The sequence below is a fragment of the Xiphophorus maculatus genome, chromosome 17 (assembly GCF_002775205.1).
Source record: "Xiphophorus maculatus strain JP 163 A chromosome 17, X_maculatus-5.0-male, whole genome shotgun sequence".
NCBI classification, from domain to species: Eukaryota; Metazoa; Chordata; class Actinopteri; order Cyprinodontiformes; family Poeciliidae; genus Xiphophorus; species Xiphophorus maculatus.
Genome location: NC_036459.1, coordinates 12,541,194 through 12,663,618, shown reverse-complemented (window position 1 = coordinate 12,663,618; position 122,425 = coordinate 12,541,194). Strand labels below are relative to the sequence as shown.

Sequence of the window (122,425 nt, the reverse complement as noted above, 5' to 3'; positions counted from 1 at the left end):
TCAGTGCTTCAGTGTTTAGCATCGTCTTCTTACTGGACTTTGCCATTAGCGGTACTTTTGCTGCCATTAACCTTATATTCTCTTAGAAAGGACGGCTGACGTCATGCATCTGATCTTAGCTGTGCGTTTTTCTTTTTTAGAGTTATTGATGTAGCTGTTCCTGTCACTGTATTTCTGTGCTTCCTGTTTCTCTTTCCCATCGAAGGTACCGCTTGCTCTCTGTTTTTGTTCTGCGTCTCCTTCCTGTCCACTGGCCCAATAGGAGGGAGATTGCAAGAGGCTCAGATTCAATAGCAAACTTTTTAATAAGTAACATTTTATCATGAGCTGAATTCGTATTGTAATATACGCAGGACTGAATTAGCAAGTTGGTCTCTTTCGTTATGCTTTATGTGATCAGTTACTGGAATAAATTTGGACTTGTAAGCCAGAACCTGCTCAGTAATGGCGTAGCAACAGTATTTATGAAACATTTTCTCAACCCAAAACAGATACTCTTAGAATATCATTCTTTTTAATGAAGTGCCACACCTCTTCCAAGCTTGTCTAGATTTTGGTTTCTTGACAGCTGCAGCACATGAATTGCCTCCTGGAACGACATGACGACCATTCATGCTGCAGCAAAAATTCTCCTCGCGTCGACATTTTCTAAACGTCTGGAGTCTCTTTTCCACGTCCCTTCCCCGAGGTGTGGTGCTGTTTTATGAATGAGTTGTTATGCAAGAAACAGTGACCTGAATACAGACAGAAAGATGAAGGGAGGAGGGGAGGATGACGGAGGAGGACCGGAGGAGACTCTACTCCTGCAACTCAAGTAACATCATCTTCCTGTGAAAAGAAATCCTGACTCATGTTCTTTGTGCTTGTTGACACCTACGTTGCAACTGTTTTTCTGCTCAGTGCTTTTTTGTTATAAGGACTGTTGTGTTTGAAAGCACAGTAAAGTTGGAGATTTACGATTGTTTGCTAAGATGGTCAAGGTCAAAAAAAAATCCTCCTCGCAACAACTGGCAGACATTTTGTAGTTCTTTTTACGTCTTGCGTCACCAAGGCAGATGTGGCTGTGAAACATTTATATCTTTCCTCTGTTTTTCAGATCATCACACAAATGTCAACTCAACACAATCATAAGTGGCAATTTTCAAACTGTGATATTATCCACTCAGGGTTAAAAGCTGTCCAAGCTTTCCTGAATCTGTGTGAAAATATAGTTGGATCCACTAAACAGAACCTGTCTGGCAGCATGAAGTAGGCTTAAAAAAAAAAAATCCATTTCTGACCAAAAGGACACAAAGACTAGTCTCACATTTACCAAAAACAGTCTTGATGATACCCAAGAAATGTGAACTGAGGAACCAGAACTGGAATATTTTTAAACAGAGTTTCACTGATTGTTGATTTGAAATACTTAGGCTTGACAAATGTTTTTTTTTTTTTTTTTTTTTTAAAAAGAAGAATTTGTTAAGGGGGTATTTACTGCAACTCCAACACATCTTGTGAACACTTTATCCTCAAAACACTTAGAAGGGGAGCGAGTTAATATACGATGTAACTCTACTCAGACATTTCTACATCGTCCTGTTGGACCTTCCACATCTCTGACACAGATTCAGAAACAATTTAGCTGCAGCCAGCAAAAGCCTTTTGATTGAATTACTTAATTACAGAACAGGAGCATCATAGATTAAACTTGGCATAATTGCAGAATGATTAAATTGTCACTCTGAATGATCATTTACACGTTAATAAATCCTGCAACCCTCCCCCACTCATCAACTTATCGCTTCATGTGAAGCATCAAAGGTCGCATGTGTCGACCTGTCTGGGACACGTCAGCAAGACCAACACCTGATAACATGCAGTCAGAATAAGGTTTGTTTTAAGAATCCAATCAGAGATTGGAGACAGCTACAGAAAAGTTGGAATTTGCTCTGGAAATCGACAACTTCAGCTTTGTGCCTCCGTAGTCGTTATCCCGTTCAGACCTCAAACTTGCCATGGAAACTAATCGACAAAACGGCGACTCGCTGCTGGACAGGCTGCCGATCAGCACCGTGAGCACGACTCCCTAGGAAGCAGGAACACAGAGTCGTGGTGGGTTTGTTTACGCATCGGCTGGTGGTTATCGTGGCTCCCGGTCAGAGACACTGAATGGAGGCTGTTAATTATTTACATTAAACACGGCAGCACGACTCGACTGCCGGACCGCTGGCTGTGTGTGTTTGCAGTGTTTTGTGTTTGTGGGGGTGGGCGTGTGTGTGTATGTGTGTGTGTCAAGACCCAGGTTCCAACTGGATTACTCCACAATATGTGGTGTAAACCGACGTCAAGCCCTTTTAAAGACATAAAAAAAAAAAAACAGCACAGCATGAATCCACCATTATTTGTGACAAACAACATGGAAACAAACTGAAAAAAACAAAACAATAATTTACTCTGAACCACAGGCTTCATTATATTATATTGGCATCTTATGTGATAGTAGACCAACAGATTCTCAACTGAATTTAGGGCGGGACTTTAACTGGGCCATTCTGACACATGTATATGCTTCTATCTAAACAATAGATGTAATTCTGGCTTTTTAATTGTTATTAACGTGTTAAGAAGTAAACTTTTGCCCCAGTTATAAGTCTTTCTCAGCCTCTATCATGGCATGATTCTGCCGCCACCGTGCCTCTTAATGGGTTATGTGAATTGTACATTTCCTGCCATGCACAGTGGTTTGTTTACAGGCAAAAAAAAAATAATTCATATGTTCAAAATGACTTCCCATGATTTTCTCTCCAGCTTCAGCTACTGGCTGTGTTCAAGGCCTGTGAATTTGCTCCTCATCGGTCTGCATGATGCTATTTGTCCTTTGCTGTTCTCTAACAAAACCTCCTTCACAGACCATCTGGTTATAAACCGAGCATCAAGCACACACAGGTGACGCCTGAAAGCAGCAGGTCGCACCACATAAAGACGGCTGAATGCAAATAGAGGTCACACTTTTTAAGCTTTTATCTGTTAAAACATTCGAAATCCATCTTTTTGTTCTTCTGCTTTACGCGTTTGCACTCTAAGTGATTTTATAGCGTTAGATCCTGGCAAAAATGTATTCAAATCAGTCGTCTTCAACATCAAAGCCATTTGCTTGTTTACGTTTGAACAGGGGAAATTCATACAAGGTCAAGCCGCCATTTAATCATAGTAGCAAAGTACTGACAACTTGTGTAAATTTTCTGCTAAAGTCCAACAGCATCCAGGGGATTTGGCCAGAATTTAAAGGCACACACACACACACATAAATTTGCTCTTGTGTCCTTGTCTGCAGTGTTGTTAGATATAGAGAGCGAAGTAGAAGGATGGCTCAGGACAGCCTGTTCTTGCTACTGATGAAAAACTCAGGCGCAGACGAGGAATCCTTCTTACTACGATCCACACACAAACACAAAGTTGCATGTATACGGCTTTATTTTTCTACGTTGATCTTGTTTGGTTTTACTCTTACTAAATATACTCTTGCTAAATATGTCAGGAAGTTATAGTGATTTCTTTTGTTTTGCTTTTCACTTGTAAGGACTAGGGTTTGTTTTTTTTTTTGTGCGTGATGCCTGCTTTAACATGCGTAGAACCTCCTTCATGCATTTTACCAGGATGCCTCAAACACTAAGGCGTGCTGCAGCTGTTTTTTTATGCGCAAGTAAAAAAACAAAACACATACAGCAGTAGCAGCAGTATCAAGAGGTTAAAGACATGGAGACTTCAAAGGAACAGGTCAGCAGAGTGAAAGGATGGATCAAAACTAACTGGAAAAAAATCACTGCCTGCAGTAATATCCCACTGCAGCTGTCTTGTGTAACCCTAAATCCCTTCAAATATTAAGAGCTTGGGGTACCTGCTGCAGCCTCCACAAGGGATTCCCTTTTGGCTTGCTGAATTTTGGTTTTACGCATGGGAGGATAATTAGGGTGGTTATGTAACGAGGGGAGCGGGTGAGGTGAGGCGAGAAGGATCGGACTGCAGTGCCCCTCTGGTTTATCTGCAGTGGGACAGGGAAGAGGACGAGAAAAGGGAATGAAAAGTTAAGAAAATAGTGTTGATGAAAAACACAAGGAATATGAAGGAGATAAAAAAAAAAAGTGGGGGGAAAAGACTGAAGGTTATATAAAACCATTAGGTTTCATAACAGATGGCAGATATCCTCTCTGATCAGAGGAGCTCCCTCATATTCCCCAGCAACCAGCGGGTTTACATCAGGTGCGCCCAGCAAATCCGGCGTCACCTGACAGTTCATCAGCGGCAGAATGTGACGGGAATGTTTTTACCTGCAGTCAGCAGAGAGACGATCCGCTGTGTCACAGGAGAAGGCCTATGTTTAGGATCCTCACTCTGGATCTTTGGAGGCGGGTCTTCATAAAAACATCAGGAAAATCGTGCAAACCTAATAATGTCAGTATAAAAAGTTAGTAACAAGTAAAGTTTTGATAGGAACCCTCTAAAGCTGAAATTACTAAATCTTTGTTGGTTTTTTTTTTGCCCCACCTAAATCATCCTCCATCCTTAATACATCTAGTAAAAATCGTTGAATAAATTGTTGAAAGTTGTCCATAATTCTGTGTCCTCTCCAAAGTTTACAACGGGATTTTAAGTTTCTACATTTTAAGGTTTTCAGAACCTTTTCAGGTGGAACAAGCCCACAGCATCACAGATATTCCACCGTACTTAACGGTATCCGTGAGGTGCCTTTTCATCCTTTGTATGTGAAGTTGCTTGTAGTTTCTTGTGATTTTATTTTATTTTTTTTATTAGGATATTTTCCCTGTTAATATTTTGAATCTAACTGACCTGACCCACAGGGAAATCTCTGTTTAATCTATTAAATTATTTTTAAATTTTATGTGTTTTATAGGTATAACAGGATTTAACGGAAAATTCCCTTTTCTAAATTGACCAGCTTCATTGTATAACCTTTTACCCAGTTCGAATTAAAATAATTCAACTAAATACTAGCATTTAAATGTGGCCTATTTCTGTTTTGAGTAATAAAAAAAAACAATCTAAACACAGTTGACAGAATCTGTATTGACCTGTAATACAAAAACATGTACTTGTGGTCAGTAATTACATGTTTCCCGTTTATAGTTTTCCAGATATATCTAAGGTCGTCGTGCGTCAGGGACTGACTAACTGTAGGAAATATCACTTTGCTGAGCTGTGGCTGACCGCCGCAACAACAAAGCTGCAACAACAAAGCCCTTTGCAGAGGCAGTGGCCTCACAGGCTGGTTAATGTTTTCTCAGATTGCTGCAGATAGTGACGGGAGAATCGTTTCCTGCACTTCCACCCAAAGATCGAGCCTCAGTGACTCACTGTTGCCATATAAACCAAAGCATGACCATAAAACACTGAGCTTCTTTTAAACAGAGGACTGGTCACCAGAAAAGTCACCTTTCACAGAGGAATAGATTTAAACTCCGAAAATAGAAAGACTTAATTTTAATCAGATCATGTGTAAAAGTCTACACTGAAGGAATCAATGGCAATTTTAATAACTCACCTTGTTTGTATACTTTTTGACGAGCAGTGATTGATTCTAGGGTTTTTTTTTTTCTGCCTGCAGTGCCCCCTGGTGGCCTCAGGGAGAAATAACCCGAAAGGATTACAACACATATCCATTTTCTTGCTTGTAAACCAACCTTGATAGCAAAAGGTAAGCTTGAAGCTTGATATATTCCAAATCAGTGTTATTTGCTTAATATTTCACTGGTTATAGTTAAGAGAAGATGAACAGTAAACTTGCATAAAAAGAAAAAAATGTGGTCTTACCTGACCAGAATACATTCTGCCGCGAGTTTGTTGCATTCCCATCATGGTTTGTGGTAAACTACAAGCTGGACCTCTTCCTGGCACTCTCCCATGGAGTTTAGGTTTCTGTAGTTCACGTCCAACACTTATGCTGTTCATAGATTCGTCCACCAGAGCTGTGTTTTGTTGCAGTGCCGTCATACTGCTCTGTTAAACGTTCACAGTATTGTTTGAAAGTGTAACGTGGCTCTGAACATCTCCACAACTTCATTCCTGACCCGTCTGCTGCGTTCCCAATGTTTTACATTGGGTCGCCACGAAACAGACGGATTATAATGAGATTAAATTACGCTCTCTGTCTACTAATTAGGTGACCTCCGAGGTAATTGATGACACTGGTTTTTATTTAAGGGAATCGCAATAAATAAATCTGAATTCAAATGGGCAGAATTTTCAGATATTTGCAAAAAAAGTTAAAAGCCAGGCATCTTTTCTTTTCTGCTTCACGGCCAAGCCTTACTTCGTCTTGGTTAAACTAATATTTTGATAAAACACACTCATTTCCATGGATGACAAAATATAAACAAATCACAGATTTTATTTGTCCAACCTACAGCAACATATTTTATTCTTGAAATTAGTTTTACCTACATTTTCTGGGGCAGAATTACTCTGAAGAGTAACTTAACATTGATTAAGTTGGTTTGTTTTTGAATACATCAAGTCATTTTGATGAATTTACAACCTGTATTTATTTGTGTGTGGAATCATTTTGTTATTTTTGTGTTTCAGTTATCAAGAATATGTGGTTCAGCTGAATGAGTGTAAAGGTCATTAGAACCTGAAAACATGGGGTCACTTTGAAACTAATCGTAAATGTGTCAACTGTGGACTTGTGGACACAATTGGGTCAGCAACTTCACCACATGAACTCCGAACTCCAGCGGAAATGATTTAGTAGTTTCTCTAGATTCAACAAAACACGAAACTTGTAAAAACCGCTGCAGTCTGAACACTACTCGGCATGTTGACGAGCATTTGTTCTGGCCTGCTGCAGACATGATTCATAGCCAGACGCACGCCTCTTGCATCACTCCTGTGGAAGGTTTGCCCACAAAGGCCTCCGGTTCATTACGGTTTGATAAGATTAGTAATTATGTTTTACAAAAAAAACCGCCCGAGTTTTGCAAAATTTGCGACGAAGGTGAATAGTTTCAGGTGCAACTCGATGTGGGCTTTTCCAAAGGGACGCTAATCCTTAAGTGTAATCTTCTAATGATTCAACGCTGCACACCTTAAAAATAAAAAAAACAGAGGAGACTCCTCTTACTTACTCAACTCAGTTTATTTACAGCATGTTTGAAAGAGCCATGTAAGCAAATGTACTCAAATCATTGACAGAATTGCTTCTTCTCTTTTTTTTTTTTTCCAGTACACATGGGGAGCTGGTTTATCAGTTTGATCTCAAATTATTTCCATCTAGCTGCTCCGACCACTTCCTGCCATAAACTCCTATTGGAAAACAATAAATTAAAGATTTATGGCCATCCTTTAGGGTTTAAGCTAGAGAAAACATAGCAGTTAGTAACTGGATGACAAATCTAAGCAACAACTAGAGGACAATAACCCTCCTCCCAAACCCCAACAAAAATGTATTTTACAACATGTTAAGTCCTAACCCAGTTACTGAGGCAATAGTCTGTTGAGACGCAATCTGACCACAGAAATCATCATTCAGCCTCCCACACTAGATGCTGACAGCTTTCTTCCATCCAACACAAAATCCTGTAGGAATTGAGGAAATGTTCTATTTTGTAACATCACCTCCCTTTCTGCCACCAAACTGACCTTATTCCCCCCTCTGGAGTCAAGTAAATGCACTTGCATAATCATTACATCATTACAGACAGTTCGAACATAAGCGACTCAAAAGAAAGAAAATGAACACCCATATGAACCAGTTCATGTTGCTCCGATCAGCTTGGGTCTGACGAATGCCTTTATTTATTGTTCTTAAAAATCAAAGATGGACAGGCAGCTAAAGCAAAAGTCATTTTCAACACTTCTAAACCTTCTTTATTTACCGACTGAGATGATTCTAGACGTTTTGGGAAATGACTAAGCGTGTAAATGTACTCTGCTCACCCTCCCCAAAGGGTCCAAAAATATTCCTGACACAAAAAGAAAACAACAAAAAAAAAGTGGCCTCTGGTTCTGTACTAACTTCCTTTCATTATCCAGCTTTTGCAGATGTTCAAATACCTGGTTTGATCACAGAAACGTGTAATTGCATGGAGATAAAAATGATAAATGCGCATGCAGATGACGTTTTATGTTCCAGAATAAAACAAATATAGCAAAAATATGTAAGTCATAACGTGAACTATACTGCATTGAAGGACGATTTGTCTCACTTAGCTGGAAGAATGTGAGAATAATTTACTGCAGGAATTTTGAACACTAATTTTGTGTGTTATTTTTTTTTTTTAGTTTTACCAAATTTTACTCAAATCTTTTATTAACCTCAAAATCCTCTTGCTTTTCAGGACATAAAATTCAGATTCCCTCATTGCACTACTCTTAGAGGGAAAACAAATACTTTCCATCTGCTGCTTGGACAAAACAAACAAACAAAAAAAAAAAGACAAAGATTTGTTGACAAATGATGGGTTTGTTAAAAGAAAAAAACTTTAATGAATGAATATTTTGCAAACGTACCAGTCTGTGACTAGCTCAGGACAACATATCGCATGTACTTTAGGACATGGGGAGGGTGTTGATGGTTGTCCATGCATTTAAATAGCAACACGGGAAAAACAAAGAAAACAAAATCAAAAGGCTAACACACACTTAACGCGTCTTAAGAGAGGAAAATAAGTCACCCAGGGGTCTGCAGCAGTAATTCTCATCATTTCTTTCAAATATATTTGGACTTATTTCTTGTTTTTGTTTGTTTTGTTTTTTCTATGTGTCCGTTAAATTCAAAGGTTGACAGTATAGGAGTACATTTTGAGGATCACATTCAGACGCCTCTTCTCGGTTCCTCTATACTTCAGTGTTGCTCGCGTAGAGCCTGGTCCATGTTCGGGCTGCGGGAGGGGAGAGGAAGGGAGGGAGAGAAACAGGAAGCTTGTGATGTCGAGCAAGGTGGTGAAACGATTGTTGAACCGATCTGGATCATCTGTAAGTCCTTCAGAATAACGAGGATTATTCATAGAAAGACTTAAGACTGTAAAGTTGTTTTCTCTGTGATCCAGCAGGGACTGGACTGCTACACTCTTGACTTCAAATTAAAGCGAAGCTCTTCTGAGAGAATAAAAATCTATTTAATCTTGAAACAGTTTTACTCCGCGCCGAAACGGAGCGAAGTTAATCTGCGCTCATGCTGTTCGGCTCAGCCGGCCTTCGGTAGCTCCTCTGTTGGAGCTCGTAAAAATAACCTCCGAGATAAGATCGTAAGATTTAACAGCGCAGATGTGGCTCACTGACATTTTTAAGGAAGCGAAACTGATGACGGAGCAGAGCTTCGGTAATAAACTATAATAAATGACAAAACACCATAAAAAAAAAGAAGAAAAAAGCTAGGAGCAAGAAAATTGAGTATTTTCCAGATACATTTGTGCATAAAATGCTGTGTTAAGGTTTTATTATAAAATAAAATACAGATGCTCTGATCAGGACTTTCCGGGTTTTGTTTTGCTGATATCATCAATGACCACTCCTGTAATATTTAATGAGATGATAGATTTTTGACAAAAACAACAGTTTTCCTGTAAGTACTATGTAGTTGCTTAGTGATCTCACTTCTCAAACCTTTTTATGCTGATTTAAAACAAATATGACCAAATATATCAGAAACATAAAGAGCATAAATGCCTAGTATTTACATAGTTAGGTTTGACTTTTTTTGCAGTCCATTGTAACAAGAATACTGTGAGATTGTGATATATTTGCAATATATACCGACCTTTTTTTTTTTAAGGTAGAAGTTGTCTAATCACTTTCTGGGATTCTGCCAACAGGAGTTTCTTAAAATAAAACCCTCAATCTAAAATGAGGTTAGACAAGTCGTCTCTCTGGCATGTTTCCAGCTGTTTAACTTCCAGATGCTGTGGTAATTTGCAGCCAAGTCAATCATCTAAAATAAAAAAAGAATCTAAACTTTTTGACAATTGTCAAAAACTTGTTCAGAAAAGTTTTCTATCATATTGTAGAAAAACTCCTATAAGATAGCACATAAAGTGAATAAATAAAAGCCGTTTCATGTTCATTTTCCTTCAAGGGGTTGGACTCATGACGGCACTGAGAGTTATTTATATCTATTTTTTAGCTTAATCTCATAATATTGAAATTTTATTTTATATTTATATTTTAGAGAGCTGTGTTTTTTCAGTTTTAATTTGTGCTTCGCAGTCAAAGTTTTAAAAAAAAAAGAGGCCAATTTGCTATTTTTGAGACTTTGACACCAGGCGACTCCCACGTTTTGATCAATAACCACATTATTGAACTGCATGTGCACTGGTGCACTTTAGGGTTTAATTAAAAAAACAAAACAACAACTGACAAACTGAGGTATGAGTGAGAAGAATTTCTTCGTTTTATGTTGCATTCAAAATGGCTGCCTCTGTAAAACATGCAGCACATTTTTATTCTTAAAAATAAAAAGTCTGATGGATCCATCTGTACATATAGTCGAGTGGCTGCAGGCTATTTGCATTTTCTGCCTCCAAACAACTCACAACATCCATCCATCATCTACACTCGCTTATCCTAACAAGGTTAGCCTAGCGCCAGTGTTAGTGGGAGAGAGGCAGGTACACCCTGGAGGATTCAGGAATTCCTTTCACCTCTCCGTCTGTTGTCTGTGTTTGCCGTCTGATTATGTTAATGCTGTCCCTCCTACGAAGCCGCAGGCAGAGTCAACACTGGTTAGCGATTCTTCTGGAGCCTGTAAAACTATCGCCGAGCTTCGGCTGTGGGTGGAATTTCAAAGATCTGGAATTCAGCTAATATTTCCAGCCATCTGTCAAAGTATTTCTCCAACTGCGACGCGGCGACAACCTGAAGGAGCTGCAATGCGGTTTGCCTGCTCTCGTTCCCTTGTTTTCACATCAGATCGAGTCAAAACAGATAAATCTTACACCGACCTGTCTCGATGGCATGGCTTTCGTTTTTCTTCCACTGCTCTGCGACGTCGTTTGCCAGGGGGTCGTCTGGGTTGGGAGCGCTTAATAATGCCTGGATAGATAGCAACACTGTGCGGATCTGCAGGGCTGGGGACCACTTGTCTGTTGGAAGTGTGGAAAAGATGCAAAAGAGAGAACTATTGATAGCGATGCAAAATATGCAAAACAGAGAAACGGCCGACGATTACAACAATAACAACACCGATCCACTGGAGCGCAGAAGCTGAGCGAAATTATTCCAATAGCAGGGAGAAGCAATGAATCAAAATGATGCATGTCAATGCAAAACAGAAAAGATGCAACATCTTTTTTTGCAGCAGCAGTACATGTACCCATTTACATTCAAAACTTTACAAACAATTCAAACTATTATAACTACTTCAGTACACCAGCTATATATGGTTGTGCAATTCACCCAATAAAAAGCTAATAAATGAAATTAAGTAATATTTTCAAAAGTATTAATATTTATTGATGCTCTCATGAAACAGGTTGAATAAAATAGATCAAACAAGTTTATTTATTATTATCCCAATAAAGCTAAGCTGCATTTAGATTCAATTAAACACAGGTACACTAATAAGTGACTTCTGTATTCCGATTAAATCAATCCTATAAATAAATGCTCCACTTTTGAGACTTGTTTACAAAAAAAGTTATTTTGAACCCATGTATCAACTTCATAAAATCCTACTGAAATACATTTTAAGTCCCATTTCCAAAAATGTAAAAAGCTCATCAGGTGTGCACACTGGAAGGCTGTAATAATTATTTTTACACCTCTCCATGCTGTTTTAAATAACATAAAATTAAAATGGATGTTTCTCGTTAAGCTTTTAAATTCTATTTTACCTTTGCGCAGAGAAACTAAATATAGAAAAAGTTTCGCTTCCCAATTAAACTGGATTATTTGTTGCTTAAATTAAAGGTTCTGTTTTATGTGTAAATGTTGACATTGATCTTAAAAGTTCAAACACACAGATTGTCAGTATTTTTTCAGACAAATAAACACAAAATAGCCTATTATTTAAAAAAGCAGAGGATATTTTTTTAATCAAAACTTATAACTTTAGACTGACAGGTAGAAATCAGTTTGTTTTTTTAAAAGTAAAAGCTAAATGAAAAACATTTTAATGTTTAAGATGTAAACTCAGATTTCAGTGAAACGTTTTTTGTTTTTTTTAATATATATATATATATATATACATATATATATATATATATATACCTGGAGCTAATTTGAAGGAAAAGGAAATGAGAAACTTTCTCACCTTTCAAAATGTCTAAACATATTCTTCCCAGTTTGTCGACGTTGGGGTGATAGATTTTGGTCATGAATCGCACTTTGGGAGCTGCCATGGGATACTCTTCTGGAAGAAATAGTTCAAGTTTAAACGTGCCTCCCTCGAACGGCGAGTCCTGAGGCCCTGCGATGACCACATGGAAGTAGCGTGCGTTCCCCTCGTCGGGCGTAGCTGTGATCCCCGGGACGGGCTCTGCCATCAACCGCTGTGTCTCCTGCGTGTGATCGGGAAGACAACACGCATGCTTGTTGACTTTTATTAAAACAAACATGCAAGTGTGTTTCTTTCAAGTAGGCGACAGATGACAGAGTCTGCCTTCAACCGCATATATAAGGACTGCATTCCAGGAGTTCGGCGTGGAAACAACACGACTAATCACTAACTGATAGCTAATTTTACTAACAGGCGTGCTTCTCTTTACCTAAGAGTTTAAATTCTTGCATTCATCCATCTCCATTTTCTGTTACTCAGCTCTCTTCTCTTGTTTAATCTGTATTTGGCTGCAAATCAAAAAGCGCCCACAGCAGTGTTTGGCTTTGCGACTAGAACTGTGACGTTAAGGGCAGACAGAGACTCATTAAATCACCCTGAAATTAATATTAGGAGCTGCTGCTGCTAAACCACAGAAATAATGGGTGTAGGCTGGAAAATAATATGCAAACACCGCACGCTATTGATGGTTTCACTTAGCAGTAGGACTTGTTCTAAAAAAAAAAAATACAAATAACTCTTAGATCTTATATTTGGCTACCAAAGTTTTGATAAATAAGCAGCCTTTTTCACAAACTAATTTCATAATGCACTCTAGATACCCAAAAATCCATTTTAATTATTTCAGAAACCAAAAAAATAGGACTGATTTTTATGACTGACCAATCAGGTGCAGACTTAAGTACCATCAGATGGGAGGAAACCGATTATATCTGACTGAAACAAACGCCTCTGTTGTAAAGGTGAAAGAAGAAAAATGCGGAACGACAAAAAAAAAAAAAAAACAGAAACCTGGAAGTGGTTTCACTTTGTCAACTTGACGGAGCAGGCAGAGAAAACCTGCCAAACCTGAGGCTCGGCGTGGCGGAAAAGGCTGATCGCGCTCACTGCCGGTGTTGTACCGAAAAAAGCGCCCTTGCTGACTGAAACACATTCTTAAAGGAAGCGGATATTAATGAGGCTGTCTGTTTATACATTTGATAAGCTTACTAAACACAGACGTGAGAAAAGCCAACTTTCGTTAAATTGTTAATGCGCATAATGAACACTGAAATGCGCTTCCTGTGAGGGAGGGGGATCTTGAAAAGACAGGGGTGTTTTTTTTTTCGGCAAAACACTGGGCCAGGCCCAAAAAGAGGCTCCGGTGCGGCAAAGGGAGGAAACCGCAGAGCAACTGGACTCACAATACACCATTTTCTTTTGGTTTGTTCAATGACGCAGAAGCAACGCCAGTACATTTTCTCAAATTAAGACAATTTCAATACTTCAGGGTCGCATAAGGGCAGAGTTTCACAGAAACCGCCAGGCATGTGTAGGAAACCAGAGGGGCTACAGCAGCTAGCCTAGCTTGAACAGCGAATTCATTCATATGACCACTGGGACGAATTACAACGACTGGCTCGTTGGTGGGATTAATTAGATAAGAAATAAACAACAAGTCAAAGTCTTCCGAGTTTAAGCACAAGCAGACAATAACGGAGTAAACGGAAGTGTCAAACAAAACAGTTGCAGTGAAGCGAGTTAGCTCGACAGCTAGCAAGGCTATGCTAACGCGAGCCTACAAGCGATATAGTGTCAATTTATTTCACCAAATAATAACCGAGCGATTCCCAGAAAACTCCCACGGTGTCTTATATACGTGCGCACACACTAGTCGTTGTCAGGTGTACCTTTATAATCCTACGAGGCAAACCGGCCATCTTGTGTTAGCAGTTATATTTGTAGCCGCTGACTCGCCCTGTCTTCAGGTTGGATTGAGCGAAGTGCCGGGGCGGGGACTGATAACTCACTCCTCCGGTACATTCAGATGATGACCTAACGACGTGTGGAACCAGCAGCATAGCTACACATTTTTAAAAAAAAAAAAAAGTTCACATAGATTAATTAAATTAGAGTATTATTTAAATGATATTTTATGTCAGTGACTCTTTCACTGGGTGAAGCACATTATAGAGACTAATTACACACAGACTGATGTTTTCCAGCCTTTTTTATTCTGCAATTAGGATTTTCCACTTGGAGCTATGAAAACACATTTGAGATTAGAATATATCAGATCAATAAATTAATCATCTTAGTACACGCATTAAAGGTTATTTTTCAGAAGGTTCTTTTGACCCGATAAACTCATGTGAATGCATATTCTAATCTACTGAAGAGAACTTTGACTGGGCCATTCCAACATATGTGCAGTGGCTCCCAAATTCGGTCACCCAGAGCTTATATTTAAATCAGGGGTGTCAAACTCCAGTTCTCAAGGGCCGCTGTCTTGCAACTTTTAGATGTGCCTCTGCTGCACCACACCTGAATAGAATAACTAGGTTAATAGCAAGGATCTGGAGAACTGATCTACACAAGGAGGTAATTAAGCCATTTCAGTTCAGTGGCAAATCTAAAAACTGCAGGACATCGGCCCTTGAGGACTGGAGTTTGACACCTGTGCTTTAAATCAAATAAATTGCTCATCACCAGGTTTTAGCCATTTTCTCCGTCCCATTTTCAGGTCTTTTTTCCCCACTGACAGGTTTTCTTTCTCTTTTGTCTTCTGTGCCCCCAAGGCTTTGGAAGTCCCTCACTCTGAGATGACTCAAGTCGTTTCCTTCTTTTGAAGCAGGAAAGAAGGAAAACTTCAATTTTGTTTAAATTTGTTTTGAAGCACTTGGGTTAATCTTGAAAATACAGTTTTAATAATTACTTCTTTGTTAAGTGCCCAGATTTTGTCAGGGCAAAGTCTGGTTAAAGTATCATCCATCTTTCCATTATTTCTGAACAGCTTCCCAGAACCTACAAAAAAACAACAACTTTCCCACAGCAGTATGACGGCTCCTCCATCGTGTTTCACAGTCAGAATAGGCGTATCTTGGCATTTATGGAGCGTTAAGTCTTTTTGTCTTTGCATTTAGGTTCAAAAGTAAAATTTTTGGTCTCATCTGACCACAGCAACTTCTTCATGAATGTGTTGCAAACTGTAAACAGTTCTTTCTTGTCATTCCGTAAAGGCTTTTTTTTTTTTTATTATAGTACAATATATACAGATATACACGGTAAGGAAACTGCACAAAATGCTAAATATAAATTGAGGTAAATGTTTGTTTTGAACATGTTTAGATTTTCCATCTTAATATGCAAAACTGAAAAACAAAAAGTTTAGTCTCATCATTAAATTTTAAACAATTGTTTTGAAATGAGCACAAATCCAGTGGAGAAAACAATCCCACATTACAATATTGATGATTTTGTTGAACTCTTTCACAGTTTTAAGTGTCTATGAACTTTAGTTTGTAATATAAATATGGAATAACATTTCTCACTGTGGGAAAGACAAAAGAACATGCCATTTAGATAAAACAGCAACATGAAAATAGCTTCTTGACTAAGAAGTTCTTATGTTCAGACAAAGCAATACTTAAAAATGTGAACTGTTATAAAACATGGCTGCACAAAGATCCATGTTTACCTACCCAGCAGCCAGGAATATGCCGACAAAGGTTTAATAAAAATATTTAGCAAAGAAAACCAACAAATCTTCTTAGAGCTATAAACTAATATGATTTAATATACAAATAAATCCCTGAGTGCCTAAAGAAAAGACGTGTAAACTATTAGAACAATTAAAAAAAGGTTTAAAAGTACTATATGAGGTCAGTTTGATTTCTTACACCAAACAAAAATAATCAGGTTTCCCTGATCATTCTATATTTGTGTTAGAATAAAATGTCTGGACTGCAGCTACTTTCAACAAACTTTGAATTCTTTTTTCAAACAAGCATTATACATCAGTAGCTCCCCGTTTCTCTCATATGTTAGCTTGATGCTGATGGAGCGGGAGGGGGACAGGTAAAGGACAACAGACTGAACATTCACCAGTTTATTGAACAATGTTTTTACAAGTCAAACATCAGTTTATGCACGTTGATTATCTGTCCTTAGGGGGGGTTTTATTGATGCGCCTCGAGACGTACCTGTGAACAGTGAAAAGGATTGCTTGATATTTGCAAACAACAATCTCAATCTCAGATAGTGAAGAAATAAAAACAAGACAGGCCTGGTCTATACAGTAGACATATACATAGGAACAGAAAAGTATTGTTAAGGTGAGAAAAGTAGGAGACAATGTATGATCATCTTTAACTGGTATAACACCAGTTTTTATCTTACACAAACTACAAAGAGCAAAAAGCATTTTTACTCTCGTTTTAAATGGCATTTTAAGCAATAGTTCAATGCAAAGTAATAAAATTGGGAAGAGGAAAAAAAAATCTATAGGTTTTCAGAAATGTGATGTGTGTGTATTAAGCCCTCTTGAGTTTGTCGAGGTAGCTTTCATAGTGGGGCAGAACTTTTATCTCCCCCCACAACATCTAGAGACTCAAAATCTCAGGACAGCTTTCCGGTCCCTCCTGTCGAAATGTAACCCCAAAGCACAATGCCGCCACCGTGTCTCCTGGTGGAAATAACACCAGATTGCTTCCGTAAAGCATTTTAAAAACCATCCATCATTTTTGTTGCAACTCACATTGAGGCACCCCTCCATGTTCGCTTCTCTCATAAAAACCCAATAAACCACAGAAATGTAGAAACGCCAAGGTGTACAATACCTTTGTAGGACACTGCTTCTTTAAAAGTTGTTGTATTTGTATACTTACTGTCCTTTAGGATAAAAGCGGTGTTTGGTGGTGAAGAACATCTTGCTCAGCTCCTCTATAGTCGGCCCCTTTTTGCCATCCAGCACCTCTTTGCTGAGGTGGGCTTTCAAAACTTGATCGTGGGTTTCTGCTTGGTTGGTCAAAGGGTCTGGTCGCTCTATGGGCTGCAGAGGTATACACACAATGGGTTGTTTTTTTTGGCGCACACTCATATTGCTCATCCTATCACACATATAGCGTAACATTGCAGTTCAAGAACAACTTAATGAGTTTAAATAGTCCAAAAATAATGTTTCACTTCTCTATGTGGTTTCACAAGACAATCAGGCAAACGGTTTGGCCTGAGCGCAGAGTAGGTGAGCTTACCTGAGTGAGCTCGTATGGAACGTCAACAGCAGGATGGTAGCATACTATGGTTTTCCCATCAGATGTAACACCTATTTCCACCTCACTAAATGATAGAAATTAAGAAGTTAATGTCCAAGATGTAGCTCAACAATGTAGGTGTTTTGTTTTACTACATGCAACTAAATGGAAAGTTGATTTTGATTGATTAATGATTAAGTATTTTTTCTACAAAAGTGCATATCAGAGCAGTTCGAATCTGTCAATTTTTGACTGAGAAGTGACTTTAGGATTGATCCACTTTTTCTGTAATTATCCCTCACCTGTTAAATGTTCTAATAATAACTAATAATTCTTACAGAGAGTAAATTTAGACATTTAGAGCTACAATCAGTAAAACGTTTTGAGACGGATCAAAAATCGCGTTTTTCACAAATAGTGCTTCTTCAACATTTCATAAGGTTTATGCAAAACGTTTAACATTCACAATAAATATTGTGAACACCAACAGAGACAAAACTAGCTTCACAAAAAGTGAAGTCATAAGGTTTGTGGGGGAAAATTTTTTTTTTTTTTTCTGCCAGTCTCAAAGCTTTAGGCCACCACTGCCTAGCGTGTATTTAGACTTAGACACACATTCAAAGTAACACACCAGTTATGGCCTTGAATTAATGAAGGGTTAACACCGGACTTCTGTCGAAGTGGCACCAAACACGCTGCAAAGGGGAAAAAAGCAGGGATACAACTCGTCATCAATGCAACATCACGGTCCACTGAAGGTGTCACAAAAACTACTTTAAACTGACTACAGGAGCACGTTATCCATTTCCTAAAATAAATAAGTTATATTGAAAATATAACGTACTAAAATATTCAATACAGTATTTAAGTTAAAATATTTTCTGTATTTCACACAGAGAAATCTGTATTAACATCGACGGTGTACTAAATCAAAATGTTTTAAGAGCTGGACAGACGTCAAGGTTAGCCCCACTGTTAGCCTTAGCAGCTATCGTCAGTGTTTTAGGCGCTTTAAATGGGAAACTCAACTACTATAAAAAATTATGGGTTCGCTATGAGTATAAACAATACTTACTCTGCACGTTTCGCAGCGTAGCGCCGTATAAAAGTCGAGATGCACAGCTGTGCAGCTTGCACAAGTGACCCGACGCCATGCTCGGTTATTATGGAGTGTGCGTCAAAATAATAGTTCCGACTAAGCAATCCGATCAAAGGTTCCTATGTACTACTAACCAACTACCTGAATAAATAACGACTTTATTTTCAAGTAAAAAATCTTAAAAGTTATAAACGTTACTTTCCCCAGCAGCTTAAGATGCCAGTCTGGACCTTAAGTACAGGTACTTTGGTAATAAACAACTTAGATACTATGTAGCATGCTTCTGTATTTTCATGGAATCTTACTGAAATGTTGATAGACCAACCCAAAGTTATACATAACTGTAAAATACCAGTGTCTTAGGTACTTCAGTGGAAATTATTGTATTCTTCCACTATATTGCAACAAAATTTATTCAAAACCCACTTCTATTCATTCGGTGACAAGTTTTTAATTGCTTTAAACAGATTTAAATGGTGCTAATGTTATTTATGAACAGGAACCAAAACCTCAGCAAAAAAGATGCTAAACATATAGTGCATGCAACCGGAAGCCATAGACTGACATCGCTAAACAATTTATACCATATTTGATCTACTTTCAACAAAATGTTCGTTTTACAACTGAACGCCAAACAAAGACCAATGGTAATATTAGGATCCACATAAAAAATAAAAACAGATTCAACAGCAACATATCTGGTAACTTAACATTTGTAATTACTATAAAACACTTTAGTTGATTTATTTTGTGTGAACGGGTAAATCAGTACTACTACTTTTAATAGTGATTTGTACTTGTAATGCACAGAGCGAGGCACGGGGGCAAAGATCTGAGAAAATGTGTTTCTCAGATCTAAAAAGTTATAAAAAATAGCATTTCTGCCTCCATCAGATAATCTCATCTAATTATTGTAATTTCCATTTTATTAACTAGTTTGTGTTCCAGTCTTTTTAGATACATGTTGGTCAGTCTTTATTCTACGCTGTGAGTTCCGATTTATCTAGTTCTGCCCTTCTCGCGGCAAGGCACGACAGGGAAACCTGCTGGGTTTCCATGGTAATTCGACTAATTTATGGTTACAGACGAGCCAGAAGATCACTTGGAGACTTCCATGTCTGCTGTGGCTGCAGACGAGGAAGCCTGGCTTCCCGGGTTCACCGTCATGCGCTCTCGGCTGCCGAACACCTCGCTCACTAAAAGCAGACAGCAAAAGAGGCAGTTGAATGAAGAGGGTAAGAAAGTTATAGGAAAAGGAGAAACTCAGAGGGATTGGACGTACCTGCTGCAACGTCACTTATGTCCCAAATCCGCAAGCCATCCTTCTGTCCCCCGAAGGCGTAGACGAAGGGCAGATCAGGGCAACACGAAGCACAGAACAGCACCCCCTGCTCACACCACAAAATAAATTTCAATTCACCACCCAAAAACCTAAAAGATATTCCACAGCTGCAGCTTTATCTAAAATTATTCAAACCTCGACTACGCAACTTCTCACCATTTTCATGTCTCGAGAGTGCACCAGGCTGGGCTTGTTGCTTAAAATGTCCCAAATCTTTACGTGTTTGTCAGCAGATGAGGTGACGAGACATCCTTTGATCTGGCTGCTGAGGTCTAAACCTGCAAAAGTTCAATAAAAATGTCATCTTATTCCACCATAAACGACACAGACCGACAAAACGAAAAGGTTCTCCATCAGCATCTGACAAACCTGACACTTCTTCGTCGTGTGCCTTTAGTGTGAACAATGGTTTATCGGTGCGGGCATCTAGACAGTAGACGAAACCGTCTTCTGTGCTGGCCTTAAATACACACACACACACACACACACACACACACCCACCCACCCACGCACGCACGCACACACACACACACACACACACAGAGATAAATACTAACAGACAAATACTGTAGCAAGTTATTGTAAATGAGTATGCTTGAAGTTCTGAGTATTCACCAGGAAGTTGAAGGGTGAAAAGTGGTTCCAGGCCAGTCGCTCCACTTGCCCACTAAACCTCCAGGTTCTGAAGCTGCTGTCTGGATTCCGGCAGTCATAAAGGACGGCTGTCCTAAAGAGGAAACCCTGACGTTAATGCGAAACCATACAAAGATCTGTCGGCAAAGACGCAGCGAAGATTACTTGTCATATGATCCAGATATCAAGGTCTGTGCCTCGAAGGGATGAAATCTCAACGTCTGGACCTGGAACATAAGAAGTCGGTTGTTTCACAGCGGCTAAAGGCTGCCCACGCTGAGAAAGCAAATCCTGAACATTTCAGCATCGCGGGATACCTTGTCTGTATGCTTCCGCAGAGTTGTGGCTGGCTTGCCTTGAGACAGATCCCACAGGACGACCGTGTCGTCTGCAGATCCACTGGCCAGCACATTCCTTAAAATGAGCAAATGTTGGAAATAAAACATGTAAATCATATCAGGTTGACTACTGCAGACAGACAAATGAGGGATGGACGGATGATTTAAACAGCAGTCTGAAAATACAGCCATTTTTCTTTGCTTTGTTGTCATCTTTCATGCTTGCCCAGATCTAATAAATGTTTTAAGACTTTTCCAGAACTGAGATTGGAGTAAAAATCACTGACCTGACCAGCTTGTTCCAGGATAAATCCAACACTGCATCTGTGTGTCCCTCCACAGGCTCCGCTGCTGCACCCTGCAACACAGCGATATGTTCACACATTTGCCACCAAAACAAGCTTTTAATAAGTTATTATGCCACAATGACGGCAATAAAATAGTCAGGCCAAAATGAAATAAATTCTCCCCTGCATGCGCGGCTAGTTGTGTAACATTAATGGGATTTTTGCACCTTTTTGTTTTTCTTTTTCTTCTTGGAGGCCTTTTTGCTCCCAAGGGAGAAGACTGGCTCCAAACAGTCCACCACATCCAGATCCCACACGTCTATCTGTGGAGTCATGTTGCCCACGGCGACGTAGTTAGCTGCAGAGTGGATGAACAAGGAACATTATTTTGATTTCTTTTTATTAAAGCTTGAAACATGACTTATCAAATAACTGGAGTTTTTTTTTCTTCTTATTCTTGACTGAAGGCTTCGTTACCTCGTCCCTCTTGTGGGTTGGGATCGAAGTCCAGCCATTCCACACACAACGGATAGGCTGGCAGCAGGATGTCATGATGGACATACATAGATTCCTCCTCTGAGTTATAAACTGGGAAGTTGCACAACACATTTATAAATGCTCTTTCCTAAAAAAAAAGAATGCACTTAACTTCAAATATGAATGATTAAAACAGGGTTCCTACACATTTCCACAGACTCGCAATTCTGATTTTTTTTTTTTTATCAGATAAGTGGATGCTTTAGAAATGTAGACTTTTGTTTTTAGACAAAGAAGCACAGCAGAAACACTGTTTTTCCATACTACTATATTTCCGACCGAGGAGTAATAGATTGTTCCAGTTTTCCAATCATCAAACACACTTATCATAATAAAAATGATATATTTACTATAGATCTCTAAGTTGCAGCAGTCCTTCTCCGTTTTGCCAGCCAGGATGAGGTTATCAGTGGGTTTGATTTGGAAGTCTTCTCGCTCATACTGGTCCTAGACGGAGGTGAGCAAACAGAATTACACAGGTGGGACTTTATTTGGGACAAATAAGACCCGATCTGAACAGATACTCACCGTGTCTTTGATGGTGATGTAGGGATCCTCGTCGTTAGAGCTGAACACTGTGAGCCCAGCTAGACTGTCACCAAGGTTAGCAGTAGCTGAATTGGAGTCGATGGAATGTTTTAAATATCCTTGAATTTATCTACATTTTGTAAAGTCATAAACAAAAAAAAGCAACGGTATTCTATTGGTATTGTAGGTGATAGACCAAAACAAAATAGCACAGATGTGAAGGGGAAGGGAAATAATACATAAATACATAGAATCGCTATATTAGCAATTGCCTGTCCGTATTTTTACTGCCATAATTTTAGTTGACATGTTTTGTTTTGTGTTATTTATATTTTTTGTTACTACAACTCTTATTTTGAAAGGTTAAAGCATAGCTTTAGCAAGTGGCTGTAAAAGGGTAATTTAAGTTTAAGAATTTATTTAATAACCTCATTTCTACCTCAAAAGGAAGGGTCAGCCAGCGAGGTATGTTTATATGTAATTATATCATTTTTTATGTCGTTATTGACAGCGTCTCACTTAAGTTTATGTTGTATTTTAGTTCGACGGTGGTGTTGGTGTCAGTGGAACAAAGTGAAATTGTAACAAGAGCAACTTTAAAGATTGACATTAAAGCTGACTTCACACCAGCAGTTCAACGAACTCTTCATTCATTAAGAAGAAGAGGTGGAAGTGATACGTACGTCGGCACCATATTTGCTTGATGGTGATTATACTGCCAATCATTTAGCTGTAATCTTGCTTTTAATCTATTTTTTTAATAATCTCATTACATATACATTTTGTAGAATCTGCATGCATTTATTTCTAGCTGATTTATTTTACTTTTCTTAGATTTGACACCACTGTAAGGTTTATTTTATTTTTGAAAATAATACCAATTTTATTAGTAATGATAAAAGTACCGATTTTCTACTCTATTATTCTGCTTCCTCTCCCCTCATGATGCTATCGCTGCAATACTTCAATGAATACTACTTTCTGCTTAGGTGATGTGCAGCATTTTTTGGTAAATGGGGGAATGTGGATGCAGGTCAGACTTTTCTGAAAACATTTGGAAAACATTTTCCTAGCGTCCTTCCACTTCACAACTGAAGGCTACGTTCTTCTCGTCTCTCAAAAAAAAAAAAAACAAACGAAAAAAAACTTTAAGGTTGTGTAAATACTTTTGCAAATGATTTTTAATTGCTGCGTAGAAGAGGAGGAACAAATAAAAACACAAATACTCTGCCCATTTACCTGCATCCTCTTCATCATACTTGTCCAGCCCATACTCCGCCAGTTCATCGTCTTCCTCCTCGTCATCATTCCCAGTCTTTGGACCCAACTCATCATCATCATCATCATCATCATCTACTGTTTCTCCAGATGGATCGTCATCACGTGGAATACCTTCATCTTCCTCCTCATCTTCATCTTCCCCTGCTACGTCCCTGGGTTCAATGACAAAAAGTGGCACTTGTCGCTTGCCATCAAAATCAAATCAGTGTTCTGTCTTTGCATTTGCAATGATTACCCCAGATCGTCTCTAGCTTCTGTGATGATGCGTTGAAGCTCCTCTTGGCTCAGCTCGACCTGAGAGAAAAATAAAACAGAAGCCTTGCTTTTGTACACACGTGATACATGAAAGTGAAATATAAATGTATATTTAATTTCAAGTGATTCTTATATGTGTTATGCCATCTGTTAGTCCATACATTTCTTTTAGACAGACTGAAGTTTTAAAATGTCAGTAAAAGCACCTAAAGCATGATCACGAAGGCTTTAAACTGCCGTGTTGACATTTTTCTTCTGTATGTTTACATTCCCTACCTTGTCAGGGGTTTCCTTGGCAACGCCACGCTTCACCCACCCGACACACGTAATCTGGGAGCTCATAATGTAAAAATACTTGTAGACCAGCAGCAGTAAATATCATAAAATGTGCTTTTATCCCCCTTCTCAGACTGTATCACTTCAGGCATGCACACTGTGGTACATGTGAGAGATTAGGACCGCTCCAATTTAGGCCGTTCAAAAACCTGCCTGATTAAAATTCCGTCAAAGACGCAGAAAAGGACCGAATTAGTTTCGAAATGCCTTCCAAAAGGCTGAAGTAAAAAATTTCAAGCCTATCGAAAGTCAGAAATTAAAAACTGGATTTCATAATCTAGCGAACGTAGGTCGTCAACACATACTGGAACTCCATCGGCGGCTATGTGAGAAAAGGGAGACACCGAAGATGGATATCTAAACTGGAACACTAAAGTCAGCACAACACTGTGCTTCGGTTGAAAATAGTATTTACGTCTACGTTTTAGGGACCGTCAAGTTGCCATTTCCCACTAAAACGTTAAAAACTTTAATAACTTGGACTTAAAAATCTATGTATCTGACATAACCGCCCCTTATGGCAGTGCAACTATTAAATTAGAAGCGTGTATGCTAAAAAAAAAAAAAAACTTGGAGAAGTTGTTGAACTTTGTTTTTTTAACAACTTTTTTTGTAGATGGTCGCTAACAAGCTGACTGCTTTTAATATTTTTAAAATAAAGACAACATAAGACACCTGAACATCTAAACATGGTTTAAACTTCCCCAACAGCTATTTGTTGTATATGGTAAAGGACTATAAAATAGGAAGGTGTGAAAATTATAAAACAAAATAAAACAGAAATATGTTGATACATTTAAGAAAAAACATTTGCTTTCAGTAGACAAAGATGGAGCAATTTATCTAGGCTAGATAAAGAAAATAAAATTAATGTTGCTACCCCCATAATCATGATAAAAATGTAATAAAACTGTTTAAAATAAGTTCTAAAATACAAAAACAAACAAGACATTGGTCGTTATATGTCATGGTGTTGGCTGAAGCTGAAAATGGTATTTAGAAAAGTAATATAAAATTATTTTGAGACGAGTTCAAAATATAATTTTATGTTTCCAAAAATTGCAAGTGAAGCACAGAGTAAAAGGATCCCACAGGGTTAATGGAATAAAACAAGTGTTTGTTTCTTGTTAAATAATAATTAAAACAAAACAAAACAGTTTAATAACAGCATATGAGTGACAACACAAAAATATATAAAATCTTACTGAAACAATATTGTTTGCATATATGATGGATGTAGTACCACTGATCAACACAGGTAATAATACAACTTTGGCTTGTACACAAATGCATAACTAAAGATCAAGTGCATTATTTCTTATTCGAGGAGGTAACAGACAGTTAGTGGTTAGCAAAGTAACTTTAAGGAGTAGAAAAGTTGCAATATTCATAAATACAGCATCAGAAAGAGAGATTATTCTCACAACAGTTAAAGGTTTACAAAAAATTGACCCCATTTGACAGGATGCATAGAGCTTTGGTGTACAATTACAAATTTACAATTGTCAGCAATCAAAGCGGAAGCTAATTTAAATAAAAAAAACATTTGGCCAGATCAAACCAGCTTACGAAATGTACTTTTGTAAATATAAAAACTTGGGTGGCTTTAAGTTTGTAACATATAATAATGTTTCACAGATCACCTTGGCCTTTAAATCGAGTATAAAAATTACAAGAAAACAAACAAAAAATTATGGTTAGCTCAAATGTTGTTGCATGTTATTTTTAATTCAATACTGATATTATATGACACCATTTGAGCAAAGTATGTGTAACCCTTCTGTGTTAACATGTACTTTGATAAAGCTTAAAATGTTGCATAAAACTACTGGGACTCAAATTAATCAAAATCTACCAGTTAAATATTTAAAGGCTACAATTCATCTGAGGAAACTGGTTTGAAACTCACCACTCTTTGTTATCAGTTATTTTATAACATTCCCCTTATTTACTGGCTCAAAAATAACCATCATGATAAACCAAATAAAGTGGTTAGAGATGGAGGAAGAAATGATTCCCTAATTTCTTTTAGTCTTTACGTTTTTCAAACAAATGCATTTACCTTCAGAGAGCACAATACATCCAGGTATAGCTTTAGATTATTCATTTTTCACAGGATGCTAAGGATTGTCGGAACAACAGCAACAAAAACCAAAGTGAACCAAAGTGAACCAAAGTGTCCTGCTGCAGGGTGTTTCTGTCAGTATTCTGAGAGTTCGAGTTCATTGTCTATGTTTCTTGCCATGTGACTTGACATGTCATGTACAGCCGGTTTCAAGCGTTTGGACACCAGGTTCAGGTTAACCTCGTGAAGGATTACTTGGGTCAGGTACTTCTCTCGTTTGAGCTGTTCTCTGGTGGTGTACGAGACGTCTGGGATTACGGAGGCGAGGATGAACTTGGTGAGGTACGCAACGTGCTGTGAAGAGGAGATAAAGAGTAAATACTTTTGTCCAGCGCTTTCATAATAAGAAACGTGTATTTTTTTTCGTGTGCCCGAGTAGGATTTCCCCTCACCTCTACAACAATTATAAAAGCCATTTTGGCAGCAATCACATGCCAGTAGTGCATGTTGTACTGATATTGTCTGGGGTGTCCAGGAGGAAACCGAAAGTCTCGATACCTTAAGAGGAAAAACATATTTTAGTTTGCCCTTCAGGGTGAAACAATTCGTTTTTTTTACACCTGCGATAGATTTCCTGTTCAAAGACAGCTTCACTCACATTTAGTACATTGGTTCCCCTGGCGAAGAGTTTTCAAAAAGCATTAATTACTCAAGTACCATAATCTCACACTGAAAAATGTACTTATTTGTACAACCCCTTTTGGCCAAAAAGGCATAATCTAATCAATAAACAAATACAATTAAATAATAAAATCTCTTTTCTAATGTTTTGAATGGTTGGAGCATATGGGAAACGGTACTTTTGACCAGCTCATTTTGCTATATTGTCCCAAATGCAATGTCCTTTTATTTCTCTTGCGTTTAACTGACATGTTTCGAGGGGGTTTTTTACGCTTCAGAGAAAAAGTCGTCTAAAATGACCAGAAACACACACAGGGTAGAAAGCTCATGTGGGGTCCACTGGACCCACTCTTATATTTTACTTTAAAAAGTAAAATATACTTTACTTATATTATACAGGAACTGTCAGGAGTGCCAATAAGTAAGCAAAAACTATTATTTCTAAGTTTTGGATATTTTTCACTGCTGAATAAAAGTGTTCAAACATAGGTTGGATTTTACAACATTTTTCAGGATGAGATTAAGCTAGTGTGAGAAAAGATTACTTTATAAAAGTTTTTGGGTTTTTTTACAGGTCATTTACCAGAGGAGCCAATGAGAGCATAAGAAACAGACCCCGCACCTGCAAATGGTGATGTCGCGAGGTCGCTCGACTGCATCTGTTACTGTGGCCGGACTGAAATTACTGGTGTTGAAATAAGACAGGGAGCTGTTGATGAAGCCGCTCATGGTGTGGTTACCGTAACCTTCCTCCACAGAAAATGACCAGTAGTAAACCAGCCGTGGGATTATGTCGGATGTAAACGCAATGAGCATGGCCTGTAGAGACACCAAAGCAGCATGCAAGTTAAATGAAAGAAGGTTGTTGTTTGTGTCTGCATTCAATTGTTATAAATGTGGGTTATTTTTTTTCCTGCACATTGTTTCACGCTATAAACAAAAAAGTGCTAAAATCCAACTTACATTTGTTGCGACTGCCAATATGGCGATGCTTTGAAGAATGGGCTGCCAAGCTCCAATGTCCTGGGCTTTCTCAGGCAGTATGCGTTGAAACTGAGTTGTCATTTTCCAAGCGTCGACTCGGATCTCGATAATGTTGTTGACCAGAGCCAGAAACGGAGCCAGAGGGAAAGAGGCCACGAACAGCGTCACAAAGCCGAACTGGATCACTGGGAGGAACGAAAGACTGATTGGGATCCTGCAGCGACTAAACTGGGTCCATGTCGACAGGTCCACAAGGTACAGATCCATGTTAGATAATACTGAAGCATTTTTACCCATCTCAAGATATTCATAGAAGAGCCCGAGTTTTGTGAAGGGCTGAAGCTCAAAGTCTTGCTCCCAGCGAGGCGGCTCCACCTTCTTATCGGACGCCCGGGTGCAGTAGCGGAAGATCAGATTCTTAAGCCACCTGTGGAGGACCGACAATGTTTGAGCATGAAAAATGTTGCAGTATTTTGCCGCCAGACAAAGAGGCAGATTGTTTTCAACATAGACAAAATAAAAAGAGTTTTGGTTGCACAGGCACAGAAAATACGGCGGCCATCTTGGAGCGGTCATCCCTCCTACTCTGCTAAACCAAAACAGGAGAAGATGCCTCGGCACGGCGGGATATTTGTTTTCAGGACTATTGACAGCAGGGCTCTGGGGTCAACTTTTCACAAGTAAGATGGACATATCATTGTTTATATTTTGTAAGTAGAATATTACTATACTGTATTTATGTCCATCAGTAAAATGCCAGCTAATATTAGCTGTAGTGCTTGTGATAATAGCAGTGTTCAGCCCCCGCTATGAAGGCTAACCGACACCTCGTGAATCTTAAAACGTTTTAATTATTCCCTATCATTAACTTAGATTATATGACACAAGAGTGCTACCTTATAAATAAAACAATGTGATGTTATTTTAAATATATCATATGTTATAACATTCACCATCCAAGTTTGCACCGGTGGAAAAGACTATAATTTATATGTAATTATTTCACTCGATCAAAAGTAAGATACATAGGCAAGAGCAGTCCATGAAGCGTCCATTCTTTATTATGGCTGTCATAATAAGCTGTCTGATAGCTGTCGGAAAAGAGTTGGTTTGATGCGATTACTTACGGTAGCAAGACCTCCTGGATGTTGTTCCAGATTGCTTTCCCTCCCATGATGATGGCGAGCTGAGTGGTCAGCTCAATCAGACAGCCACCGGGATCACACTGCAGGAGTCAGACACACAGGACAAGCCGCAGCAAAAGTGAGAAAAACATTTGTAGCTTCACATGAGCAGATCGTTGCGCATCTAGTCTCATTGAAACTACAAAAGTCCACCCATTTTACTGTGATTTTATGTGACAAAGCAGCACAAAGTAGTGCATAATTGTGAAAAGGCAAGGAAAGGCTAAAAAACGCTACTATCTGTGACAAAAATCCAACACAACACATCATCCTGAACACATTCTCTCTACGGTTAAACACTCGAAGTGACTAGCAGCAGCAAACGCAATGAAAGTTGGTTCTCTTGACTAGGGACTGAAAAGAGGACACAGGAAAGACCGCTGAGTCGCTTCATATTAGCACTCCACACTTAACAGATTATGCAGAAACATTTGCTCAGTTGTACTCACCAGCAGCTCACTGCTCTGAGTAACAATTATTCTCCCTTCACAGGCAACCACTTCACTCCTCAATGAGGAGCTGCTGTGCAGAGCCCAGAACAAAAGGCTACATGCTAATCTCTACAAACACTCAATAAATACAATTAAAACTTCTTGTGTGCAAAATTATTGATGTGCAAATCTATGCTTAAAGTGCAGTGCTAAATAAAGTGCTTGTTAATAAAGTGCAAAAAGTGCTTTTAAAGTGCTATACAGTCACTTAAGTAAAAGTAGTCAGTACAGCAACCAAAGCAAAAACAAAAGGAAAACCTACAAATTTTCTTACAAATCACAAATAGTAATTAGTTTCTGTTGGTCTGTCACATAAAATCCCAACATAATATATTAAAGTGGTTGCAATATCATAAAATTAAAAATAAAATGTTTCCAAGAAACTGAATATCACCTCCTCGTTCCGATATTTTCCCAGGATATAAACAGGTTGACCGGGGTGGCCGACTATCTTTCCTTTTACAAAAGCAATGTAGAAGCATGAGGAGTAATAGTTGACAAACTGGAAGAGGAACATCTTCAGCGTCAAGCTGTTCTCGTAGTCCGTTCTGGTCCGAGGAATCTCTGCCGACACGTGGAAGATTAAATTAAAAACCAGTTCGAATCGACGGAGACGGAAACAGAAGCACAAGTACAGGACAGACTAACCATAATCCGTGATCCAGATTGCAACCCGCTCATAAAGAGTATTGAGGATCATGATCACGACGAAGTTAATGAGGCCAGCTGTGACGGAGGTGGCCATCTGCGGCGTTACGTAGTCTTTAAGGGGCTCCAGAGTAGTAAAATTGCCCGGGTTTTTCAGTGTGATTGACAGGGAAAAGAAAACAGCTAGTCGGTAGATAATGATGGCCACGACGGACGCCACGATCAGCATGATCTGAAGGACGAAAAGCAAATAGATTGTTGTACATCATCAGGCGTAGACGTTGGGTGCTGAAAATGGCGAGTCAAGACCAGTCACGTAAAACAAGCACAAGACACATACATGAACGTCTGTTTCCAGAACAATCAGTGTGAATCGTTTATTATATTTTAAACTCTACAGGCACTGTTAAAAATTAAGTAGCAATAATTTTAATCAGATTACCCAGAACAGGACTGTCCCAATTCCTATTGAGATTCGAAAACATCGTCCACAGAATGTAAATGGCACCTTCTCTTTCACCTACGTCACATAAACACACTTTAGTACGATATGGTAACTATCGCCAACAGAAATAGCTGCTATTCAAGATGCTTTTTCGTTTTCTTTTGGGTTTTTTTACCCCTGTGACAGAATTGATCCTGTCATGAACACACTCGGCATCATATTCGGGGCGAGATGGTTCTTGCTGCTCCAGAAACTCCACTGTGTCCCATTCGAACTCCAACTGCGACTGGTAGCGCTTCCAGAACTCCAGGAACACAGTGACTGCAGCGCAGAGGAAGAAGCACAGAAAGGCAGAGCAAGCACAATTAGGGGAAAGAAAGTTGGCGGTAAAGCCTGGAAAATAGGAATATTATTGTTAATAATACGTTGACACAAACTCACCCCACACTGCCATGAAAACAGCAAACACCAGCGTTCCAAAATGATCAAATATAGTAAGGGTCTGAAAGGAAAACGACAGCAAATCAATTACAAAAGTGAATTACGGGCGCGCCTTGGTGGCGTAGTGGTTAGCGCGACCCGTATTTGGAGGCCTTGAGTCCTCGACGCGGCCGTCGCGGCTTCGACTCCCGGACCCGACGACATTTGCCGCATGTCTTCCCCCCTCTCCTTCCCTGTTTCCTGTCAGCCCACTATCATATAAGGGACACTAGAGCCCACAAAAAGACCCCCTGGAGGGGTAAAAAAAACAAAAAAAAAAAACAAAAGTGAATTACAAAAAAGCTTACTACACAAAATTAAGATCAATAATTGTTTAATGTAACATCTTCAATATAATTTAAATACAGTAAAAACGTCCCTAATTTTACAAGATTTCTGGTTTCTCTCTCTGAACTGACTGATTAATTAAACATAGCACACTATCAGTTTAGACTTGGAGGTAAGACTCGTTCTTCTTTGTGACCTTTCAAGTTTTTTTCTGTATGTGTTTTTTTTTTTTTTTTTACCGTCTTGTCGCAAATTCCTATCCTGGTGGACGATTTGTTTCTATCTGCTAGGAAACTACAGCTTCGAAGAACATTTATCTTCCAGCAAGACAATGACCTGAAGCATCCAGCTAAAGCTACACAGAAATGGCTTCAGACAACAAGGTGGATGTTCTGGAGTGGCCCAGTCAAAGCACAGACCTCAATCTGATTGAGAAATTGTGGGGAGACTTGAAAAGAGCTGTCCACAGCCGATCCCCGCGCAACCTGACAGAGCTTGAACAGTTTTGTATCGACTAGATACTGACTTGAAGGGGGTGAATATTAACGAAATGATTTATTTTATGTCACATATTTGATTTATTTGTCATTATTTTGTAGAAACCGGTTTTAGCTTCAATATTAAAAGTTTTGTTTTCTAATTTTTCTTTTGTAAAAAAAGACAAACTTTTATGATTGATTTGAGAAAGCAATAAAGAGAGCGAAGCACTCAAGGAGACAAATACTTTATATAAGAACTGTAAATAAAGTGAAATACAGTTTTCGTCAAAAAGCTCACCTTTGAAGTGTCACAGGTGCTGTTTAAGATCCAATAGTTGCAGAGGTCACACTGAGGGCACATTACAATCTTTCCTCCAATGTCGGGGTCGCACACCTCTTTGCTGCATCGTTTTCAAAAAGAACAGAAAGAAAAGAAATCAATAGAAAGAAAAGCATGTCTATCAAATAAGCTCACATCCGACGGAAAAACGAACAAAACACAACATACATCTCATAGGTCATTTATCTGAAATACCTCCATGTGCTTTTTTCTTGAATGTGGTATCCATAGAAGAAACAGGCCAGTCCCACCACAGAAGCAAAAGCCAGCATCTTGGTGTAGAAACCCAGCCAGGCGAAGTAAATGCCGATCTTCTCCCCATAGTACTTTCTGTAGGAAGGAAATCATACTCTTTGTGCAAGTGTAATAAAAGAAAAAAAAATACTTTGCTGGTATATTACTAGTTGGATGAGCTTTTTTCCCCCTCCAAATTAAATAAAATATTAAATTATTAGATTAAAGATATGGAAATTTTGAATTCTAACAATGGCAAGAATAGAGACGTGTAGAATTGTGCACGTCTCAGTTAACGGCACCATATGCTTACTCGGGGAGCTGTCCATTCATTTGTTTATTTAACTTCTTTTTGTCTTTCAACTAGGGGTGCACTGATTTGTCGGCCGGCCGATTCACCGGTGCCGATTTCCTTCATTTTGGGAGATTGGTGATCGGCCGATTTTTACATGTGAAGCCGACCTTGTCCACCGATGTTATCAACCTCGGCAAAGGTCAAAAAAAATCAACCACTGTGCTTTTCTTTTCTCCTGTGAGAGACGTTTGACTGACAAACCGACCGACCAGGTCATGTCTGCACATTTACAGCTAACAGTAGCCACCCCATTGTTGCCAATTTCATCAACTTTCTTGATATATTGAGCAACATTTCAGACGAAAAAAATGGTATCAGCCTAAATCGGAATCGGTAAGTTAAGCTTTTTAAAAGATCAGTAATCGGCGATGGGCCAGAAAACTGCAATCGGTGCAGCCTTACTTTCCACACAATTTATCATAAAATCTTATTAACAAGTTGGATCTGTCTGCAAAACTGAAATTACTTTCTCTGTTAGACGAAGAACCCCTCTAATATGTTTTTTCCACTGTGGGGTTCCACAAGATTCAGTTCTGGAGTCACTGTCTCTTTGTTTCTGCATTTTTCCATTCACTGGAATCACTCAGTCTTTTTATGACACTTCCCATCCTTTCAATACCGATGACTCTGAGCTACATGAGCTGTAACACTGACCACCACAGTCCACAGTTTAACTCAGATTAGTGAGATGCTCCTGAGCAATTATTTTTGTTTTAAAAATCAGTAATTCACCAGTCAGACTTTCAAAAATCATTCAGGCTCCTGTGTAATGGGAAACTACAGTTTTTTTCCTTAACCGCAGAGTAACGTTTGACTCCTTAGATTTGATTTACAGATTAAATCTATCTCTCGTTCGTGTTTCTTGATTCAATAAACATTTTAAAGGTAAATGATAGTACGTGACGCATTGATCCAACGCTCCTCTCCTGTTATATATTTTCTAAAATGTTTCTCTCGAACAGAGCTTTGTAACTGTGTCTGAGAAACCACTTTAAATCAACCTTATTTACTTAATCATTTATTTTAGCACTCTTGAAATGTAACGCCGGTAAACCTTGAATATAAAACCACATCATAACACAGTTTGCAAACCTTATGAGGTCCAGTGGTTGTGTCTTGTAGAAGTTCTTGGGATGAGCCCACTCCTTGTAGAGCAGATATCTCTCGTTGGGACAGCTTTCCACTGTGGACTTGACATTGAATCTGCACTGAAAAAAAAAATAAAATAAAAAAATCAGAAGCATTTCACATATTTACACTGATATAAGCAGCAAAAAAAAAGAAACACACACTTACATCATGTAGTGGGTAGGCAGCTTTGTAAACTCCACTACGCAGCAGTTTGGTGATACCAAACTTTTTTACATTCCCTCTGATTTCATAAGGAGCTCTGCACAGGATGAAGTTTGCCTGAGATAAGAAGAAGAGCTTAAAAGTTATCTTCCGCGTAAATCACAACATCAACATTAAGATCAGGTTAGGACAGGTTAGGACACATAGTACTGCCCCTCTTAAAGGGGCAGTACTATGCTTTTTCCAGGCACAAAGTGCCATTTTATAGCATAATCAAGCAACTATGTTAACTTCAGTTATTACAAAATGCTGTATGTGACAAATATGACTTAAAAGAAACCCCCTGTCACTTTAAAAGCTCCTTTAAAAGATAAAGATTTTTTACATTTGGAGAAAAAAAGAGAAAAGCTTGAAAGCTTGGCTTATCAAGTGCTCAAATTTAGTCAAACACAGTACAAAGTATAGCCAGAGTTCAGGGTGCATTGATTTATTGGCCAGCCGATTTGTCGGTACCGATTTCCTTAATTTTGAGAGATCGTTGATCGGCCAATTTTCACATGTGAAGCCGACTTTATCCACTGATCCTATCTAGCTTGGCAAAGGTCAAAAAATGAACCACTGTGCTGTTCTTTTCTCCTGTGAGACGTTTGACTGGTCATGTCTGCACATTGTTGCCCATTGTTGCCAACTCAGCAACTTTCTTGATATATTGAGCAACATTTCAGACAAAAAAATGGTATTGGCCTAAATCGGAATTGGTACGTTAGGCTTTTTGAAAGATCGGTAATCTGCGATCGGCCGGAAAACTGCAATCGGTGCAGCCCTAGCCAGAGTGTTATTATTTATCTTGTTCCTGACAACAGCAATGTAATGAAATGACAATACCGAACAGTGTGACGTGGCATAAAAACGAAGATAACTCGGCACAGGTACTTTCAACAATGCAGAGAGATCGAAAGCTTTAAAACACGCAACAACTCGCCATTCTGCTCCTCATGGATGGGGTGAAGTACTTTTCCTTGTCCATCTTTAGGAAGCACCCATGACGTTCCTTCTGATAGGGTGCGGTGTAGCAGTCTGCTTCCTTTTTTATCAGTTTCTCGTTGGGTTTGAAGTGCTTGGTGATACAGTCGAAAAGGTTCCCGATGGAGTACTGGACGGTGTGGTCGTTGAAAGCTATGGGAATCTTGATGTGCAGGACTTCGGCGTAGGTGCACTGTACCTCCCACGGCACGTGAACTTTCACATATACGAGGTTGTCTTTGTGGACCTGCAGAACGCAATGAGAGTTAGTTTCAAGCAGGGGGGGGGGGGACATGACTGACAATGGCAGCTTCCACTTACAGACTGCGTTGCTTCCAGCTCCAGGCCCATCTGCATCAGGCAGCTCTCGAAGTACTCTCGCCGTTTCTACAGTGAAAAGAAATGAGTCAATTTTCCAACTGAAACGGCTAACTAGGAACTTTTAAATAGTAACCCACAACTTCCTGTTATCATCATGGCTTCACGTTGAGGCTTGTTTCATCTGTCTGCTAACCATCTCTGTCCTGATAAATTCTGCAGAAAATCTGTGGGGTTAATTGAAGGGAACATCTAAAAAGTGCACCAAGCATTTTTTTTTTATTATTATTATTTTAAAGCCTTGTTACAGACGAAACATAACAAACATAAAGTTTCCACCATTTTGCTAAACCGGGATCAGTGTCTTATGAAATAACTGAGTCATTCCAGGTGGATTCAAACTGGAATGCGTCTGTGCCAATATTTCTGTTATCACCTGCAGCACCGTTGTTGCCGCTTCCTTTTTTTTTTCATAACCAGCTGTACTTCATTTCCAAGAAAAACAGGAAATGGTGCCATTCAACTCAATAAACTGAATTCGTTGCTCTTCCTGTTTTTCTCAGAAAGAACTACATGAAAACTAAATAATCTGTCATGTGATTGAATAAAAGCCCGGTTTTCTATATTTCTATATGCAACAGTGATCAGTTAAAACCGTCTTTATTGGCATTCGACTCTCCAGCAGCCAGAGTTACAACAGAAACAGAATGAGCCAACCGAGAATGTGTGTTACATTATGACAAATATAAATTGCCTCAGTGTATCTACTGTGCAATAAGTGTTAGCGCCGCTTTTGAGTAGCTCTACAAGCCCAGCATTTTCAAGGAACTGAAACGAGCTGATCAGCTTTGAGACTGGGCATGTTTTCAGGCGCCATTCATTTAAGCAAAAAAAGCAAAAAAATATATCTATATCAGAACCCTGAAGGGAATCACATTTAAAAGAATTAAGGCCATAATGTCGCTTCTTTAATTACCTAATCTAAAAAAATCCAAGGGTGTGTGTTGCACACGGTGCGGTGTTTTCAAAACAAACAATACGTTAAGCCTCTTATGAAAGACATCAAGGTAACAAACATACATGGGTGTGCCCTGTTCAAACTATTTTAATGTTTGGTTCATTTCATTCCCAAACCAACTGGATGCACTAATTTAAAATAACTACGCTCGACAAACTGTAATATTAAATTCAGCTTCGGACTGAATTCAGCCTGGACTTTGAAGTTTTTAAGTGCACGAATTGTGTTTTTTAGCGGCCTTCCTCAGCCACGTCAAAGGTAAAGCGGTAGGTGATATTGTGTACACACAGCCAGCAGAGACGTTCATCCTGGTGCAAATAATGGACTGACAGCAATACAATTCCTCAGAGCAATAAAATGTGTCTCCTACTGTAAGTCTTTGATGCGTTTTTAAAAGAAACGTAATCATTTGTCAGCCAATAACGTCTTCATACTAAGTATTTTTATGCGATTCCTGAGTTTTTATTGTGTGTACAGAACTTACTTTCTTAGAAAAATAGCTCGATCTTCTTGCAAAAGATAAAATAGTATAATCTAAGCAAAGTTTTCGATTGTTATTATCATCACATATGTTTCTAATACAGTGCTTTAAGCATTGTTGGTGTCATTTATCTCATTAATTAAGAATACTTTGCATAATTACCTCAGGCAAACGGGTATGTGTAAGAAATGAGAACCTTACCTTGCGTCTTTTGACTGTGCACTTCTTGTCAAGCGGTTTCGTCTCCTCATCTTCGTACACCAGGATGAAGTCCACACTCCTCACACCGTCGTTGAAGAACAATGAGTCCGGCTGGTTGTTGTAGTCAACCTGAGGGCAGAAACAAAGCCCGTCGGGTAAGTCGACGTCCTGAAACTCGTACGAGTCTTCCTCCATAACTTTGTACATGTTGGAGAGAATGGCAGGTTAAAAAGGACGTTTGGTACGGCAGGCAGTTGCTGCCCCTGATGAGCTAATTTCATTTGTGATGCTATGAAGGGAAAAAGGGAAGAGTCAACAAACCCAAGAACACCCGCCCTCTGACTCCCTCTCTCCTTCCCACTCTTCACACAATGAAACTTTTGTCATTGTAATCTATTAAAATGTCTATCTTGTGTAAACTCTGTGTAAATTGCCTTAGAAATGTATGAAACAAAAAGTTTAATGCTGGTCAATTTGCATAACAATAACAGTCTCTGTTATTTTTTTCAGTACAAATTAACATTAAATTGTGATTTAACAATGAGGTGATGCATTTTTCACATTTATTTGAATAGCACGTTTCAGCAGCAAGGTTTCAATGTGCTTTACATAATAAAAACAGAAAATGACAAGATTATAAAGAAAACACCATACAGGCAACAATTGAACAGATATTATGTTTTCATGAGTACCATCACAAAAATCAAAGACGCTAAATAATAATAATAATAATAATAATAATAATAATAATAATAATAATACAATAAATTAAACAATCAAACATTTATGGTGGCTAAAAAGCAAGAGAAAAGAAAGACATATTTAAAGGTGCACATATATTTACAGTACTGTACACTGCCTGGCCAAATAAAACATCGCCACCTGGATTTAACTAAGCAAATAGGTACAAGCCTCCTATTGGATAAGTACTGCACAGGTGATTATCTTTCAGCTGTCAACAAGTTATTTAACCCCAGCTGATGCAATGAGTAACTCCTCATTTCTTAAACAACCATGGCAAAAGACACATCCTGTGGTCGTGGAAAAGACGTTAGTTTGTTTAAGAAGGGTCAAATCATTGGCATGCATCAAGCAGAGAAAACATCTAAGGAGATTGCAGAAACTACTAGAATTGGGTTAAGAACTGTCCAACGCATCATTAAAAACTGGAAGGATGGTGGGGAACCATCGTCTTCCAGGAAGAAATGTGGTCGGAAAAAAATCCTGAATGATCGTGATCGGCGATTACTTAAACGTTTGGTCAAATCAAATCGAAGAAAAACAACAGCAGAACTCAGGAGTATGTTTAATTGTGAACGCAAAAGCATTTCCACACGCACAATGCGAAGGGAACTCAAGGGGTTGGGATTGAACAGCTGTGTAGCCGTAAGAAAACCTCTAATCAGTAAAGCTAACCAGAAAAAAAGGCTTCAGTTTGCTAGGGAGCATAAAGATTGGACTCTGGAGGAATGGAAGAGGGTCATGTGGTCTGATGAGTCCAGATTTACCCTGTTCCAGAGTGATGGGCGCATCAGGGTAAGAAGAGAGGCAGGTGAAGTGATGCACCCATCATGCCTAGTGCCTACTGTACAAGCCTGTGGGGGCAGTGCTATGATCTGGGGTTGCTGCAGTTGGTCAGGTCTACGTTCAGCAACATTGTGTGCCCAAAGAATGAGGTCAGCTGACTACCTGAATATACTGAATGACCAGGTTATTCCATCAATGGATTTTGTCTTCCCAAATGGAACGGGCATATTCCAAGATGACAATGCCAGGATTCATGGGGCTCACATTGTGAAAGAGTGGTTCAGGGAGCATGAGACATCTTTTCCACACATGGATTGGCCACCACAGAGTCCAGACCTTAACCCCATTGAGAATCTTTGGGATGTGCTGGAGAAGGCTTTGCGCAGTGGTCAGACTCTCCCATCATCAATACAAGATCTTGGTGAAAGATTAATGCAACACTGGATGGAAATAAATCTTGTGACACTGCAGAAGCTTATTGAAACAATGCCACAGCGAATGCGGGCTGCAATCAAAGCTAAAGGCGGTCCAACAAAATATTAGAGAGTGTGACCATTTTTTGGTGGCGACTTTTTTTTTGGCCAGGCAGTGTGTCTGACTCACATCCAAAGGCAGGGACTCACCAGATTTGTTTTGTTTGCTGGCACTTCTGCTTTAATAGCGTAATAAGTGGGTAAAAACTCCTCAGGGTACACTGTAAGAGAGAAATGATGACACAGCCTTAAATAAAACAATAAACACATACAGCACAAATACACAGTGGATTACTTCCATCCAAATCTTTTGCAGAGCAAAAAAATGTTCATCTTAGTTTTAATTAAGAAAAAGTGGAGATGCATTAAGTATATAAAAACCATAGTTGTGTAATGAATGCACATTCTGTACATTATATAGAATTCTTCTTTTTTAGATTTGGGGATTTTTAATAACCTTAAGCCACAATAACCTGATAAACATTTTTTACAATACAAATACAACACAATGTCTCTAAAGTACACAAGTGACACTTTTTCGTAGGAATTACTGCTACGTTGACGTTTAAATGGAGATTCTTAACATTGGATTTTTTCTTTTACTTAAATTGAAGGTTATGCTATTGCAGTAAGACCTGAAATGGAATTTTTAGACAGGTTCACAAAAGGTGCTAATAAGGGTGGAGGACACTGTGCAAGTACATGACTGAGACAGAAATAAAAAAAAGTTATTTGTAAATGACAACAGGACTCTTTATTTATTCAGCTTTTGTCACTGGGGAGCTCCTGATTTGACAGTTTGCATCCCTTAGTTTGCATCACTCTGAAAAGTGAACAGGAAGTGTTTCTCTTTGGAATATGTCGTTCCTTTTTCTTAGCATTCAACTGTCACTGATACTTTTTAACTTCATAGATTAAAAATTCTCACTGCAATGGTGAAAGTTGGTTCAGTGTTTAGTTGTGTTTCTCCAAGTTCTGGGCCTACTCCTCCAGAACTTATCGAGAACAGCAAGCAACAAAAGATTGTATGCTGTCATAGTTATTGACAGACATTCTTTTAACATATGGGTGTTGTCCCACACCTTTCAGGTTCCAGGATATAGTGTGGAGAATAGTGTGAACACTTGGGGGGGAAAAACATGATGTCTGCTGCACTTTAAATTCATTTCCTGTTGCTTATTTGCATGTCCAGTCAATAGAGAGTGTTTCTTCTGTGTCGTACCAAACGTAAGCGCTGACAGGAAATATCCCCTGGCTAACAATGCTTCAAACTAGCAACTAAACCAAAGAGCTTTTTCTCAAAGTTTTTGAGGAATCTTAACTTCATCAAATACTGCTAGAACATAGACAAAGCAAAAAACAAGTGAACTTTGTGGGGCGCAAATACTTAAAACACAGCGCTGTCACTCACATCTGAGGGGTAAGAATGGAAGCTCACACTACAGCTAATTGTTGACGACAAGAAGACGACACAGCTTTTAATATGGAAAGTCTTGCCTTCTTGGCACGTGAAGAGGAGCAATAACTAAAGCCAGATGTTGTTTTTACAAACTGGCCATAGCAACTGGCTGGGAAAATAACAGCGGAATCATTATTTATATATATATTTTTTAAAAAGGCTTTGCAAAGTCCGAACTTTGATAAAAACAAACACTGCTTCAACGTGAGTTTCACATAAATGCCTCGACCGGTTTCATCTTCATTGCTGCGCTGCCACACGTTTGTTCTGACGTGAAAGCCAAGATGTCGCAATGAGTCTTTCTACTCGAGAAATATGGACTGAAAATCTTTTCCAGGGAATTACATTAAGTCGGACTCTTGTAAAAAAAAAAATATACCAGGTCTGCCACTAACAGTGGCAGTCGGCTGAAAAAAAAAAAAAAAAATCTGCTTTTATGCCGCAGCCCACAGAGCACATGCTTACTTCCTCTCAAGTGAACATCCTCCTATCAGCATGCAAAGCAAAAACGGCTCAACCAAGCAGGAAAACAGCATCATACCTTTATTTGTTCCACCTTTTTACAGTCCATGATTACTGTTTAAACCAATAAATTAGATAAGGAAGACTCTTCTGCCCGTTCTACTGACAGGAAATAGCTGTCTGCATTAGACAGTTGTAACATCTGTAATTCACTACAGAGCCACCTCCATGACAACAATCAGCTCAAAGATCTTGCTTAAGCGTGAGCAGTGTTTGGTATGACAAACCCTTCCTGTCGGCTTAGAAATGTTTATTTTCCAAAGAAAACAATAATGAAGCACTTTGTCTTTGCAAAACATTTTGTATTCAAGTGCCAAATTAGATTCAGTATCAGATCAATGGGAAACAGAGCAATTACAACTGGGCGACAGCAGCTGTAAGCCTATGTATTCAGCTGAACATAATCAACGAATACATTAACAATTAATGGCAATAGAGGACGCAGTCTATTGAGAACCACTTTGTGGTCCAGTCTAGATGCTTTGTGTGGTTGGATTTTCCCAACCACACAAAGCATGGCTGATTACCAATAACAAAAATACACGAAAATACACACAATGTGGGATTCATGATAGGTAAATAAGCTAAATAAGACAAAAAAGCTCATACAAAACCTTGGAAATGTATTCATACCGCTTGAACTTTGTGACATTAACAACCAAAAACTTTAATAACACTTAATTTCACTCTTATGTAACAGACTTAGTTAGCTAGCTCTCCTGTGAAGACATGAGAAATTGTTGAATGAAACCTGGAAGAAGGCACTTTAATCAGATGAGAGTAAACTTAGAATTTGTGCTCTCAATTACTGCGCTTGAGGTATTTTACTAATAAGAATGGGGACATATTTCTCTAGATGTACAAACTGGTGCAACCCTAACCATAACCCCAACAGGTGAACAGCTATAATGGTAGGTTAAACATAAAACACCCACCACACTTTTTAGATTTTCATTTGCAAAAATGTTTTAAAAAACCTCGTATGTCTTTCCTTCAATAAAATTTCAGCATGATTTCCATAAACCATTTGTTACCTTAAATGCTCTATGTTATATTTAGTCATGAATTGCGTCATCGCTTTGTAAAAAAATTTTGGAAAGTTAAATCAAATGAGTTCAAATGAAATTCCTTCAAGCTTCTTGTTAGTTTCTCAGAGAAATCAGAACTACACAGAAAGAATATATGAGGGTCTAAAAATAAAACTGACCAAGTACAATGTACACAAGAACATGTACATATATGACGGGTACTTTTGGCACTTTTAGATTCCTGTATAACAGAATGATATAAATGTGGCTGAATTGAAAGATACAGCCAAATAGGCTATGTCCCTACGGGATCCAAACATACCAAAAATATATATCACATACGTTAGTGAGTATTGCAGAGGTCTAAAACGACTTAACTGCTGAATGAATATGGAAATTAAAAACCAGTCAAGCCACATTCATTTCTCAGTTCAACTTGTCTGCACCTCTGTAGTACTGTTATTCAGATATATGGGATTCAAAATATATCAAATATATATATACATGTTCACATCTGCAGCCTGTGCATAGCTATGCCTTCTGCCAAAGCTAATATCTACAGTCTTCCTTATTTTCACTCTTGTAGGTACAGCCAATCAGTGCAATGGAAAGTAAATGGCGCTCCTGAACTTTCCAAATGCTAGCCAGTATCTGCCAGTGGTATAAATAATTTTGGGTTGAACAGTAGACTTGAATATATATAGTCAAATGTATTGGCATGTACATTTTTACACAGATAAGGCAGCAGGCAAAGGTAATTACACTTATGAACATGTTCAGACTTTTGGCACTTTTAATTCCTGTACACCAAACTAACAAAAAAACGCTAGAGAAGTAACTCTTTTGAGATGCTAAACCCAAATTTCTTGCGAGCTTTGTATCAGAGGATGAGGTAGCCCCAAAAAATAACTGTAGATATGACCACGTATTAATGTCACTACATCTTGGCACATTTAGAACTCCAAACATTTGTCCGACTATTTTTTATGTAGTCCAGATGCAATGGTGGAATGGGGCTTTTCCGAGATGTGGGAACGTCACGCCCAGTGCTGAGCAGTTTTCCACTGAACCCAGTTTGCATATTTTGAACATTTAAACACTAAGTTTTTACATTATTATCGACCAGCTAGTGACAACACAGTGGGTTTCATATAAGCATGTAAAAACTTGAGTAGAAATAAAAATAAGTTGTGACTTGAATGTCATCAAGTTAAAGTTACAATCGATTAGAAATAATAAGGAGAAATGTTGGTATCTAGTGGCGGTTTTAGAGTTACACCGCAAAAAAAAAAAGAAAGAAGCACGTTGTTTGAAGAGTAGCAGAATTACCGAGGCAGTTAAGGAGAATTAAAGATACCTCAGCTCAGACACAATAGGCACGTCAGGACTGAAAACGTCTCTTGCGAAAGAAAAAAGTGGCGCTCTCACCAACTTCCTCGTGTATCATGCCCAGTTTCGAATCATCGAAGTCCTCGTTGTCCGACTCCATCTCGAGTATATTGTCGTCCATGGTCCCCGCAGCGAGTCAGCAGGGACCTCCAGCTGAAACAAACACGAATCCACGGATTCACTCTGTGAACAAGCAAGAGGCGAGTTAGTGTGGGTTTAAAGCGCGACTCAGCCTCCGGTACATTCCTGCATAATTTCAACACACTATCAGTTGAACAAAAAAAACCAAAACACAACAACAACAAAAAAAGTTGGTCAAGTTGAAGCTTGACAAAATGAAAATCATACAATAGGGTGGGGTTGAGGAGGCGGCGGCGAAGAAGGAAGAGGAGGAGGAGGAGGATAGAGTGCTGAAGAGAGATTTGATCACGTCAGACGGGAATCTTTGGGTACATTTTACCGAATGTTTCCGAACCCGTGGAAACATAAGAGTACAACCTGAACTTGAATTGGTCCAAGTTCAAGTTATACGTACAGTACAGACCAAAAGTTTGGACACACCTTTTAATTCAACGAGTTTCCTTTGTTTTCATGACTATTGACATTGTAGATTCACACTGAAGGCATCAAAACTATGAATAACACATGTGGAAATATGCACTAAACAAAAAGTGTAAAACAACTGAAAATACCCCTTATATTCTAGTTTCTTCAAAGTAGCAACCTTTTGCTGTGATTACTGCTTTGCACACACTCTGCATTTTCTTGATGAGCTTCAAGAGGTAGTCACCTGAAATGGTTTTCACTTCATAGCTGTGCCCTGTCAGGTTAATAAGTGGGATTTCTTGTCTTATAAATAGTCATGAAAATAAAGAAAACCCATTGAATTAGAAAGTGTGTCCAAACCTTTGGTCTGTACTGTATATGTTGAGTAAGAACAAGGTTTCCAAGGCAATGGTTACTATAACTTAGCCCAGGATATTACTTTAAATCTCATATAAGTTCACTAAAATATTCTAAAAAAATATATATATGATTAGAATCAAACTGTAAAACGTACATATTAAGTTGACTGAAAGACACTGGGTGATGTAGTGGATGCGTTTATTCATGGGAATTTTGACAAAAAACAAAATCCAAAATTCTGAGATTTTTAATGCACAAAGGCTATGCTAGACTGTCAGTTTTCCAGTGAGCAAGACTCCCTACACAGAGTGGAAGGCACAAAGGTCACTGAAAACACATAGAGTGAAAGACAAAATGCTGCTTAAAGCCCCCAAACCCCCAAAGTCTTCCATGAATGCTTGAATTTTAACACAAACCACAGATCTAAACTTTTTATATTTGTTTATTATGAATAAGCATACTATTATATAGAAAAGTTGAGTGGAAGGAAAAAGTGTGGTGGACATAGAGCCACAAGCAACAGGTATAATTGCAGACGCAAGAGGAATATGAAGTAAGGTAATTGAGAATTTTGGGGAGTTTTACAAAAAAAAAAAAAAAAAATTAACAGGGGTTTTAAGCAAAATGTATTTTATTTTAGCTATAAGGTGCAAAGTCAAATTTCTGACATATGCAGCGTTTTCATAGCTACTGAAAGTAAATTAATAGTTACTTGATTGTGGTATAAAATGGCACTGTGTGCTTGTAAAATACAAAACATCCCCCGCTTTGAAAATGAAACAGCAAGAGTGCGGATTTAAAGCATGACTCACACATTCCTGCACATTCCTGAATAATTTCAACACACTGTCAGTTGAAAAAAAAAAACCCTTCAAAGATCACCAGCAGATGACGTGGCTGCTCAAATCAACCAGGGAAACGGATCATTGGAACTCAAAAACCTTGGAGTATGTGTCTCTCCACTTTTCCACAAGATTCTAGGACCTTAATTTCCAAATAAATGCACATTTGACTTTCTTCTGAAAGTCAAGCTTGGGAACAGTCCAATTATCTTTTTCTTCTTAACTCAAGTAAGAAGACCCTTATGACATTGTCACTTATTTGGTCATGGTTTAAGACCAGGCATGGGACGGTTCTGGCATGTCTGTGTGGTTGGTCTTTATGGGTTGAGTGCAAGTGTAGAATTAACAAGCAGCCTCACGGTCATCCAAGTTAATAGAAATAAATAAACACTTACAAATATTATGCTGTGTAATTAATCTACATAATTTTTAAAGTTGTGTTGTACTGAAGTAAATTAACTTCACTGAGAAATATTCCTCGAACATTTGTCTTTGCATTGGTCATAAACAAACTGAAAATCCAGTTGAGTTAGAAAAAAGCACATCATTTATTTTTCTCTATATCTATGAGGTTGAATCCTATAATGTCATAAACGTGAACAAATGGAGTGGCGAAAATGGGGTTCCTTTCACTCAGCTCATTCACTTTGTTACGTCGCATCGATCGGAAATGGGAACATGTTTTCATTGAGTCTCATCAACGAGGGGAATCAAAAGAGCGACGGAACAGCAGTGAGACTACTTCCGCTAATAACAAAAACTGCTAGCCCGAATGGATCTGAAGTGTATTGTCTGGTCTTAGCTTTAGCACGCATCTAAAAAAAACGGACCATATGTTAGTGGATTACTCTGAAGACCCACATATATAAGTATTTTACGACTGACCCAAAGTGTAGCTGCCTGTGCTGCCGAGCGCTATAAAACAATCCACCTGCTGTTAGCTTACATGCTAACGCAGCGGTTGCTTTATAAGGTCGGTTGACATTAGTTCGTTGTTATCCGTTATAAACATGACCTGAGACTGACGGTGACCCAGATCGAAAGTTATAATCAGTTATAGACGCATCTGATTTCCAGACCAGACAGCTTTCTGACCAGGTGAGATAATTGGGCAACAGGTCGTGTTGTGTTTCACCTATCAGTCTCAATTAAATAGATCGGCTGTGGTTCTGCATGCGATAACTAACTCCCGTCATTTATGTAAAGCAAGTGGAGAAAAAAAATGATTGATATGGGTCTGAAAAAAATCTCTAACACATTCAATTTGTTCAAGTTTCTATAAACTAGAGTAAAACTGTCGCTCTGCTTTCTATGCGCTTTTGTTGTCTTGTGTTTTTCAGATTTTACGCACTCCGCGGGTTTGCAAAATGAAGATGTTCTCAGTAGCACACAAGACGGTCTTCGTGGTGGACCACTGTCCCTACATGGCCGAGTCCAGTCGGCAGCAGGTGGAGTGTGACGTGCTGACGAAGAGCCGAGCCCAAGGGGTCATTCCTCTGGCCCCCGTGTCCAAGTCCCTGTGGACCTGCGCGGTGGAGTGCTCCATGGAGTACTGCAGGATCCTCTTCGATGTTTACCCAAAGGACAAGCTGGTTGGATTCTTTCTGATTTGTTCATTTTTGTTTAAAAAGTTCATTTTAATTATCTTTTCACAACTTGATTAAAAAAAACAAAACCCTTTTGGTCTTAAAGTTTCAGTATAATAACTAAGTCCATTCTTTTCTGCAGTAACAATTCTTCCTCCCGATGAAAACCTTTATGAAATATGTTTAAAGAACTTGTGTTGCTACCTCTTACAGGTGAATTACATTGTGAGTGACTCGGAGTTCCACATATTAAACACATGGAGGCGAGAAGATCAGAGCACCCATGAAGTGAGCTTCTCTACCTGAATGGGCTATTTTGGACATTGTCACGTTTTCAAAAAGAAAAAAAACTTAAAAGTGGATCTCTTCTTTTGATTTCCAGCTAATGTCGGCTCTGGCAGCTGTCGGGCCACCAAATCCACGCGAGGACCCGGAATGCTGCAGCATCTTGCATGGCCTGGTCGCCGCCGTGGAGGCGTTGTGCAAGATCACGGAGCTGCAGCATGAGAAGCGCACGGCTTTAATGGACACAGCGGAGAGAGTGGCCAACAGAGGGCGAATTATCTGCTTAACTAATGCTAAAAGGTAAAATAACAGTAGACACTGCTTGGGTTCTATAGAGCTACTTCCTTGCACAAGTGCACTTTTAAATTTAGGCAGACTTGAATAATTATCCAAATAACTAAGGTTTGTGGTTTCGGTAAGTACGAATTTGGTGTGTATTACTTGAGATTAATCTCCCAAATTTAGTGGATTAATCTAATTATGGAAAAAATAAATGATGGACGTCATCACAGAATCAGGAGTTTAACCACAACTCCCTGCATGCCAGGTGCAATGCACGATAACAAGTGATCCTCAACCCAGCATGCATTTAAAAAAAAAAGAAAAAAACATGATCAGAAAATAAAAGTTAAAAGCAAAAATCTTCGCCGTTGGACCAATGCCAAATACAAAGAAACAAAACATGATGATGGGAAGTCAAAATGAGACACGAAAGACCGTTATTGCTACAAAGAGATGAAAGTAGTTTTTTGGTAATTTGTCACATCTGTTTCTTGCTCCGTCAGTGATACTCATGTGCGGATGTTGGAGGACTGCATCCAGGAAACCATTTCAGAACAAAACAAGCTGGCAGCAGGCTCCGACAGGTCTGTAGCCAACAAGCTTAATTTGGTTAAATTAGCTTTATATGTACGGTTAAGTCAGTTTTACCCAAATGTGATGCCGGTCTGTTTTATCCGTGTGGGCTTCAGGTTGATGGCCATCCAGCAGTGTGATCTGGTTCTAGTCCACATCTACCCACAGGGGGAGGAAACATTGGTGTCGGACCGACCCAAGAAAGAGGTGGGTGAGACCCCGGGGGGGCTAACTGTACATATTGCACACACACACACGCACACCCCCACACACACAAACTGCTCATCTGCTACTATTACAACACCGCACTGTACCGTGTCTTCCTCAGATCTCCCCGCTGCTCACTAGTGAAGTTCACAGCGTGCGTGCTGGGAGACATCTGGCTTCTAAACTCAACATTTTGGTCCAGCAGCACTTTGACTTGGCCTCCACCACCATAACAAACATCCCCATGAAGGTAAGGGACCTGCTTCTGATTCCTTTTGTGTGTACTTTTGTTCACCAACATAAAACTTTGACGTGTTTTGTTCTTGCTTCTAGAAAAAAAAAAGAAAAAAAAAGAGTTCAGATCACCGTGTTTGGTTATTTTCCTCATTATATTGCTTGTATTTCTGTTACTTCCTCCTTTCTAAAGCACATTGTTTTCCTTTTGCTTGCTGAATCGTCGTAACAAATCTCTCCAGCCCCGTCCTTTTTTTGTTCAGCCCATCTGCATGCTGATATGACTGTGAACGTGCTGCTGGTTTCATGCTGTATTTTCTGTTTTGCTAGCCCACATTAAATGTTTGCGAACAGGTTAGTACTCTGATCACACACACATCAAAGTACGCAATAGGGAAGAGTTCACAGCATGTAGCTCCGCTGCTGAAACTGTCATTTTTGGTGCCGAGGCTCAAGTAGAGAACAGGCAACGTTGGTCTGAAAGTGTTTACTGTTCAAGAGAGAGAATTGACCTTATTTGTGACATTTTCTACCAGATTAAAATGTAACAACAACCTTGATTATGTAGCTGTTGTGCGTAAATGTGACCAGCGTTGCCTCCTCTGAGTTACTTACTGCCATCAGTGTGTAGTTTTCCAATCCAGCTCTGCTCTGTTTTCCCTTCCTCTCAGTTATTGTCCTTCAATGGAAAACTCTTTATTTTTCCCCCATTCAGTGTGTCCATGTGCTCCATTGTAAAGTCCGATGGAGTCCTGGCCAAATGTACAGTACACTGCAAAAATATTCAACCTCTTTCAGACCCCTTACTGCGATACCGCTAAATAAAATCCAATGCAATCCAAAGCTTCAAACATTTCACAGAAGACTAGTTTGCCCCTCATCTAAAAATGCAACAAGTATGGTACAACTGCTTATAACCATAAGACATGACCAGTGTGAGAATGAGAACATTAATCAAAGAAGCAGCCAAGAGGCAGAACAGCCATTAATCAAACCTTTATTGAAGATGGGAAAGAAGAAAGCTATTATTGAAAGAAAACTATTACAGTCCTGTTTGCAAATTGCCTCAAACCAAGTAGGAGATGCAGACAAAGCATGAAACACGGTGCTTTTTGACCTTCATGCAACTAGCAATGTGAACACATCATCTGTGTACATTTGAGGCCAGGATGAGTTCATGGGAAGATGAATGGGAAAAGTCCACAGCCAAGGCTGTAATAGAAAGCATTCTCATGAGTTAGAATGGCCTAGTCAAAGTTCAAACAGAATTTCAATTCCCTGGATAAAATCTGATACTGCTGCTTTCCAAAGTTGATGGAAACATGCCCCAAAACACCCAGGTTTGCATCTTATGCAAGAAGTAGGCATTCAAGTTTTCAAACCAGTGTATCGTATTCTTTTTAGTTTATACTTTAGAAATACTTTTGTTTTTCTACAATATAAATTAAATGTCGTGGTTGTAACATAAAGGGTAGAAGCAAGATTGGATGTTTGAATACTTTTGCAAAGTTCTGTACATGGTTGAGAAATCTAAAGCAGTTTCTTTGCCTTTTGTGTGTCAAATCAAATCAGACTCGATCCCAAACACACGACGCCGTTTTTCCTTCAAAGCTGCTCATCAAACGGTTCCCCGAGCAGTAATTTTTCTTTTACTTCGCCCGTCCTTGTTTCTCCTTTTGGATACATGAAATCAGCAAGCAGAGTTAATGTTTGCCTCTGCATATCTGTCTATGCTCGAGCCCTAGTTGTCCAGTCTCACCCGTGTTTGTCACTTTGTTTTGCGGGTGGACAGGAGGAGCAGCACGCCAACACGTCGGCGAATTATGACGTCGAGCTCCTGCATCACCGAGACGCGCACATTGAGTTCTTCAAAAGCGGTGGGTCTTTATGCATCACAGGACTGTGGGTTGAAGTAGTTAAACCAAATGCTTTCAAGTGTGATCCGATAATTGCTATTTGGGGTCTGTATTCTGCAGGGGACTTGCACATGGCGGGAACAAGCACTAGAGAAAATGGAGTGAAAGAGACGATGACGCTGAAATGGTGCACACCCCGGACGAACAGCATCGGTGGGACCGATCGACACGAGTTTTATTGATTTTTATACTTATCTGAAATACTTTTACTCATCTCCGAGGGGAAACGGCGTATTTGATCAATTTGAAACCTTCATTTCACTTTCATATTGCACAAAAGTGTAAAACAAAATATCGCATAAACGACGTAATTATTCAATTAAGTAACACTGTTTATCTGAAGGCAAAATAAATGGACAACTAAGCCAAACGGATATCTAAAAGTTTTGCAGCAGATCAAACTATTCTGCAGCAGATTAATCTTTTGCTTGAAGCAAAGAAGTACACCTGACCTCAATTATACCGTACGTTCATGTTCCTGTTTTAGCAGTTTTAAATTCCTGATTTTAAGCATCTATAATTTAAGAAGAAAATAATGCATAGTGCTTTACGTCATAGAACACAGAATTTCCCACATCAAAGTTATGTTAATGAGTGTAATAATTATAAATACCTTAACAACTTTTCGATTTTTTTATTTACCTCTGCAGAACTGCATTATTGCACAGGAGCCTACCGCATCTCCCCTACAGACGTAAACAGCCGTCCGTCGTCATGCCTGACAAACTTTCTTCTTAACGGTGAGCTGCGGAAACCTGTCGATCTCTTTCAATGGCGCTATTCTCAAAAAATTTACGTTTTATGATTGCTCCTTTTTGCTCATAGGGAGATCAGTGTTACTAGAGCAGCCTCGAAAGTCGGGGTCTAAGGTCATCAGCCACATGCTCAGCAGCCACGGAGGCGAGATCTTCCTGCATGTCCTCAACAGCAACCGCTCCACCTTGGAGGACCCGCCCTCCATCAGCGAGGGCTGCGGCGGCCGAGTGACGGACTACAGAATCACCGTGCGTTCAGCTCGCTGCACCCGCGCGGAAATGTGACGCACGATTTAACCTCGGCGTTGCCGTTTTCCCTCAGGACTTTGGCGAATTTATGAGGGACAACCGGCTCACTCCTGTGGCGGAGGCTTCTCATGATCCTTCAGGGAAACTGCCGGTAGAAAGGGCCAAAGCTCAGCTGGAACGTTACACCAGATACTGGCCAATGATCATCTCCCAGACTACCATCTTCAACATGCAGGCGGTGAGTATCACTCGGAAATCTCTGTTTTTTTTTATATTCGCCGCCCTCATTCACATATAATCAGCATTTAGAGATTTGTGTATGCGCTTTTGTTTATCTCCACCAGGTGGTCCCATTGGCTAACCTCATAGTGAAAGAGGCTCTCACTGAGGAGGACTTGCTAACCTGCCAGAAAACCATCTACAACCTGGTCGACATGGAGAGGAAGAACGACCCGCTCCCCATTTCTACTGTCGGATCCAGAGGCAAAGGCCCCAAGAGGCGAGCTTTCTAATTTAGCATCCTTCATCTAGAGCAGGGATGTCAAACTTTTACTCATTTTGCACCATTTCAAGATCATGAATGTTCCTAATGGGCTGGGTTTGCATTTATAAAGCCATAAACAAATTAAAATATTAATAAATAACAGCCTCTGCATTCGATAAGTACTTCTTAAAATTAAGTCTGATTTATTTGAACATCTCCTAACATTGATCAGTCCCTCCAGGATTTCCCAATTGTTTGTGATTTTTTTTTTTTTTTTGCAATTAAAATCACAGATTTTGTGATGCTAAGTTAAAAATATTTGCGGTTATGTATGACGTTATCAATCACTGACTACAACTTGACAGCAAGTCAGGCTGAGGCAGCAGTGAAGCAAAAGTAAGAAATACTGCCAGCTGCAGGTGGGAGGTAGCAGCAACTAAAACACAATGTGTTTTGGGTTTTTTTACAATTTTTGCAAAAAAAGTTGCAATAAATTCTCAGTTATGCATTAGTGCAAAAATTGGCAGGCACCTGTTGATTCTGGGTTCTAAAACGCTGGAGGGACGAATTGATGTAATTTGGTGTCTGATGTCTAAAGAGCCACATAAAAAGCTACGACAGGCTGGATTTATGCCACAAACAATCCAATTATTAAAAGTTTAGTCAAAATTTGCTGGAGAAGCGTCTGCGAACAGCAAGTTCTCAATTGGATTTACTGTAAGGTTTGGACTTTGACTAGGCACTTTACTCCGTCTCACCAGAAATGAGGGTGAATCACATCAGTGATGAGTTTGAATTGCTGTCATTGGCAGGGATGAGCAGTACCGCATCATGTGGAACGAGCTGGAAACGCTGGTGAAGACGCACGCCGGCGCCACCGACAGGCACCAAAGAGTTCTGGAGTGCATCATCGCCTGCCGCAGCAAACCTCCAGAGGAAGAGGAGAGGAAGAAGAGAGGGAGGAAGAGGGAAGAGAGGGAGGACAGGACAGAGAAAAATGGCAGCAAAGAGGCAGAAGATAAAAGCTGGCAGGAATCTGAAAGGTGAGTGTGACGTTTACTCATGTGCAGCTCTTACTCATCGTCTCCTCTGATGTCTGATTATTCTCCTCTCTCCTGCAGACTAAAGGGTTTGCTGGAGAAGGAGGATCAGGAATCCGAAGTGATCAAAGATTCCCCGGACTCACCGGAGCCGCTCAACAAGAAGCCTCGCCTGATCTCAGAGGACGTTCAGCCTCCAGAGAGAGCAAAAGGTTCCAACACTTAACTTTCACCCCAAAACCAAAACAACCCACCAACAAACAACAAATCCTGATTGTTTCGTTTTTTTCCTCTCCTCAGGTCCTGCCACACTCCTCAGCATGTGGACCAATCGGATCACTGTGGCCAATTCTAGGAAGCACCAGGAGTTTTTTGGAAGAGCAAGCTCGGTGAACAGCAAGTTCGAGTTGTACCAGCACCTGAAGGAGGAGAACGGGTAAGCTTTAAAACCAGTCCGACCCCCACTGTCATCCTTCCTGCTCTTGTGGGCTGCACATGCAGTTTTATTGTACTATTTGCAGGATGGATGCCCATGAAAATGGAAAAGCTACCAGATGATTGTCCAATTGATCAGTTTCTCTGGCAAAGACTCTGACGTTCTCCAATACAGACGATAACTGAATTGGATGGTGAATTGTAACAATAAATTTCCAATTTTTTTACGCATCATTTTGTAGATATGATCTTTACATACTGTACTATTCAATAAAAGCTGTCTGTAGAAAACACAAGTTTGCTTTTTTTTATAAGAAACAATATTGTTACCACACAAACAATTTGCATAAGTATACAAGTCGCAGTTCTTTGAAAGTTACTAAATATTTTTGAGCAGCAGAGGGAGCAGTGGACTCAATATATCCCTCCAACTGTGGTAGACAAAGATACTAAAAGAGGTTTAATCTCACCTAGAGGTTTTATCACATATGAATCTAAAGGAAAGAGGTGGTATTTGTAACTCTTCTTTTAAATTTTTGCTAAATATATGTGAAAATATCCTCAGCTTGTGCTTAAGGTTCTGTTTATTGAATGACAGATATCAGCAGTGAAACATTCACAGGCTTAAATAAAATTTGGATTTGCGGGATCACACCTATTGATGTATATTTAATGAAAGTGAAATGGCAGCTAAAACTAAGAGTGATGATGTCAGATGAGACTAAAAGTAAGTTTTGAGGCTAATTTATCAAAATGCTATGTTGGATTTAAAAGTAACAACACACACATAACCTTGAAGTGCTAAGCTAGTAGAGGCATAAAAGACTCACTGGTCTAGTTTATTTTGTGCTATTATATATTTATAACTGTATTTCTCTAGTTCTTTTTAATTTATTTTACTGGTGTTGATGCTTTTTTCGGTCATAAACTTTTATTTATATAGCTATGAAGTACTTTAAACTATATGATTAATGCACATAATCATTAAACACATCTCTCAGCTCTGTTTCAGCTCAATGCAAACTATTTGGCCTTGTCTATTGTAGAGGAATATAATTATATTAATAGTTTAAAATTATGATGTTTTGCTGGTTCGCATTAAGAAACAACCACCTTGATTAATACACTCAGCAAAAATATAAATGTTTTGTTTTCGCTCCCATTTTTCAACTTGTTGGATTATCTCAGCAAAGCAGTAGTGCTCACTATCAAACATTTAGACAGATTTGTGGACAACATTTGAAAGAAATGGTAATATTGTTTATCTGGAATGAATTTTAGATCTTTGAGTCCATCTCATGAAAAATGGGAGCAAAAACAAAAGTGTTGCGTTTATATTTTTGTTGAGTGCTCCATCAGTGTAGTTTTTCTGATGGAGCAGAATTGAATCCAGGAGGTCAAATAGTAATTCTCGGAACTTCCAAATACATGTTTACTGTGAAACGGAGTCAGAATTAATGTGCTGGGCAGTATCGCCATTGGTCAAAGCTTCCTAATACACCCAGTAGAGCTGGAACTGATGTCAGAAGCAGAAGTCAAGAGATTTGGGATTTCTGTAAAAACATAAATGTGACGTTTTGGTTCCGCAGAGGTGTATTAAATCTCTTCCCGTTTTTGGCTATGAGCAGAAGGAATTTGTATCATTTCTTTATTTATATATTCCACGAGTTTAGGCACCCTTAAATTCATCCATACTATATAAGACCATATGTCCTCCCTGTTATTCATGCATACAGTTCTTATAATTAACTCATTCCAGCATATGATCTGTGTGACTAACATCCAGAACAACCACATACATTCACATAGGAGTGAACAGCAGCAGACATATCTCATGTACTCACTGTGGACCGACTGTCTCACTAACTGTGGTTGGCTCTGTTGGGTCCAGTCCAGATGGGGGGGTTTCCCGGTGAGGTCACGGGGTCAGACGACTGGTGAGCGATTCTGCGGAAGGCTTCGTGGAAGTCGCACGGTGAGGGGCCAGGGTCAGTGGGAGTGGAGGGAACCAGTGCAGTAGTCTGAACAAAATCTCTCGACTGTTGGGGGCAAAAAGGATGATTTAAACCTGAACTGTTAAAGTCTTATTAATTACATGTTAAAAAAAACCCAACTATATATATATATCTATATATGTATATATATATATATATACATATATATATATATATATATATATATATATATATATATATATATATATTTAGCGCTACATATTTAATTTAGCTAGTTTGCTAAGTGTTTAGCTCTGCTAACTTGTTTGGCTAGCATGATACATATTTTATTTCACAGTTAAAATTTGACTTAGCGACACATTCAGCTAAAATAATTTACTAACCAAAAATAAATATTTAGCAAAAAACTTTATCCAACAAATGCTAAGTGCTAAATTCTTTGCCACATTCATATCTCAAGATATCACTGCATATTCAGCTGAATGTTTAGCTACGTTTGTAATTTAGCTAACAAGCTAAATATTTAATCCAACCAAATAATTAAGTTTAAAATAAGGTAAATATTAGCAAAATATGTATCTTCATCTTTATTTTGTGCTTGATATTTTATTTAAAAAGTACTAAGCATAAGCATTTAAACAAATAATTAGCTAAAAACAAAATTTAGCTAACATGGTAAATATTCTGTGATGGACTGGTGAAAAGTCCAAGTTTACCCCGACTCTCCAAATGCTTGCTAATGTACAGTAAAAACAAAAAGCTGACAGTAAAAAATACTTTTCAGTATCAAGTAACAGCTCATTTATTATAAGTCTGCGAAGGATCCATTTTACGCATGTTTTCATTACACTCCCATGAACGCCGTGAAAAACGTCTTAAATCATGATTCGAATTTTCAGAGTAATCATAAAACATCAGAACATAAACAGTCATTTCTGTTGAGTTTTTTTGTTTTTTTTTTGGAATGCTAGCTTTACAGTTTTTATAAAATAACTGCATTGCAAACTTGAGCTGTTTTTTTTCTTTTCCCTTTAGAGTCACAAAAGCGATAATCTTTCTAGAGGCAGTGAATTAAACAAAAAAACAACGTTGGAACATTTGGCAAAGGTGTAACTTGGAACTTTTAAAAACCAGAATGTTGTTAAAACAGGTTCACATTAGTTCATGTGTTTTAACGTGGAGTTTGAAAGTGTCCTCCAGCCTGAAGATCCGACCACATTCCAAACACTGTAAGGACTTTTTGCTCGAGTGGATTTTAAGGTGCTTTTTCTGTGCTCTCAGCGTGGGAAAGGATTTCGGACACATTGGACACCGGTAGGGACTCTCTCCGGTGTGCCGGCGAGTGTGAACAGTCAGCAGGCATTTGGCGATGAAGCCTTTCCCGCAGTGTTTGCACGTGTATGGCCTCTCCCCCGTGTGATACCGCATGTGAAGCTTCAGCTCCCCGTTGGAGAGGAACGCCTTGCCGCACTCGGTGCACAGGTAGTTCTTCTCCCCTCTGTGCATGCGCATGTGCCTCGTCAGGTGCTGGTTGGAGGTTTTCCCGCAGATGTGACACTTGTAGCGCCGCTCTCCAGTGTGGACGCGCGTGTGCAGGTCGAGGTAGGCCGAGGACCTGAACCCTTGGCCGCAGTGGGAGCACAGATACGGAGTCTCGCCTGTGTGGATCCGGTAGTGGACGATCAGGGACGATTTGGAGAGGTACCTTTTGTCACACTTGGCGCATTGATATGGAGGACCTTGGATGTTGGATGTTGTTACATTTGATAAGAGTTCGCTGGAAAGCTCACAATCCAGCCCCACGCTGGCGTTTTGAATGAAGTGGTCTTCAAAAGTGTCGTCTATCGGACTCAGGTGCTCCTGCCGGATGTGGTTGAGGAATGCAGACACTCTGGTGTCGGTGAAGGAACACATGGAGCAGCGATGCAGTTTTAAAGGTGTAGACATGACACCTAAAAGAGAGGAATAAAACAGCTCCAAATAGCTTTACTTTCCAAATTAAAATCGTCATTTGAAAACTGCTTTATGGATTCTTTACTTTCTCTCTTACAATAAAACTACTTGATATTAAATGTTTAACAAAAGCTAGTACAGAAGAAAACTGTAAGAGGGCAAATACTTCTGTAAAACCTGCCATGATACACATCTTCATACATACTTGAGCAGTTGGCTGCTATCACACCATCGCTCTGTTTATCTTCCAGGTTCTCCAGGACTGAATTATCGTGCGTTTGGCTTTCATCGTCGTCATCAGGAGCCGACCCTTCGCGTTGAACTGGTAGTTGCTGCCTCGAGTTCGCTTTCAGGTGAAGAGACAGCGAGGGTAAAAACATATTCTGAGCTTGAGGCAAGCCTGTAAGAGAAAAACATTTAAACCCCTTCAGACCAGATTTCTTTCTAGTGAGCAAAACATTTTTTTTTACTCCTCTCAAGCATAGAAATAAAGGGCAAAAAACACATTTTTCCTACAGTATGTCATGTTTTTATATGTTTTATATGGCTAAATGAGTCATAAAAACTTCTAAACTTTTTTCATAGTTTCATGTAGTACACTGCCTGGCCAAAAAAAAAAGTCGCCACCAAAAAATGGTCACACTCTCTAATATTTTGTTGGACCGCCTTTAGCTTTGATTGCAGCCCGCATTCGCTGTGGCATTGTTTCAATAAGCTTCTGCAGTGTCACAAGATTTATTTCCATCCAGTGTTGCATTAATCTTTCACCAAGATCTTGTATTGATGATGGGAGAGTCTGACCACTGCGCAAAGCCTTCTCCAGCACATCAAAAAAGTTTCTCAATGGGGTTAATGTCTGGACTCTGTGGTGGCCAATCCATGTGTGGAAAAGATGTCTCATGCTCCCTGAACCACTCTTTCACAATGTGAGCCCCATGAATCCTGGCATTGTCATCTTGGAATATGCCCGTTCCATTTGGGAAGACAAAATCCATTGATGGAATAACCTGGTCATTCAGTATATTCAGGTAGTCAGCTGACCTCATTCTTTGGGCACACAATGTTGCTGAACCTAGACCTGACCAACTGCAGCAACCCCAGATCATAGCACTGCCCCCACAGGCTTGTACAGTAGGCACTAGGCATGATGGGTGCATCACTTCACCTGCCTCTCTTCTTACCCTGATGCGCCCATCACTCTGGAACAGGGTAAATCTGGACTCATCAGACCACATGACCCTCTTCCATTCCTCCAGAGTCCAATCTTTATGCTCCCTAGCAAACTGAAGCCTTTTTTTCTGGTTAGCCTTACTGATTAGAGGTTTTCTTACGGCTACACAGCTGTTCAATCCCAACCCCTTGAGTTCCCTTCGCATTGTGCGTGTGGAAATGCTTTTGCGTTCACAATTAAACATACTCCTGAGTTCTGCTGTTGTTTTTCTTCGATTTGATTTGACCAAACGTTTAAGTAATCGCCGATCACGATCATTCAGGATTTTTTTCCGACCACATTTCTTCCTGGAAGACGATGGTTCCCCACCATCCTTCCAGTTTTTAATGCTGCGTTGGACAGTTCTTAACCCAATTCTAGTAGTTTCTGCAAATCTCCTTAGATGTTTTCTCTGCTTGATACATGCCAATAATTTGACCCTTCTTAAACAGACTAACGTCTTTTCCACGACCTCAGGATGTGTCTTTTGCCATGGTTGTTTAAGAAATGAGGAGTTACTAATTGCATCAGCTGGGGTTAAATAACTTGTTGACAGCTGAAAGATAATCGCCTATGCAGTACTTATCCAATAGGAGGCTTGTACCTATTTGCTTAGTTAAATCCAGGTGGCGATGTTTTGTTTGGCCAGGCAGTGTATCTAATTAGGCATGATCTCAACTTTTAAAACTGGATGTTTGCTTTTTTTATCAGTATACATGTCTGAATAGAGAATACATAATACAAAATATAGTTTTGACTTTAGTAATGTGTCGGTGAACTTTCAAATGCATTGACATGGTATTATTTGTAGTAATCTAAACGTATAACAACGGATTACACAGTTACCAAATAGTTGACAGAGCATCAGCTAGCTGGGTATTCTCATGTAATCTCTCATGTTTGATGAGCATCCTCGAGGCAGTTTCAGTGTGGCATACAGCACAGGTGGGTTTTACATTTGTTACAGTAGACATGAGTTTTTCCAGTGCATTATAGCTTCTTGCATCTGGTAGGCACCAACTTTTCCCCCCAGATTTTTGTGTGGTACAGACTGATAATTTCATCTAGCAGGACAACACCACCCATTGATTTGCTGCGCTGCTTGAACATCTAATTCCTGTTCTCACATGGCTTATTTCCTAGATCCAAGCACTCGAGATCGGATATCTCTCGATGTACAATCAATCGGAAAGTCTGAGAGTATTTTTTCTAGGCTGCTATAAACTTACATTAATATTTCTGATGGAAAACAGATACTCCTCCCTGTTTCTGTTTTCATACACATGCTCGTCTTGTCTGATGCCTGGGATTATTGGCTTAATCCCAGAAAATTATCCACTGACATTCCACTGGAATGTTAAACTAACCAAAACAATCAAAAAACAGCATGCTGATTTTATTTATATTCTTCAAAATTGTAGTGAATTACATTTGTTTGGATTTCCTGTTTGTTGCTCTTGGAAGTTCAGCAGCGTCCTCAGCTGTTCTGGATCCAAAACCAGCTTCCCACATTCTTCCATGACTGAGGGGGCGCTACTGAGCCACTCTGCAGTCTGTATCAGGCATTAAAATAACAACAACAACAACAACAAAAAAGCATCAACAAATGAAGATGACTCCAGCTTTGTAAAATGGAATAAATCCTTCTTTAATATGCAGCACCTGTTTTCAGCAACTCATTCTGATAGTTTACCTGTTTTATATCAGGAATGGGCAAGAGATTATCCAATCTGGAGATGAATTTCCAAACTAATCTTTGCAGCGTAGCTTCATACTGCTCTCCATAGTGTGTTGGGAAGACTTCCTGGGAAGACAACAACAACTAGCATGTTCGGTCTTTACTGAAACTGCAAAATCCTACTAGAATCACAGCGACTGTTTTAAGAGAATCCCACCTTGAAAAACCTCTTTCTTTCCTCTGCGTCCTCCAGCAAGGCATAAACAACTTCTACAAAATTTGACTTTGAACTCTCCAACTCATTCAGCTCCTTTAAATGAAGAGTCAAAACCAAAACAACGAAGTATGTTAGCCGTCTTCTGTGGCGATAAGATGCAAACAGACATCAGGTTCAAAATGCTGACAATTAATGTAATTCACATTATTATCTCTCCGGTAAAGATGTGTAAAAAGTCTCAAGCTAAATTCATCTTTATTTGTAGCTCACACAACATATTTTTGAAAAAGAAAGCCTTTTAATTTGAATGCGGTGTCTAAATGGTTGTTATGGAGATTTGATAAAGTGATTAGAATTCAAACTGGGCTCCTTGTCCAGTCTTGTTTTTTGTTCTTATAGGTGATACGGGCATGTTTTGGTTATTAGCCATCTCATTACAGCCACCTTAGTCAAAAGGTGACGTCTTCTCTCGTCTTCCCACGTTAAAGAATGAGAGATTAAGAGTCATACCAATAAAGATTGATTCAGATCAACTAAAAAAGGAAAAATGTATAAAATAAGAACCTCCTACGAACCTCCTGACCGCAGTCGGCATTCATCTTGAGATCTTGAATAATCCTCAGGTGAGGTTGGATGTTCAGCAGGTTCGCTGTGCTCCGACTCTGACACAACTCCAGCACAAACTGGAACAGAAACGGAGATATAGAAGTGCTCATTGTTACGTTTTTACTCCTACGAAACATGAGTAAAGAGCAGTAAGATGTGGCTGTAGTTACCCTCGCCCTCAGTCTGAGCAGGAGCTGAACTCTTTCTCTGGCTGTAAGCAGCTCTGGAGACAACTCCGTCACCAGCACCACCAGCTCCTCCACCTTTCGGTAGTGTGGAGCGTTGCCGCTCTGGATCACCTTCCAGGCAAAGGCACACATCAGGCGCAGGGTGGGAACCAGGAGGCACAGAGACGGGATGGACAAGTCGCACGCTGCGAACAAGATGACATCCTAACATGAGGAGATGAGCATCGATGTCTCAATGTGAAAGAAACTTTCTTTTCTTGAGTATCGCGAAGACAGAAACATTCAAACTTCACTTTTTTATTAGTGTTATTTTCTCATTTATTACTACAGTTATCTTTTGCAAAGTTGTTTTTATTTTACAGATGCAGATCTCAATTATTTAGACTGACATTTAGTTCAGTAAGTTGGTTCAGAAAGTGAAATTTATTTATAAATGACACGTTATCGCTCAAAAAGTGGCATATTTTAAGCATTAATTTCTGTTAATGGTTATTATGGATTATAGTTTAGATGAAGCAGAAGTTTTATATACAAAAGTTATGTTATGGCCATGTTACCGTCTACGCAACTTTCTTGAACAAATAAGCCTTCTGATAATATTCTAATTAACTAAGATGCACCTGTGAATAACCTGTAAATTATTTTTCTGTGTTTTTCTGTCGGTAATAAAACAATACCTTCTAGTCGTTCAGGTTGTTCATGCTGTGAGGTCTCCACAGACGACGGCCTGGACTCCGTTTCAGGCTGGTGGCAACGGAAAACATTCTCCATGATGACGAACCACCTAGTCTTTTGTGCTTTGGAGTCCTTCTGCTCCTTGATCCTCTCGTACTCTTGTTTGAGCAGTCGGAGTTTGGTCCTGCACTGACTGGTGGTCTTATCGAAGCCCTGAGTGGCGAGCTCGGAGCTCAGCTGGGCGTACACCCTCTGGTCGTCCTCGGTGGATTTCAGCTGATCCTGGACATGCTCCTCTGCCCACTTTGTCAGCAGAGCGTCAACTTCCTCCGTTGTCCAAAGAGTGTGCGAAAAATCTATTGGAAACAACAAAGCGGACATAAACCCTGAACCTCTCCCCTAAGCGTTCAGCCAGCAAACGCTGCCGCTCACCTTCGGGGGGATTAGAGGCCGTCAGCACGGCAGACAAGTTACGCTCTTTGGAAGCGTCTCCTTCGGGGAAGAGAACGCTATCCATGATGGCAAACCAGTCGCTCTTGTCGTTCACGTTTGCCCCCTCCTGCTTCAGTTTGGCGTACTCCTTCTTCAGCTTGTCCACTTTCAGGCTGCACTGCTGCGGCGACTTGGCGAAGCCGACCTGAGCCAGCTCGTCGCTGAGGTACGTGAAGACTTCGTCGTTTTCCCCTGAGGCGGGCAGCTGCTTCTGAATGTTTGGCTGCGCCCAGAGAGTGATGAGCACCTGCACTTCGTCAGCAGACCACCTACATTCATCTGTGAGATTTGGAAGAAGAAGAAGAGGAGGAGGAAATGTTTGATAGAAATTTATGGGTAATATTTCTAAGGCGGTCAAGATTTAAACATAAAACTCTGACACGGTAAGGGTGGATGGGTAAATGGATGGAAGAATGAAATTGATGCTTTCATTGATTTCTCCACTAACCCTCAGCCTCCATATCCCCTTCATTTGGCTCTCCTGATAAAGGATTCAGAGTTTTGGAACATTTCGACGGCACACCCTGAGAACCAAGTACTTCATCCAGAATCCCAAACCACGCAGTCCTTGCCCAACCAACATGCTGGCTGTTCTTCACCCTCCTGTAGTCCTGCTTCAGTTTCTTTATTTTCTCCTTGCATTTCTGTGCCGACTTGCTAAATCCCAGCGACGCCAGTTTGGCGCTGAGGCTGTTGTAGACGGCGTTGTTTCTCACGTTGCGGCGGAGCTCCTCCTGGATGACCGGATTGGCCCAGTAAGCCAGCAAAGCCTGGACCTCCTTTTTAGACCAGCTGCATGTGTGGACGTCTGTTTAAATAACACCAGGTTGCACAAACTCAGTATTCATAAAAGTGCAATTTTGAGCTCTAAATAACGCATAACACAGGTTTTACAGAAAATTATATTACAAACAAAGTTAGGATTTTTTTGTAGCTTGTCTTTGATCTAAAAAGGGTCAAAATTATTCAAACGTACAACTACAAACTTCTACATTAGTCAGTATGCTCTTCATCCATATTGAGCGTTTCGGGTTATATGGTTAAAACTTGGACAAGACAATGACCTCAAACACAAATTGAAAATAGTTTTTTATAATGCATAAAACCCTCAACCCTCTTGAAAATGTATTATCGATGATTAAAACCCAAATGTATGCAGTGAAATCAACAGAGCTTTACCACTATTCCCGGTGAGGCGAGTTTCCAATAACTAGTCGGAATTATGCCAGAACATTACAGATGCTTGAAGTGAAACATGCAAAAGGAAATTGTGTGGTAACTTTTCTTTCAAGATCGAGGATCCGATAAAAAGTTTTTGATAAGTCATCACTTGTTGTGTTTTTGGAAACAGAAAGCATCCTAAACAAGGAGACGGATACTGTTTTAACCTTCTGTTTTCAGGGCTTTTATACCTACATTTTCGTTTTTTCACATGGCTGGTTGCAAACATGTCAGGTGCCTGCTGGGCGGAGGAGGAACCTGCAGTGCTCGTCGATGGCGTGCCGTCTTCGATTCTGACTACGAAGAAATCCGTTTCTTTCATCACGTCGGAGGGTGTGGGCGCTGGGTCGGGCTCGGAGAAGGTGTCAAAATCGTTTGTCGAAGGGGAAAAACCTGCAATAAAAGCGCATTAAAAGCCAATAAGCTTCGCCTACTGGAACCTGCGGGTGGATGGATGTTTACTTCTGATTACCTTGACAGTTCTCTTCAAACAAAACTGGTAGAGCGGGCTCTGCTGAGGGCAGCTTTGGGGTTTCTGGACGTTTTTGTACTGAAGCGCCAAGAACCTGATCAATGATGTCAAACCATATGTTCTTCCCACCGTCCAAGTGATTGCTGTTCTTGATTCTCCTGTAATCCTGCTTCAGCTTCTTCAGTTTCTCCTTGCACTTCTGCGCCGTTTTGTTGTACCCGAGCGACGCCAGTTTGGCGCTGAGGCTGCTGTAGACGGCGTTGTTCCTCACGTTGCGACTGAGCTCCTGCTGCACGGCCGGATTGGCCCAATGCGTCAGCAACGTCAGGACCTCTTTCTTTGACCAGCTGCACGTGGGCTTATCTGAGAGAAACAAAGGCGATACAGCCAAAGGCGAAGAGTCGATTGGTTCTCGGGTCAAGTGATCCCCTTCCACTGCAACACTCCAGACTGTGTCTTTATTTACACCACTATGATGGAGTATTCTCACTTTTAGAGACAAATCTGTCCTTGATCTTACCTCTTCTCCTTCCCACAGCGGTGGGTGGCCACATGGCTGAAGTCTGCAATAAAGCCTCAACCGCCCCGTTGCTTGTGCACGGAGTATTAGAGTCCTCCACTTTAATGGGGTAGAAAGCAGCATCCTTTGTGATTTCTGTTTTTTTAAGTCCTTGGAAACTTGTGGTGAAGGAATTGGGAATATTTGTCACAACAGATGGATCTACAAGGGGACAAAAAGGATAAAATGTGTGTTAGTTTTGGCTGTCTTGATGCACACAATATAAAATGTGCCCAGGATGTGAATTTTGGAATTCATTTAAATTTTGACATTCTCCAACTTTTTAATATACATATCAATTAAAAGTATCAATTTGTGTCCCTGCAAAAATTCTGTAATTTAAAATTACTTTGGTTTTGCATCGCAAAACAATTTGATTCCTACTTTTATTATTCTTTCCTTATTAAAATATTTTCAAAATTCCATGGTATATTGTTTTCATCACAGCGGAGATGCCCGTTTCCCCTTAATAACTTTGCACACTCACATAAAGTCTGATCATAATCAATGTTGTTAAGAGAATAAACATGACTCGTGGCTAAGCATTCATACATATTTCTTGAATGGTGATGAATAAAGTTAATAATGACATTTAAAAAACATAAAATTGAATGTCGATTCATAACATTTCAGTACCTGTTCTTAAATTAACATTTTTGTGCCAAGGGGATAAAAGTGGAGCAATATACTTAAAATTGACAGCGCACAAAAAAATAATCAAGAAAAAGAGAAGTCAATGATGCGTTTTAGTTTACTATATATATATTTTTTTTAGAAATCTATTCATTGTAAACGATGTTAATTTCAACGGCTCTTTAAGAGACAATTTTCGTATCTTGGGGCACAACATGCAAGGGAACCTTAAGAATTTAATGAATGATCAATTTCATAAAGAAGGGATGAGATAATCAGTTTCTAACGGTGTGTTGGGCTTTTAGTGAATGTTGTTGTTCTAACAATATATTCACAGCATCACCGTCCTTTATGATAGAGTCTAAGCGTCAGAGCAATAAAAAGGGTGTTTCAGACAGGCTTGTCTCTAAGGTTTGACTGACATTTCCCTATAAACCTTCTCATTGCTTATCGATATCGCCAACTCACGTTGAATTTTCTCCTCCGACCACAGGGAGAGGAGCGCCTCGGTCTGTTCGGGAGACCAGCTCACCGTTGGCTCCATGTCCGCTTCTTCTACCGTGAATACAAAGCTTACAAAATACTGATAACGAATACAAAAGATTAATGTGGAATGTTTTCACTTTTTTTTTTTTTTTCAAAATGGCGCCCAGTTTTCTGGTCGCTTTTGTTACGTATTGGGACACGAGCCAATCAGAACGAAAACGTATCCGTCGCCTTGACTTCAGCTGTTCCATTGCAGCGATACGTCAATGTCGCCGCCATCTTGGTAGAGGATGCCCTCCTCCCCACAGAATACTAGCCTGTTTTATTGCATACTGCTATTCTGCATTATATTTGTAATACAAGATAGCAATGTTTAATTTATAACAACATAAAATGATTAAAAACTACAATCATTCAAGATGGCACTCTGATTAATTAATTTAAAATATACACAAAGAGATTAATTAATTAATTAAAAATATACACAAAGAGCTACAACCCAGAGTAACACTGCTATACAAATACTGAATTTGACAAGTAAAATAAGGTTCAATTATAACTGAACAGCTGCTAGTAGCTATGGATTTTCTTTGATGCTACTGCAGCAGAATCTCGCCCAAAACATCCCAGGTTAACTGTTAGTTGTTTTTTTTCTGGAAACATAACTGAAGCAGCTCTTGCTCCGATTAACTCAGTAGTCTGTGTTTTCTTAACACAAAAACTCCTGGACCGCTGCTTGTGACCCCTTTCTGTAATTTCAAGCCCTGCCAGTCTGATGGTTTTTGGTTCTGCTGGCGGTTTCCTTCTGTTGAAGGGAAATGATTCTTTGAGTGCTATGTGGTCATGCAGCAATCTGCAGCACATTTTCCCCACTTCTACTGACATTACAACTAACCATTACCTAGTGGGAGTCCATTTCAGAAAGAATTATAAGATACATTAGAAAAACAGTTATTTTACTATTTATTAATTTTTTTACAGCATGAAAAACAAAAATACTCAGAACAGGCATATTATAACTGGGGTGTATATCGTATATAAAACTGCTTACACATAATTTTAATGACACAATTGCTGTGATAAACTTTAAACTAATCAATTTCTACTGTTTAGGTAATAAAATAGGGGGAAAAAAAATAACTGATACATAAATCAAAACAAAAAGGCTCTTGGCATTCAGCAAAAACAGAAAAGTTGAAATGTTTACGTCAATGATTGAGTACAGAATATTGATGAAGAAAGATTTCCACCAGAATAGAGAATTAAAATGCTTTCTTTTTCTGCCACAGCCTTTTTAATACACAGAAAACAAAAAATATCTACAGTCACACGTTTTGAAAAACAAGTATTGTTGGATGCTCACATTACAAGCTGACTATAAAAATGCAGCCTTCTGCTAAAGATGATGTTGGATTTTTATAGAGATGCACCAATTAGCAAAGAATTATAAACCTACTGATTTCCCTTTATTGACTGATTTCTGAATGCATCAACAAACATAATTAAAAAACAGATGAAGACTCGGGATCTGTGGTTTGATGCATAAGGGGAATAATCTCCCAAGTTCTTCATTTCCTGTTGGATTCACAAAATAAGTATATCAAAGTAACTGCTGTACATCTGTTTTCTCTAAAGTGTTGTCTTCATCAGAAAGAAAAAGCATGATCAGTGCATCAATTTTTTTAACAACTTCCAAAATCACATTTTTAAAATTATTATCCAAACAATATATTCTGATTCATCAGCCAGAGTCAGCTAATTTTTGTCTGTGAAAAATCAGATCCAGACGGTTCCATTCAGTAAATACACCCAAATTACCTTTCATCACTTTCTGTCCACGAATGAATCAGTCAACATTCATTTGAGTTTATTAAAATCATAATCTGTAAATGTTAAGAACAGTCTTTAATGCCTTAATGGGGATAATATGTAATTCTGTAAATTTTGCAGGATCCAAATTTATGACCTTGTACAAAGATGATGCACTGTATTTTTTTGAGCTACAGTTCTTACAGGAACAAAAAAGGCCTGATATGTTCATAATTTATTTATTTTACTAAACTTCCGGCATCTACCCTTTTGTTTGTGTTTGCATTACTAAAACAAACTCTGACCCATGCATTATTCATGCATGAGCACACATAAGAGCCACTCGATTTACTCTAAACTCTAACTATAATCTTAAGATTCAGTTGTCTTTTAATCAGCCACGTGCTTTCAGTCATAAATCCACATACTCAGCTGCATCTTTAAGTTGGCGCTGAATAGTAACTGTTTCCATTGACCTATCTGAGCAGCGATCAGCAATAAGCTCCAAGCTCGGATCAGGGGACTCTCATTCATCATGTCTCCTTCAATAGTTGTCATCGCTGCCCTCTTCTTCCTCGTCATATTTCTTGTTCAGCGACTGCTTCTTGTGCTTTCCCCTCACCCTCCGCTTGCCGGCAAAATCAGGGTTTGCCTCCTTCACGTGGATCTGCTCGTGCTTCCTGAGCAGGGCGGGAACCGTGAACCCTTTCCCGCACGTCTCGCATGTCCAGGGTTTCTTGCATGAGTGAGTCCTTTTGTGGACGTTGAGGTGGGACGCCAGCTTGTAGGTCTTCCCGCACACGTCACAGTTGAAGGGGCGCTCGTTAGTGTGCAGCCGGATGTGGACCTTCAGGTTTCCGACCTGCGTGAAGCTCTTGTCGCACAGTGGGCACCGGTAGGGTCTCTCTCTGGTGTGGATTCTCAGATGAACTCGCAGGCAGTACTTGCTGGAGAACTTCTTCTGGCAAACAGGGCAAGGGATCTTCGTTTTAGGCAGGTGGTCGTGTTGGTGCCTCTTCAGGTCGGACAGGTACACGAACGTCTTCCCGCATTGGGAACAGAGGTACTGGCGTTCGCCAATGTGGTAGCCCATGTGTCTCTTCAACAGACTGGGGACCAGGAATCGCTTCCCGCAGCGCTCGCACATGTGCGGGCGATCCCGGGTGTGCCAGCGCTCGTGGTTGGAGAGTTTGAATGACGTCGGAAAGGTTTTGCTGCAGTGCTTGCAGGGGAACGTCATCTGGCTCGTGTGACACTCCATGTGCCGCTTGAAGTAGGTGGACTGCGTGAAGCCCTTATTGCAGATGTTGCAGTAGAAAGGCTTCTGTCCGCTGTGGGCGAGGATGTGCTTCGTCAGGGTCTGCAGTTTGGCGAAACACTTGCCGCATTGGCCGCAGGCGTAGGGCCGCATCGTGCTGTGCGTCTTCAGGTGGTTGTTGAGGAATGCCTGCGTGCGGAAGCTCTTGTTGCACGCCGAGCATTGAAAGGGCTTCTCTCCCGTGTGAATGCGCTCGTGGTCCATCAGCTTGGACTGGTAGGGGAAGCTCTTATCGCACACAGTGCAGCTGAACCGATCAATCAGGTGCCTCAACTGCTTCTTCCGTCTGATGCTCGGCCTCGGGTCGTCGTCATCGTCGCTCAGTCTGCCAGGAGGAAGGGGCGGCAATGCTGGGAGAGACATGGAGTTTGTGGCGATCTGTGACACCCACTGATGTAAAGTGACTCGATGGGTTTGAGGCTTTTGGTTGTCTTTTGCTAACGTGGAAGAAGGCTTGACGGGAACTTGAACAACCCTGAAAGGGATTGATTTCAGAGGCAGCTGCTGTAACTCTGGTTGCTCTGACGCTGCTGGTGTTTCATCCTTCTTTTCTCCTTGAGGAGTTGTTGCCGCCTGCTGCTGCTGTTCAGAACTTTTTTCCGGCTGGGTTTGCACTGATGCCGTGACATCCTTTTCCTTTGCTCCATTTCCATCCGCTGTTTTGTAGCCTATTAGCCCTTCCTGCTGAGGTGCGTCGACGGAGGGTGTCGGGCTCGAAGCATCATCTGAAAGACCTCCACCATCTTCGCTGTCACAGGGAGAGGCAGGGCTGCTTTCCATGACTGCGACCTCTGGTTGCTTTTGTGGCTGTGGTGGTGGTGGAGGTGGTGCTTCTACTGGTTTGGGCATGAAAGCCAAAGAGGAGAGCACACAGTCGCCCACTGAAGTCGAGACAGTTGCTGCAAAAAACAAAAACAACCAAAAAAGTACAATGAGCCATTATTTCTCCTAATAAGTTTCTTCTTTGTCACCAAAATCGCCAACAAAATGAACTAAAAGTGCTTTTCTAAAATATTTTATACCCTCCAAAAGAAAAAAAAAAATCACATTTACATTACAGGCCTAAACTCTAATGTTTGAAAACTATGTAACCCTTCCTTCCAATTAAAAACCATTTGCTACATTATATAGGTTTGTATCATAAAATCCCAACTCTGTGGTTGTGTTTGAAAAAATATACCTTTCACACCAAGGAGTCCTTTGCTCTGATGGTGCTGCAGAAGAGTCTTTAGATCGCCACGGTCAGGGATGAACCCCCCACATGCATCAAGAACAGTTGCATCCGTTGAGATCATGGCACCAAGCTACAGCAGGAGTACCAAGAAGTGGAAGTTATTAGTACATTTTCAGGACAAACGGTTTTGTAGTAATTTTTCTGTACGTTCTTGCAGATTTGATCTATTCTAATTCTGATTCCTTAAAAAAAAGTTAACTGCAGAGGGTAAATTGCTGAGACGCTAGGTGTGCATACTTGAGACAAATTGGGAACGGGAAGAAGTTGCTCCAGTTTGCACACCAGGCCAGCAATCAAGGCTTGCAGTGCCGTGTCAAACTTGACGCCGTACTGAACAGGGAACATTTCCTGCAAAAGATGTTTCAAGTATCAATCAAGCACAAAATAGAACTGGATCTACAGACAATATAAGAGACAATAATAAAAAAAACAAGTTCCAACACATATCAAGTCATACCTGAAAGAACCGTTTCCTCTCAGTGGGATTTTTAAGCAGATTCTGGATCAGAACCATAAAGTTTGTCTGGGATTTCTCCACCTCTACATCCTTCTAAGGGATAAAAACATTCTGTCAGATTTTATTCATGCCATATTATCCTGGTATACTGTGTTTAGTTGGAATACACAGTATATTCTACAGAAGTAACAAGTCGCATGCATACCGCCGAGGATGTTATCTTTAACCTATTTATAAGAGTCTGAATAGTCTTGGAATCTGGTGGGCCGTCATTTTGGAGCAGGTCCAAGATTATCTAAGTGGTTGAACAGAAATACAAATATAAAATTGGTGAGAAAACAAATAATCTGAGAGTTCTGTTGTAGGCATAAAAAAAAAAAAAACTCACCCTTGCTCTCAACCCCAGGATAAGTTGCGCGGTCTGCTTGAAACTCAGAAGTTCAGGAACAATCTGCGTCACCATGGTCACAAACTCCTCCACTTTGCCGTAATGCTTCACGTTCCTCTGCCGTATGACCTGCCATATGTACGAATAGGTCAGCTGCAGCGGGGAGGCCAGCAGGCGGAGGGAGGCCAGAGGAAGGGCACCTCCTGTTCAAAGACATTTCAGCCGCAGCGTTACAAGTGATGGAGTTACATGTGCAATGAGAACAACCACACAGATGTATGATGAAAAGCTCAATAATCAAGAAAACTAGGTTCTGGCAAATAATCCTTTTCAAATATACATACTTTTCCTGACACAAACATTAAGACTTTCAAAGCAATTTATAAAGTTTTTTTTTCTTTTTAAATAGTTATAAAACATCCACTTAGCTGGGTTTCATTATGAAGTCGCAAAATCAAGTTGACAATTTGTGGCAGGACTTGAAAACTGATGTTTATATTTTTCATACAATCTGATTGAGCCTTAGCTACTTTGCAAAGAAGAATGGACAAAACGTTTAGTCTCTAGATCTGCAAAGCTGATAGAGACACCCCAGAACGCAAGCAGCTGAAAGGTGGCTCTACAAAAGGACTCAGAATTGATTTAGTGAAATGCACGCCACACTTTTCAGATTTCTATTTACAAAAACCGCTTAAAAAAACAAGAATTTTTCTTCCAATCCAGAGTTCTGTACCGTTTTGTTTTGGTCTGTTTCAAGGTAAAGCCACGTGCCGCCGCAGGGGGCGCTGCAGCAGTGGCCAGGGTGAGTAGAGATGTTTTTGGAAAAAGTGCACGCCTGCGTGTGCATGTGCAGCGATGGAGAGATTGAGATTGAGCGCGCCAAGCTAATGTCATACTTCAAACTTTGCAAGCAGACATCAGTCCGCCTCACTGACGTGACGAGCCGTTTCTGGAGATGCTTTACAGCTGGGCGGAGCGCGCATTTAGATGGCTTCATTTAAACGACAAAAAAAAAATCACAAAGCAGCCAAAGCTTGATAGTTGGCTGACTTGCTTATTATGCACCTCCAGCAAAACACGGAACAGACGTGTGATTGTTTACGCCGCTGAAAAGGAGAAAACAGTCTTCTTGCAGCAGATGGCGCTTCCTTCATTTTCTTATTTTACACCATTCTTGGCGGCAGCTACAGTTAGCTTAGCAACTTACCTGTTGTACTGGACCGTCTGTCCATACTGGCCTCAAAATGCGCGGCTGGGTCAACCAACTGACCGACGGCTCAAAACAAACTAATAAAACAACAGGCTATCCTTAAATATAATAGTTACAATTATTTAACCGTCTTATCTCGGGCGTCAAGCCACGAAGAATAATGGCGGCCACTGGATTCCAGCCTTCCAAAACAAAAGCCTGACTACTTCCGCCGGATGTTCCTGTACAAAATAAAAGCACAGTCTTTTGAGTATGTGATGGGAGTCTCGGCTTTTTTCCCAATATCCTGATAATTTGGCTCAAAACAAAGTTCCAAATTATTCCTCATAGATTCTGACATAATCAAGTGTGTATTCGTAAAATAAGAATACACATATAAGTGCATCATCAAAAAAGTATAACAGGAGTATTTTTACACACTTGAAATTTGATTAAAGCATTTTCCTGTCTTTTTGCAGCATTTCTTTCCTGTCCCATTCTCTAAATGTTGCATCACAGTCAGTCTTTTGTTATTGCATTTTCTGTTTACCTTTTCATGGTTTTCATACTGAAATTTCATATTTACTCCCATAACACTCAAACCATACTGACCTATTTAAATGTTTTTCACAAAAAAATCGTGTTTTATTTTTGGTGAAAATAAAGCACATTTATATGGCGTCTATGAACTCTTTATGTCTGCTGTTGCTCCTGTTTTAAATAATCCTGGTTATTTGATTTGGATAGTCAGGGACTTTAGCTGTTGATAGGTATTGCTGTTGCAATTTTGGGTCAGGTGCACAAAATACACATCATATGCTAAGAGGAAAATAACCCTTTTATATAAATATTTTAGAGACAATAGCCCACAAGATGTTTTATGTCACTGCGCAACATATTCCTGTGTGATACTTAATTCTAGTTCTGTTTGGGCTTCTCCAAAAGTCAGCATTTCAACCTTTTCCCAATACAAGCAAGAATGTATTATAAAAATGGTTCTCACGCTTTTTCCTCTTTTTGGTTTTACACAAATTCCATTTGACAGTAGTTGTAAAACTGTTACTTCAAGGCTTGGAAAAAGAAAGGACCAGGATCTTGCTCTTCTGAATTTTATTGCAGTTGAAGGAAACATCATCGCCACCTACTGGTGCACTACTAATATTACACAATTTTTGACTAGAGTCTCATTTAAATTCTACATTATAAACCATGGAGGTTTTTTTTTAAAAGAAGTGGATTTAAAAAAAATATCCAGAGAAAAGTAGGGGTCGGATATATATTTTTACACGAGTCTGTTTGTTTGTTAAACAGTTGGTAAAAGTTTATTTGCGTTTGAAAGACATTCAGAGCATAACAAAAGAACGAAAATACATACAAACACACATTTTTGACAATAATAATAAAAAAATCAAACTCATCGATATAGTACACTGAGAAGATAGTGAAAGTTTCCCTGGTTTTGAACCTCATCCAAAATATTTCACTATAGAACAAGCCATGTCATTGGCCTGTTTTGGAAGTAAATCATTTGAACTGTTATTGAAATGCTGACCAGTCCCTGCAAATCCAACTACATAGCCTGCGGTCTGCAGAGATTCTTAGCCTGTTGATTCATAGAGATCTGTCGACATTGGTCATGTTTGTAACTGGCACTTCCTCCAGCCTACGGCCTGCTCTTTTGTGACGAGAACAATCCCTCCTTATGCTCTTCACTGAGCTCATCCGTTCATCTATCTGTCTGTCTCTATCTCCCTCACTTTCCCTCGCTGGTCCTGTCCTGTCTCTTGCTCCCGGTTTCTGACACATACAGCACAAGAGCACTCACACTCTTGAGAGTCATGCTCTCATGACTGAAATTGATTGACTCTGAAACTGAGGCATTAAAAACCTCCCAACACACTCGCAGTGGCTGAGGAGCAGCAATAGTTCACTGTGCAACGGCTTCGAAGCACAATGACCGGATTCAAAGGCCCTCTGGCCATGGCTATCTGCCATCTGGTCAGATCTTTGATTCATAAAGTCGGACATTTGTCGAACTACTCAGAGTGTTGTTTGTGACTAGTAGGTTCTAAAATTTGTGACAGATAACAGATCACAACAATGTCAACAACAAGTACAAGAGAGGCATCAGTTCTTTTAGGATTCTTTTTACACAACTTTTGTAGGAATGGACTTTTTCTCATAAACTCCTTAAAAGATTTCAAAAGAAGTCAGTACAAGAGCAGTTTGGAGTTCATGTTTGATTGTATAGAAATGAAAGGACAATAACTTTGACAACTCACTTCATGAGTGTTGTTCCCTTTTGAAACAACACAGTTCTCTCTGAACTGTGGAGTATTGTACTGATGTGAAGCCCCAGTGACTCAACCCCACCTTGAATGGCATTAAAGTGGCTTTTAACTTCGCAGAACAGAACAGCTAAAGAGCTGTGATTCACCAGTCAAAACAAGATCATGGTTGTTTTTTTTTTACTTTGGCAGCCAGTTTCAGAGAGGATAACTCTTGTGTCGACTCAAGAGCTGGGGGAACTTTGCCAACGCACCTTCCCTTTACACCAGCTCCAGTTCCTCTGGCGCTCGAGCAGGAAAAGTGACAGACCACACAAATTTTTCTATGCTTTATCACGCTTCATCCGCTCTCATGTTCAGAGATTGCCTCCCCCGTTGGCTGGCTGTCATCGGCGTGGGTGAGCGTTTGAAGTGGGATGGAGATAGACACAGTTGGGATCAGGTCAGAAGATGCAGTTTGGCCATTTGAAGTGTTGCACGCTGTTGAGTTCCTCCCAGACTTAACCTACAGGGGCAAAAAAAAGAAGTAGAAATCAGTACTAAAAAACAAACAGCAAATAAACACCAGCTGGTGTTTGCAGCTGGTGTCATAAAAGTGGCCATGAGGGCGTGCTGTGGTTAGCGCGACCCACGTTCAGAATCAACGTGGCCTCGACGCGGCTGTCACGGTTGACTCTCGGACCCGATGATGCTTACCGCATGTCTTTCCCCTTCTCCGTCCCCCTTCCCCATCAGCCTACTTTGAAAAAGGCTACTTTGACAAAGAGACCCCTTGTGGGGTGATAAAAAAACAATTAGAAAAAAAAAAAAAAAGTGGCCATGACATTACCACAGCTGCAAATATTATCTAAATATTTTATGAGTTGCAGTCAAATTTACAAGCCTTGTCTTCTTGGAAATGCTCTCTGAAATGTGGACAGACAATCTCACAGGGCTAGACTGGCCAAAGGAGAGATACAAACACATAAAAATCAATTTAGCTTCCAGAATTTCCTCTGAAAGGAAGCCTTCTGTGTTCAAAAGTCAATTAACCACTTATGTGGTTCAGGCTTAAACAATCTACTGTTTGTAACTTGGACTCAATTTATCCAGGAAGTTGGGAGTCAAATCTGAGAATTATCACACACTTAACATAACCATGTTCCAGGTCAAAGGAGCTTGCCAACATATTGTTCTTTAAAACTGTAGCCATATGTAGACAAAAGACGGTTGAGTAAGGATGAGTATAATCTCAGTTATTATTGCAGTTCCCACCTTTTACTCACAGTTTTAATGTACAGTAATAGAATAGTAGTATAAAAATTTAACACACCATCTAGCTGCAAAAATTGAAATGTTGCTACTTTCTTTCCATGTATTTAACTAACTGTCCAAATGTCTTCTCTTTTCTCATATGGCTGGTGCACACAGCACTGAGAACGGAATGAAATTACAGTGGACTCCTGCCTGTTTGTGGATCAGTGTTCACAAATTCATCGTTTTGCACATTTTTCTAAGAGTGTTTCTGAAGGATTCTCAAGTATGCACGGGTTTACGCTGCTCGCAGGTGGTTTTGTACTCGAAACGTCAGAACTGATATATTTAGTATATGTGCATTCATTAAATACTCAGTCTTAATTGCATCTACAAAGTAAGAACAGTGGTCTAAACTTGGATACGGAAATGACTCATCTGAAAATTGTTCAAGTTGGAAAACAGGGAACGGTTTTGCGAATTATTGTGAGACTAGTAAAACAAGACTACAACAATAGTAATTTTATGTATTCAAACAGTAAAGGAACATGTTCACAAATAAATATTGTTCAACATAATGCTTCTCTAGGATTTATATGCAAAGCTATTTTAATGAGTCCAAACTGGGGCTGCTGGGTGACCTCCAGCTTTCCCATCCGAATTTCAACATAAGGGCGCTTTCTGTCTCTCATTTTCTGTCTCTCGTTTTCTGTCTCTCATTTTCTGTCTCTCAGTATCTGTCTCTCAGTATCTGTCTCTCAAGGCTCCAGCACATGGCATGCATTTGTTTTATACCACTAGCATATGACATCATTAAATGACTGTTGATAGTGAAAAGAATAGCTAAAAAAATTGAACTCCAGGAGAAGACATTTGCTTAAAGGAACATGTGATAGACATTTCTAACAATGTCTATCACATCAACACTTTATCATACCAATATTGGCAGGATATTTTGTTATTGAGCCAACACATTTTTTAAATACTGAAAAGTTTGATCAAAAAAATGTAAATATATATCATGATAGTGCCTAGAGAGACAGTAAATGTCTCACGTTTGTCATTTTTCTCAACGCATCGCTAGCAATTGTTAGCATTTAGCTAGCATTCACTCACTCACAGTCATTTCCCTCCAAAAAGTGGTCACATTGTTTGAAAAGCATTTTGAAACAGACTGAAGTCATTTAAAGAGAGTCATCGTCTTAGGCCAGTTTAGGTGAACATAGTGGCAACATAATATGAGTTAAATCTGAAAATTTACACGCTAATAACATCTTAAGCATCTTAGGGGAACATTTCCAACTGTATTCCATGACTTTATGAGTGAATGTAATGTAACAATTATTCATGAACTTGAAAGCATTTTAAAATCTTTCTTGATAAAAACCTTCCAAACTCATTTGGACTATTTGTTGTGGTGGGTTTAACTCCAAAGTGACCAAAAGATTTTTGGGTTTTTTTCAGTTCTCATTTCTATTTCCCACTTGTAATTTAACACAACACGAGTTACACTTATTGTCCCCTTCCTATTTCTATCATCACAAAGGATTGCAAGGTGAAATTCTAAGGTCTTACCTGCCAGACTATCAGCACAATACAGGCTGTGAAGGGGATTAGCACAAAGAGCAAAGAGCTGCTCTTTAACCATCTGTATTTGTGACTCTCCTCCTGACCTTCTGCAAGAAGAGAATAATTGCAGCTGTAATTGAATATGCTTACACATACGAAATGAGATAGTGGACAGGCACGACGTCGCACTTTTTGTATGACATTAAATCTATAAGTGTTATCTAATTCTTCTCCTTTGCGGCTTCGAGGCATCCGTCTGAATAAAACTGCCAGACGCAAATAAATGGCGTACCTGCTGTTTGCGGATGATTAAGGCATGGCTGTGGCTGGCAAGAGAAACTCAATGTTCCTTGAGTGGCCGCACGCAAGAGGTCTTGGATGTAGTCAAAGTAAAGTCCAGAGAGTAAGCTCTTCTCTCGATAGTGACACTGGAAGTCCTGCATTGCTGCTTCCTGGGGGGGGGGATCAGTCAACAATCATCCTGGAATAATTCACTTATGCAATTTAACGTGCAAAACAGTCACATAATCTTCCTGCGGTGCCTCCCTCAGAGCCACAGTTGTTTGCAATGTTCTGTTTTTGTTTTGTTTTTCTATCTGTAACCTAATAAGTAAAATATTACGTGTGCACTCAAGAAAAGAGCACACATCGAGTGAAGCTGCCTGTTACCCACCAGCTCTTCATGGTCAAAGGTGAGGCGTAAACTCTTCAGCATCGTGACAAAGATGTTGACGTCGTCTCTGTTTGATGACACGGCACCGAACATGCTGGCCAGCTTTTCAAGACTTTGCTCCAAAGGATAGATGTTTAAAACCACCCAGCACGTGCCGGCCTGCGATCCAGGTAGACAAATAAATCACTTTTTTTTTGTTTAGTCCATATGAAATCCATCATTCCTTATCCAACTGTCTCACTGCATCTCATCGATGTGTTGTACATACCACCTCTCTGGGAATGTAACCAACAGGAATCTCATAATCAGAGGGGATATTCTGCTTCTGCGGTGGAAAGGAGAGGCAGAACAGAGCAGCATCCGGGTCAGAAACAAAACACACACCGCAGTCGGACAAATGATGCCGTCAATATGAGGATTGTAATCTCACCAACACAGACAGCTTGCTCACATCATCAGTTATTGGCGTTCCAAATTTCCCAGAGCAGAGATGCAAACTTGAAAACAGACCCAAGAGGACACAAGTTGTGCTGATGATCTAAAGCCAAGACATAAATATTAAACAATAATTTGGTTTTACTTGTTGACCATTAGCATGCTTTTAGATTATAGTTATACAAAAAAAAAATAAATCTGAAGATGACCTCTCTGAGGGGAATGGAGGTATTTTATTGGCCGATATGGCTTTTTACCATTTCATCAAGGACTATGAACACAGCGGAGGCTCTCTGACAGTTCTGTGATTTTTATTGAAGTTTCCACTGGGTAGTGAAGGAGCACCTCCCTGTGTTTTGCACAGTGAGAAAAAAGAAAGTATATTTGTAGAAGTTGATTTAGTTTGCACTAATGTAAAGAGCTGCTGATGATTTCTTTTTTAAGAGAAATTTAATCTACATTTGAACTCTGTAGTTCTAAAATCTAAAATACTTTGATCAAACCTGACCTAAATTATTCTCCAATTATAGAAAAGATTCTTTACGGCTAGTAGACAGACCTTTCTACTGATAAATACCCCCCAACTCATTTGACATATTATCATCTAATTGGTAACATGTTATTAATTTTTCTATATATATATATATTTTTTTGCTATAGAATTAGTAATGCCAGCTTACTTGCTTGATGCTTATGCCTCATTTTGTGTCATTAATGTGAATCAGACTTGTATTTTCTGTAGTTTACTGATAAAAACTTAGTATTTTATACATTTTTGCAGTGGATATTCCAGTGGACAGCATCTTTAAACCACAGGAAGCCTTTACTCTATTTAAGAAATCACAAAGGGTGTTTGTTTGGGAATTTAGCACCAGAAAGTGTGAAGATGTAAATATTGAAATGGCTCAAACCTGGACTGAGTCATCCTTTTTTTATCCCACGCTCATTCTTCTTTTTTTTACAGTTTTTTTTATTTAATGTCTTTTTTTAAAAAAAACTGTTGACGGACTGGTCAAATACTTAAACAAAAATAAAGCATTATTATGAAAATATTACATGGATATCACGCTTTGTATATCCTCCAAAAGTTTTACATTTATATTTAAACGAAAAAGATTTAAAATGTCAATATTTCACACTAATTGACATTTTCCTCTATGTTGTTGTTAGTGGACTGAACAGCGATAGGCAATGAATGCAACAGATGAATTAAGACATTATAATAACATCTTAAATTGTATTTTTTAAATTGATTTCCAGAAACAAACAAAAAAAGTTAACTGCAGCTCTAAGTCAACGCTTTTGGTTTTGGTGCTAAAAAACTTTTTTTTTTATTTTCTCAAAACTCTTATTAGATTTTTTTAATCCTTTCACTTTGCAACCCCTTTTCTTGCAGCACAATATGGAGCCACGACCAGGAAGCCCTTAGAACAGTAAATCATCTTTTAAAGGAGCATTTTTCATTATTTGCCATTTTTCACAAAAGAATCTATAAGCTTTCAGTTACAGTAGGGAAATATTTATTACATTGATTTATCTGTTCTGTTTTTTAAAAAAGGTGTCAGTTTCTGCAAAACTAAAAATGCTACATTTCTGTTTTTGTCATTTTGAGCCTCAAAAATGATCAGCAGCTGAAACAGCAGAATGAGGAAAAATTGCATTATTTTTTTTTAACCAAGCACCAGCAGAATGTCAGACAATGCGTTAAATATCAAGTTTAAAGAATTGACTTACTTTCTTCCTCATATGGAGCAAGGTTCCAAGGTTTCTCAGATTAGCCTCTTAAAATTCAGCCTTTTGCATTTGCAGAAAGAACTTGGAGCTCTGTGTATGTTTGCATGTGTGTCGATGATGTACAAATGAGTAGTGAAACCCAAGGATGGGCCAGCAGTCTGCTCTCGCATCAGACAAACTGGTGGGGTCTTTTTTGACGTGGCGGAGAGGCCGCCTACAAGCTGAGTCATTATGTCACGCTCTGACGCTGTCTGAGACTTTTCCATAAACTCCCACGTATCAATTTGGTCATGGGGAGAAGTGGGTGCTTGTTCTCCTGCGAGGATATTTCACTTGCAATATGTCAGGGTTATTCCCCAAGCTGTTGTTTGTAAAAAAAGTGAGAACAGGACGATGGGGAGCAATTAAGACGTTCAGCCGTGTTATTTCTTGCTTTATTTAATCGTGTATACTTATTAAGATTTTGTTTGTTTATTAAATTTCGATCCACGGTAGAAATCCTGGCTCCTGTGTCTCGGTGCGCACGTGCAAATGTTTTGCAATGCAATCCGGCTCATGGTTCCTCCTGATAAGTGGACCCATGTACAAGCCATTATCCATAATTGATTTCCATTACCAAATCAATAGCTGTCACAAGGGAGAGATTCAGGAAATGAGGAAAAGCAAATGATTTAGAAAACCAAGCTCTTCATTTCCTGAGGACGGCACACTTTGTCTGCTTGTCCTCTAGTCGAGGTTTTCTCAGGAGCACAGTAGTTTCATCTACACTCCAAAGACTCGAATGCCAGGTGAATTATTCATTCACTCATTCATTCATTAATCTCCGTGGTAGACTGGCAGTGTCTCTACTAATGGATTTAGTCATGGAATATGCTATCAGTCAGCAGGAGTGTGTAAAGGTTTTTAAGCGTAGCAAGATGAAACACTAACTTTTGCTGGAGCTTGGTGCAGTCAGGTGTTGCAGGAAGTCAGAACACATGACTTCAAACTTGCCTTAAGTTTGAAGTCATGAAAATGGCTCAATACTTCTGCATTGGTTGTGGAAATTAATTGCTACTAAGATATTTTTTTCCAGTGTAGAACAGATGGCAACCATATTTATCCCAATACAACCTCAAGCTGCTGATCAGACCTCTTTGACTTGGTTGGGAATCTACATGGATTCTAAGATTTAGTCGGATGAGGAGTCATCACGAGGAACTGACAGGTATTCAAATGAATCACAAGTCAACTTTGGCTAAAGTGAGAGCAGCTTCACATTAGAAAGATGATAAATGATTTCTACCATTTTCCTAAAACACCTGCTGTAAATATCGAGGAACTTCTCCAGTAACCTCAATAACTAATCAGTTTAATAATGATTTCGAAGTTTATTGAGGCCGTTTTCACATTCAACCATTGCAAAGGTGTAATCTTTCCCCTGAATAAAAGACAGCTAGCTTCTAATGATTGATACATTAATAATCAGTGCTGAAATGTGAGTTTAAGCATGGCTTATCCACCAACTTTCCTTAAAAAAATGCCGCAAGCTATACTAGCGAACCCAAAAGAAGACAAAGATTGCTAAGCAGTTCAAGGGTTTCATTACAAATTTTGTTTTTGGGTGAAGTTGAGGGTCTTTGAATGGATATTTGTGGCTGTTGAAGGTTTCCTGAGTGCTGTAAGGAGGTCCAAAGAAAGCTGCAGCAGCAGCAGATTCCAGGAATTTTTCCCATGGTGGGAATCTGTAGATGGAAGAGGACATGTTAGATAAATTCACTTAGAGAGATAACTTCTAATTGCTCAGAAGGAGTCAGCATTAACTGTGGAACTGCAGAGAGATATATAGGACCCCTTCTGTCAAATTTTAATCGGAGTTTGATTGATGAGTGATTAATGACCCGTGACTAATTGATTTTAATTTCCGGTCACATAATGCCCCTCCCCCATCCGGTCACATGATGCCCCTCCCCCATCCGGTCACGTGACACCCCCGGATGTCTCATGACCTCAGCATGCTTAACACGTGTTACACTATATTCCCGCTAATTTCAATTCAACCAATAGAAACAGAGACAGGCTCCAAGTTTTATGAGTAATACAATTAAAGTATAAAAAAAAACAATAAGTGTTAAATAATCAAGAATAATATACAATATAATATATTTAAATAGAATGTTGTAATTAACTCCGGTTTTGCTCACCAAGCCGTTCGTGTTTGTGCGTGTGTCCGGGCAGAATACTGGACACACATGTCCCTCAGGATGTCTCGACGCCATACAGTGTTTAAGGGGAACTCCTTCTGACCTCTATGAGTTTGAATTAGCCGACAGAAGCAGAGACAAGGGGTTCGGTGTTAGAAAATCAATAGTAACATACAATATAGTATATTCAAATAGATTTGGATGTTGTAACTACATCCGTTTTTTTTAAACGGATGGTCTTTCTGATATACTGCCTGAAGCGGGACAGGCCCCAGCCATCAGGAAGACCCTCATGACCTCCGGTCATCTTGCGTGACACGTATGGCTCTCTATATTTCCGATCATCTCAATTGGGTCTCTATCGGGGGTTGATTGATATGGTGTAAAGGCCAACACAGGATTCATTCTCGTGACTTTTTGGAGGAGGCCCCATGACAGTGCTGCTCACCAAGCCATTCTTGTGTGTGTGTGTGTGTGTGTGTGTGTATATAAAGACATATAGAAACAAAAGTCCCTAAAGAAAACCTACGGTTTAACTATTTTACTGCATTATTTATGGTAGCACAATTAGCCAGTGTTGACTATGAGTTTGTGATTTCCTTCATCACTTCAATTTTAAACTCTAATAGATTTTTTTTTTCTGTAACACTTGCTAGTGTGATGCATTTCAGTAAATGTTCCTCATTTGTACACGTACTTCTTAAGAATATGTGACAGACAGTAAACAGGCCTACTCAAATTTAACTTTTATCTTTCCGCAGTTAAAGAATTTGTCCAGACTTTTCCAGAATTTGGCCCGGCATCATTGTGAATGATTTTGTTCAGGTTTTTTTCTTGCTGTTGAATCAATGCTGATCTTCCCACTGCTTCATGTTTTCTCCAAAATAGTAAATCTTGGTTTAAATACATTTGAAACTCAGATTTTTTTTCTGTAACACTTGCTAGTGTGATACATTCAGTAAATGTTCCTCATCTGTAAATTTATTTCTGAACAATATCTGACAGGGACTAAACAGGCCTAGGTGAGGTTCCCTTGGATTTCTATTGATTTATTGAATGTGTAAATATTTATCAAACTGAATGGCCATTCAGTTTTTATATAGTTTTTTTCTTTTGGTGTTTGTTGCACAAATTTAAATATATGCTGGCTATCAGCCAAAAAATTAAATCAGTGAATTTGTGTTTTTTCTTAAATACTCCCTCTCACCGAGACTTACTTACATCTTCTGACAGCTAGCTTATAATAACTTATAATAACATTGACTAAGTTTGCTATTGGTACACTTTACCTAAAAATAAAAATTAAACATACTCACTACACAACCATGCTCCAAGAGTTGCTCACAACATGGTGAATTGTTTTGTTACCTTTAAAATGATCTGCAGCTTTTGATCCTTGGTCCTAATGATGCTGTTCACTAATGTTCACTAACAGACAGTACAACACCTCTTGTAATTGATAAGCTTATAAATGATCAATGCGAAACATCAGTATGCGCTAAAGAAGATCATATCAGTCAGATTAAGTAAAATATCATTATACTCAAAGCAATCAAAATTATATTTCTCTGAAATGTCATTTTTCCTTTTCAGAAAGTTTAGACTGTATGAAAGGAATCAGTGAAATATACTATGAAATATTTTATCTGCTGCATCCCCATAATAAAACTTCATTTGTGAATTGAATGATTACATTGCATCTAGACACAAAAGAATCAACCGTTAATTAGTAATCATACTGACTAACAAGATCTGAACAAACAAGAAACTTGACTACCTCAAGGGATTTTCTCACATTGGAGAATAAACCGTCTGACTTTCTTTAGCCACTAAATTTGTGGCTAATTTTTCTAATTTAATTAATTTTAATTTTTCTATATATATATATATATATATATATATATATATATATATATATATATATATATATATTTTTTTTTTTGCTATAGAATTAGTAATGCCAGCTTACTTGCTTGATGCTTATGCCTCATTTTGTGTCATTAATGTGAATCAGACTTGTATTTTCTGTAGTTTACTGATAAAAACTTAGTATTTTATACATTTTTGCAGTGGATATTCCAGTGGACAGCATCTTTAAACCACAGGAAGCCTTTACTCTATTTAAGAAATCACAAAGGGTGTTTGTTTGGGAATTTAGCACCAGAAAGTGTGAAGATGTAAATATTGAAATGGCTCAAACCTGGACTGAATCATCCTTTTTTTATCCCACGCTCATTCTTCTTTTTTTTACAGTTTTTTTTTATTTAATGTCTTTCTTTAAAAAAAACTGTTGACGGACTGGTCAAATACGTAAACAAAAATAAAGCATTATTATGAAAATATTACATGGATATCACGCTTTGTATATCCTCCAAAAGTTTTACATTTATATTTAAACGAAAAAGATTTAAAATGTCAATATTTCACACTAATTGACATTTTCCTCTATGTTGTTGTTAGTGGACTGAACAGCGATAGGCAATGAATGCAACAGATGAATTAAGACATTGTAATAACATCTTAAATTGTATTTTTTAAATTGATTTCCAGAAACAAACAAAAAAAGTTAACTGCAGCTCTAAGTCAACGCTTTTGGTTTTGGTGCTAAAAAACTTTTTTTTTTATTTTCTCAAAACTCTTATTAGATTTTTTTAATCCTTTCACTTTGCAACCCCTTTTCTTGCAGCACAATATGGAGCCACGACCAGGAAGCCCTTAGAACAGTAAATCATCTTTTAAAGGAGCATTTTTCATTATTTGCCATTTTTCACAAAAGAATCTATAAGCTTTCAGTTACAGTAGGGAAATATTTATTACATTGATTTATCTGTTCTGTTTTTTAAAAAAGGTGTCAGTTTCTGCAAAACTAAAAATGCTACATTTCTGTTTTTGTCATTTTGAGCCTCAAAAATGATCAGCAGCTGAAACAGCAGAATGAGGAAAAATTGCATTATTTTTTTTTAACCTCAAGGGATTTTCTCACATTGGAGAATAAACCGTCTGACTTTCTTTAGCCACTAAATTTAACCTTACCAAAGTTTTGCCTTGGAGCAAACAGGTACTGAGTTTGAAGCGGATCAGACGCCTTCAGCCATCTGCTAAAGCTAGACTCCGGCCTTCCTCACTGTAAAATAAAACATTAGACTTAAAAAAAAGTTCAAGCGAACATCACTTAATTATCATCGACTTGTTGTTTGTACTCATCTTAAACAAGTGGCAGGAACATTTGGATATAAAAAAAAGCTTTATAAGTTAATCTATTTAAGTTCAGTCCATGTAACAACTAAAATAAAATAAAAAGTGAACTATTTGAAAGTAGTGAGGATTTAGGGTGGTAAAAGTTGAACATTTTAACATGCCCAGACACTACACCATTTCTGCTCAAGCAAACCAAAAGGTTTTGAACAGAACAATCATGTCAAATAATGAGACCGTGAATCTTTAATCTATGTAGAAAATATATTGCTGCTGCTGCTGTAAGCAGAAAATAAAATAAGTTTTACGGAGAATAATATTTTGGATGAGTTTAAGAATATTGTTTGCCAAAATCACACGGTGTAACTACACTTGTCTTTTATATGTAGCAGTAAGTGAATCTTTTGAGGCAATTGGTTTGCATAAATTAAAGTAAATACGGTCTATTTTTCTGCTCCACATACTTAGCTAGCAATGTGCCAGTTAGCTTCCCAGTCTGAACTTCTGGGCAATGTCTTGATTCAGTCAAATTTTCTATCTTGTATCTCCTGAACTCTGATATTTTGCTCGCTGGTCTTCATCGTGCTCTGAATGCAGTATCTGGTTTCTCTTACTTTAACCCGCCCAACTTGCACCTGATTGGCATGTTAGCCTTTTGATTCCCTCCCAGTGAGGCGGTGCTTCACAAAGCAAACTGTTTGTCAAACTGTTGATCTGCCTCATGGCTGCTTTAGAAGATATGGTGACTGAGGTTTAGACAGTACTAGCCAGCTCATGCAGCTTGTTTTTACTAGATGGCTGTCTTAAAAGTACATATCTTTAAAATATGAATAAATGCGTACAATTCCATAATTATTCGATCCAACGGTTATAGAAGTTTTGTAATAATGCAATTCAGGTATTTTACATTTTCTGGACTAAAGGAGGATTTCAGTTCAACACCTGTGGTTTCTTAATGTAAGTGTTTCTGCTACCGGACAAGAAACAGGGTTAAAAGAGGATTTATAAAGCAAAATACAAAGATGATAGTTGTTTTTACCGAGAGCAAGGCTGTGACTAGTTATCAGGAGAGAACGAGACCTGTAAAACTATGGGGCACCTGCTCCAATAATTTATTAGCCTTTAGGAAATATTTTTTGGACACAGCCATCCGCAGGAGCAAGATGAAGCAAGAACATCGCAACACCAGATGTATTTTTTCGTCCTTATATCCGTGATTTAAAACTATTTTTAATTTTTGTGTCATCTTAAAGATGGAAAGAGTCGATTATTTTTCACCCATGGAAAAGTGTAAAGTGTTTATTATGAGTAGGATTAACCAAGCTGAAGGAAAATAAAGAAAAAGGATAAATAAATATTCATTGATACAGAACCGAATCAGCAAATATGAACTTATGAAACTATTGAAACCTTCAAGAATTTTATGTTGTGTAAGATATTTAAGGAACTAATAATGAATCTGCGTTCATGAATTTCTTTATTTGGTTGTTATCTCTAAAATACGTTTACCTTTGGTTTTGTTGAACACCAGACATCTCATCTCTTTTCCACAGTTTTTTTTTACGTTTCTGTTATATTAAAAAAAAGTCATTGTTCCCTTCTAAAATCAAACTGATCAAATAGCAAGGGTTTAAAAAGAATAAAGCTTAGTGACTCAAAGTTTTGCAGAGAGGTGAAACATTACACTAAGTTACATGAGTTTGATTCATTTCCAGCAATGGTTGCATTTGCAGCCATTTAGGTTAGCAGGTCTTTAATATCTTCTCTTTTTCAAACTATTTACCCAACGATTCATTGTTCAGCGTTACCTCAGTTTAAATTCTACAGGTATAACCAAAATCATGAAACTATTTTATAAGTCTTAAGTGAAAATACGGTGTTGCCACTTCTTTTTGCAAACATGTTTGTTAATTTTTTTTTTTTCCAGCTCATGACATGACAGCAGATTTTTCTGACATCAGCAACATTCTGACCGAGCAGAACAGCAGCAGCGAGTTTCCCTCCAGGAACGCTAACTTCACTGAAACGGCTCCACGAGCTGAAGACACTTTAAGGTTGGTCAAAAACTTTAAAAAATTTGGATCTCGTTAAAAATTGAATTCTACTCTGAATTCTAGAGTATAACTAATAACTTTCCTTTTTGGTCTAAATGAATATAATGTAAATGAACAACTTTTATTTTAATTTATTAAGTGCTCTATCATTTGCGTGTGCTGAAAAACAACAATGTAAAACAAACTAAACTTTGATTTTTTTCTCCTTAAAGGGAAATTGTGTCCTACAGAACGAACAAACATCAGTTGTTCCTGTTCATCCAGGGGCTGCGGAAGAAGAGAAGAGCAGATCCACTAGTGATGGACGATTAGGATCTGTGTTCACTGTGATATTATTCACCAACAATAATGTAGCTTGCGGTGTTACATAAAACCCTAAAGATGAAATGTACACTTCCAACTGTTGTGACCTGCATCTAATAACACAACAATTTTATCGCCTGTACTCTGTGTTTTTCTTTCTTGTTAAAACTCTGACGTGATAAACAAATGTTTTGTTTGTTTGTTTTTTTTGTATTTTTGCGGAGGATCGGTTGATGCGTTCTGATTGTGTATTAATGTGACTTTTACTACGAAACTTTATGGAGTTCCAATTGTGTCCGGTAATAGCGGATTAAGTTCTATCTTGGTAGAATTATATTTCTACATTTCCAATTATTTACTATAATTTGTAATAAAGTGATGCCAACACCACTGATTCAACAGTGAGAAGTTTGTTCTAGTCATCCTAAAGATGGAAAGAGTCAATGTTGTGCTGATTCTGAGTAACTGATTGATTAACTGAATGACTTTTTATTCATTTCAGAGTTCAATCAGCGAGGTTATTCATTTTGTGATGGTTCTAGTCTAAGAAAGAAAGAAACAAGGAAAGAAAGCAGCAAATGTACATGTTGGTTCCCCTGAAAATATGGATAAATTCAGTCATTGTAGGGTTAAAGTAATTTGAAGAGGGAGAAGCGTATAAACAAGTCAAGTCAATGACGAGTCAATGACATGATGCATTTTTAACTCGGTTAACTTAACTTTTTTTTACTGACTTTAATACATTTAAATTGCTACGTTGTTTGATAAGTAGAATGGAAATGACTTTTTTTGTAAATGGTCTTGTAAATTAGCGTTTTAAAAATCAACTGAATTGAATTAAGAAATTTGACCATCGGATTGGACTGAAGAGAAATGATGAGCAATGTTTTATGGGTTTGGGTTTTATAAAGCAAAGATTGGTATTTTTGTAACATCAAAAGTTCATTTTTGAGGCAAAACTAAGAAATTTATAAAAAATTTCAAATTGCATTTTCCTACATACCATTGCCTGGTGTTTTAGCAGGTACAGGTTGTCAAAAACCATGATCTTAAATTTTATTTACAAAGCAATTTTCAAAGAAAGTCCTAATATCCTGTACAACACCATTCACAGGTTACAAATACTAAAAAAGTCATTAATCAGAATCACTAAAAACTCATGACAAAAAAAATCTTGTGACAACAATCTTGCTCCTGAATTTGGGTCAGGAAAATAAAGCCAGTCCTAAAAGTACATATCTTTAAAATATGAATAAATGCGTACAATTCCATAATTATTCGATCCAACGGTTATAGAAGTTTTGTAATAATGCAATTCAGGTATTTTACATTTTCTGGACTAAAGGAGGATTTCAGTTCAACACCTGTGGTTTCTTAATGTAAGTGTTTCTGCTACCGGACAAGAAACAGGGTTAAAAGAGGATTTATAAAGCAAAATACAAAGATGATAGTTGTTTTTACCAAGAGCAAGGCTGTGACTAATTATCAGGAGAGAACGAGACCTGTAAAACTATTGGGCACCTGCTCCAATAATTTATTAGCCTTTAGGAAATATTTTTTGGACACAGCCATCCGCAGGAGCAAGATGAAGCAAGAACATCGCAACACCAGATGTATTTTTTCGTCCTTATATCCGTGATTTAAAACTATTTTTAATTTTGTGTCATCTTAAAGATGGAAAGAGTCGATTATTTTTCACCCATGGAAAAGTGTAAAGTGTTTATTATGAGTAGGATTAACCAAGCTGAAGGAAAATAAAGAAAAAGGATAAATAAATATTCATTGATACAGAACCGAATCAGCAAATATGAACTTATGAAACTATTGAAACCTTCAAGAATTTTATGTTGTGTAATATATTTAAGGAACTAATAATGAATCTGCGTTCATGAATTTCTTTATTTGGTTGTTATCTCTAAAATACGTTTACCTTTGGTTTTGTTGAACACCAGACATCTCATCTCTTTTCCACAGTTTTTTTTCCACTTAGTTCCACTACTGCAGTGGATTTTATAGTCAATGTTTAAAGCCAACACAGAGTCTGAAGCGATGGAGGAAATTTACGTCAATATGGAACCTGTTGGAAAAACTGCATCTAATCACACAGGTAAGAACAAAGTTACAGAGAAATTTAGCGTGTATTGAATTCAATTTTGTTAAGGTTAAGGTTTTTGTTAAGGTTCGAACAGCTCCAAAGAGAGGCTCTGCCTCCGTGCGGCTGTCTGTTTGGGAATCCTGAATGTTTTACTTTTGGCTGAACTCATCGCCCTCAGTGTACACAGTGAGTCTTGTTCTAGTCATCTTAAAGATGTAAAAAGACTAGATTTTACGTTTCTGTTATATTAAAAAAAAGTCATTGTTCCCTTCTAAAATCAAACTGATCAAATAGCAAGGGTTTAAAAAGAATAAAGCTTAGTGACTCAAAGTTTTGCAGAGAGGTGAAACATTACACTAAGTTACATGAGTTTGATTCATTTCCAGCAATGGTTGCATTTGCAGCCATTTAGGTTAGCAGGTCTTTAATATCTTCTCTTTTTCAAACTATTTACCCAACGATTCATTGTTCAGCGTTACCTCAGTTTAAATTCTACAGGTATAACCAAAATCATGAAACTATTTTATAAGTCTTAAGTGAAAATACGGTGTTGCCACTTCTTTTTGCAAACATGTTTGTTAATTTTTTTTTTTTCCAGCTCATGACATGACAGCAGATTTTTCTGACATCAGCAACATTCTGACCGAGCAGAACAGCAGCAGCGAGTTTCCCTCCAGGAACGCTAACTTCACTGAAACGGCTCCACGAGCTGAAGACACTTTAAGGTTGGTCAAAAACTTTAAAAAATTTGGATCTCGTTAAAAATTGAATTCTACTCTGAATTCTAGAGTATAACTAATAACTTTCCTTTTTGGTCTAAATGAATATAATGTAAATGAACAACTTTTATTTTAATTTATTAAGTGCTCTATCATTTGCGTGTGCTGAAAAACAACAATGTAAAACAAACTAAACTTTGATTTTTTTCTCCTTAAAGGGAAATTGTGTCCTACAGAACGAACAAACATCAGTTGTTCCTGTTCATCCAGGGGCTGCGGAAGAAGAGAAGAGCAGATCCACTAGTGATGGACGATTAGGATCTGTGTTCACTGTGATATTATTCACCAACAATAATGTAGCTTGCGGTGTTACATAAAACCCTAAAGATGAAATGTACACTTCCAACTGTTGTGACCTGCATCTAATAACACAACAATTTTATCGCCTGTACTCTGTGTTTTTCTTTCTTGTTAAAACTCTGACGTGATAAACAAATGTTTTGTTTGTTTGTTTGTTTGTTTTTTTTGTATTTTTGCGGAGGATCGGTTGATGCGTTCTGATTGTGTATTAATGTGACTTTTACTACGAAACTTTATGGAGTTCCAATTGTGTCCGGTAATAGCGGATTAAGTTCTATCTTGGTAGAATTATATTTCTACATTTCCAATTATTTACTATAATTTGTAATAAAGTGATGCCAACACCGCGGATTCAACAGTGAGAAGTTTGTTCTAGTCATCCTAAAGATGGAAAGAGTCAATGTTGTGCTGATTCTGAGTAACTGATTGATTAACTGAATGACTTTTTATTCATTTCAGAGTTCAATCAGCGAGGTTATTCATTTTGTGATGGTTCTAGTCTAAGAAAGAAAGAAACAAGGAAAGAAAGCAGCAAATGTACATGTTGGTTCCCCTGAAAATATGGATAAATTCAGTCATTGTAGGGTTAAAGTAATTTGAAGAGGGAGAAGCGTATAAACAAGTCAAGTCAATGACGAGTCAATGACATGATGCATTTTTAACTCGGTTAACTTAACTTTTTTTTACTGACTTTAATACATTTAAATTGCTACGTTGTTTGATAAGTAGAATGGAAATGACTTTTTTTGTAAATGGTCTTGTAAATTAGCGTTTTAAAAATCAACTGAATTGAATTAAGAAATTTGACCATCGGATTGGACTGAAGAGAAATGATGAGCAATGTTTTATGGGTTTGGGTTTTATAAAGCAAAGATTGGTATTTTTGTAACATCAAAAGTTCATTTTTGAGGCAAAACTAAGAAATTTATAAAAATTTCAAATTGCATTTTCCTACATACCATTGCCTGGTGTTTTAGCAGGTACAGGTTGTCAAAAACCATGATCTTAAATTTTATTTACAAAGCAATTTTCAAAGAAAGTCCTAATATCCTGTACAACACCATTCACAGGTTACAAATACTAAAAAAGTCATTAATCAGAATCACTAAAAACTCATGACAAAAAAAATCTTGTGACAACAATCTTGCTCCTGAATTTGGGTCAGGAAAATAAAGCCAGTCCTAAAAGTACATATCTTTAAAATATGAATAAATGCGTACAATTCCATAATTATTCGATCCAACGGTTATAGAAGTTTTGTAATAATGCAATTCAGGTATTTTACATTTTCTGGACTAAAGGAGGATTTCAGTTCAACACCTGTGGTTTCTTAATGTAAGTGTTTCTGCTACTGGACAAGAAACAGGGTTAAAAGAGGATTTATAAAGCAAAATACAAAGATGATAGTTGTTTTTACCAAGAGCAAGGCTGTGACTAATTATCAGGAGAGAACGAGACCTGTAAAACTATTGGGCACCTGCTCCAATAATTTATTAGCCTTTAGGAAATATTTTTTGGACACAGCCATCCGCAGGAGCAAGATGAAGCAAGAACATCGCAACACCAGATGTATTTTTTCGTCCTTATATCCGTGATTTAAAACTATTTTTAATTTTGTGTCATCTTAAAGATGGAAAGAGTCGATTATTTTTCACCCATGGAAAAGTGTAAAGTGTTTATTATGAGTAGGATTAACCAAGCTGAAGGAAAATAAAGAAAAAGGATAAATAAATATTCATTGATACAGAACCGAATCAGCAAATATGAACTTATGAAACTATTGAAACCTTCAAGAATTTTATGTTGTGTAATATATTTAAGGAACTAATAATGAATCTGCGTTCATGAATTTCTTTATTTGGTTGTTATCTCTAAAATACGTTTACCTTTGGTTTTGTTGAACACCAGACATCTCATCTCTTTTCCACAGTTTTTTTTCCACTTAGTTCCACTACTGCAGTGGATTTTATAGTCAATGTTTAAAGCCAACACAGAGTCTGAAGCGATGGAGGAAATTTACGTCAATATGGAACCTGTTGGAAAAACTGCATCTAATCACACAGGTAAGAACAAAGTTACAGAGAAATTTAGCGTGTATTGAATTCAATTTTGTTAAGGTTAAGGTTTTTGTTAAGGTTCGAACAGCTCCAAAGAGAGGCTCTGCCTCCGTGCGGCTGTCTGTTTGGGAATCCTGAATGTTTTACTTTTGGCTGAACTCATCGCCCTCAGTGTACACAGTGAGTCTTGTTCTAGTCATCTTAAAGATGTAAAAAGACTAGATTTTACGTTTCTGTTATATTAAAAAAAAGTCATTGTTCCCTTCTAAAATCAAACTGATCAAATAGCAAGGGTTTAAAAAGAATAAAGCTTAGTGACTCAAAGTTTTGCAGAGAGGTGAAACATTACACTAAGTTACATGAGTTTGATTCATTTCCAGCAATGGTTGCATTTGCAGCCATTTAGGTTAGCAGGTCTTTAATATCTTCTCTTTTTCAAACTATTTACCCAACGATTCATTGTTCAGCGTTACCTCAGTTTAAATTCTACAGGTATAACCAAAATCATGAAACTATTTTATAAGTCTTAAGTGAAAATACGGTGTTGCCACTTCTTTTTGCAAACATGTTTGTTAATTTTTTTTTTTCCAGCTCATGACATGACAGCAGATTTTTCTGACATCAGCAACATTCTGACCGAGCAGAACAGCAGCAGCGAGTTTCCCTCCAGGAACGCTAACTTCACTGAAACGGCTCCACGAGCTGAAGACACTTTAAGGTTGGTCAAAAACTTTAAAAAATTTGGATCTCGTTAAAAATTGAATTCTACTCTGAATTCTAGAGTATAACTAATAACTTTCCTTTTTGGTCTAAATGAATATAATGTAAATGAACAACTTTTATTTTAATTTATTAAGTGCTCTATCATTTGCGTGTGCTGAAAAACAACAATGTAAAACAAACTAAACTTTGATTTTTTTCTCCTTAAAGGGAAATTGTGTCCTACAGAACGAACAAACATCAGTTGTTCCTGTTCATCCAGGGGCTGCGGAAGAAGAGAAGAGCAGATCCACTAGTGATGGACGATTAGGATCTGTGTTCACTGTGATATTATTCACCAACAATAATGTAGCTTGCGGTGTTACATAAAACCCTAAAGATGAAATGTACACTTCCAACTGTTGTGACCTGCATCTAATAACACAACAATTTTATCGCCTGTACTCTGTGTTTTTCTTTCTTGTTAAAACTCTGACGTGATAAACAAATGTTTTGTTTGTTTGTTTGTTTGTTTTTTTTGTATTTTTGCGGAGGATCGGTTGATGCGTTCTGATTGTGTATTAATGTGACTTTTACTACGAAACTTTATGGAGTTCCAATTGTGTCCGGTAATAGCGGATTAAGTTCTATCTTGGTAGAATTATATTTCTACATTTCCAATTATTTACTATAATTTGTAATAAAGTGATGCCAACACCACTGATTCAACAGTGAGGAGTTTGTTCTAGTCATCCTAAAGATGGAAAGAGTCAATGTTGTGCTGATTCTGAGTAACTGATTGATTAACTGAATGACTTTTTATTCATTTCAGAGTTCAATCAGCGAGGTTATTCATTTTGTGATGGTTCTAGTCTAAGAAAGAAAGAAACAAGGAAAGAAAGCAGCAAATGTACATGTTGGTTCCCCTGAAAATATGGATAAATTCAGTCATTGTAGGGTTAAAGTAATTTGAAGAGGGAGAAGCGTATAAACAAGTCAAGTCAATGACGAGTCAATGACATGATGCATTTTTAACTCGGTTAACTTAACTTTTTTTTACTGACTTTAATACATTTAAATTGCTACGTTGTTTGATAAGTAGAATGGAAATGACTTTTTTTGTAAATGGTCTTGTAAATTAGCGTTTTAAAAATCAACTGAATTGAATTAAGAAATTTGACCATCGGATTGGACTGAAGAGAAATGATGAGCAATGTTTTATGGGTTTGGGTTTTATAAAGCAAAGATTGGTATTTTTGTAACATCAAAAGTTCATTTTTGAGGCAAAACTAAGAAATTTATAAAAAATTTCAAATTGCATTTTCCTACATACCATTGCCTGGTGTTTTAGCAGGTACAGGTTGTCAAAAACCATGATCTTAAATTTTATTTACAAAGCAATTTTCAAAGAAAGTCCTAATATCCTGTACAACACCATTCACAGGTTACAAATACTAAAAAAGTCATTAATCAGAATCACTAAAAACTCATGACAAAAAAAATCTTGTGACAACAATCTTGCTCCTGAATTTGGGTCAGGAAAATAAAGCCAGTCCTAAAAGTACATATCTTTAAAATATGAATAAATGCGTACAATTCCATAATTATTCGATCCAACGGTTATAGAAGTTTTGTAATAATGCAATTCAGGTATTTTACATTTTCTGGACTAAAGGAGGATTTCAGTTCAACACCTGTGGTTTCTTAATGTAAGTGTTTCTGCTACTGGACAAGAAACAGGGTTAAAAGAGGATTTATAAAGCAAAATACAAAGATGATAGTTGTTTTTACCAAGAGCAAGGCTGTGACTAATTATCAGGAGAGAACGAGACCTGTAAAACTATTGGGCACCTGCTCCAATAATTTATTAGCCTTTAGGAAATATTTTTTGGACACAGCCATCCGCAGGAGCAAGATGAAGCAAGAACATCGCAACACCAGATGTATTTTTTCGTCCTTATATCCGTGATTTAAAACTATTTTTAATTTTGTGTCATCTTAAAGATGGAAAGAGTCGATTATTTTTCACCCATGGAAAAGTGTAAAGTGTTTATTATGAGTAGGATTAACCAAGCTGAAGGAAAATAAAGAAAAAGGATAAATAAATATTCATTGATACAGAACCGAATCAGCAAATATGAACTTATGAAACTATTGAAACCTTCAAGAATTTTATGTTGTGTAAGATATTTAAGGAACTAATAATGAATCTGCGTTCATGAATTTCTTTATTTGGTTGTTATCTCTAAAATACGTTTACCTTTGGTTTTGTTGAACACCAGACATCTCATCTCTTTTCCACAGTTTTTTTTCCACTTAGTTCCACTACTGCAGTGGATTTTATAGTCAATGTTTAAAGCCAACACAGAGTCTGAAGCGATGGAGGAAATTTACGTCAATATGGAACCTGTTGGAAAAACTGCATCTAATCACACAGGTAAGAACAAAGTTACAGAGAAATTTAGCGTGTATTGAATTCAATTTTGTTAAGGTTAAGGTTTTTGTTAAGGTTCGAACAGCTCCAAAGAGAGGCTCTGCCTCCGTGCGGCTGTCTGTTTGGGAATCCTGAATGTTTTACTTTTGGCTGAACTCATCGCCCTCAGTGTACACAGTGAGTCTTGTTCTAGTCATCTTAAAGATGTAAAAAGACTAGATTTTACGTTTCTGTTATATTAAAAAAAAGTCATTGTTCCCTTCTAAAATCAAACTGATCAAATAGCAAGGGTTTAAAAAGAATAAAGCTTAGTGACTCAAAGTTTTGCAGAGAGGTGAAACATTACACTAAGTTACATGAGTTTGATTCATTTCCAGCAATGGTTGCATTTGCAGCCATTTAGGTTAGCAGGTCTTTAATATCTTCTCTTTTTCAAACTATTTACCCAACGATTCATTGTTCAGCGTTACCTCAGTTTAAATTCTACAGGTATAACCAAAATCATGAAACTATTTTATAAGTCTTAAGTGAAAATACGGTGTTGCCACTTCTTTTTGCAAACATGTTTGTTAATTTTTTTTTTTCCAGCTCATGACATGACAGCAGATTTTTCTGACATCAGCAACATTCTGACCGAGCAGAACAGCAGCAGCGAGTTTCCCTCCAGGAACGCTAACTTCACTGAAACGGCTCCACGAGCTGAAGACACTTTAAGGTTGGTCAAAAACTTTAAAAAATTTGGATCTCGTTAAAAATTGAATTCTACTCTGAATTCTAGAGTATAACTAATAACTTTCCTTTTTGGTCTAAATGAATATAATGTAAATGAACAACTTTTATTTTAATTTATTAAGTGCTCTATCATTTGCGTGTGCTGAAAAACAACAATGTAAAACAAACTAAACTTTGATTTTTTTCTCCTTAAAGGGAAATTGTGTCCTACAGAACGAACAAACATCAGTTGTTCCTGTTCATCCAGGGGCTGCGGAAGAAGAGAAGAGCAGATCCACTAGTGATGGACGATTAGGATCTGTGTTCACTGTGATATTATTCACCAACAATAATGTAGCTTGCGGTGTTACATAAAACCCTAAAGATGAAATGTACACTTCCAACTGTTGTGACCTGCATCTAATAACACAACAATTTTATCGCCTGTACTCTGTGTTTTTCTTTCTTGTTAAAACTCTGACGTGATAAACAAATGTTTTGTTTGTTTGTTTTTTTTGTATTTTTGCGGAGGATCGGTTGATGCGTTCTGATTGTGTATTAATGTGACTTTTACTACGAAACTTTATGGAGTTCCAATTGTGTCCGGTAATAGCGGATTAAGTTCTATCTTGGTAGAATTATATTTCTACATTTCCAATTATTTACTATAATTTGTAATAAAGTGATGCCAACACCGCGGATTCAACAGTGAGAAGTTTGTTCTAGTCATCCTAAAGATGGAAAGAGTCAATGTTGTGCTGATTCTGAGTAACTGATTGATTAACTGAATGACTTTTTATTCATTTCAGAGTTCAATCAGCGAGGTTATTCATTTTGTGATGGTTCTAGTCTAAGAAAGAAAGAAACAAGGAAAGAAAGCAGCAAATGTACATGTTGGTTCCCCTGAAAATATGGATAAATTCAGTCATTGTAGGGTTAAAGTAATTTGAAGAGGGAGAAGCGTATAAACAAGTCAAGTCAATGACGAGTCAATGACATGATGCATTTTTAACTCGGTTAACTTAACTTTTTTTTACTGACTTTAATACATTTAAATTGCTACGTTGTTTGATAAGTAGAATGGAAATGACTTTTTTTGTAAATGGTCTTGTAAATTAGCGTTTTAAAAATCAACTGAATTGAATTAAGAAATTTGACCATCGGATTGGACTGAAGAGAAATGATGAGCAATGTTTTATGGGTTTGGGTTTTATAAAGCAAAGATTGGTATTTTTGTAACATCAAAAGTTCATTTTTGAGGCAAAACTAAGAAATTTATAAAAAATTTCAAATTGCATTTTCCTACATACCATTGCCTGGTGTTTTAGCAGGTACAGGTTGTCAAAAACCATGATCTTAAATTTTATTTACAAAGCAATTTTCAAAGAAAGTCCTAATATCCTGTACAACACCATTCACAGGTTACAAATACTAAAAAAGTCATTAATCAGAATCACTAAAAACTCATGACAAAAAAAATCTTGTGACAACAATCTTGCTCCTGAATTTGGGTCAGGAAAATAAAGCCAGTCCTAAAAGTACATATCTTTAAAATATGAATAAATGCGTACAATTCCATAATTATTCGATCCAACGGTTATAGAAGTTTTGTAATAATGCAATTCAGGTATTTTACATTTTCTGGACTAAAGGAGGATTTCAGTTCAACACCTGTGGTTTCTTAATGTAAGTGTTTCTGCTACTGGACAAGAAACAGGGTTAAAAGAGGATTTATAAAGCAAAATACAAAGATGATAGTTGTTTTTACCAAGAGCAAGGCTGTGACTAATTATCAGGAGAGAACGAGACCTGTAAAACTATTGGGCACCTGCTCCAATAATTTATTAGCCTTTAGGAAATATTTTTTGGACACAGCCATCCGCAGGAGCAAGATGAAGCAAGAACATCGCAACACCAGATGTATTTTTTCGTCCTTATATCCGTGATTTAAAACTATTTTTAATTTTGTGTCATCTTAAAGATGGAAAGAGTCGATTATTTTTCACCCATGGAAAAGTGTAAAGTGTTTATTATGAGTAGGATTAACCAAGCTGAAGGAAAATAAAGAAAAAGGATAAATAAATATTCATTGATACAGAACCGAATCAGCAAATATGAACTTATGAAACTATTGAAACCTTCAAGAATTTTATGTTGTGTAAGATATTTAAGGAACTAATAATGAATCTGCGTTCATGAATTTCTTTATTTGGTTGTTATCTCTAAAATACGTTTACCTTTGGTTTTGTTGAACACCAGACATCTCATCTCTTTTCCACAGTTTTTTTTCCACTTAGTTCCACTACTGCAGTGGATTTTATAGTCAATGTTTAACACTAGAACTACCAAAGATTCCCAAAATGGGAATCTTCGTCCAGGTACCAAAGAGGGGCCAGTTTGGCCCTCCAAGAGAGGGTGTGAAGAGGCGCCTTTGTTATGTAAATAAGGCCATTACTATCCTGTTCCAAGGACAATTAGCGTGAAAGTTGATGTAGTGAGTTTGGCTCTCCTCCCCCCTGCTCACCAAATGCAGTATATTTCAAGTCCCATGCATAGTTTCTCTTTGCATGGTAATTCTTACAACAAATCCTGATGTTGTTTTCTAAGTTTTGTCCCTCTAGTATCTTGTCTTAACTCTCAATTTTCTTTTTTAAACAACATGTTAACCAGTTTAATAGCAGATGCGCTCTAAAACTTTGTATATTTTGCATCCTTTGTTTACGGCTTTTTTTTTTTGCAAACTTTACAACAAAATTAAATGTCTTTTCTTAGTGGTTAAGACTTATAAAATAGTTTCATGATTTTGGTTATACCTGTAGAATTTAAACTGAGGTAACGCTGAACAATGAATCGTTGGGTAAATAGTTTGAAAAAGAGAAGATATTAAAGACCTGCTAACCTAAATGGCTGCAAATGCAACCATTGCTGGAAATGAATCAAACTCATGTAACTTAGTGTAATGTTTCACCTCTCTGCAAAACTTTGAGTCACTAAGCTTTATTCTTTTTAAACCCTTGCTATTTGATCAGTTTGATTTTAGAAGGGAACAATGACTTTTTTTTAATATAACAGAAACGTAAAATCTAGTCTTTTTACATCTTTAAGATGACTAGAACAAGACTCACTGTGTACACTGAGGGCGATGAGTTCAGCCAAAAGTAAAACATTCAGGATTCCCAAACAGACAGCCGCACGGAGGCAGAGCCTCTCTTTGGAGCTGTTCGAACCTTAACAAAAACCTTAACCTTAACAAAATTGAATTCAATACACGCTAAATTTCTCTGTAACTTTGTTCTTACCTGTGTGATTAGATGCAGTTTTTCCAACAGGTTCCATATTGACGTAAATTTCCTCCATCGCTTCAGACTCTGTGTTGGCTTTAAACATTGACTATAAAATCCACTGCAGTAGTGGAACTAAGTGGAAAAAAAACTGTGGAAAAGAGATGAGATGTCTGGTGTTCAACAAAACAAAAGGTAAACGTATTTTAGAGATAACAACCAAATAAAGAAATTCATGAACGCAGATTCATTATTAGTTCCTTAAATATCTTACACAACATAAAATTCTTGAAGGTTTCAATAGTTTCATAAGTTCATATTTGCTGATTCGGTTCTGTATCAATGAATATTTATTTATCCTTTTTCTTTATTTTCCTTCAGCTTGGTTAATCCTACTCATAATAAACACTTTACACTTTTCCATGGGTGAAAAATAATCGACTCTTTCCATCTTTAAGATGACACAAAAATTAAAAATAGTTTTAAATCACGGATATAAGGATGAAAAAATACATCTGGTGTTGCGATGTTCTTGCTTCATCTTGCTCCTGCGGATGGCTGTGTCCAAAAATTATTTCCTAAAGGCTAATAAATTGTTGGAGCAGATGCCCCATAGTTTTACAGGTCTCGTTCTCTCCTGATAATTAGTCACAGCCTTGCTCTCGGTAAAAACAACTATCATCTTTGTATTTTGCTTTCTAAATCCTCTTTTAACCCTGTTTCTTGTCCGGTAGCAGAAACACTTACATTAAGAAACCACAGGTGTTGAACTGAAATCCTCCTTTAGTCCAGAAAATGTAAAATACCTGAATTGCATTATTACAAAACTTCTATAACCGTTGGATCGAATAATTATGGAATTGTACGCATTTATTCATATTTTAAAGATATGTACTTTTAAGACAGCCATCTAGTAAAAACAAGCTGCATGAGCTGGCTAGTACTGTCTAAACCTCAGTCACCATATCTTCTAAAGCAGCCATGAGGCAGATCAACAGTTTGACAAACAGTTTGCTTTGTGAAGCACCGCCTCACTGGGAGGGAATCAAAAGGCTAACATGCCAATCAGGTGCAAGTTGGGCGGGTTAAAGTAAGAGAAACCAGATACTGCATTCAGAGCACGATGAAGACCAGCGAGCAAAACATCAGAGTTCAGGAGATACAAGATAGAAAATTTGACTGAATCAAGACATTGCCCAGAAGTTCAGACTGGGAAGCTAACTGGCACATTGCTAGCTAAGTATGTGGAGCAGAAAAATAGGTCGTATTTACTTTAATTTATGCAAACCAATTGCCTCAAAAGATTCACTTACTGCTACATATAAAAGACAAGTGTAGTTACACCGTGTGATTTTGGCAAACAATATTCTTAAACTCATCCAAAATATTATTCTCCGTAAAACTTATTTTATTTTCTGCCTACAGCAGCAGCAGCAATATATTTTCTACATAGATTAAAGATTCACGGTCTCATTATTTGACATGATTGTTCTGTTCAAAACCTTTTGGTTTGCTTGAGCAGAAATGGTGTAGTGTCTGGGCATGTTAAAATGTTCAACTTTTACCACCCTAAATCCTCACTACTTTCAAATAGTTCACTTTTTATTTTATTTTAGTTGTTACATGGACTGAACTTAAATAGATTAACTTATAAAGCTTTTTTTTATATCCAAATGTTCCTGCCACTTGTTTAAGATGAGTACAAACAACAAGTCGATGATAATTAAGTGATGTTCGCTTGAACTTTTTTTTAAGTCTAATGTTTTATTTTACAGTGAGGAAGGCCGGAGTCTAGCTTTAGCAGATGGCTGAAGGCGTCTGATCCACACTTCAAACTCAGTACCTGTTTGCTCCAAGGCAAAACTTTGGTAAGGTTAAATTTAGTGGCTAAAGAAAGTCAGACGGTTTATTCTCCAATGTGAGAAAATCCCTTGAGGTTAAAAAAAAATAATGCAATTTTTCCTCATTCTGCTGTTTCAGCTGCTGATCATTTTTGAGGCTCAAAATGACAAAAACAGAAATGTAGCATTTTTAGTTTTGCAGAAACTGACACCTTTTTTAAAAAACAGAACAGATAAATCAATGTAATAAATATTTCCCTACTGTAACTGAAAGCTTATAGATTCTTTTGTGAAAAATGGCAAATAATGAAAAATGCTCCTTTAAAAGATGATTTACTGTTCTAAGGGCTTCCTGGTCGTGGCTCCATATTGTGCTGCAAGAAAAGGGGTTGCAAAGTGAAAGGATTAAAAAAATCTAATAAGAGTTTTGAGAAAATAAAAAAAAAAGTTTTTTAGCACCAAAACCAAAAGCGTTGACTTAGAGCTGCAGTTAACTTTTTTTGTTTGTTTCTGGAAATCAATTTAAAAAATACAATTTAAGATGTTATTATAATGTCTTAATTCATCTGTTGCATTCATTGCCTATCGCTGTTCAGTCCACTAACAACAACATAGAGGAAAATGTCAATTAGTGTGAAATATTGACATTTTAAATCTTTTTCGTTTAAATATAAATGTAAAACTTTTGGAGGATATACAAAGCGTGATATCCATGTAATATTTTCATAATAATGCTTTATTTTTGTTTAAGTATTTGACCAGTCCGTCAACAGTTTTTTTTAAAGAAAGACATTAAATAAAAAAAAACTGTAAAAAAAAGAAGAATGAGCGTGGGATAAAAAAAGGATGATTCAGTCCAGGTTTGAGCCATTTCAATATTTACATCTTCACACTTTCTGGTGCTAAATTCCCAAACAAACACCCTTTGTGATTTCTTAAATAGAGTAAAGGCTTCCTGTGGTTTAAAGATGCTGTCCACTGGAATATCCACTGCAAAAATGTATAAAATACTAAGTTTTTATCAGTAAACTACAGAAAATACAAGTCTGATTCACATTAATGACACAAAATGAGGCATAAGCATCAAGCAAGTAAGCTGGCATTACTAATTCTATAGCAAAAAAATATATATATATATATATATAGAAAAATTAAAATTAATTAAATTAGAAAAATTAGCCACAAATTTAGTGGCTAAAGAAAGTCAGACGGTTTATTCTCCAATGTGAGAAAATCCCTTGAGGTTGTCAAGTTTCTTGTTTGTTCAGATCTTGTTAGTCAGTATGATTACTAATTAACGGTTGATTCTTTTGTGTCTAGATGCAATGTAATCATTCAATTCACAAATGAAGTTTTATTATGGGGATGCAGCAGATAAAATATTTCATAGTATATTTCACTGATTCCTTTCATACAGTCTAAACTTTCTGAAAAGGAAAAATGACATTTCAGAGAAATATAATTTTGATTGCTTTGAGTATAATGATATTTTACTTAATCTGACTGATATGATCTTCTTTAGCGCATACTGATGTTTCGCATTGATCATTTATAAGCTTATCAATTACAAGAGGTGTTGTACTGTCTGTTAGTGAACATTAGTGAACAGCATCATTAGGACCAAGGATCAAAAGCTGCAGATCATTTTAAAGGTAACAAAACAATTCACCATGTTGTGAGCAACTCTTGGAGCATGGTTGTGTAGTGAGTATGTTTAATTTTTATTTTTAGGTAAAGTGTACCAATAGCAAACTTAGTCAATGTTATTATAAGTTATTATAAGCTAGCTGTCAGAAGATGTAAGTAAGTCTCGGTGAGAGGGAGTATTTAAGAAAAAACACAAATTCACTGATTTAATTTTTTGGCTGATAGCCAGCATATATTTAAATTTGTGCAACAAACACCAAAAGAAAAAAACTATATAAAAACTGAATGGCCATTCAGTTTGATAAATATTTACACATTCAATAAATCAATAGAAATCCAAGGGAACCTCACCTAGGCCTGTTTAGTCCCTGTCAGATATTGTTCAGAAATAAATTTACAGATGAGGAACATTTACTGAATGTATCACACTAGCAAGTGTTACAGAAAAAAAATCTGAGTTTCAAATGTATTTAAACCAAGATTTACTATTTTGGAGAAAACATGAAGCAGTGGGAAGATCAGCATTGATTCAACAGCAAGAAAAAAACCAGAACAAAATCATTCACAATGATGCCGGGCCAAATTCTGGAAAAGTCTGGACAAATTCTTTAACTGCGGAAAGATAAAAGTTAAATTTGAGTAGGCCTGTTTACTGTCTGTCACATATTCTTAAGAAGTACGTGTACAAATGAGGAACATTTACTGAAATGCATCACACTAGCAAGTGTTACAGAAAAAAAAAATCTATTAGAGTTTAAAATTGAAGTGATGAAGGAAATCACAAACTCATAGTCAACACTGGCTAATTGTGCTACCATAAATAATGCAGTAAAATAGTTAAACCGTAGGTTTTCTTTAGGGACTTTTGTTTCTATATGTCTTTATATACACACACACACACACACACACACAAGAATGGCTTGGTGAGCAGCACTGTCATGGGGCCTCCTCCAAAAAGTCACGAGAATGAATCCTGTGTTGGCCTTTACACCATATCAATCAACCCCCGATAGAGACCCAATTGAGATGATCGGAAATATAGAGAGCCATACGTGTCACGCATGATGACCGGAGGTCATGAGGGTCTTCCTGATGGCTGGGGCCTGTCCCGCTTCAGGCAGTATATCAGAAAGACCATCCGTTTAAAAAAAACGGATGTAGTTACAACATCCAAATCTATTTGAATATACTATATTGTATGTTACTATTGATTTTCTAACACCGAACCCCTTGTCTCTGCTTCTGTCGGCTAATTCAAACTCATAGAGGTCAGAAGGAGTTCCCCTTAAACACTGTATGGCGTCGAGACATCCTGAGGGACATGTGTGTCCAGTATTCTGCCCGGACACACGCACAAACACGAACGGCTTGGTGAGCAAAACCGGAGTTAATTACAACATTCTATTTAAATATATTATATTGTATATTATTCTTGATTATTTAACACTTATTGTTTTTTTATACTTTAATTGTATTACTCATAAAACTCGGAGCCTGTCTCTGTTTCTATTGGTTGAATTGAAATTAGCGGGAATATAGTGTAACACGTGTTAAGCATGCTGAGGTCATGAGACATCCGGGGATGTCACGTGACCGGATGGGGGAGGGGCATCATGTGACCGGATGGGGGAGGGGCATCATGTGACCGGAAATTAAAATCAATTAGTCACGGGTCATTAATCACTCATCAATCAAACTCCGATTAAAATTTGACAGAAGGGGTCCTATATATCTCTCTAACTGCTGTAGAGCTTCAAGATTACACTTAGCTGCAGAGGGAAAAGAAAAAAAAAAACTGTGTTGTTGTTTAATTAATCAGCTATATTAGTCCTGGTTGTACAACTTCATTATACTCTGAGCTAAAAAAAAAAAAAAAAAAGTGAAAGAAGAAGCGCAGATTTCCTCCCCCCCCCCCCCCCCCCCGCCAACAACAGATCCGTTGTGTTCGGCGTATAAAGTTTGGCATCACTGCACAAACTTGTCATGTGGGTTTCATCCACATGTCAGCGAAATGATTCGATTTGAACGTCGGCAGCTTCAGCTGCTGGAGAAGTGAAAGAAACGACAGACGGCACACTCTGAGCTTAGTCATGACGGTTAAAGTAGGCCACTTCTAATAATAACACAGACCACCGAGGACCCTGCAAAACAAAAACATGGAGGCAACACGCTAGAGAAACCAACGACACGTACTCACACCAACAGGTGAGGGGCGGATACTGCTAAATAACATAAAGCAAGACTTTGTTTTTATATACGACTGTGTGACACTAACATGTTTGCATTCGACACTCATGTGCTGGTAGTGATACAGTTACCCTTTAACATGCTGCATTCCCAAAGCTAGGCAGACTGACGCAAACTACAGGGATACGTGAGCTCAAAATATTTTTTATTTGTACAAACTCTCTTTCTTATCACATTTCCCCACTATATAGAAATGGAGGACCTTGAGGAGGAAGGCGTTAATGAAGAGCTGATTGAGTTTGCCATTCTGGAGAGCATTCAAGATGCCTTCAGGCTGCGGTGTTCAGCGCCAGCACACTGGTATGAAAAATCCAATCATGCACGAAACATCGGGTCTGGGGCTACACTCCGTGATGAATGTTTCGGGGGAAAGTAAACTGTTGAAGGTAACCTGCGTTCATTTCGCCAGGAAACAGCCAAACAGTGAAAACTTTATGAAGATAATGACGGCGATAGATGGAGGTAAAGCGATACACGCATGTAGATACGAGTAATAATGTGCAACAAATGGCCCTAGATGTTTTCCAGGTTTTGCATATTTACATTACAAATTGTCATTCTCAACTTTATTCATCTCTGAACTTTGACTGGGCCAATTCGTACGCTGTGATTTTAGCCTCCTATTAACTTGAAAAGCTTCCCTGTGCCCACTAAAGGAAGGCCTTCCCTCAGCCCCTCCTCCATTCCAGTCACAATCTGCATTCCATGATATATTAATCTGATATTTAATCTCTGTAGGTGATGTAGCTGCACTGCAGGTGCTGTCGTGCTGCGCGTCTGCCTTCGGAGAGAGCGACAGCAGGGGCTGGCTTCCTCTGCATGCAGCAGCTGCTCTGCCAAAGACAGAAATGCTGCATGTGGTGCTGCAGGGTAAGAGAGCGCTGAGGGACTCAGCTCAGCGTTAGATCCTCACATCTAAGCTGTATTTATTTGTCACCCTTGCAGTGATGGCATCCATGGACGCGACACTAGAGGAGCAGACGAAGGACGGGGACACGGCGTTGACGCTGGCAGCAGAAGCTAACCAAGTGGAAAACATCAAGCTGCTGCTGCGGCACGGAGCCTCGCCGCACAACACAAACAGCAGGAATGAATCTCCTCTGCTCCTCGGTAGCACAATCACACCGCTAACCAGAAAAGGCGCACACTCACCTCACAGGTGGCCAGAAATGTTGAGCCAGTGTGGTGGAGTCTGACCCAATAATACCTCTAGGTCAGGGGTGTCAAACTCCAGTCCTCGAGGGTCGCTGTCCTGCAGTTTTAGATGTGCCACAGGTACAAAACACTGGAATGAAATGGCTTAATTTCCTCCTCCTTGTGTAGATCAGTTCTCCAGAGCCTTGCTAATGACCTAATTATTCTATTCAGGTGTGGTGCAGCAGAGACGCATCTAAAAGATGCAGGGCAGTGGCCCTCCAGGACTGGAGTTTGACACCTGTGCTCCAAAGTCTTGGACAGATTTCCACTGCATGGATTTGGCCAGGTTTTTGAGGGAATTTAAGCAAAAATTGTACATTTTTAGGGAATGCCTAATTTAAGGGAGTCGTAACCTAAATATAAAATTCACCCATGTTTTTAGGTAGTGTTGAGATGACGTCCCTCCTGATTCTGTCAAATTATATCACTCTGACCACTATTTACTGCAGACAAACTCACTACTCACACACCACAGCATAACAGCAACCTTCAACTGATCCTTTTAGATGTCAAATACAAATTTGTCAAATTTATTTGTTAAGATAGCCTATCATTTACAGTCACCAAAGTTCGTGTTTCACCATCATTATCATTAATTCGCTGCGTCTTTAGCGGTTTTGTGAAAAAGAAACATTTGCTAAGATGCTTTTTTACTCACATACTTTCCACGTTTCGCAGCAGTGAGACAGAGTTCATATGACGGCGTTCATTCCCTCATCCTGGGCGGGGCCTTCGTGGAGCAGGTGTGTCTCACGAAGTGGACAGCGACTCATGAAGCTGCAAAGGTGGGAGGTGTTTTAAAGCTGCCATTAAAACTTTTCTGTAAAGTCAATCAAACTCACCTTGAGTATAGTTGATCAAGTTTACAAGACACCAAATCAAGATCAGGTTTACCACTAGCTTAGCTATTAAGTTGTAAAACACTTTCTTCAAGTTAAAATCTGCCCTTGTAAAAAACAAGTTTCTATGCCTATGATGACATCACATAAGGCAACTGATTAATTTTTTGAGTTGGCCCACTGTTTTCTATTATCTGATAATGTGAAAAATCATACTTTGTTGCTTAGCAGGATTCTTCTTGTCGGTGCACATAGTTGACAGGTATTTTGTTCACCTAAATACAAAAGAAAGAACCACAGACAACGTTTATGAGTTTTCGACCAAACTTCTGCAGAAGGAGAAGGCAATAGAAAGCCGCTTCTTCAAGCAGCTCACCATGTGTTCTGAAACTCTGCAGTAGAGCTTGACTTTTATTAACAAGAGCAAGGGCGCTGGTACTGATTAGATTAGGAGCCCACAGGAACTAGATTCTAAACACAGACAGTTTTACGACTAAGGAATCTCTACGAAGGGGGACACAGAATCTAAACTGACACAGTTTTACAGCTAAGGGTTACCTCAGAAGACCATCTATATGAAAAACATGTTTAAGGTTAAAGAAAGGGTAGCTATGTCTCACACGCTTGAACAAATCCCTCCTCTCTTGGGTATTAATACTAAAATATGTTTGAAATTCCGTGAACGAGGTGTACAGAGTCCCGTGCCAGAAGCCCATTAAAATGCTGTCTGCATCGTTTTAAACTGTGTGATTGTGAGCGGGAATAAAATTAGCAACAGGTATTTTGTTCCATATAACACAGTAGGAGTGTAACAGGTAAACCTTCTATGGATGCAAACTCGACTAAAAACCCACCTGTTTAGGATTGTATTTGAAACGTAATCAGTTACAAATTTATTGATGGAACCTGACTTAATGTCGTGTTTTGATTGTTGATTCTATGTTGCTTTGTGTTTCTGTGTTTGATATGATGTAAAGCGCTTTGAAATGCCTTGCTGCTGAAATGTGCTATACAAATAAAATGTGATTGATTGATTGATTAAACCTTTAAATGAAAAGCAAACTGGTAACTATTTATGTAAGAATGATAACAAAACATAATTATTCTAACAATAGTAAACAATACTTTCTGTATAATTTCCCCCTAAAACAGCTTACTTCCCCATCTTGTTTTCAGGTGGGATGTCCAGCTATTCTGATGCTGCTGCTTCGCCACGGAGCCCAGGTCACCGTCAGAGACGGTCATGGTGTGACCGCTATGGGAATTGCAGCGGAGCACGGCCGGACTGAAGCCCTAGAAATACTTATACAGCACGGTAAAACATTTAAAACACAACCAGTTACCTATTTACTCATCCCCCTTTTCTGGCGCATGTAATCTGACCCTGCCTAATTTCACAACGCATCCCTCTGTTTTTGTACTTCCTCTGCCCTCCACTAGGGGGAGATGTGAACGCCCGGGCCAGCAATGGGGACACGGTCGTGTATGACGCGTCCGGGTCGGGGAACCTGGACTGTGTCAAGCTCCTTCTGCAGCACGGAGCCAACCCAAACGTGGCCAGCTACGCCTGTCAGCTGCCCATCCACAGGGCTGCGTATGAAGGACACACGCTGTGAGCTGCGGCCCGGTTTTTGAGAAAACATGAAGCATTCTGATGCCTTAGAGGTGGAATTATTCTCAGCTTGTAGCATTTCAGCCGCAGATTCAGTTCTCGGAATAAAGAAATTGCTCTGCTTTAAATAAAATTACTTACCCCCATTTGTTTGCATCACAACAAGCAAACAATAGCGTGAACGTTCTCCACAAAGAGTCCTTTGTTTGTCACAATTTCTCGGCCCAGTTCCTAAAATACACTGTAACTCAAACCACAGATTAATGACCGCTCTCTCTGTCCTGTTTGGTCTTTTTCACTCTGTTGATTCCTCTCTTTTTCCTGCCTTTCCCCCCTCCCTTCTGCAGAGTCCTAAGAACTCTGATCCCTGTCACCACAAAGAGAGCGATCCGTCTCTCAGGCCAGAGCCCGGTCCACTCTGCTGCTGATGGGGGTCAGACTGAATGTCTCGAGCTCCTCATCCAGAATGGTTTTGACATCAACACACAGCTAGATAAACACATCTCCGGTACAAGTGCATGTCTGCGCCACCACTTTTATCAAAACGTTGTTGCTCGAGAATCCATACATCTGGCCTTTTTCATCCATCCATAAAAAAAAATCTTGAAAGTGCGTTTAATTTCTCATGCCTTTCACAATTACAACTGCCTTGTGTTGGCCTATATCACATAAAACCCCCCAAAATAAAATCCAGTAAAGTTTGAGGTTGCTTACATGAAATAAAAAAAATGTTGCTTTCACTTATAAGCAAGTTAATCACGTGCACCCCAAACATGTGGAATGTGTTTCTGCAAGAAATACTCCAACAATCTGCTCAAAATGGTTTTCTTATACATCTACAAATAAATTTGCATAGCAAACAAATGATACAACCTGTTTTTTCAATATCAGTTTTTCTTGCAAACTGCAAGATTTTAGATTCTGTTAATGGGTTTAATGACTTAACAACTTACACAATCGGTGAAGGGCTCACTCGCGCAACATTTCCTGGCAACACAGCTAGTTGCAGAACTTGGAACGCCTCAGAATAAGAATGAATGCTGGTCCGAAATACTTAGATTTTCAGTTTTTCGTCATAAGCGCTCATTCTCCGCTGGGCTCGCCACAAAGTGCTTTTAAATCTCTGGGTTGTGTGCCGGTTTCTTGAGTCTTCATGCTACTGGTCTAAAACGGTTTCTTCCTCCCACCGAATCGCCACCTGAAGAACTAAAACTTTAACTTGAAACCTGATCACTGTGTTGTTCTCGGGCAGCTATTGTGCTATGCATCAATGTTCAACTTTTTCACATATTTCACTTTGACCAAGAAAATGAATACAATTATATTGAACTACAAATTTGAACACTACTAAAAACAGATGAAAGATGCTTTTTAACCTGTAGTGTTTAATGTATGGAATCACATGCTCTGCTATTTGTAGTAAAAAAAACAAAATGCTAAGCTTACACTCACAATTTAGATTTTCATCTACTTCTTGGAACTAACTTGCTGACCTTTTTCAATCTTACAGAGAACTATGGCGACCTGAGGAAGACTCCTCTGTACTTTGCCGTCTCCAACGGCGACGTGACCGGTGCTGAGATCTTGCTGAAAGCTGGAGCAAGAACAGACCTGGACCCTCTACGATGCATCTTGGTAGCTGTTCGGGCAGAGAGGTCTGCAGGAGGCAGTTAGCGTGATTTTGTCTGACGTGTAATTAACGCAGATTGCCCTAAAAACGATCCGCCGTGTCTAGGTATGAGTTGGTGAAGCTGCTGCTGTCCTACGGAGCCGAGGTGAACTGTTATTTCAGAGTGATCAACAACACTGCGTTCCCCACTGCCCTCTACTACTGCCTCAGAGACCACGACATGCTGCGATTGCTGCTCAACAGCGGCTATCAGGCTCACAAGCGCGTACCTTCAAAACTCAATTTAAACCTAATTTTGAACGACAATATTTACATTTTAAAATATTTTGCTTCCTGTAGATGCTTTCGGTGCTTCCACAATAAGAGCGAAGACTTGGACAGTACCTGGACTGACCTCCACAACCAGGCCTACAAGATTTACTGTCAGCCTAATGTCATTCCAGTGAGAACTGACACACCTGCATTCCTTCCCCCTCCGCTTGCTGCATAATGAAGAGAGTGCGAGTTAACGCTAAAGGAAATTCCTGATCTTTGCTCTTTCAGTTCTGCGAGTTCGTGTCCGTGTCGTGGCTCGCCCATCTGGCAGGCAGCGTCGTAAGGATTCTTCTCGACTACGTCAGCCACATCAGCATCTGTACCAAACTGAAGCGCATCCTGGAGAGGACTCCTGAGTGGGAGGAGATTTCCGCCGTACTGGGTGAGACCGTAAACACGTGATGTTGATTTTAGTTCCTGGCCAACTGGAGACTAATTAACTCTGTCTCTCCTCCAGGAGAACCTCGCCCCCTGCAGCACTTGTGCCGACTCGTGATCAGGGGCAGAATGAACATCAGGATGCTGAACGACCCGGAGGCCATGGACGCTGCTCCTTTTCCTCCCAGACTGATCGGCTACCTGACCTACAGGGCGGACGGCCCGTACGGCAGACTCTAGTGGCAACAAGATTCGATTTGCAGTGACTAGCTAGGAATTTTGTAAATGTGTGCATTTTGTGCAGTTTTCTTCTTTTTTTTTTTCTTTTCAAAACTCCACAGTTTTTACCTAAATCTACGCGTTCCTGTATTTATACTGTTTATAACATTGTTGTAAAAGTTGCAAAAGTAGAACCAGAACAGAGGGAAAATGCATGCATGAGAAATAAAATAAGCGATATCTGGTAAATCTGCAAATCAGTAATCAAGTGACTGCAAAGCTATTAGCCAGACAATATAGTGAAGCAGATGAAACAAACTGCAGAAAAGGGCAACGGAAATTAAGACAAATCTGCAGAGGTAAATCGGGAGATAGAAAACAGCTGTGGGAAAGAGGAAACTGGAAAACCGAGGGAATGTGAATAAGCACTGGGACTGATGGAAGCTACAAACAAAGGAATAACATCCATTAGGAGAATCAGAACGTTTTGGTTGCATGTATTTCCAAACAATAACTTAGCTAATTACTGTTTTAATCTAGAGGTACTCAAACAATAAGAGAAAAAATCTTGGCTTGGATAAACATGATGCGTTAGCCAGAAATACTACTGGATGCTCCGGATGCTTCGCCCGTCTTAACCCTCCAGTTCTCAGGTTTCCTGCACAGAGGTTCTACCTGCAAACCTGAAGAGGAATCCAGAACCAGCTCGTTCCAGTGGTTCACAAGAACCTTAGAAATGGTTTTGTAAACGTTTAACAAATGTCAGAAACTTAGCTCCTCGCCTCTTGTTGAATTTTTCTAGACCAGGTGATTAATGCTCTGCTTTCTGATATCTTTTAACCTGTTTCATGTTGCCAAACAGATTATACTTAGATTATTATTTTTTTCTTTTCTCGTTTGACTAGTGAGACTGAACCAGAAAATTTGACTGATCACAGTTGACTCATGATTGAACAAGCAAAGTATTTAGTTTTTCAAATAGGATCTGGTTGGTTTGGTTAGTTTGTCTGAAACCATGATTTAATATTAATTTTTTTTAAATCTTTGAAATAAGAAAATGTGTTCAATTATCCGAAACGTGACAAAAAAGCTAAACCAAAAGAAATCTGTAAACACAAACACTTTTTCACAGCACTGTACCTTCTTAGAACGAAGAGTATTTGCCTTTTGAACATGTTCTATGCTCACAGTTGCTAATAATGCTCAGTGTTTGACATGTACACTTTTGAACAGTGACTCCCAAATAAAGCAAAATGAAACATTTAATCTTTTTAAGGAGTAATCCACCGAAACGCGTCGGATTAATTAAACACATCTCCTTTTCGTTCTGCTTCTTCGATGACGCTCAGTCTTTTTTTGGCCATGAACAAAAGCCATTCAGGTCCCAGTGGCTGAGCGCTACAATGACGGACCACGGAGCCTCTGAGCTCACAGGCTTTTTGTAGCTCTGCCTATCTGGGTAGCGACTCCCAAAAAAAGACGCTGCATCATGGGGCCTACTCGCTGGTACGTTCCCTCTTAAAGCCTAAACAGCAGCTGGCGAGATTAGAAAAGGAGAGGACACACACACACACACACACACACACACACACGAACACACCCACATGTGCGCACCCTCACATAAAGTCGGTAGGCCAGGAGGAATCCAGTTCAGACTGGAGCAGGAGGGATACGTTTTGACTGGTCACATTGTACGGCATGAATCGACTGTTTTTTTAATCTAACTTTGCAGAGATCTTTATAGATCTCAAGCCTTTTGGTGGACCTTATGTTTTAATTGGCTTTCTTTATCAACACGCTTTTGTTTTGGGAGCACAATTAACACTCGGACCGTTTAATACTTGCTGGTCAGTGCTTCTCAGGCTTTGGCCATGAGTTTTTTCGGGTATCGCCGAGAGCTGAGCAAGTACGAAGATGTCGACGAGGACGAGCTCTTGGCGTCGCTCAGCCCGGAGGAGTTGGCCGAGTTGGAAAAGGAGCTGGTCGACATCGACCCTGACGCCAACGTGCCCATTGGACTCAGACAGAGAGACCAGACAGACAAAACCCCAACGGGTACTTTCAGCAGAGAAGCCCTCATGAAGTACTGGGAGAACGAGACCCGTAAACTTTTGGAAAATGAGATAGCAGGAGGGAGCCCCAAACTGGTAAGAGGAAGAAATGTACAGAAAGTGATTTTGTTTATGCCACCGTAGAGATTTGCTTGATTTGGACTATTGTGTCATCATTCCTGGGCTGACTTGTGCTGAAATGCCATTCAGCAATGAAGAAGCCTCAGAATGAAACTGCAGTTTGCACATGTACTCAAATATAAAAAGGGACATTTCAGGATATCAGCCAGGAGGTTAAGGCTTTTTTTTTTTTTGCAAATCAATCTTAAAATCAGGGGTCTGCAATTTTTTTTAAATCTATTTTTCTTCTCATTACTTATCTATCTATTACATGTTTTACTACACAAATATCAACATCCCAGAGAATTAAATTAAACCGTCCTTTTGTAACCAGTTCTTTAAGAAAAAAAAAATGTCAGCACATTCCCCATACAGTCGTATTAGATAAATAAAAAAACAATGTTGAAAAAGTTTACTTATTTCAATAAACCTGACTCAGTTCCTCCAGGAGGAATGTGAGAAAATTCCTGCAAACTAATGTGAGAATCTTGTGCAAAGACACCAAAACATTGAACACAGTGTAACATTTGCGAGTCGCAACCAATTTTTTTCCCCCTCTGTACCATAAGAGCTGTGCTTGTTGAACCTAAAGATCATTTGTATTCATATCTGCAGTCTACCTCTCCTGGTATTTAATGACGTTCTCAAAACACAGGATGAAGAACAAGAAGACGAGTGTCTGACAGAGGAAAGCAGTGAAGAGGAGGAAGAAAAAAACGACGAGAGTGAAAAGGAAAGCAAACGGTCAGAAAATTCAAAGGGGGAAGATCACAAAGAGGAAGACAGTGATGAAGAAGAAGAGGAAGAAAGTGAGGAAGAGGAGCCTGTAACAGAAGAAGACGACGATGACGCTGAAACGGATGGAGACACACAAGACGATGTGGCAAAACCTGAACCCTTGGGAGACTCGGTGCATGCGGTCAAACCGACACTACTGAGGCCTCAGAAGGTGGAGCCTGTGAGGCTGACTCCGCCCCCTCCACCAGTGGACCTAATCACCAGTGGGAACCCTACAGTTGTTGAGGATGCGCTGCAACGAGTTCTCAGTGACGACTCCGAACTCACTGAGGTGAATCTGAACAACATTGATGACATCACACAGGTAACGACGTGTTTTGTTTGTCTAGTTTTTCCTCAGTTGAGCGTATCAGCCCTTTCCATGCAAATGTTTCGAAACATCCCTAGTTTCCATTTTCTTTGTTTCCAAGGAGATAGAAACTTTATCATATAAGCAAAAACTTTTTGTGTGTTTAAATAAAAACAATCTTTAAAAGGGTTGTTTTGAATTCCAACTAATAAAAGAGATGCTCAGAGGGTATCTTGTAGCTGAAAGATGACCAATTTCTTTTAGTTCTTTAAACGTAACATTGTTGAAAATATATTAGTTTTATATCTTAAAACTTAGTTATCTCTGGCAATGTGAAATAACAGACAAGCATGTATTTATTATGAATAAAAAAACACATTTTTTCTCTCTTCATTGCCTGATTTTTTGTCATAAGTTTCAATCTAATAAGCCCAGATTGAAGTCGGATCAAAACATCTATTCATAAACCATTTCAGTTTGATAGGGAAAATCTTTCGGCTCCTTCCAATCATCTTTCAAAGTCGACTGGTTGACCAAACAATAACAAAAATAATCAGACACTAAACTTTCACTCTTTAAATTGCTGAGCAACCTTAAAGGTAACCGTGGGTTTAGGATTTATCCCTTTTGCAGGAAACTCTAATTCGATTTGCCGAAGCACTAAGAGCTAACACCCACGTGCGAGTCTTCAGTCTTGCGAACACGCGGGCCGATGACCACGTCGCTCTGGCCATCGCCAAGATGCTGAAGGAGAACGCATCCATCACCAGTCTGAACATCGAGTCCAACTACGTGAGCGGGAAGGGAGTGACGGCGTTGGTCCAAGCACTTCCAGGCAACAACACCCTGACCGAGCTCCGCTTTCACAACCAGAGGCACATGTGTGGAGGACAGGTTGGTTTCAGTCCAGGTCAGCGAATCACCAGCTACCATTACAGTCAATGTGAATTACTGCAATGACCTGCTGCAGGTGGAAATGGAGATGGTGAAGATTCTGAGGGAAAACCACACTTTGATCAAGCTTGGCTACCAGTTCAACCTCCCCGGTCCCAGGATGAGCATGACTGGGATACTGACCAGGAACCAGGACCGTCAGAGGCAGAGACGGCTGCAGGAGCAACGGCAACAGCAACAAGGAGGGCAAGATGGAGCTGTGAACCCCAGAACCTCTGCGCTGGTAATCACTTTGCTTCAAACTGTTCAAATCACTTGGATAGTTTGATTCATTAAACATTTCGATCCCATTTCAGCCAATGACTTACAACACAATCAGCTCTCACTGTTCATTCGGTTCAATTCAAATTATATAATACACACTAACAATAACATGAATTCTGGCACAAAATGTCTGGAGTATTTTTTTTTTTTCCATTAGTAGATTATCACATCAGATTAAAATCTAGTTGGATCAAATGTCCATCAGTGTCTCTCTCCGAAACTTTTCTGCTCGACTTAAACCTGTGAGAAAGGTTTGGAAAAGAGAAATACAAGTAAAGTGGTGTGATAAGGAGGAAAACCCTTTTAACAAATCCAAATTTCCTCTCTGTGCTCTAGGTCTTTCACCACCTCTCAGTGACCCGGAGCGAAGCTTTTACTGCTTCACTTCTTAGCTCACAAACAACTGTTCAAACCGGCCCGACGGCTCAGTGGAAGGGATTTTATCTGCCTCAGATTGTTGGAAATTTCCCCCCTCTTGTATAACTCCAAAACCATATTGGACTCAATTCATTTAAGCTAAATTGCGTCATAAATGTTTTGACTAAGGCCTTTTCTACAGTCTTGATTAGAGGAATGAAATTTGTCCAAAACGTCAGACACCTGAGGGTGTGTGTCGCTGCCTTTAATAAGATATTCCTCAAATTCTTACCTGTTAACTGGTTTCCATCTTCAATTCGGTTTTCATTATTTGTGCATTTTCTTTTCTAAAGAGAGGAACGCCCAGTTCGTCGCCCTACACTTCACCCAGAGCCTCACCTTGGTCCTCACCCAAACTAACGGCTAAAAAACAGACTCCGCCGCCTCCTCCTCCACCTCCACCTCCGCCCCCACCTCCTCCGCCGCCTCCGCCTCCTCTGCTCCTCCCACCGCAACAGGAGAAGAAGAGGCCCACGCGGATGATCGCGGAGGTCATCAAGGCCCACGAGGCGGGCAGCAAGAAGGTCGCCAAAGCCAAAGGGAAGAAGGGCAAGAAGAGCAAGGCGAAGGAGACGAAGGGGGAGACGGGCTGCATCCTGAAGGAGCTCAAGAACGCCCTGAGGCCCGTGTCGGCCGAGAGGAGGGCGGAGGAGGGCGGCAGCAGGCCATCCACGCCGATGAGGTCCGCCCACGATCAGCTAATGGAGTCCATCCGCAGCAGCAGCCTCAGGACCCTCAGACGGGTGAGAGAGAGAGGAGGGGAATCATGAGAAAGACACAACTTCCTCATTTGGGGGGGATTCGGTTGTGAAAAACAGGAGCGGATCAAACTCTCTGAAAGGCAAACTGCACAAGCAGTTTAATTTAGACGAGGATGACACAGAGTCAGCGGTGTGTGAGTCATCCTGGTGGCTGATGTGGTCTGATCTGTCTCTGGACAGCAGTAGGTGGGCAAAAGAGGCTGTTTGCCACCAGCGTGCTCTGGGATGAGCACATCGCTTTCACAGACAGTGTAGGAGAGAGAACACTGACAATGATAAAGTCAGTCAGCCGGCATTTTTAAAAAATTTTTATTTTATCCTGAAGTGGATGATATGCTGACGTCCGTAATAGAGGAATGGAAAAGATAGACGGCAGGGCAAATAATGAAACTAAAAGCCCGTATTATTCAGAATTCCCCCTATTTTCATTTATCAGTAAGTGGAGATTTGAGTGTTGGCCTTTCCTGCAGCTGGAGCACAGCTTGTTACATTGTTGTGGAAAATCATCTGTGCCCTCAGATAATGGGGTCTCTGGCTGTAGCTGGCAGATTCCATCCACTCAGCGCCGGTATTTATAGAAACTGTTCTGTGGAGCTTCGATAACAACAGACTTGACGCTTTGTCGCATTAGCATGCCTGAAAACAGTCCAGGCTGCTGCTGTTTGGTCCTTTTTGCTGCTCTTCGTCTCATTCTTGTCCTCTAACACAATCTGTGATTTTCCAGGTGGAAGTTCCACATCATCTACGATAAGGAACGAAGACGTCGGCCCTGCGGGATGATGGTGGCGACGATGGAAGAGGAGACAAATTGGATTTCTTTCTCGGAGAAAATGGGAAGGTGTACTGGAAATTTGCACTCAAAATCCTGAACTATTTTTTGATATTTAAAGATACTGTCCCCCCCATCCGCTTTTGCAAAAAATAATTCCTACTTGTTTCAGGTCACCAAACAAATTTTAATATCAAACACATGCAACCTGAGTAAATACAGAATGCAGTTTCCAAATAATAAAATAAAAAGCTATTCAAAGCAGGTGAAATTCATTTATTCCAAATTGTCTTCAGATTTTGACACATTAGCAAACTTCAGTTTGTTAGAAAAATTTTCTAACTATAAGAGTCAGCATTTGCAAGGTAAGTGGCTGTCTAGGGCCTCCACGCCACCAGGGGGCCCCAAGAGCAATAAACTAGCATTATATTAAAATTTAAAAAAAAAAATAACATTGAATAATGCAAACTAAGTGCTATTGCTATGTTATTTTTGTAGATAATAATGATTACTCTCTTCCTGTTGATGGCTGCTGCCACTGTTGGGGAAATATAAGATATTAAATTTAGTGTTTATCAGTTGATGTTACTTTCAAATAGTTAAAATAAGATGTCACACTTAAATACCACTCTGCATTTTAAAATCCAAGTGATTTTTTTTTAACATTTGTTACTCCTGTAAGTTTGAAATCAATAGTCATAATAGTACTAGTATAATGTACGCTAACAACAAACGATGCTAATGATAGCAGGTATGTTACACACATAGAGTAGCTTAGGAGTTATAAATCATCTGGTGTTGAAATGTGGGTAGGGGGGCTGCTTAGGGCCCCAAAAAGGCTTGGACCGGCCCCGGTGACAAATCAATTTGAACTTTTTAAAGTTTTTTCCCCCCCCTCAACCAATTTTATTCCAGTTTTGAAAGCAGCATTTTGTATCTACTCTGGCTATTTTAGTCTGATGATCTTAATCATTAAAGTGTGACAAAAAAAAAAAGAAAAATGTCCTGCTTTAGCATCCTCCCACGGTAGAAAGTGACATGCGTTTTTCTTATTCGTGTTTACTGACATTTTCTAAATGTCTATTTTCATGTAAGACTGTAAATATGGTGTGTGTGTGTTTTTTTTTGGTTGAAATATGTGTTCGTTTCTAAATATATCCATTCACTTACTTGCAGCACTCGTGTCTTCTTTGGTTACTGGGAGAGTTTTATTCAAGGTGGCAAAAAGGGGGACAAGCTGTCACAAAGACGTATATGCGGATCATTTCTTAAAAAAACAAATTGATTTGCATTTTTTCAGCCTGAGTGAGTCAGCCTGCTGGCGAGGAGCCGCTGATGCACACAACCTCTCAGAGACGTTGACAACACACCCACTCGTGTGAGCGCGCTCTCTCTGAACAAGTTGCAAAACAGAACAAGTGAAGTGAAATAATAATAAAATTTAAAAAAAAAACGCTCACTCTGACATCAGCGATGACGCCAATATTCCCAGCAGCAACTAGTGAGCAGTGAGTTTATAATTCTTTTTCTTAAAAGACGATGGGTGGAAACAGTGAAACACATGCGTACAGGCAAATGTGTTCATTTTTAACTTTCACTCGGCTTAAGCAATAAGGTCCAGCCCAAGCTTGTGTGAGGCCTAAAAATATATTGGTTAGACTTTATCTGTAATGTTGAGTAAAGTTTTAGAGTTCCTTTATACAGAAAGGTAGAGAACGATGTGAACATGTTGTTTGACACTTAGCAGGGAAAAACACTGACGGATGATTAAAAATAACTGCGAAGAAACAAAGAATTTCTGTAAAATGTATATATATTTTTGGGGGGTTGATGGAGAATAAATGTGTCCTCCATTAAAATGGCTAAAATCCAATATTCACATTATCAGTACATCCTTACTCGGCGTTTCCATTCATTTTTAATGACCATAGAGATGGCTTAAGTGATTAAGCTACTGATTTGAAGTCATGGATCCATGAAAAAAGGTGATAGAAACCGATTGCTTAAAAATAAAAAAGTCAAAAGTAAACTGAAAATTATTCTGTTAGATTTATTTTAAGGGTTAGGTGTTAGAATACGATTTCCACAAGCATGTAGCACTGCAATAATTACTATCATTGACTCATTTAGACAGCAGTGTGTAGGAATGGATTTAGAATTGCCTTCAGGTGTTGAGATTAATCTCACAAGATCACTGCAAGGTAAAAGTATTTATAGGGTAGGACGCTATGGGACGCAAAGATGGCAAGGTAAAAACTTTGGAAGAGGAGACCTTGAGAATTTGAGAGGAGAGCTGGATTAGAACGAGACACGCACTTCCTTTATCAGCTGTTCTAAGCCGGGGCCTCCGTTTGTCTTGGAAAAAGTCTCCGTCTCCTTGACTGCACAGCAGTGCTGTCTCTACATCAAATCTGCAGCTGCTAATTAGTGAAATGAAGCCAGACTAGGCAAGACAAAGTCCAAAAGTTACACTCTGCCCGTTGCATGCAAGGCGTTCTTCAAAGAAAACGCCACAGTGTCGTCCTCCTCTGCAAGAACCAGAGTGGTTTGTAATATTTTTCAAGACGGGGAAGTCCTTCCATATCCTTCCATAGAACACAGACTTTCACCGACTGCATTGCTGCCATAAAGAATCACAACGAGAAATGTACAGAAGTTTCATTGTTCCTGTAAGAATTTCAGCGTCGTTCTTTAAACCACATCCTTAAAAATGTTAAAATGTCACCAAACCGCACAATATCACAGAGCCTGTCAAGACCATCAGCCATAAACTCATGCCCCCCTGACTTTTCTGTCTATTCAGTGCAGGAGACCATTGTGTCAAATGGTATTTTCATTAATAGCTGACCTAATACTCAACTCTCTTTGGGTATTCCACATAGCATTTGCTGCCTAGAGGTCAAAAAACACTGGGTAACATAACAATTCAACCATGCAACTTTTCTACACAGAGTGATTTTTTACAATCTTTGTCATAAAGTTGAGAAGTGGATTGAAATGTTAATAAAATGCCACTTATTGCCCCAGATTTCTGTCTACACTTGGTTGAAAGTCGCACAAAGACACTAAATTTAGTTTCGTTGGGATTTTATGTGACAAGGCTCCACTCTGATAGTTGAATCTGATTATTAAAGGAGCTATATTGGGATGAGAGCAAGGAGGCATTCCACTTTGAAAGAACTGGAGCTGTTTACCGAAGATTAATCATAATTATCAGTGGGAACATGAAAACAGCTGGTCGGGTTTGATTAACGTCACGCATGATTTTTCCGTCGATTACTGAGACGGGCATAAAGAATTACAAACATGTGACTCAGATCAAATGTAGCTAGAAACAAATGCAATTTCTTCTTCATCCCATAAATTGGTACCCCTTTAACATTGTGAAATGTGCATCTGCTTTGGACAAAAATGTGTCACTACATCAGGTCTGAATCCCATTACCATGCAAAAAAGCCATTACCCAAAGTAGGAAAGCAGGGTGTTATGTAATAAAATTATTCAAATTACCCGGCTGCACGCTTACATCAAGTCAAAACCCTGATGTTGTGCTGCTGTTTCTGTAAAAGCTTTTGCGTGTCTGTCTCTGTGGAACCTCAGTGGTGCAACATCAGTGGAAAGTGCCATACCTCCTCTAATCCCTTTTATAAGCTCTGTAGCAAAGGCGACTGATGAAAGTTCAGCTGATGGGGACATCAACTAAAAATATAGCCTGCTCACTCAAGTGTCTTTTTCACCATAGATCATTTAATTTAGTTTTCTTTTCTTGAGTTTGTCTCATAATTGTCTTTCTATTCATAGATGAAGAAGATCCATGCCTTTATGATTTTACAAGTGAGGTTCCTCCCCGTCCTATGAGACAAAACAGCAGCAGTAAAATACATAACGGCTAACAACTAACATTTTAAGAAAATGCTAAGCATGGACAAAAGGATTAAAAAGCATTTTTGTGAAGAAACCTTTATTGAAGTTTACA

General features: G+C 38.8%; 10 protein-coding genes and 4 long non-coding RNA genes across 21 annotated transcripts; 7 read left to right on the top strand and 7 right to left on the bottom strand.

Moving 5' to 3' along the window:
- Nucleotides 1–1,568: 1,568 nt before the first annotated feature.
- On the top strand, nucleotides 1,569–27,531 carry LOC111611842. Its single transcript, XR_002754270.1, has 3 exons — nucleotides 1,569–2,094; nucleotides 5,606–5,695; nucleotides 27,459–27,531. It is a non-coding gene; the product is annotated as an uncharacterized LOC111611842 (long non-coding RNA).
- Nucleotides 7,117–14,268, bottom strand: LOC102225258 (ubiquitin-conjugating enzyme E2 N-like). Its single transcript, XM_005797189.2, has 4 exons — nucleotides 14,161–14,268; nucleotides 12,248–12,494; nucleotides 10,938–11,078; nucleotides 7,117–8,879 (listed from the first exon to the last, which is right to left on the bottom strand). The coding sequence occupies exons 1-4, from the start codon at nucleotides 14,188–14,190 to the stop codon at nucleotides 8,836–8,838; spliced, it is 462 nt and encodes a 153-aa protein (XP_005797246.1). The 5' UTR covers nucleotides 14,191–14,268; the 3' UTR covers nucleotides 7,117–8,835.
- On the bottom strand, nucleotides 16,344–18,714 carry mrpl42 (mitochondrial ribosomal protein L42). The gene is made up of 5 exons (XM_005797188.3): nucleotides 18,578–18,714; nucleotides 18,134–18,197; nucleotides 17,503–17,587; nucleotides 17,137–17,300; nucleotides 16,344–16,452 (listed from the first exon to the last, which is right to left on the bottom strand). Exons 1-5 carry the CDS (start codon nucleotides 18,654–18,656, stop codon nucleotides 16,407–16,409), a joined length of 438 nt encoding a protein of 145 aa, XP_005797245.1. The 5' UTR covers nucleotides 18,657–18,714; the 3' UTR covers nucleotides 16,344–16,406.
- pwp1 (PWP1 homolog, endonuclein) lies at nucleotides 19,037–24,264 on the bottom strand. The gene is made up of 15 exons (XM_005797187.3): nucleotides 24,079–24,264; nucleotides 23,783–23,841; nucleotides 23,506–23,699; nucleotides 22,267–22,352; nucleotides 22,089–22,185; nucleotides 21,679–21,789; nucleotides 21,429–21,559; nucleotides 21,202–21,272; nucleotides 20,894–20,990; nucleotides 20,742–20,803; nucleotides 20,559–20,670; nucleotides 20,313–20,403; nucleotides 20,100–20,221; nucleotides 19,884–19,989; nucleotides 19,037–19,797 (listed from the first exon to the last, which is right to left on the bottom strand). Exons 1-15 carry the CDS (start codon nucleotides 24,142–24,144, stop codon nucleotides 19,700–19,702), a joined length of 1,503 nt encoding a protein of 500 aa, XP_005797244.1. The 5' UTR covers nucleotides 24,145–24,264; the 3' UTR covers nucleotides 19,037–19,699.
- Nucleotides 25,157–43,915, bottom strand: ano6 (anoctamin 6). The gene is made up of 21 exons (XM_005797246.3): nucleotides 43,893–43,915; nucleotides 43,584–43,727; nucleotides 39,297–39,367; nucleotides 37,147–37,275; nucleotides 35,450–35,515; nucleotides 35,088–35,375; nucleotides 34,109–34,222; nucleotides 33,905–34,020; nucleotides 32,419–32,553; nucleotides 32,182–32,284; nucleotides 31,078–31,138; nucleotides 30,812–30,957; nucleotides 30,634–30,711; nucleotides 30,192–30,423; nucleotides 29,938–30,107; nucleotides 28,996–29,093; nucleotides 28,162–28,295; nucleotides 27,848–28,053; nucleotides 27,507–27,703; nucleotides 26,656–26,761; nucleotides 25,157–26,557 (listed from the first exon to the last, which is right to left on the bottom strand). The coding sequence occupies exons 2-21, from the start codon at nucleotides 43,663–43,665 to the stop codon at nucleotides 26,339–26,341; spliced, it is 2,751 nt and encodes a 916-aa protein (XP_005797303.1). The 5' UTR covers nucleotides 43,666–43,727; nucleotides 43,893–43,915; the 3' UTR covers nucleotides 25,157–26,338.
- Nucleotides 43,916–46,010: 2,095 nt separating this feature from the next.
- ints13 (integrator complex subunit 13) lies at nucleotides 46,011–53,631 on the top strand. Of its 2 annotated transcripts, XM_023350553.1 has the most exons (18): nucleotides 46,011–46,390; nucleotides 46,633–46,884; nucleotides 47,092–47,166; nucleotides 47,261–47,463; nucleotides 47,949–48,029; nucleotides 48,135–48,225; nucleotides 48,347–48,475; nucleotides 48,790–48,813; nucleotides 50,252–50,336; nucleotides 50,436–50,528; nucleotides 51,026–51,115; nucleotides 51,201–51,379; nucleotides 51,453–51,617; nucleotides 51,724–51,878; nucleotides 52,676–52,906; nucleotides 52,985–53,115; nucleotides 53,204–53,339; nucleotides 53,425–53,631. In XM_023350553.1, exons 2-18 carry the CDS (start codon nucleotides 46,660–46,662, stop codon nucleotides 53,459–53,461), a joined length of 2,130 nt encoding a protein of 709 aa, XP_023206321.1. In that variant the 5' UTR covers nucleotides 46,011–46,390; nucleotides 46,633–46,659; the 3' UTR covers nucleotides 53,462–53,631. The 2 variants fall into 2 exon arrangements, with proteins under 2 accessions (XP_023206321.1, XP_005797243.1); XM_005797186.3 differs by lacking the exon at nucleotides 48,790–48,813.
- Nucleotides 53,632–56,079: 2,448 nt separating this feature from the next.
- Nucleotides 56,080–65,844, bottom strand: LOC102217661. Its single transcript, XM_023349731.1, has 14 exons — nucleotides 65,666–65,844; nucleotides 64,526–64,726; nucleotides 64,006–64,368; nucleotides 63,729–63,926; nucleotides 62,761–63,120; nucleotides 62,253–62,591; nucleotides 61,823–62,176; nucleotides 61,128–61,330; nucleotides 60,927–61,034; nucleotides 60,352–60,444; nucleotides 60,150–60,260; nucleotides 59,886–60,009; nucleotides 57,452–57,646; nucleotides 56,080–57,245 (listed from the first exon to the last, which is right to left on the bottom strand). Exons 1-14 carry the CDS (start codon nucleotides 65,739–65,741, stop codon nucleotides 56,446–56,448), a joined length of 3,525 nt encoding a protein of 1,174 aa, XP_023205499.1. The 5' UTR covers nucleotides 65,742–65,844; the 3' UTR covers nucleotides 56,080–56,445.
- A 789-nt stretch (nucleotides 65,845–66,633) lies between these two features.
- LOC102217407 (zinc finger protein 3 homolog) lies at nucleotides 66,634–72,276 on the bottom strand. Of its 2 annotated transcripts, none has more exons than XM_014476056.2 (7): nucleotides 72,097–72,276; nucleotides 70,890–71,092; nucleotides 70,707–70,796; nucleotides 70,502–70,594; nucleotides 70,282–70,392; nucleotides 69,991–70,114; nucleotides 66,634–69,709 (listed from the first exon to the last, which is right to left on the bottom strand). In XM_014476056.2, the coding sequence occupies exons 1-7, from the start codon at nucleotides 72,119–72,121 to the stop codon at nucleotides 68,037–68,039; spliced, it is 2,319 nt and encodes a 772-aa protein (XP_014331542.2). In that variant the 5' UTR covers nucleotides 72,122–72,276; the 3' UTR covers nucleotides 66,634–68,036. The 2 variants fall into 2 exon arrangements, with proteins under 2 accessions (XP_014331542.2, XP_023206421.1); XM_023350653.1 differs by having other exon boundaries at nucleotides 70,502–70,591.
- Nucleotides 72,277–73,379: 1,103 nt separating this feature from the next.
- Nucleotides 73,380–107,756, bottom strand: LOC111611858 (kit ligand-like). Of its 4 annotated transcripts, XM_023350531.1 has the most exons (9): nucleotides 107,692–107,756; nucleotides 80,011–81,734; nucleotides 78,534–78,625; nucleotides 78,272–78,379; nucleotides 78,110–78,166; nucleotides 77,842–78,000; nucleotides 77,461–77,620; nucleotides 77,175–77,275; nucleotides 73,380–74,871 (listed from the first exon to the last, which is right to left on the bottom strand). In XM_023350531.1, the coding sequence occupies exons 3-9, from the start codon at nucleotides 78,534–78,536 to the stop codon at nucleotides 74,707–74,709; spliced, it is 753 nt and encodes a 250-aa protein (XP_023206299.1). In that variant the 5' UTR covers nucleotides 78,537–78,625; nucleotides 80,011–81,734; nucleotides 107,692–107,756; the 3' UTR covers nucleotides 73,380–74,706. The 4 variants fall into 4 exon arrangements, with proteins under 4 accessions (XP_023206299.1, XP_023206296.1, XP_023206298.1 ...); XM_023350528.1 differs by lacking the exon at nucleotides 78,534–78,625; XM_023350530.1 differs by lacking the exons at nucleotides 78,534–78,625; nucleotides 107,692–107,756 and adding an exon at nucleotides 106,989–107,046.
- Nucleotides 89,938–90,911, top strand: LOC111611861. The gene is made up of 3 exons (XR_002754280.1): nucleotides 89,938–90,026; nucleotides 90,439–90,565; nucleotides 90,778–90,911. It is a non-coding gene; the product is annotated as an uncharacterized LOC111611861 (long non-coding RNA).
- LOC111611860 lies at nucleotides 93,068–94,040 on the top strand. The gene is made up of 3 exons (XR_002754279.1): nucleotides 93,068–93,156; nucleotides 93,568–93,694; nucleotides 93,907–94,040. It is a non-coding gene; the product is annotated as an uncharacterized LOC111611860 (long non-coding RNA).
- On the top strand, nucleotides 96,198–97,170 carry LOC111611859. The gene is made up of 3 exons (XR_002754278.1): nucleotides 96,198–96,286; nucleotides 96,698–96,824; nucleotides 97,037–97,170. It is a non-coding gene; the product is annotated as an uncharacterized LOC111611859 (long non-coding RNA).
- On the top strand, nucleotides 105,559–113,292 carry LOC102221692 (ankyrin repeat and SOCS box protein 15). Of its 3 annotated transcripts, XM_005814597.3 has the most exons (14): nucleotides 105,559–105,794; nucleotides 106,028–106,136; nucleotides 106,246–106,298; nucleotides 106,575–106,706; nucleotides 106,782–106,946; nucleotides 107,712–107,818; nucleotides 109,049–109,187; nucleotides 109,313–109,484; nucleotides 109,832–109,992; nucleotides 110,995–111,139; nucleotides 111,220–111,375; nucleotides 111,454–111,556; nucleotides 111,658–111,811; nucleotides 111,887–113,292. In XM_005814597.3, the coding sequence occupies exons 2-14, from the start codon at nucleotides 106,030–106,032 to the stop codon at nucleotides 112,045–112,047; spliced, it is 1,755 nt and encodes a 584-aa protein (XP_005814654.2). In that variant the 5' UTR covers nucleotides 105,559–105,794; nucleotides 106,028–106,029; the 3' UTR covers nucleotides 112,048–113,292. The 3 variants fall into 3 exon arrangements, with proteins under 3 accessions (XP_005814654.2, XP_023206294.1, XP_023206295.1); XM_023350526.1 differs by having other exon boundaries at nucleotides 111,220–111,556; XM_023350527.1 differs by lacking the exon at nucleotides 106,246–106,298 and having other exon boundaries at nucleotides 111,220–111,556.
- Nucleotides 113,293–113,657: 365 nt separating this feature from the next.
- On the top strand, nucleotides 113,658–119,624 carry lmod2 (leiomodin 2). The gene is made up of 6 exons (XM_014474756.2): nucleotides 113,658–114,173; nucleotides 114,853–115,299; nucleotides 115,918–116,178; nucleotides 116,255–116,461; nucleotides 117,213–117,662; nucleotides 118,405–119,624. The coding sequence occupies exons 1-6, from the start codon at nucleotides 113,898–113,900 to the stop codon at nucleotides 118,429–118,431; spliced, it is 1,668 nt and encodes a 555-aa protein (XP_014330242.2). The 5' UTR covers nucleotides 113,658–113,897; the 3' UTR covers nucleotides 118,432–119,624.
- Nucleotides 119,625–122,425: the final 2,801 nt, after the last annotated feature.

What these genes read in the sequence shown, in the direction of transcription:
- LOC102225258 (XM_005797189.2), bottom strand. Translation starts at nt 14,190, where the DNA reads ATGGCCGGTTTGCCTCGTAGGATTATAAAG. An exon ending in TGCCTCGTAGGATTATAAAG is followed by an intron (nt 12,495 to 14,160) that starts GTACACCTGACA and finishes GATCACACGCAG; the next exon opens with GAGACACAGCGGTTGATGGC. An exon ending in ATGTTTAGACATTTTGAAAG is followed by an intron (nt 11,079 to 12,247) that starts GTGAGAAAGTTT and finishes CACTTCCAACAG; the next exon opens with ACAAGTGGTCCCCAGCCCTG.
- mrpl42 (XM_005797188.3), bottom strand. Translation starts at nt 18,656, where the DNA reads ATGGCGTCGGGTCACTTGTGCAAGCTGCACAGCTGTGCATCTCGACTT. An exon ending in TTAATTCAAGGCCATAACTG is followed by an intron (nt 17,588 to 18,133) that starts GTGTGTTACTTT and finishes TCTATCATTTAG; the next exon opens with TGAGGTGGAAATAGGTGTTA. An exon ending in TTCCATACGAGCTCACTCAG is followed by an intron (nt 17,301 to 17,502) that starts GTAAGCTCACCT and finishes ATACCTCTGCAG; the next exon opens with CCCATAGAGCGACCAGACCC.
- pwp1 (XM_005797187.3), bottom strand. Translation starts at nt 24,144, where the DNA reads ATGAGCTCCCAGATTACGTGTGTCGGGTGGGTGAAGCGTGGCGTTGCC. An exon ending in GTATGATGAAGAGGATGCAG is followed by an intron (nt 22,353 to 23,505) that starts GTAAATGGGCAG and finishes ACTCCAATTCAG; the next exon opens with CTACTGCTAACCTTGGTGAC. An exon ending in CATAAGTGACGTTGCAGCAG is followed by an intron (nt 19,798 to 19,883) that starts GTACGTCCAATC and finishes GTCTGCTTTTAG; the next exon opens with TGAGCGAGGTGTTCGGCAGC.
- ano6 (XM_005797246.3), bottom strand. Translation starts at nt 43,665, where the DNA reads ATGGACGACAATATACTCGAGATGGAGTCGGACAACGAGGACTTCGAT. An exon ending in AGCTGGAAGCAACGCAGTCT is followed by an intron (nt 35,376 to 35,449) that starts GTAAGTGGAAGC and finishes TGCGTTCTGCAG; the next exon opens with GTCCACAAAGACAACCTCGT. An exon ending in CAACCACTGGACCTCATAAG is followed by an intron (nt 32,554 to 33,904) that starts GTTTGCAAACTG and finishes TCCTTCCTACAG; the next exon opens with AAAGTACTATGGGGAGAAGA.
- ints13 (XM_023350553.1), top strand. Translation starts at nt 46,660, where the DNA reads ATGAAGATGTTCTCAGTAGCACACAAGACGGTCTTCGTGGTGGACCAC. An exon ending in TGCTTAACTAATGCTAAAAG is followed by an intron (nt 47,464 to 47,948) that starts GTAAAATAACAG and finishes TTGCTCCGTCAG; the next exon opens with TGATACTCATGTGCGGATGT. An exon ending in CATTGAGTTCTTCAAAAGCG is followed by an intron (nt 50,337 to 50,435) that starts GTGGGTCTTTAT and finishes TGTATTCTGCAG; the next exon opens with GGGACTTGCACATGGCGGGA.
- LOC102217661 (XM_023349731.1), bottom strand. Translation starts at nt 65,741, where the DNA reads ATGGAGCCAACGGTGAGCTGGTCTCCCGAACAGACCGAGGCGCTCCTC. An exon ending in AAAGAAAGAGGTTTTTCAAG is followed by an intron (nt 60,261 to 60,351) that starts GTGGGATTCTCT and finishes TTGTCTTCCCAG; the next exon opens with GAAGTCTTCCCAACACACTA. An exon ending in AACAGGAAATCCAAACAAAT is followed by an intron (nt 57,647 to 59,885) that starts GTAATTCACTAC and finishes TTTCTCTTACAG; the next exon opens with GCTTGCCTCAAGCTCAGAAT.
- LOC102217407 (XM_014476056.2), bottom strand. Translation starts at nt 72,121, where the DNA reads ATGGACAGACGGTCCAGTACAACAG. An exon ending in CCGTTCCCAATTTGTCTCAA is followed by an intron (nt 70,115 to 70,281) that starts GTATGCACACCT and finishes CTCCTGCTGTAG; the next exon opens with CTTGGTGCCATGATCTCAAC. An exon ending in AGGACTCCTTGGTGTGAAAG is followed by an intron (nt 69,710 to 69,990) that starts GTATATTTTTTC and finishes TGTTTTTTGCAG; the next exon opens with CAACTGTCTCGACTTCAGTG.
- LOC111611858 (XM_023350528.1), bottom strand. An exon ending in TGAGCAAGCTGTCTGTGTTG is followed by an intron (nt 78,167 to 78,271) that starts GTGAGATTACAA and finishes TTTCCACCGCAG; the next exon opens with AAGCAGAATATCCCCTCTGA. An exon ending in TTGTGCTGATAGTCTGGCAG is followed by an intron (nt 74,872 to 77,174) that starts GTAAGACCTTAG and finishes TTGCCCCTGTAG; the next exon opens with GTTAAGTCTGGGAGGAACTC.
- LOC102221692 (XM_023350526.1), top strand. Translation starts at nt 106,030, where the DNA reads ATGGAGGACCTTGAGGAGGAAGGCGTTAATGAAGAGCTGATTGAGTTT. An exon ending in GTAGCTGTTCGGGCAGAGAG is followed by an intron (nt 111,140 to 111,219) that starts GTCTGCAGGAGG and finishes CGCCGTGTCTAG; the next exon opens with GTATGAGTTGGTGAAGCTGC. An exon ending in GGAGATTTCCGCCGTACTGG is followed by an intron (nt 111,812 to 111,886) that starts GTGAGACCGTAA and finishes TCTCTCCTCCAG; the next exon opens with GAGAACCTCGCCCCCTGCAG.
- lmod2 (XM_014474756.2), top strand. Translation starts at nt 113,898, where the DNA reads ATGAGTTTTTTCGGGTATCGCCGAGAGCTGAGCAAGTACGAAGATGTC. An exon ending in ACATTGATGACATCACACAG is followed by an intron (nt 115,300 to 115,917) that starts GTAACGACGTGT and finishes TCCCTTTTGCAG; the next exon opens with GAAACTCTAATTCGATTTGC. An exon ending in GCCTCAGGACCCTCAGACGG is followed by an intron (nt 117,663 to 118,404) that starts GTGAGAGAGAGA and finishes GTGATTTTCCAG; the next exon opens with GTGGAAGTTCCACATCATCT.